The sequence below is a fragment of the Scomber japonicus genome, chromosome 19 (assembly GCF_027409825.1).
Source record: "Scomber japonicus isolate fScoJap1 chromosome 19, fScoJap1.pri, whole genome shotgun sequence".
In the NCBI taxonomy this organism is placed as follows: domain Eukaryota; kingdom Metazoa; phylum Chordata; class Actinopteri; order Scombriformes; family Scombridae; genus Scomber; species Scomber japonicus.
In genome coordinates this window covers 9,617,801-9,761,979 of record NC_070596.1, presented here as the reverse complement: position 1 = coordinate 9,761,979, position 144,179 = coordinate 9,617,801, and the positions used below count along the sequence as shown (strand labels likewise).

The following is a 144,179-nucleotide window of genomic DNA, read 5'->3' as shown; positions in this document are numbered from 1 at the left end:
CATAGTTAATTGTGTCACAGTGATTGTGATGTTGACTACAACACAAATTAAATATAATGCAATAACCACATAGACATGCATTAAATACTAATATACCCCAGAAACAAGCTTTCATATGCTAATGAGTTCCTAAGGAATGTAACCCCTTTCTGCACTAGTATAATATACATACTTGTACATTTTGTATTATGTATTCATATTGCGTATGTACTGCTACACAGTGCATAAGTGGAACAGTGAGGATGTATATGTGCGCCAGGCTTGAAATTCAATTCCCTGTGGTATACCCATATGTATGATCTATATTGCACTGTATCTATGGTATAATTAATAATGTACCCTTATTCTTTTCAGTGGTAAAAACAGCAGCGTTACTCACCTCATAATATTCTACTGAGAGACATGTCATTAAATCCCACTGGCACATTCATTTTGTAAAATATGGGAGACATGATTTTAAACTGACTTTTAGCATAGAGTGCTTTTTATTTCTCATTCGAGTGCTCATTATATTTCTATATTTTTGGCTTACCTTAGAAAGGGAAGTTGTAAGAACAGTCATTTCCATAGTGCTCTGATCTCACTTTTGCTTATCTATTTATCTATTTGCTTGTATAATCTGTCTTTACATGCACACCACCATGTCCGGAACACTCCCTTTGCCTTCAGAGCAGCTGACACATTGAAAAGATATTACTCAGTTCCTCTAGAGTTCCTGTTCACCTTATCACAAAAGTGTTAACCTCAGTTGAGAAAACTGAACCCCCTGTAAGGCTCCAGACAATGGCATGTTATTCCACTGGGCTTTTGCAATTTAGAATGTGTCTACTCTTGCAATGAGAAGATGTCCATCAGTGGTATTTTTAAAATCTACAATGTGACATTGAAATGATACTAAAGCATCAAATATGTGCCAAAAGAAACACATTTCCTGTATTGCACCATTGCACCACCAACATTTGCTTCTACCCTTATCACAAGTCTGGACAGTATTATTATTTTGATGATGTCATATCTTCACTTTGCTTTCAGCGGTGGCGGGAACTGGGATTTGTTAGAACATGTGGCATACAGTAAGGTGTAGATAAGACCAATTACCTTTTTAGGCAGTTGTTTTAGGCTCAATTAGCTGAATCACCATGTTCTTATCTGAGGGAATGACTCAATATGATCTCTTACTGCTTCCCATCTGGTTCAAGGTTTGCACACCTGTGGATTCCCAAACCTTCTTGCATGTCTCCATATAAATGGTGGTTCAAAAGCAAGCAGCGGAAGTAATGGGAAGTTGGATGAGGCTTAAAGTGTTTGATTTGACTTTAGCTTGGCTTTAAAATACACACATTCATTTGAACCTTATTCTACAAACTCCTCAGTGTTGTAGACCGTTTTCTTACATGCCTTTAGCAGACTCTTTCATAATTGGGGTAAATTGCTAAACATTTTCAGTTCTGCAATGTGTGCCTCCAAGTGTAAAGCATATTATTCACCAAAACAGTCAATTAAAAAAGAAAAAAAACCCCAATCATCAACTTTTTGATTTGGATTTACCAGGGAACGGGTTTTGTTAAGGAAAAATGCTCTAGGTTTGTTTAGTGATTATACAATGGATGAATGTATTGAACGTGAATGGTCATATGCTGTGAGACAACAAGCAGTGCTGACTTCAAAAGCACATTTTTACTATATTTTCAGGTTATTGAGAGATTTTGCCTGTCACCTGATGCAAACATTTTTAACCAGGATGCAACAGGGACAGAACTTAAAATGGAGAAAATATTCAGCAACCTGGTTGGACAAGGCCGCATGGTGCTCACAGTTTTCTCTGATCATGATGACGTACAAAGGCAGGGATAATCAAGCTTTCTACACCCCACTGAATACAAATATTCATATTTTTTCTTTTACATGCATCATGTCTTCTGCTTCTGAGAAGTCTGACTCAAGCTTCAGCTAAAGTACATCAACTGTGAACAGAAAGAATTAGCAGAAAATCCCCCAGGAAGTGATACTGATGAAGCAACAAGCAAATTGCATTTGTTTGTTTGTTGTAAAGCATTTGTTGTGATTGTAGTTACAGTTGCTTCATTCAGTATTTTCATGACTGATTGAAATTAGGAAAGAGAACCTGTGAGACAGTTTTTTAACTGGATTTAATTAGCTTATTCTGTTTATCTCTAAACTTTTGATTTTGTGGTATTTCACTTGAAATATATTCAATTTGAAGAGTTTTAAGTTAAAGGTGCTATACAATAGTCAGACCCATTAGATGTCACACTAGAGCACCACCATCTCAGACCAAAAAAATGGGAACGTGGCCAAACCTCCCTCCTCCATTTCCTGTATTGTGAAACAGAGAAAATGGCCAGTGAACACATTAAACCTAGATTAAAATGTCAATAGGAAGTGCTGATGAAGGATTCTGTTAGTGAATTGCCTACTTTTTGTCTCACATGTTTTCAGAAGTATATTTTTGTCTACTGTTGGAGCTGTAAAATGAGAAATTTTGTGACTTGGGTCGGGCACCATGTTGAAAATGGTTGAGGCAAAAAAACAACCACCGCCCAACTTGCAGTAGGTCACCTACCAGGTCTCCACCAGCCAAACACAAAGGGCAGACAGGAGGTGGTTTCTAAAAGTGAGGAGGGCCAACTGTTTGACAGGATGCCATTACTCCATTAAATCTGTTGCTCCATTAATGTTCTAAATCTCATGTATAGTAAATTTAAAATTTAATTTTTGTGACTCTTTTGTACTGATATGTGTCCTTCCAACACCAACAGGAGGACTGAAATCTCAACCCTATTCATGCTGCAGTTTGGGGGGTCAGCAGCCATGCATCCTTGCTGTTGGGCATCAAAAGACCAAGATTAACACCGTTGAAAAACTTTTCAAAGCTCATTTTGTGCTTAATTAGTCTTTCTATGTTACTTTTGCGTTTTTTTAAGCATTCCTGCAGACAACAGTGTATGACATTGATGTGGGGATAATTAAGCAGCACTCAGACTTACAGACTCGAGAACCAGACTGCTTAACCAGCCAGAAGTGCTCTCACTCTATGAGTAAGAGGCCGAAACAATGCAGACCTGTTTCGTGAGTCAGAAACTATATCCTAGCAGCCAACAATTGATTTCACATTTAGATGGTTGATCTCCTGGACCCAAGTTCAAATTGTAAGGCTGTAACATACACAGGTTTTCAGATGCACCTTTATAATGTTTATTGCAGTGTTCAGCAAATTGCTCAAATTTTAATTGTTGCATGTTCCTCTAGTGAGCCAGTTGTAACTTCAAGCACATGCTTCAAAATACCAATTAAATCCCCAAAATCAATGTAGCTCTTGCAGTGTTTCTTGTGGGAGCAATAATTCAGGACTTACTGAAGATCCAAGAAATATGTGCGTCCATCATAATCAAATTACAGGCAGGTGGGATTTTTAACTGTTTGGTATCCTTAATTCAAAGGAGATTCGGAGGAACTAACAATTGAGCATCCCTCAGAAGCAAAGCATACAGTTATTTCTGCTTTTGTCATGGATTCTTTGTGTGCTCTTGGTTTCCAGGGTGTGTTCAGTCATTTGTCTTTTTTTTAAAAATTTATTTGGATTGTGTAAGTATGTTTTATGGGTTTTGATTTTCAGCTTGGTCTGTGTTTTTTTTTCTTGTGTTCCTCTTCACACCTGCCCTGCACCAGGTTAATTAGCCCTGCCTTGCCCTCAAGCTTTTGTTCCCCAGACTTCACACCTGTCATGTATCAGTCTTGTCAGTCCTGCCCTGCTCCTTGTGTCTTCCCTCGCCAATCAGCTCCCAGTCTGCCCTTGCATTGTGCCATCTGTTCCCTGTTGTTTGATTAGTTTGTATTTAAGTCTTGCTTTTCTATTCAGGTTTTAGTGGAGTCTTTGTCTATTTTGGTCAGTCTTTGGCAGTTCTTGTGTAGTTTTTGGCTGTTCTGGAATAAAACCCCTTTTCTACACCCCTGCCTTCTTTCTCTTGCATTTTTGTTCCACTTGCTCTGCATCCCTGGTAGCTTTCCCCGTAACTGACTTCAACATATCTGTGATGAATGAATCTCTTGAAAACCTGTTCAGAAATCTGAATAGGTAATGGAAACAAAATAACTACTTCAACCTAAAATAGGGAGTTATCAAGCCAGTAGAAATAACACTGTGAGTGAGATAACAGGCAGAATCTGAAATTGGATACCTATGATCAAGTGCCTGTGAAGGATTCTTAATAAATGTGCTGAATGTATGAACATTGAAATTCATGTGCATTTTGTTTTCTACAACATGAGAGTCTGACATTTTTACTGACATTTTTGCTGGGTGGTATTTTAAAACCCACCCAAAAAGAGACACATTGCAAATTCAAGTCTACTATGATGATTTTGAAACAGCCAGTCCCCCTGGCTCCAAATGTGGAATTCACAAAATTGCTTCTAAGAAACCTGCTCCCCAAATTTTATTGGTTTTGATGAATGTTCATTTGGTATTACTTTTTCATGCACAAGATCGGCAGAAATATGGTTTTGATGTTATACTGGAACCATTTGATAAATGATATGAAAAAACTGGAAAGTAAAGGGCTTCTATTTTCTAAGATCACTGGAGATAATGTAAAGATGCACTTAATTCTTGGTTTTAATGAGTCATTCAGTAACTCTCATTTCCATCTCCTTTGATTGAGAAGAATGATTCTCCCTAAGAGAACAGTGAAGATGATCCTAGGGTGATCTTTCATTGAAAAGATGTTGCGAGTCTCAAGCCACAACTGAAGTCACTATATGGTACCACGTTTATAATAACTATTCATTTTATATAATGCATTATCTTCTTGGGGGTGTGACTCAATGCAAGATAACATTACTGTTTGATATTTCCCACAACAGTCAGAACAGGATTTATTTTCTAGGATTTATGGTTTTGATTATGGATTTGTACAACAACAAAATTGCCCTACAGACATTATTGTATACTGTCAATGGTGTTTGAATTCTATTCAGACATTGTGTCTGGTGAAAAACATCCCACTGTTTGGTAAAATTCCTGTGGGGAAATGTTACTTTTACTTCAAATAATGAACATAGTTTTTTTCATCTTCTGTCATTCTACAGTATGTGTTTTTTATCCACATAGAAACTTGGTACCTCAGCATCATTATATGACCAATTGTCCATCTTCTACGAGGACAATTGGTATATGTGGTGTGTGATGTTTGAAGCCAAACACAAAGGTTCTTTATAAAATATCAGAAACCTTTTAACCTTAACCAGAATGAATACAGGCCAAATAAATGTCTTTCCTTCAGAGATGAGAATGTGGTCAACAATGAAATGCTTGAAATGATCTTGTCAAAAGATGTTTTCTCACCTACTTGGTTTAAAGTAAACAGTGTAGAGTATAAAGCTGGCCTTGCTATTCTCAGTGCAATAGAAGAAGACATGCCAGCCTTTGTCAAATAAGTGTTACACTTTTGGCTTAAGATCATGTTTTTACTGGCAAACAAGCTATTCAAAGAGAATTCTGATGACCAACATCATGTATTCAGAGTATTTCAGTCAGGAAAGGTGTATAATAAAAGCTTAAACTTCATAAACCATTTGATAGTCAAAGCTCATACAATGTTTGTACCTGCATTCACAATGTTTTAATTCAACTGTATAAATGACTGTAAGGGAAAAAGGCAAGCAAAATGTTGTTTTTGAAAATGACTTACTGTTTACTGTTTAGTGCAATTCTTATAATTAATTTTAACATTTTTTCAGTGTAGATAATATGACACTTTAGGGAGTGAAACTAACACTACAAACACACTGAAACATGTTACTCAAAGCAGTGTTATTTGTCTAATCCCTTAATGTTATTTAACTCTGTTTTGCATGTTAAAGAAGGAACACGCAGAGTATGGCACAGTGTTGAAAGTGTTAATTTATTTCTGGAGAGTGAGGATCTAAACCCTGAAATGTTGAAATCAGCTCCGTGGCAGTTAATTCAACACTGGACTTAGTAGTTGTCAAACAGTCAGAGTCGCTCATCTTGAGAACGTCAGTGCATTTTCAGAGGTCAGTGATATTCCAAAACCAGATGTGTCCTAATTTACAGATTGCACGACCAGTTGCGCAGCAGCTGTGAATGGCGTAACTCATTCTGTTGGGTGTACTCTCACAGCTGGGGAGTAAATGGCCCAGTCAGGTGAATCCAGTTGAAAGTTACAAACTTTACAGCTGTCGCCTTTTTTAAATCCCATTGAATCCTGGTGGAAGATGTTTGAAGAACAGGGAGGGAAAAATAGGTTGTTAAAGTCTTGGATAGTTTTGTTCTGTCCTGTTCTGTTCTGTTCTGTTCTGATCTCAGATAATTAGCAAGCACACATTTTAATGGGCAATACTTTGCTTCCCCTTTTACCTGATTTACCCAGCATTCACTAGTTTCAGATGGACTAAAGCACCAGCTGCTCACTTGCACGCAGTCTCCTGTAGCTCCACTTGATGGCAGTGGAGTATCAGTCATGGCAATTACAAAAGCTTCCTTTTTTTTATTCTGCGTCATTAATAACCTATACAAAGCATAGTCACAATATAAACTGTACCCTCTTCAATGTGAATAACACAACCACACTGGCCTGTAGCCCACAGGTGTGTTTGTGGCTTTGGCTTTGGCTCAATCATTTTGACAAAGCCTCGTGAAATACTTTCCACAAACGCAAGCACTTCTGTAACCTTGGACAGAATATCATCAAATGATGTATGTTGTTGAGAACTTTAACAACTGGAATAGGTCCTCTGCCAGGCACTTATTGCACTTTAGCCTGGTCTACTGTTAAATTCTCAGAAATCCCTAGATTAAAAATAATCATGGATCTGTTTTTTTTTCTTTATTTTTTCTTAATGACCTATTAGATAGCCACTTGCGCTGGCTGTGCTATATTAGAAAATATTAATTTAGTAAACTAAAAACATGAATACATTATACTAATATAAATGTATTCACCCTAGAGCACGTCTCATATATGCTAGTGAGGTAGTACTAGACGAAGCCCCTGGTGCTATACTTGAATACACAGTCTCTAGTGCATATGTATCCCACTCCACAGCTGCTACACTGCAAAAAGTGAGAATGCACATACAGTATTTATTGTGCAAAAGAAGGTTCCCATGTGGTACAAACGATTGCAAGTAAATAATGGATTCCCGTCCCGCGGAGCACCAGGAGGAATGCAAAGTCTCATGTGCTATTGCTCATTTCGACCCATTTTGCTACCACACGATACAGTGTGTTGACCTTGGAGGAGGCAAATTGGGATAGCTTATTTCATATAATGAATGTCATGATCCCATAGGCACTGCATGGCTGAGTCTTGTTGAGATCCAGGGGATGTCTGCATTACTGAAAACCCTTACATCACTGGAGTCTCAGTCCAAAGGAACGTGAGCGCTGTTAATTACAGTGTATTAACTCTGAAGAGCTTTATATAGTACAAGGGATTAGCTGCACTGTCTTTATCACTGTTTTTGTGCGTGCATCTGCATGCACAAATAACTGTGGTGTCACTCCAGAAATAAATTTGCCATAGGTTTATCTTATCTATTTAAGCTGTATTTTTGCTTGTAATTTGGCATTGAATTGCGAAACTTAACACAAGAATTAGTGTGAGTCTCATCAAACAAACAAAAAAAGATAAAGTTCTCCCAAATATATTTAATGCAATCATCTCAAGGCTGTAAATTTTGTAACATAACCCTGCTGCAGAAAGATGTAAGCAGCTGGGCACAAGTATGTTCGGAGCAGAAATACAATCTGTTGAACTAATATATCTGATGTTACTGTTCTCCATGTCAGAGTGAGTAAGTCATCCGTTGCTTTGAAGAGAAGCAGTCGGATTTCAGTTGCTCTCTGCTGAAAGAGATGGTGAGTGAATTAGCCACGCAGGCAGGCAGAACTATATTAAAAATTCTTCCTTACTTCCTCATTCCCAGTGATGCCGTTTGATCTCACCCTTTTATTCTTTGTACCCTCGTTCATCACCTCAATCACTCTCTCTCATTTTCTCTTTATATCTGGAAAAAGAGAAAAAAAAATTCTTCAAATTCATAGAAATGTGCAGTCCCAGGCTTCTCAAATGGACTTTAATCATCTGGGGGATCACATCTCAGAGGTGAATTGCAGTCATATCTATGCTCCTTTTGTTTAGTAATGGACAGGTAATTCATTCTTTCGATGAGTGGAGAGGAAAATGTAATTGCATTCTTGACTGCCCTTTCAAAATTCATGAGTGGTGATGATGCTGATTGTACTGTAGGAGTATACAGTAGTATAGCATTTAAATGATAATATGTTAAGAAGAGTATGTTTTAGTGTGTTGTGAAATGTTAATAGTTAAGACTTGAATTTCAAAAATCTAAACTCATTAATTTTAGTTAAATTCACAAATCACTAATTAGGATAAAAAACACACTATTGATGTTTTTGTGATGGCATGAAATAGTAATGAGCTTCAACATTTAGGAGGCCTTGAGAAAAGAGTTCTACATTGTCTAACATTTATTCATATCCAATTCTGAATAGTCTGTTTTTTTATAAAAGTGAGAAATTGCTCCTTAACTCCTTGGTGAAATGATTTACCAAAAAAAAAAGTTATTAAATGATGGACTGCAGACAGTGTTTCTGACCTGGAGGTATAATGTTTTTATAAGATAATGCTGTTATTTTCCGAAAACCTTTTACTGTGCCCACTGTCATATCCACTCAATCCAAATAAAATCAACTGTTAACATCTGCACTTACTAAAGAATGAATCATATTGAACCCACTTCTGTGTTTTTCACAATACATACGTGCGTCACTAACAAAGTGAAGTGAAATATAACTTCACTAACACTCAAGTGGAAAGACAAGTGATGCTGAACTTTTTGGTACTGTTTTTTGGCTTTCTTACCCGCTTACCAAACCCCTCACCTAAACCAAAGCTAACTTAAATATGAATATGAAAGATTATAAGAATCATCAAGACAAGATTTTTTTAGTGCATATGAAAGTTCATCCTTAACCATGTAGCTGGGCAAACATATCTTACTTCAAAGTCCTACGATTGTTATTAATCCTCATCTAACTCTTAGGAGGAAGGTAAATAAGTATATTTCCAAGAACATTCAACAATTCATTTAATGCACCACACAAAACAACCTGATGTAATTACCTTTAATAAATGAATTTATTATGGATCTATTCACCCTAGAGCAGCATTAGTACACAGTGCAACACTGGATTATTATGTTTACCCTAGAACATTCTGATGGATCTTTTAAAAATAATATACATTTGTTTTTCCAATCACAGTATGTCTATCAGTGTTTCATTCATTCACATATCATCTTAAATTGTTTATTCTTGTGTTGATACCTAATCTATTATCAAGCAATTATCCTCATTAATGTGTTTCTGAGTATCAAATGGTTAAATTGTGGGCAGGTTAGCCTCAGGTCAAGGATAATATGCAAAATGTAATTACTTGCTGAATACTTACTGTTTATCACTTGATATATTATCAACATTTAAATAAAATTCATTGACTGCTTGCACTCTAATTTTTCAACATGCATAACAATCTATTGTCTCTCTGATAAACAGAGGATGCATTATAAATAAGTAAATACGGGCTTGATGCACATATACTGTACTTAATCTTGTGTTATACTATGCAGCAAATTGGCTTGATATAACAGAAAAGGCCAAGCCTTCCATATAGGGGCATCATAGCATCACGTCTAAAAATCTTATCTCAGTTTAATTTTTTCTGTGGCATATCGGTGCAAGTTAATTCCATGCCTCCTTTTCTCCATCTGAATTTCATTGTGTCTGCCTAATCAGCCAGAAGCAGAAATGATCTGCTAACATTTCATTTCTCTATGAATATTTGATTGTCAAAAATTGTCCTAAGGGAATGAACTGGGCCCAAGGTTCGGTTTTGATTTGCGATTAAACTATCAAGAAATCAATTTCATCTGCTTTGTATAATTCAGGATTTAATGGAATGAGAAATGGCAAAAGAGGCATGGGTTATGAGATGGTCTGAAGGGTGTATATGTACTGGTGTGTGTTGGGGGTTAGTCTATGATGTGTGGGGGGGGGGGTGTCGGGGGTTTATGCCACTCAAAATGAAAGCAGGGCCCTGCAACATGGTGGAGAGTGACTGGCAAGCCACGGTCATTTCACCCGTACTGCTGGTGTGGCATGTCAATGAGGTTCCTGTGTCAGTGATTTGATGATAGCAGTACGTCCAGTGAAAATCTCTATTGATGACTTATTTGGACACAGTGTTACTACACTCCTGATTTATTGCTTTTTCTTTTAGGAACTGGAATAGATCATGTGCAAGATGAAAAGGGAACATTTTCAGTTATGCTTTTGCTATAATTGGTCTTAGAAAGGCTTTCATGTCCTGCAGTCCAGTCACTGATAATTTTTTACTCCCCTTGATGAATCTTAACTGGTGATATTAGCCCAAACTTAAGACTCTAATAAGGAAAACAAGAAATAAGGGAGCAGGAGAAAGAAAGCAAAGGGTTGAGTTACTTCAGGGACTGACAGATAGGGCAAATATTGCACATCTCCCTCGTGATTACCTAATGGCAAAGGTTCAGATAGATTGTTTGATGTCGCCTAGTTGCTCTGAATCCCCAGAACCATTCCACAATGACGTGCACGGATATGTCATCGTCTGATCTTGTCAGTTGAAAAAAAAATGGCGGCATGGTTGAGGTTTCTTGACAAGACACGAATAACTGGAGCTGCACTGACTGTATGCAGTTGCTGAATTAAAGAGGTGGCTGTGTTGTCAAAAGGCTAAGACGGTCGGTACCAAACTGGAGCCAACAGCCTTAAGCTCTGATGGAGGTTGTCAAGATGTTCTGCGTTTTGTTTGAACAAAAGTTAACAAGCTATCTCTAGCAAGCTAACTTTAGCTGCTGTTTGTCAGTCAACTTTCTACATTTGACTGATCACTTGCTGAACTTTATTTCGGGATCTTACCTCCTGTATCTCGGTTCAGGGGACTAGTGAATTTTTGTGATATTGGGAAAAGGAGGACACTTTGAAAGAATGATTCCCAAAGCATTCTAACATGTCAACAGTAGATGACATAGCATACTGAAATATTTTGGAAACATCATCATTAATGGGTTTCACTTGAAATATGGGAAGCACAAGAATCCTCTTTGAGTCTGCAAGCTAATACAGTTGACAAGACAACGTTGGTGACAGGAAGCAGGTTAGAGTCAACACCTTTCTTAGTGATGTGGAAAGGTGGTGGTCACATTGCAATGAAGGATACCTGGGCTTAAGACTAACAGCAGATGACATCAAACTGTCTTCATGAACCACTGATGTGTCATCAGAGATAGTAGCTGGGGCAGTGGACTAAAACATAATGTAGACTTGCCACTGACAAGGAAAAAGACTTCACTGTGGTGAAGAGGCCCAAATAAAAGAAAGGAAAGCTTACTGAGTATGGCTCAGTGTACATGAATTTATATCCTCTATTGAACCAATCTCATTGAGATTAAAATCTATAATTCATGGTACAGCGAAGAATAAACAAGATATGGAGCAAAACATGTTGTGTTTTAAAAGCAATTAATCTTCAAATGTTTTATGTCATTCATATAGGATATGTTATTTGTATGTACTCCAGAACAACACGCAGGAGTGTTTTCTAATCTGGCGCCCCTTATCGTCAGTAATCAGCAGGACTGGATTTTGCAAAACCAATATAAACCACTTGGTTAGGTTTAAGAAGAGATCATGATTGACGTTAAAATGAGCACTGATGGGGTTGAGCATAGCTCAGCGGGTAGCGCTCCCGCCCCATGTGTTGAGGCTACAGTCCTCGTTGCAGGTGACCCCAGTTCGAATCCCGAGGCGAGCGGTCTTATCCCCCTCTCTCTGCCTGTTTCCTGTCTATCGCCACTGTTCTGTACATTAAAGGCAAAAAAGCCCGAAAAAATATACTTAAAAAAAAAAAAAGATAAATGGTAATGGACTGTACTTATATAGCGTTTTTCTAGTCGTTATGATCACTCAAAGAGCTTTTTACATTACATGTCTCATTCACTGATGGCAGGAGCTAACACGCAGGGTGCCAACTTGCTCATCAGGAGGAAACTAACCATTCATACACCGTTGGTGCAGCAACGAGAGCAATTTGGGGTTCTGTATCTTGCCCAAGGACACATCGACATGTGGACTGGAGGAGCCGGGAATCGAAACGCCAATCTTCCAATTAGTGGATGACCGCTCTACCTCCTGAGCCACAGCCGCATGTTAAAGAAACATGTGATGTGGGCCAAAGCTACAATGTCCTTTTAAAGTTAGCCAAACTTTTTCATCAGCTACAATAATAACTATTGGATTAAGGTTCTGGAATGATCATAGTTACGTTTCATTAAAAAACAAACAAAAAACAACAGTTCCAGCTCAGTTGCAAATGTGAAACTCATGGTTGGAGTTGGAAATGTAAAAACAAACAGTGGTCTGCTGCAGCAAAATCCACTGTTGGCTTATATCCTCCAATTACCATGTCACCTCTGTATGTTTTTGTTAAACTTTTATATATATTTTTTTATCTTTATCTTTCATTTGGACTGTGCCACTGCTCTGGGTCAATTACTACGTCCACCAGATGGCAGCTCAAATGTAACTATAAGCCATTTCTGGGAAACTGACAAAATAATAACAGTAGTAGTAATAATAATAATAAATAATACATTTTATTTGTGAGGAACGTTGTTGTGTGCCAGTTAGCAAATATGTGAGGCTCCTTGATTTTCTCTTTCTCTTTGCTCATGCTTTTGCCTGCTTTTCCCTGTTATGAGTTAACATAGTTTGTTTTCTTTTTTTACTGCTATTGCTAATTTTACATCTGGTCAAGGGACATCAGATGAATGAATTAGCCTTTTGGCTGACACTAGCACATTTACAGTGACGTTGGTGAATGTGCACTCCCGCTATAGCATACTAACATTTGCTAATTAGCACTAAACACAAAGCACAGCTGATGTTGATTGAAATATCATTAGTTTTGCAGTTATTTGGACATAAACCAAAGTATTGGACAAAGTCAATGTCAATCTGCTGGTAGTGCAAGTGGAAAAATCAGGGAATTGCCAAAGTCATTAATCCTCATAATCACAAGGTAGTTGATGAAATGTTTCAGTCCAGACCTAGCGACTAAGCAGCATTACCATCCCTAGGGCCACGCCACTAGTGTAGCTAAAATACATAAAAACCTCAAATGCTGTGTGTGCTCAAAATGTATTTCCCCATCTAACCCCCTCTCAATGGCTCAATCTCTTACTGATGTTTCCCTGAGCAAGATGCTGAATCCTTCACTGCTGATAGATTTTTTTTGCTCTGTAGTTGGCCCCTGACCTCTGACCTCCCTATATAGGATGGAAAAAAGTGTGATTTTCTCATTCAATAAAGTAACACAAAAAGCTCATATCCCAGGTATTAACTCACATATTGCTTTTCTCTGGTGACTACACTGTTGACATGTTAACTTTTTGAAGAACATTGGAAGGACTAAACCTGAACACCAGGAATTTTAGAGTTTAGAGTAATTTAAAGCAATGACGACATGCTCAACATATTTTTATCTTATATCTGTTTCTATGGAAATATTTGGATAATGTGTCCCTCTGTGTCTCTTCCCTTTTTTTTAAGAAAGGAAAAAGGAATGAACACTTAGTTGGCATGGTGGGTGTGTGGTCAACATGCTCTTTTCTTCAATTTCACTTTCTCTGCCCTCTGTCCACTTTCTACTTCGAAATTATTTTGGTGTTTAACAGGTACACCCGTTCTCCTACCACTTTTTTATTTTCTTCATCTTTCACCACATTTATTTCTGTCTCCAGAATATCTACCCTGGTTTCAAATTACTTTACCTTCTCACCCGGTGTGTTAAGGCAGCAATATGAATTTAAGTAGTCCATTTTGGGCATTTACTGTGGGAGGATAACTAGAGTAGCTAATTTAAATTCACACTTTTGTAATATTTCATAACTCGACTTCTGACCTCTTGTCAACAGTTTCCTCACTCTTGATTGCTGAGACTACAATGATTAAAATTGAGGAGAGAGTGCAAGCTTTTATGGATGCTGAGTATGAATACAAAATTAGTGATGCAGCTCAAGAACAGTTTTGAAATAGGACTGACAAGGAGTGTTGACACATCATCAAACTGAGACTGATTGCTTGAATAATTGGTTTGTACCTAATTATATTAGAGTGCCCTCTTGGGTGTGTGTATGATTATGTGTGTAGAGCTTTCCGTGTTCCTTTGCTGCCTGTGTACTGGGATAGGGGCTGGCTGGGTGAGCCTTGCTCTAAGAAACCGATGGACTTGTTTTCTAGTGGGGGCTTCGATCAAATTCACAGAGCAATTCTCCAGTAGCACAATTAAATTTTGAAAGTTTACAATCACGTTAGGGAGCTGTAGAGAAAGAGGGAAGCGCTGGAAAGGCGACCTGGTGTTTTTGTTCTGAGCGTGTGATAAGAAGGCAGCCTCTAAGTGAGTTAAATGAGAAATAGCGTTGGCACAGCTGTTGTTCCATTAAAGGCCCCCCGAGGAGACTTTAGAGGGGGTCCGAGAGGATCCGATATGGGCAGTGTGCCAGCAGGCCTCACTGCATCTGTTACTAATTCTTTGTTTGGTGACAGAATCTCTCGTTCGATGCATGACTATGACCTATTCACTTACAGATTTGATTACATTTTAAGGTCATTCACAACTGTATGCACACATCTACTGATGTGATCATAGCTGATTTCTGTATTATTGCATTCATTCATTCGGTTGACTGCACAGGTTTCTTATTCTTCTAACACTGTCCTCTCCATGTCATTGGTCCTGATACTCGAATAGGTAAGCAAGCAAGGTAATGGAATATTGTAGAAGCAGGAAAAAAAAAGAAAATCTGTGAGACATTTAAATCCAGAATTAGATTACAGGTGGATCTTGTTTCCTAGCCTGTATGGAACTGTTGATCCTATATAAGAGCAGGCTCCTGCAGGAAAATGGGGGGCTTTGCATTGCTCTGACTAGATCTACAGCAGGATGTGAGCTGAATGGGAATGTTGCATGTTATGTCCATTTCCTTCACATACAGCCAGGCCTCTTATGTTGAATACTTACACTGGCTATGACGAGTATTATAATGACAATAGATGAAATGACATAATGTGAAAGGAGTTTGCTCAGATTATCACTTAACTTTGCTACTCTTCAGTGTGTTTGAGTATTACAGGGAAAAAAACTCCAAAAAGTGACTATAAGCTACCCACCAAGCACCAAACAACAGAAAGAAGACAAAGTTATTGAGCATTTAGAAGCTAAACAGCCAGATATTTCCCTCAGGAGTTAGCGGAAACCAAAAACAGAGCTGAAGGGAGAGTAAATATTAGGTTTAAATTCATCAGGAAGCTAGGAATAGAACTCCAAATGAATGCTAATGTTACTCCTTATCTACTGGATGAGTAAATAGGAAACGATTTGTCAACAAGGTCACAATATCAGCTTTAAAGCTTATAATCAGCATTGTGTTTACAGCTTGTTTCTGATGCCCACAAGTGGCCACAAAATCAGTTATTGCGGTTTTAAGGCTAATTGGTTTCAGCAGTTTGGTTGAAAGTGATTTATTTACTACTTTTCTTATCTTTTTCTTTTGTACTTGTCAGAAGGAAAAAAAAAAGATTTCCCCTTGTTCATGGGAAAAAAAGCTGTTTAAAATATTGATAAAATGTCTTTTTTGTTTCTTTAAAACTGAAAAAATCATTAATGAGCTCTACAAAGGCTAAAATCTCTGTGCTAAACAGAGGTGGATTTTTTTTTTAAAGCTGATATATCTACTGCAGTTCTGCGTTCATGCACAGCATCCTCCCCTGGGGTCAACTGCACAGAGAAAGCCTTAAAATCCAGCTCTTAGTCAGACTGCTTGAGATACCTATGTCAGGAGGAGATACATTCATTTTCCCACATACACATTCATATCTTGAGCCCTTGTGACTGTAAAACTGTTCCCGGCATGTAACAGGAAATTCTCCTTATGAGTAATTTCTTTGTTGGCTACTTATCTTGATTTCCTCTCATGTCGGAATAAAGCATTGAGCCTAGTATAGAACATGTCCTAATTGTAGAAATGATATCTGACTTTGCAACATCAACTCAGCCCCCCTTGTCCTTGAGCCTTTTTTTTCTGAAAGTGAAGAAGGAAAAAAAGCATTTCTCCCTATTTCTGCTTCACTTTCATTATTTCAATTTTGCTTTATTGAATCCAAAAGGAGTACACAGTCTTGTCTGAAATGATCATTTGTGCTGCAGCTTTGGCTTCTGACAACACCATAGCATTTTTGGCAAATACTGCATCCATCCTTTCAACCGCAGATTTGTTTTCAGCCTCAACAAGTCTGTGGTTATGATCACTTTTTTGTCTTGAATACTGTTTTTCTCTTTTCCTATCAGACTTAAGCCTGGCTAACTCCATCTTCAACCATCATTTATACCCCCCCCCCCCCCTATTTCCCTTCCTCTCTGTTTGTTGAGAACACTATAACTATCACCACCTGTAGACTATTATGTTCTCATTATAATTTTTGTCTGTACTCTTGCTCCCGTCGTCACTTGCATCAGGCGCCACATGTGGGATCCTGCTGTTCCATAAAGCCAACGTGTAACTCAACTCAGTAGAATACTCAGAAACATTTGACACATGGAATATTTGCATGGATTCAGCGGAAATAAAATTACTCAGTCTAGCCATAATGCCTCCCAGAGCGAGGAGCGCGGAGTGTGCACGGCTGGGGATTAGTGTCTGTAATGGGGTTTCGAGGATAGTTGGGATTTCAGATCTAGAGCGATATAGTGCCAGGAGTAAACACCAGGCAGGGGACTAGGGATTTAGCCAACAAGGCTTCCCCCTCCACGTGGACCTAGTATCACTGTGTTCTAAAGTACACCCATTTCCCACGGTCATTTACTCAAGCATCTCCAGTGGGGATTTGGTTATCCTCTCTGAAAGGGCACTGTAGTCTTATAATGCTGCCCCTGCACGAGCTGGGGTGAGAGGGAGGGAGATGGATAATGATTCATTGGGAGTAAGAGATATACAAAGAGTGACTGAGAGAGCCGGACGGGGGGGAAAAAAAAGAAAAGAATGAGATTGAGTCCTCACGTGGCTGCTGTGTGGATGCTTGTAAAAACAGGGTGGAAAGAACTTTTCCTCAATTACTGCATCTAAAATTTTAAAGTAGTTCTTTACTTTTTCATTTTATGCTAGTTCACACTACGAATCCATTACATGTCAGAGCTCACTTCAGAGAAAAATATCATACTTTTTACTCCACTGCATGTAAATAACATCTGTATCACTGTTCAGATCATTTTCAAAATATGATCAGCTTATGAATATGATGCATTGTGATATGTTGAACTACTAGACTTAACTACTAATTAGCTCTGACTCGACCAGCCGAAACATGAAAATGCTGCTCATATATTAATAGATTAATAATGAACTATTGTCTATTTATTCTTGATCACACCAAACTAATTTTTAAGGACACTCATTTGCCTTTTCTTTCTTGTGTTTATTCATTTATTAATTAAAAAAAAATAATAATAATTTTTGATTGTTCATTTAACCATTACAGGTCTTACAGTCCTATAAATTGTGGTCTGTCCTTTCCACTGTTTAATTTTACTTGAAGGACCTGGGTATCTCTCCCACCACAGTTTAAAACAGAATTTCATAATTTTACCACCTTTTAGTTTCCTCAGCAGGGGGCACACTCCTACCTCTTGCCCTCAGTGGTGCTGATGCTGTGTTTCAGCCTCTGATTGGCTTGAGATCACTAAAACCACCTCTCGCTCTTACAGTGCTCACCAAGCAGACATGTTTGGAGACAGATGGAGTCAGAGAGCGTGTCGGGACTGTCTGAGATGAGCTTCACATCTGCCGCTCACAAGGAATCGGGCCACAGACGGCCAGGGATTACACAGTGGAAAAGAGGGAGTCAGTAAGAATCTCTGTTCAACTTTAACCTCTCTGACCCAGAGGTAGAAGAGAGCTGACCGGCAGGGCAGAAAAGCCAGAGAGACAGCTTAGGTTGTGAAATGAATGGATGCAACCATGCAACAAAAGTGAGATGAAATGTGTGCAGGGCGACATAGATGCAGAGACACGCTGCGGTTGTTTCTCACAAGCTTGTGTTTAGTTAATCAAATCAATAAAAAAAACACTCAACCATTGTAAATGACACACTTTTCAAAAACGTCTAATTAAATTGAATTAACCCAGTGCACTTGATTAATTGGAAAGAGTGGTGTTTTGAAAGGCAGGCAAGCGAACACATTTGTGCATATTGACTAGAATGTGTTCAGTGTTCAGCAGCAAAACAGCACACTTAAAAAAGAAAAGTTTGCCTTGTACTTTGATGTTGTAAGAAACAGTCACCCACACATGTGCAGGACACGTGAGATGATTTTAGTAGCTGCTATTTCAAATAAGAAACAATGATGCGATGTTGATTAATTAAAATAGGCAATACACTTTCACTTATATGTATATTTATTTATAATTGGTGTCTTATTGGTGTCATTCTTGACATTTTTAGGGAATAAAGAACTGTATGTTTAAAGCAGCAAACAAGAACACAGGAGCCCAGGGGAGAAATTTGATGCTTGTTGAAATGTCTTCAACAAAGCATAGACAAGACAAAAGTATCATACATCCTTTACGTGATATTGTTATGATCATCCCTGTCTGAATTGTTTTTCCCCAAACTGCACTGACAGATACTCATTTATAAATGTTGCTTGTTGTTATGTACAGTCCACAATGACTGCTATGACAGGAAGGAAACCAACATTTAAGTGTTCATCTGTCAAAAATCTTTTATTGTATGATGTTCATCTTGTTATCACTGGTACGTTAAACACTAATATGAAAGGTTGATTAAATATAGAATCTTTCAAAAGCAAATTTACAAGTTATTTTCTATTAAAGAGAAGAAAGACAATAAGATAACATCTTACAAGAACATAATGTATGATAAATATACAGTACATTGTAGTAAATACATATTGATACAATACAGTACTGAGATTCACATAGACCTAATAAAATAGAATACAAAATAAATGCATGCCTGAGTTATGGAATTTATATTTGGGGCACCTGTGATCAAAAATGAAAGGGAATCAATTATTGTGCAAAAGCACACTTTTTTGATATTCACTGAATGCGACTCATTTTACTTTGAATTTAGAATTGCCCCACATGCAGAGCTTTTCTTTACAGATATTTATGGAAAGCAACATAAGCAGTCAACATTGCAGAAGAAGTAATTGTTTGAAGAAAGAACAGAAAACTACCCTCCAATATATTCACACCTTTCACACTGCTGAAAGTAGGTGATGGTTTGTTGGTTTTGGTTAGCTACAAAGAATCATGTGGATGCTTCTCCCTGCCAAACTGACCATCACAAAGTAAATATGTGTTGCCAACATGTGCAAGCCTTAAGACCACTCAGAGTCAGGATTTCACTCTAATCTGATGAGCTGGAGCACATCTCGGAGTGGTCAAGCTTGAAGTGGGATCTGTACACACTGCGCAATTGAGCAATGGGTGGTGACAGTGTTGTGTAGCAGGAGAAAGTAATGGTGACACACAAATACAATTTCACAAGATAAGACAGGGCAGTTTCAGGCCAAGTGAGGCAAAGAGGGCCCATCATGCCAGATTTTTATGACTAAAAATCAAATCAAAATGAGGGGTTACTCCACAGCAAGCTAGAACTGCATCTGAAGCATCACTTACTGCTCTAGCTATAACACATCTCTCTTTTGCACTTTTTAGTTTCCCCCTATTTGATTTAATTTAATTTAAGCACTGAGATATGTTCTTGACCTGGAGTTGAATTTATTTACATTGTAATATCTGTCTAAATTTTAAAAAAAAATCTGCCATTGTGGATGAGTTTCTATCTCACACAGACTCAGCCCTCTTCTGGGGTCTATGTTACCTCTCTCCTTCAACCATGTCATGTTGAGGGTTGGCCCTCCACCATGTATGTAGAAGCTTCACCCTGAGGTGGTGAACCAAATTTGGACCTGGTTTGGTAAGACAAAAGTGGATCTGTTTGTTGGCGTGACACCCATTGTCTCCTGTGGTCCTCTCTGATGCTGAAAAATGATCATTGCCTGTAGGTAGGTACATTTGCACATGCATCATGGCCAGAAAAGAGCTTTACACTTTTCTGCACCTCCAAATCTTTCCTCCTGTGTTTGAGAGAATGAGACAGAAGCAGCTGACGTCCTGACAGCTCCAGGTCACCACTCAGCAGTGGGGTCATCTCTTGACTCATTGCAGAAATGACTCAAGAATTTTTGATTATTTTCAAATTTGTGCCTGGTTTGTAAAATGTGAAATGGTTTTCCCCCTCCTCCACTATGTGACTTTGTTTATACTCTAATTCTATTAGATACTCCAGAATATCCTCTATACGAGATTGTACTACATTTAGGTGGTCTGCATTCTCTTTGAAAGCCATAACTCAGTGGAAAGTCCTACTTGATGACATAAGGAACAACAGCTCCATCAGCACATTTCACACCACATTAAATAAATCTTTGCAGCTCTGTAATCACTGACTTTACATTGTATGTGATGCACTATTGTGGTTAGCTTTGTATTTTGTATGTGTGTTTTGTGTTTTTTGCTTTGTACTGTTTGTACTTTGTACTGTGTGCTGTTATATGTTCTCAATATTAACTTAGCTATAAGCTAACTCTGGTACAGTATATCAAATGGTAACATTTATGTTTAACACTGTACATCAGTGCTGGTCGTTTTGATGGGGGATAGGCACACTGCCCATTTTGGGCCAGCACCTCCAGCCTTGGCTCCTCAATGGGACAGGTTGGACTGTCTGTACAGATTCCACCATTCAGGTGGTGAGGGCGGGATCCATTACTGTCTGTAAGTGGTTGAGATTCCAATGCCAGTGCAAGGAGAGCAGGACAGATCTGTTATGTGTGCAGTTGGTTCTATTCTGTCCTTTTTGTTGCGTTTGCATGTTGGAAGGCTGTCTTATGCCACAAAAGTATACACAGCAACTTTCTTCCTGTCAGAAGGGTTTTGGCAATAGACCAGTCTTTAGCCACCCTCTTGTGAAACGTTTCTTCCAGAAGGTCAGGAGACAACCCCTGGTGATGTGTTCCTCTACTTACCCAATGGGAACTGCTTCTGATGCTCGAGGCTCTAGTTAAGGATCCTCATGAGCCTCTGGAGCACTTCTCTCTGATGACGTTGTCACTCAAGACAGCTTTGATACTCGCTCTGAACTCAACTAAGAGAGTGTATGCAGTGGAGCTACCCACTAACTTAATCCCTTCTTTGTTCCTAAGAACACATGGAGTTTTTTGAGGTTGAGGATTGTCTAGCTGGATGCGTTTTGTCCTCTACCCCATGTAGAGGGCAAAACTGCATTGGCTTTGCCTAGTTCACATGTTAGCATGTTATGGTGAACGTGCAGTCCCCATTACATGCATGGAGCAGCTGTTGGTTTGCTGCAGGGATGGTGTTGCTGCATCAGCATCAGTGGTATACTATTTGGGTTGGCTGGGATGTCCTACTTCTCCACTGTGGCTGCAACTAACCTTTAGCCAGTCAGGATCAATGGGTCTGGATATTATGTTGCAGCAGGGTGTTCATTTATCAGCCTTCACCTACTGTGCACATGGAGTCCAGAGGAGGGTGGATCTTGTGTGAGATAGAATGAAAGTTACAATATTGTAACCCTTCCACTCCTACCCCACTTTCTGAAGAGGTTGTGAGATGTTGGACAGTGGGCATGCTGTCTTATATAATGTGGGCTCCACACTAATCCCTGTAGGCATATCCTGATTGACCGGCTATGTTTATATAAAGTTTAGTGGGTAAATATGTGCATGTGATTGGAGGAAAAAAGTACCCATGGAGTCCAGTGGAGGGCAGAGCCTGCGTGAGATAGAACCTTAACCTTACAATTTTATCTGTCTTTTTTAATTTAGACAGATATAACAAGGAAAACGGATTCATGTTTAGAAGGTCAAGAACATATCTCAGAGCTTAAATTAAATACAAGGAACGAGGAAAACTAAAAAGTGAAAAAGAGAAATGTGAGAAAAAGAAATATTTAAACACAGGTGAGTGAAAAACATAAATGAAGAGAGATTTAAAAAATGTCAAAATTTACAATAATCTTATTTTGATTTAAACCTGTTATCAGCATTCTTTCCCTCTTTCCTGAAACTACCCTTTTTCATGTTTTTTTGTGTCACCATTACTTTCTCCTGCTACACAACACTGTCACCACCAATTGCTCAATTGCACAGTGTGAACAGATCCCACTACAAGCCTGACCACTTTGAGATGTGCTCCAGCTCATCAGATTAGAGTGAAATCCTGACCTTCAGTGGTCTGAAGGCTGGTGCATGTTGGGTAGAAACACAAACTAACTTTGTGATGGTCAGTTTGGCAGGGAGAAGCATCCATGTGATTCTTTGTAGCTAACTAAATCCAACAAACCATCACCTACTTTCAGCAGTGTGAAAGGTGTGAACATATTGGAGGGTAGTTTTCTGTTCTTTCTTCAAACAATTACTTCTTCTGCAATGTTGACTGCTTATGTTGCTTTCCATAAATATCTGTAAAGAAAAGCTCTGCATGTGGGGCAATTCTAAATTCAAAGTAAAATGAGTCGCATTCAGTGAATATCAAAAAAGTGTGCTTTTGCAAAATAATTGATTCCCTTTCATTTCTGATCACAGGTGCCCCAAATTCCATGCATTTATTTTCTATTCTATTTTTTATATCTAAATCTCACTACTGTATTGTATCAACATGTATTTACCATATTTAATGTACTGTATATGTATCATGCATTATGCTCTTTTAAGTTTTCATCTCGTCTTTATCTCTTTTAATAGTAAACACCTTGTATATTTGCTTTTGAAAGATCTGATATTAAAAACAAAGCGTCCATACAAGTTTTTATTGTTTCAGTGAAAATAAAATAAACATCTTAAATAAAAGATTTCTGACAGATGATCACTTAAAGGTTGGATTCCTTCCTGGTCTTCAGTCATAGCAGTCATTGTGGCTCATACATAACAACAAGCGACATTTATAAATGAGTATCTGTCAGTGCAGTTTGGGGAAAAACAATTCAGACAGGGATGATCATAACAATATCACGTAAAGGATGTATGATACTTTTGTCTTGTCTATGCTTTGTTGAAGACATTTCAACAAGCATCAAATTTCTCCCCTGGGCTCCTGTGTTCTTGTTTGCTGCTTTAAACATACAGTTCTTTATTCCCTAAAAACTTCAAGAATGACACCAATAAGACACCAATTATGCAGGTTTTCTATCTACAGTATGCTGATCTATCACTTGAAGTGAAAGCGTACAGGCTATTTTATTTATCAGCATCCCATCATTACTAGACTCTTCTTACATCACGTGCCACATGTCAGGGGTCTTGTTTGGTGGAATATGTGTTGTGACATATGCATGGCAGCGTTGTGGCCTATGCCCTGTCTGTTCATATGGTTCTATCTGTTGGACATAATTGACATCTTTTCAGAGACTGTGCTCAAGGGATTGACCCACGACTGGTGAAAAAGGTGGGTGTGTGTCTCAGCTGTTTTTCACCTCATCCCCCTCTGGACATGGTACACCTGCATTTTTTCTGTGCTCCTTAATGACCTGGGGAATGAGGTATGCAGAGGGTCTGTTGTGTGACAGTAGGGTTAGGGTTAGGCCATGGCCTCACCCAGTTCAGGTAGGTGGGCTACAGCGATTACCTTCAGCTGATCAGGATAAATGGGGCTGGGTCAGATGTTATGTCATGGCAGGGTGTTCATTGATTGGGCTTGAACCAATGTGCCCATAAAGTCCAGTGGAGGGCAGATCCTTTGTGAGATAGAGCGAAGGTTGCAATATTGTAACCCTAGTTCTATTAGCACAGGCGAGACCTCCACCTACGAGCCCTTTCACTCCTACACCGCTTGCTGAAGAGGTTGTGGGATGATGGAGAGCAAGCAGGCTGCCTTATGTACTTTGGGCTCCACACTTATTCCTGTAGGCACATCCTGACTGGCCAGCTATGTTTATGCAAGGTTTCAGTGGGCAAATATGTGCAACTGGAAGAGTAGTATCCATAGGGTCCAATGGAGGGCTCTGCCTGGGCTTACTAGAGTGAAAATATTATAACCTTCATTTTAGGTTTATGCATTACAAATAGCATGGTTGACTACCTAATTACCTTATTTCAGAAAGACCTAATAAACTAATTAGAGTTCATTATGTATGTCTCTATGTCTCTTTTGTACTTAAAACATTCAAATAAGGTAAAAGATGGTTCAGTGTAGTGATACATTTTCTTCTTCTGTCTGCATGCCTAGAGTTTGACAAAGAAAAAAAGACCTCACTGAGTATCTCTTACAGTTCTTATAAGTTGTTTTGGCTCATTTTTTGAAACAGTTTTAACATTCTCTAGGCTCCAGGTGCATTTGTCAGAACAGCACAACACCATAGTTCCTCTGCAACAGGTCATAACTCACCCAAAACATTTACCTCATGTTCCATAACAAAGTTATAGTGTCAGTAAATAAGCTAGTGCCACCTAAATTAAATGTTTCTTTGACATTGTTTAAACAGTGGTGGTCAGAATGTATAGATGTTACATCAGTATGGCAGTGGACCCTGGAAGTGTTTCTTATATCCATTTTTTTTTTCATTGACAATGAATGCTCACTGTATTAAAGTATTTTTTCTTTAGCAAACTGAATGCTACTGTGTATCAAACTGAATTCTATTCAGATCTGGAACACTACAAGGTTTTATATTACACTTTTTACAGTAAAAGGGCACTTACATTTCCATACAGCTTATTTCTATTAACAATAACTGTGAAGGTCTTACAACACAGTACAAGACATTAAACAGAAAAAAAACTTACAGAGCACAGTAAAGTATAAAAAGACATCCGTATACAAAAAGTAATGTGTCGTGGAAAGCAATAATACTATATATATTGTACAGTAACACAGTAAAGCCTTAGTACTACACTAAAGGCTTCATCCAACTCACTGCACATCCTGTTGCTTCTGTCTGCCTGGTCACAGATTTAGATCAACATCACACCTATGTTTATTTTACCATGTGATGCAACAGTTGAAAAAATTATTGCATGTCTTATCCATCTCCTGCAATCTTCTGCTGTGATGTCATCACGATCAACATCTGACCATGAGCTGATCTGATCGGATTATATACTTTCTACGTCCATTGAGAAAATAAATTGTCACTTGGATTCAGGAATGGAGTAAATGGTGGAATGAACTACATCAGTGTTTGTTGGTGGACAGCAAACCAATCCCTGATGACATTTGCATGGTGGATGCTCATACTATCCCACACAATTACAAAATTTGGCAAGTCCGGTCTGCTCAAACCTCTCTCATTCTAAGGGATAAGATCTCTGTAGAGGATGTCCGAGAACGTCAGGAGATGCTGGGTGTTGTATGGGCCAATAATGTGTGTACTCACACCATTCTCAGATATTGTACAACACATTGTTATACTGCCCCCGCATTGGCCTAGCACATCAACTGTGGCTCGGAGGCCTACAATGTTTTGGCCATGTCTCCTGCCTATTGCCAAATTGAAACCAGCCTCATCCACAAACACAACGGTGTGAGGGATTTCACTTCCTTCCAGTTCCATTATTCTCCATAGTACAGCAAACAAAATATCAAATCAGTTTTACTGTAGAATCACACAGTTACAACAAAATATACAGCCAATGTTCTTTTTTCATTTTTGCAACTTACACTGTAAGTATATACATGGTGTAATGAAAGAAACCCATAACACTGTACAATATACTACTATGTAGTGCAAAACCACTGCTTTTGTTGTACATACATACTTTAGTGGTACTGCAGCTTCTTCATTCTGTCACAGTTTCTCTCTAATGGTACCTTGTAGAGTTGTTTCATGGTCATCTAATGACTCTCCGATACACTTTTGCAGACTTGCTGACAGTGCTAATATTTTGAAAGACACCATTGTCCTCTCATATTGCACTCTGAATCTCAATCTAATAGCATTATTTGCTGTCATCATGCTGCAGATCTCTTGTTCTTGCTGAGGTGCAAAAACTGCTCTTCTACCATCAGCATAAGGTAGTCATCTAGTCCAATGAATTGGAATACAGATTATAGAATAGATCATACTACTGTATTTGTACTGTAATGTGCTGCACTGTGTGGTTCATGTTCTTACAGCATGAGTTTCAGACATGCATTAACTTTTAGTAACTGTGCCCAGTGTTTGGATACGTGAAGACACTGTAGACAGGTTCACATTAGGCTACACTCTGCAACCAACCTCTACTACTGTAAGGCCATGGTTAATGACTGTTAGTGTTTATGTATTTGTACTCTTCCTGTATTTTGCTGTCTTCCCCTCACTACATCACCATGCACCCTGGCTGCAATTGGCCACATTCCACTGTGTTCAGAAATTGTACTGATTCTGTTGTGTTATCAAGCTCTATAAATATTGTTTGACAACATCCATACTCATGAATAACACCTGTCATCTAACTTGACAGGATATGTGATTGATTTGAGAAACTCCTCTTCGTTAGCGATGTTCAAGTTCCACCTGACGGGCAATTTACCAACATTAAAAAATGTCTATATCATTATGGAATATATACCTGAGAGAGATTGACAATGGTTGTGCATGTGATGAATAATACACACGTTTAGAGAGAACATAATCAGTTTTGATCAGCAAGAGACATTTGCTAATTGTAGACCATTGTACGTATTCATTTGCATAGATATGCTAAAACAATTTGTCTAAAAGAATGAAAAAACTCAAACCAAAAGTGATCAGCAGTGTGGAGGTTTTCACATGTTGTTTTGAAAATATTCATTATCATTTGAGAATTGGGCCAAAGCAACCGAGGGAAAACTGGAAGACAGCTCCGTTAAGCTTTTACTGTAAATAGATTGTGTTCTCAAGGGAGTTTTCTCCCAAGACTAATACATGGTGAACAGAGTGAAGGTCACCTCTGTATATCACACCAGAGGCAGAAATGAGAATAACAAGAAATAAGCTGAATTAACAGGCTGTGTAGCCAGCCGCAAACACCTCTGAGCTCCCTGTCCATAAATGTTAACCCTTGGACAAACACCCTTATTACTGGATTTGAGATCTTGATGGTTCATTAACAACTGCATTAATACGTAGTTTGCGGGTCAAGTGTTTGAAGTACTTCATCTTCTTAGAGCAGACCTTTTTGATTTGCTGAGTCATGACCACAAAGTGGCTCTTACGCTTGACACAGCTCATATGGAAAGGAACGCTGCCAGAAGAGCAAGCTTGGGACAACGAGCTACACTGTGACCCCTCACCTCAGAGCTCCCTGACCAGAGCCCCCTAATTGGCTGCTTTTCTCCCCCAGACTGTGTTACCCATTCCAATTATGGCCCGGTGTTTGCAGGCTGATGAGTGCATGGGAAAGGTGCAGACAGACAGAAACAGAGGGGATCAGACACTATAGCAGGACACATAGGTAAGTAGACAGCATAAGAATGTTACCTTCCTTTTACTTCCTTATATGCAAAGTGTGTATTTAATTTGACTAAGATCTAATGTTCATATATGTGGTAATTAAGAGGGCTTAGTTCTTCCTCTGATTCTCTGACGCAAGCAACTCTGAATCACACTACAATATTAAAATAGTGCTTGCAGTATATTGCATCAATAATAATTGGGTTAATAATATATATATATAATGCTTTGGAACACTTTGAAAGGAGCCATTCTGCATTATAAGTACTTTTGAAGGATATTTTTCTCATATCAGAATTAAATCTAGAAATTATTTTATACATTTTGATTTACAAAAGACACTTGCTTGCACCTCCAGTCAGATAAGCAATATATCCTGCTAAGTTGGACACACTCTACTCCACAAGGTGGCTATAACACCCCTGAAGCTGTTCCAAAACGTCCTTGGTAGGAACGACTCTTGAGGGACTGCTACAACCTGCAAGATGAGGGTCAGGAGACCGACAAAGACAGCCAGAGCCGTCAATAAGCTAGTTTTCAGTAGACTTCCTGGCTTATATGCTCTTATTGTGAGAACTTAATCAATGAGTGCGTGAGAGTTTTGACTGAGTGAACAGACCATCTTCCAGCCTGTTATCTTGTATATTTTCAACAAGAGCAGTAACACAGGTGCATTAGTGATGCTGCAATTTAAACAGACTCTGTTTTACTTGTGGAAACATGTAAGTGATCTACTTACACATCAGAAATCTGTGGAGAATGGACCAAAAACTTTGGCACGTGCTTGTGGGACTCATGTGCAGCTGCTATGTTTACAGTTGCTGGCTGACATGTACACCTACATGAAAGCAGAAGGAGTTCAGTGAGTGTGATGCATCCAGTGCATTTTGGAGTACTTTTAACATTGAATATTGATCTAACAAATGAGCTTTCTTCCAGCATTTGGAGGATTTGCCAAATTTTGTGGTACAAATTGTGGGACAAATTTCATATTTCATATATTTTATATGCTCAGGTGACTCCCTGCTAGCCTGGTTCAGCATGTGCCCCTGGAAATTCTCTTAATGTATATGGAGTATTACTTTTAATAACTAAGTACATTTTGATAATACATTTTACACAAGTAAAACTCAAAGCAGTGCATAGCTGTATTTCTAATTTTACTTTGGTTAAAGATCTGAATGCCTCATCTACCACCGGGAGAGACAGAGCGAGAGTGGGGTGACGCATAAGGAAACGGAATGAAACAGAGACAAAACAGCAGGGTTCAGAATCCATTCAGAGCTCTGTAACATCTGTCCCCCCAAAAAAAAGAAATTGGGCTAAGAGAGAAATGAAGGACAAAGGTAGATGAGAAGGAGAGACAGAGAGAGAGAGAGAGAGAGAGAGAGAGCGAGAGAGAGAGAGAGAGAGAGAGTGAGAGAGGGAGAGAGAAAGGGGAGGGAGGGCACAAATAAGAAATCTTAACACAGAAAGGAGAAGATGGAAGTGGAAATGAATAAGTGCAGGCAGTCAGTGAGTCGTCTGATCAGGAGGACGGGCTCCTATCACACACATGCTGTCAGTGCAGGGAGGAGACAGGCCTGATGGATTTGTATGATAGATGTGTGGACGCATGGAGCCGCGGCCCCAGCTGCTGGGCTTAATGAAATGTGTCCCACTACAAGATAGAACGCTCTGATTTAAACACATCCTGCCACGCTATTCCTCTTCTCCCTAATACAGCCAGAAAGAGCCGACGCCACCATCAGGCCCCTCTCTGTTTGTCTTCCTATTTGAAAGTCAGCTTTTTCATTTGGAACCAATCCGCTGTCGCTCGTCTCGCCCTGAAATGAATCATGCTACTATTCTGTGCACCTGTAGATCATTGACAAGTCAAACTTGATCTAAAATGTGCTTTGTTGTTTCTGTTTTAAGACCGAGCCTCATCTTCTTCTCCGCTGCACCTTCAGCATGTGTCAGGCTTAAAACAGTTTAATCCTAATCAACATTGTAATGAACTGAAAAAAAAAGAAAACAAAATTCTTGAGAGTATGGAACATTTTTTTTTATGTAAAAGTACCAAAACTAAAAACCCTTAGTTTCTCTTTCTCTTTTATCAGTGGCTCTCATTTCTTCTCCCCTGTGGTATCTTTTCCCTGATGCCTCCTCTCTTTCCTTGTTCATGTCCCTCTCTGTCACTTCGTCCTCGCTCCTCCTGCCTCTCTTTCTCTCTGTGTATCTTGTCCCTTGGGGCTCAGGAGTCCTGTTTTTCTGCAGGAGTTCAGGGCATAAGGCCAAGGAGAGTCCTCGTCAGCCAAGTGTTTACAAAGCTTTCTGCCATGTCAACAAGGACAAACTGTTTCTCTCTCTCTCACTTCCCAGATCCAAAATTCCAACATCACTGTCACAATTTTTACTTGAAGGCCAGTATGTGTCTCTGCAATCAGTGTCCTTCGCAGCCTCATCTGTGTGTATATGTCTGTGTGAGTGTGAGCACATATACGTGTGTGTTTGTGTGGACGGGCTCGCCGAAAGCCCTGCTTCCTCCCCGGAATAATTGATTTAACAAATTGCCGGCCATGTTTCATTCTGAGGAAGTGACAGGAGCAAAGCGGGGAGAAGGAGCCAGGAGATTAATTAGGAAACAAAGTCATCTTTATGGAAATTAAATGCATCCTCTGATGATAGCCTTCCTTTCCCATCAGTCTGCTGGGTTTCGTCCCTTGTGCATGATAAAGGACTGGGAGGCCTCCAAAACATCACAGAGATGACTGTCGGCGCCAGAGCCCGGCGCCCACACAACACCCTTTAGCAATGCCAGCTCCAGCTCCCACTTTCATGGGTGATGTGTTTCGGGCTACATCATTGGAAAGCACTGAACCCAGAAAAAACAGCTGCTCCTGAAAACAATGCTGTATCCTCTTCCAGGGGGAAAAAATGCAGTAAAACAGAGGCCTGCATAAAAATCAACCTCATATCTCGCACAACCAGTCCCTGCATATGTGCATGGCTGTCTACAGAGCATTTGGTATAACAAGCTCCCAGGAGACAGCATATCAACTGCATGAGTGCACATGGTAAAACTAGTATCCATTAAGTTATAGTGCATATTTTCATGTGACACTGTGCCCTTATGATTGTAGGTGTGGGATCAACTCTGCTTAGTGAGCAGCTCTTTAGCAACCAGTCCTCCTGCTCACTCACAGATGCACATCTATCTGTGACTTTTTGTGCTTGGTTCAGAGGATTCTGAATATGCATGACATACCTGACTGATCTGTTCAGCCATAATCATAATGTCAGTCTGAGCTCATTGAATATAATTAGTCAGAAAAGAAGACCCAAACAGAAAAAAATGGCAACAACAGGCAACCCAAGGGTCATATATATATATATATATATATATATATATATATATATATATATATATATATATATATATATATACACATATATATATATACACATATATATATATACACATATATATATATATATATATACGTATCCTGTCTGAATTGATCTGCAGTATCTGTTTTTCTCTCTTTCTTTCTTTATGACACAGTTTGATAACAGCAGTCATCCACCTCTCAGATTTCAAAATAGATGACTTGAGGTATAGGCCATTACTAGTGACAAAATCAATGGACAATAGGGCAGATTCAGGCTTGCTCACAAGTGTATCATCAAGCTGTATTTGATAGGAAGACCATTTGGCACAGTGGTGTGCTATACACACAACACCAAAAAGATTCAAGATTAATCAACACTTCATCCTGATATTCTGTAGTGAACCTAACTTAACATTTGACATTCTTTGGTATTTCTCTTTGATTTAAATACATCAAACCTTTAAATAAATATCATTTTACTTTAAAAAACTGCCAGTAATCACCAAAATGAGACTTAAATCATTGGCTTTTGGGCTGATATGGTTCAGACAAATTTTACCTGTCAGGTGGTAATTGTGGAGGGAGTTTTTGTGCAGGTAGGTGGAGGAAAAGCATTAACAAATGATTGGAAAAAACCCAAAGTGTTCATGGCAGAAATTTATGGTGACACTTACAACTACTGGAATGCTATTAAAGCCATTTGTTACTTGTAGAAAGTTTTAAAAAATGGTGCATGACTGTGGCCTTTAAAACTTGTCTCAGTAGCTTTCACTAAGAATCCCAGAGGCTGCAGCTGAATTCATTTTACAATTTCCAAAATGAAGAAAGTCAGCGTTTGCTATTTACTCTGATTAGAGTTTTCCCCCAGAGAAAAATCTTACTAAGAATGCACCATACATGCCTTCTGACCTTCTGGGTGTGAAAGCCTATAGTGATGTTTGCAGTAATATTATCTCTACAAAGTGGTCATTTGTGTGTATGTTCATCTTCCTATGAGCTCATGTGATCATGTGAAACTGGAGAAACAAAAGACCAATTAGAAAAATCATCATTATGCCCTAATCATCTGGGGTTGCACACCGAGAAATGAAAATTAGGATGGTGCTGAGTCTGCCCATCCCCAGGGGTCCTGGAGCATCTCCGCTGCACTGCCTCCCAAGCTGTTTTTGTGTCTCACTATGGCATTTCTGCTCCTGCTTTCTCCTCTCTACCCTCCCTCTACTCCCCTTCTTTTTGTATCTATTTCATTTTTACCTCTTCTTTTCCTCCCCCCTCGCCACCCATGAGGCGTTCTGTGGTTTCATTTTGGAAGATCTTTCAGGTGCAATTTCTCCCTTGGTAAATAAATGTTGTGACAGGAGACAGGTTGGAGAGACGCTCATGCCGGATGAGAGGACAGAACACCCTGGAATTTCTCCAGCAGCAATGTCGCATGGCTTATTTTCCTCTGTGGCTGTGTCTTTCTCTCTCTCTCTCTCTGTGTGTGTGTGTGTGTGTATGTTGCTGTGTGAGTGTCACTAACTGTTCAATAGTCAAATAGCAGAGCTGAGAAAATTAATTTAATGGAAGTAATCATTTAGGACTAATTAAATAAATCAAATGGAAAGCTATTGCTGTTATGATCCTAGCATAATAAGACTGGGAAAACAGGTCAAAGGAGTATTTTAACCCCTAACACAATTTACATATAGACTCTAAATACAGCTTAGAGAAGCAAATCAGGTACACAATGAGGTTTAACTTGCCAAAAATAATTTGTTAATATAAAATATATTATCAAAGGGCCCAAATTTGGTGATAGAGGTTGTTAACTTAAAGGTGACCTATGATGATTTTCTTTATTTTCAGTCATCTAGATAATGGTTCAATGTCAGGTGTTCATATTAAACATGGCCAAAGTGTCAAATAATGAGGCAGGCAAGTATGAGGCAAGTAATCCCTGTGAGAAGCTTCAGACTTCTCTGAATGCTTGGTTTCCAATGATTTTTTCTACTTTCAGCCTGAGCTGACTTCAGCTTGTGATGGATTTCTTTACAAGGCTGTCTGCTCCATGCACAGCGCGCAATTTCACTGCCCTACTCTAACATTATGGTGGGTTTTTTGCATTGTTTTGAGGGAAGTCACGCAGAGTCATGACTCAAGTCGAGCTTGCACTTTAAGTGTTTTTCCATTTACACAGCAGGGCAAAGTAAAATAAGTTGTTTGGAGGTGTGCTGGTGGTCTGCAGCTCTTCTGTGGCTGTTTCTACTTGTAGTATTCCTCCCCGCATTATTTATAAATGATCCACTGAATAAAGAGCTCCATATCGCAATATCTTAACACTAGAACCGCCGTGACGGTCTGACAGTGTCGACCAAAGCTCTCTTAATTTGGCGAGGAACGTGTTTCATTTCCTGTAAATTCTTCAAAATAAAAGTCTCCCATTATTTAGTTGTTTAAAACCTTTTAATATGAAGCTGGGAATTCTGGGTTTTGTAAGACATGGCATCACACACACAGGCACACACACACACACACACACTCAAACACACATACACACAGAGTTGTTTCTACGGTTACCCAAGTAAGACGTTTCCACGGTCATGGTATAGTGTACAATATTGATATTTATGGCTAATTTAAACTCAACTGTCTTGTCTTTTTACATGTTGCATGAAGTCAGTTGCTTTGATAATTAATTTTAGTGCTTTGGGAGGAATACGTAATTTTCCTTCTTATGTTGCTCTGAATTGCACACATATGAACATTTACTCAGAAATATTTAGATGTAATTACACCAAACATTTTTTTTTTTTTATCTCAAGAGTATAAGTTCTTATCTAGTTCACTACACCCAATCACTGACCTAGATTCTCATCTTTCCACTGTTGCAAGTACGGACCATTTGGCTGTGGCTGATGAATGATCTAATACAATCCCTGAGTTGATTAAGAAGTATTACATTTTCTGTTTCAGTTAAAAACGCCCTCCTTCAGCTCTTAGTTTCCTGCCAGCCCCCTCTGCTGTTGCTAGGTTTAATGTTACCAAGATGTAAAAAAAGGGGGCTTGATCAGGGTGTAGATGAATGATGGAAAGGAAGACGTCTTTTGACACAAGTTCAATCCACCCTTCATGTTTGGATGTGAGGTCGTTTTAACTTTAAAGTTAAAAAGGAAACATCTCACTGGGGAAAGACAAGAATCAGAACAACAATGAATTTCCAGAACAAGACAGCCATGAAATAAATAAAAAGAACACTAAATGAAAGGCAAGTTTTAGGGAATAACAGGCGCTCCAATGCACACACTCAAACTTCCCAGCACACTCAAGGAAAGAGATAAAGAGACAGGGGGAGACGGACAGATGTTGAACCAGAAACAAGCTAAATAAGTGATGAAATGGTCTGCTCTCAGAGAAGAGATGAAATGGAAAATGTGTACAGCAGCAGAATCTAGACACACTGCAAAAACAATGTCCTGGTCGATACTGTCTTGTTTCATTTACAGCCAAATGTCACTGAAGGCTAATGAAGTCCTCTGCTGGTTAGCTTACGTACACAAAGTTCATGCTCACTTTTCCTCTCAAATAAAATAAATAAATAAACTTTTCATGGCAAAACACTTATTCTCACACGCAAGCATGCAAACATTAATTTTCATTCCTGTTTTTTTTTTTTTTTTTTAAATTAGAGGTCTGATCAGAGAGCTATCATCAGCTGGAGGATATTTTGACACTTGCTCATAGGTGTCTGACCTCATCTCACTACACAACAGACAGATTTTATTGAGTGTGTGGCGTGTCGTTATAGCAACAAAGAGAACATAACGACAGAATACTAACCTAAAAATGACATTAATAATGGTTGTCCAGGGATCATCATCATCCAACCTCAGTTGAATTCTATTTTTATTCAAACTGAAAGAAATTAATTGAAATGCTCTCACAATATCAAGTACTGCACTGTATACTGAATTACACTAGAGTTAGAAAACAAATGTAACCAGGCTGTGCTCATGAACACCAGTGAAACATATGGATACATATTGAAATGATTGTCATAGCAAGTCCTGAAGCATTAAATGTGGAATATGTAATAATTACAGAAAAACATTCAAAAGATTATCAACATGTGACGAAATAAAAGTTTTGATGGTATGTCAAAGATGTCTATGTATTATGTAGCAGAGATATCTACTTAAGTTAGCATGCTAAGAAGCTAACTCCGACCTGTTTTGTCTTATAATACCACTTGTACAGTACCTTTACACACAATAGTGAATCACTGCAGCATACGATTACCTGTGCTAACATAGTGTAGCGTAACATAACCGACAGCCTGACATTCTGATGATATGCTGCCCCCAACTGGTTTGGAGTGTGGAGTATGAATTTGACAATTCTTACATACTGCCTCTTTAAACAGTTTATGTTGTTAACAGTATATCTCAGAAATACACACTGGATGGAATGTCAGTGTACTTTGTCAAATTGAAGAAAGGGGAAAAAGACTAACATTAACTTAAGGTCATAATAATTACTTTACTGTAGGCTACAGTAGTTTAGAGCTACAAAGAGTCTTCATACCTCCACCCTATCTCCTAGAAATACATTTATATACTATTAATGCGTTTTGCCAATATGTTTTACGATAAAACATAACTGCTGAATAATGTTCCCTGGCAACCCTTTTTTCTTTCTTAGTGTAAGAAGTATTCAAGGCTAGAGTTAGAATTCCTATGAGTAGCATGTGTGATTAGGTGTAAGTCATAGAGTGTGGTTTAGACCTGGTCTACTGTATGTGTAAAGTGCCTTAAGATAACTTATGTTGTGATTTTGCACCATGTAGATAAAAACTGAATATAAATGAATCACAATAGCAGTTTGGTTTGAAAGAATCATTTTCATGGTTTTCAGAGTCCACCATTTCTACACTGGATTACACATTGTCATCACAAGCACAAAGGATTCACAGGAAATGATGCATGCATGTAATTCTGTGTTACTGTTTTTGACTTTATCTCACTGATATCAGCCTTAATGTTTATTGTTCACTCTCCTTCGTCTCTATCACAGCTGTGTTAAGATATAAAAACAAAGTGAACATGTCTACTGGTGCTGCTTCACATTAAAAACATTCAACTGGAAAGAAACATGGAGTAGCTTTTAAGCAGTCACAGGGAATGAAATGTGTTTGTCACTGAGGTAAACATTGTCTGAGACCAACATACAGTAATGTATTTTTAGAATTGTAAGTGTTGCCCTGGTATAACCCAGGTCCAGAGTATTTTGCGTTTTAAAGTATTTTGCGTTACACATTGCACATAAAAGGAAATTAAGCTTCATTATCCTCCTAAAATACTGGACTGTAGGGTATATAAAGCCCAATTACTTATAAAATAATGTATTTAACCTTAATTAATAGTAACTATGTTGATGCTGTATTACCTTTACAGTAAATACACAAAAGTATACTAACTTGTATGTATTGTATCGTAAATAAGGAATAAACTGATCATTTAAGTATTAATGTAAGAACATTTATTAACATGACAACCCACTAAAAGCTGTCTCTCAACCAAAATGACAACAGTAACTCTCCACTAGAAATATTAACTGCAGGCTAACAGGCTAATAAGCACCTAGTATCTGAGTATTGAATGAGTATCAATGGCAGTTGAGTTGAGTCTAGTATACAGGGTTTGTAGTACTGAACAATGTCAGCAGTGAGCAATTACAGCTATGGTGAACCCTGAGGGGTTAGGATTAACATGTATTAATCAGTCACCACCTGCATTGCTTAAAGCTACACTATGCCACAGAGCACTGAGTGAGTTTGTAACACTATTGAAGATTGTATAGCTTCCATTTATATAGCTGGCAGTTAGGTTGGTAACATATAAAAGCATTGTGGGTGGAGGAAGGCTTTCCTCATTATCAGACTACAGAGTGCAAGCGTATGGCAGTTTCCTGAAGGCAGAGGCTTCACAGGCTCTACACCGCCAACTCCTCATCAGAAGAACCAACTCCAGCTCATGTGTCCTGCTGCTGGGTGGAAAACTACTTGTGCCATGCACAGTATGGCATCAGATTGCAGTTGCAATTATTATTGACTGACATCTTTATTCAAACAGCAAACATTTGATTGGCTGCATTATGAACAGATACACCAGTTGCTCTGTTGTATTTCAAATGAAGTAGTTTTCAGCCGTACTGTCTAATGCTAGTGACCACAGGCATTAGAAAAATCAACAACTTTAACGTAGTCCTGTGAGTGCTTAAACATAACCAATAAAGAAAAGGTGAATCATGCTTTAATTGCTACAAGTGGATATTTTATTGCAAGTGCTTATATTATGGGGAACTTAATGAAATATGTTGTCAGAAAAATGTGCTGATACAGTCAACGTTTTGCAACTTGGCAGACACGTTAACATTTTCACATTATATTTGATACAAAAATATAAATTAATGGATAATATTATGTGTCCTGCATAAAATCTGTTGCAAATGAATTGCACATACATATAATTTATAGGAGACAGGGTTGCATACCTAAACAACAACATTTTCTTGTTATTGCCTTCTATAGGTAAAATGGCCCATTCCAAAGGAGGACAGTCTGAGAGCTAAGTTAGAATGTATTTTTCTTCAACACAACTATCTTATCAATTTAAAACATTTTTACATGCGGTGCTGTATAAATGTTAGATCTTATTGGCATATGATCCTCTTTGGTCCTTAGAATTCAGTCTCTAATGCACTGGAAACGTGATGTAACTGGCTTTAAATGAAACATATTACTTAATCATGTTGATATAATGTAACAGTGAGAATAGCATAAAGTATTATATTTTAACTGCTTTCAGATAAAGAACAGATTTTGAACAAGAATGAAAGGCAGTCCCATTATCATGCAAACCTTTCCAACAGTTTTTCTCACCCTCTCCTTTGCTAATGAAATGCTGTTGGACATATCTAAGAGAAAGAATCTCCTCTATTAATTTCATTCGGCTCCCTCTTTATTAGTCCACCCACAGAACCCAAATGAAATAACCTTGTCAGGTTTAATTCTAAGAAGACATTGCTCTCCCTGCACAAAGGACATACGTGTCACTGAGATGTACTCCACAAAAAAAAACAATCGGGATTTGTGCTTGGCATTTCTGCAAAGCTTCACAGTATAAACCATAATCTTTAGAAAACGCATTGAAATCCAAATGGAGATTGTAAACATTGAAATATTGATCAGCGCTATGACAAAATACACATTTTGTATTGGTGGACAGTTTGCACATCATTGTTCAAGACCTCTTATTCAAATATAGCTATGTAGACTACACATATGACAGAGCTTAGTGTATGTTGTGGAAGGAATGTGAGTGCTCCAAACTACATACAGTATGTTTCTAAGTGTACCCACTCCACTTGTCTCGAGTGAATTTGTTATTGACCTTGTTTTTTTTTCTCAGTCTATAAATGTGAAACAGTACATGTGGTATTCATGCTTGTTGCTGTGATTTTGTGTGTTAAGGGATCTGCTGGGGACAGAATGGGAGCTTTACCTTCTTGTCTTGGGATCATTCACTGTATCGACAACACACTATTAAAATAATCTATAGTTGGAAGAGCTCATGTTGATTAAAAGAGGACTTTTCATTCTACGCTGCATCTCTGTTTTTCCCTCATGCTGACACGTGCCTGTCGCCTTGCTTGGCTGATGTGGAGGTGTGCAGGTGAGAGGGGTCAGCGGTACTAAAATATCAAGGCATGATTAACGTCACAATTACCTGCTGATTGTAGCTGGTAATATCCTCTTCCTCTCTCTCTCTTCCTGACTCCTCAGACTGGAATGAGGGCAATCCTTATTATTGTTAGCAAAGTGGCACCTGCTTTTGTAAAGCCCAGGGGTGGGAGCAAATCTCCTTTAGGCAGCTCCAGTGTGCCATTGTGGCAGGACAGACAGGAAGGTAAGTAGTAAGAAAAACTGGGTCAGATTGGTGACTGGAGAAATGTTCCTTTCAGCAGGATGATAACAGTGATAGGCCATTTGCACCTGAGTACAGTTTGTTTGGATGCAATATACGTATATGTATTATGATGAGTGTAGCATTACACTAACTCATTCCCCTTCAATGAAGTGTCACCACACACATAATACTTGCCTTCTTTTCATTTTACCACTATGTAAGTTAAGCACCAATGTTTATATTTATTCATGTTCACATTTTAATCTTTTATATCTATGAAAATATACATTTAAAGAGTTTCTCATAGTACAAAACCTATTGAGAATCAACATCAAACTTTGCTGCTCTTGGGAGCTTTTAGCTGTTTTTAACTCATTGTTTTGCTTCACCACTCTGTGCCCGACCCCCTCTCCCCCCCTCCCCAAAGGCTTCAGCCAACTTCCTCATACAGTATATAATTGTGTACCTGTGCTGCTGTACAGTCTGCCCAGCATGAAATGGCCAAGGGATATCAGTAAACAAGTAACTGGTGAAGTCAACCATCTATAGCCAGACAAATAATAGCTAGAAACGGAATGATTGTTATGTCCATTTGTCAGATGGGCAGAAAGAGAGCTCAGCTGGTTGTCCATGATATATAGCTTCTTGGAGATGTTTGTGATGTAAAACTATGGTAGTTTGGGTAGCTGTAGTTGTGCATTAAATATATTTTGTAACTTGACCTTCTTTAATCTTTTAAACTAACTGTTAGTTAAAATTATTGCACAATTGTGATTTTCCGAACGTATTATTAATTATTGCAAAATTTAGATTGTTCTGAATTATTTCAACTCTGCTGAATTAGTAAAGTTTAATTCATAATTTACATTTTTCCATCTCACTATATAACCCATTGCACTTTCTAACTGTCTTTTGCTAATGTTTTACTGCCACAGTTTTATTTCTATTCTATTTCTATTTATAACGTTGGGCTACATGTTGTAGGAGAATTTGGTGTGTTATAGTGACAGAAACAATGTAGAGATCACAAGTTTAAACATGTAAAATAGTTTGAGATTGCTCAGTCTGCTTTCCAAACTGCATGTTGGTGTACAAGTACCTTATAATCACACACTGTATCAACATGGGCATACATACTGTGGAATCAATGTGTTTTGTTTCTTTCTCTTTCTATTTTGTTAGTATTTTATTTTTAAAAATCAGTATTTTCTACATCTTTATTTAAGTATATATGTTTAGCTCTGTCATTATGAGTGCCAGGTCTTTGAGTCTTGGATTGTCCAGTGTGCATTGGACTTTTGGAGATCGCTCTACTCTATTTTTGGACTTATTCATGCCTTGCTCTTAATTTGTGTTCTGGTGATGGCTTTAGCATTTCCCTCCTCTTTGGTCCTCTGCAGGTCTTCTTTGCATGTTCATGGCCTCAGTGTGATATCTGAGAGCTCCCTGGAGGGAGTGGTTGTGCTTGCACAGCACCCACTGCTAGAGTCTTGAGTTTCTGGAGGTTTCAACTAATGTTTTACGTTGCGTTACTTATGTACTCAGCAGCTTGCAGCTGTGAGGTGGGAGCTGAGAATTATGAGCTCAGAGCACTGAAGTGGTTACTTCTTAGCAAGCTAAGGGCGGCTGGCAAACACTCTTCCTAACACTGACACTTTGGGGTGAGAAAGGACTGCAGCATTCATTTTTCTAGTGGACATGGCAAAACTAAAACCTGTGCCTCCTTCCCAAACAACGGATTTAAGAGGAAAATGACCACAGATAACTGACAATCAGTTTACTCCATTAATGATATATATATTTAACATACTAATTGTATACAGTATCTATGCATATTATCTATCTATCATTATTATCTTTTGTTAGTTAGTATACAAGAAATAATGAAAATGAATTGTTTTATCCTAACAGAACATAATACAATACCTTTAAAATCTTTTCTGATGTGATCTGTTTTTACCTCCGCTCACGTTGTTTTTTCAGTCGTGAGCTGCTCTTCCATTTCCTTTGTGTACTGCATTATGAGAGAATCTTGTATATCAACAGCACACTCAAAACAAATCAAGGGTTTTTCTAGTATAAATGCTGACTGCTTTGACAATACTCCATTTTGTACTACAGTGTGAGCATCACACTTCAAACACAAAACCTGCTCAGAATTGGTTTGTTGTGTTGAATTGGTACACAGCAGCCGCCTCCCTCAATGCCTCTCTCCATGGTGCTGAAATAGTTATACCCAGTATGCGGTTGACCAGTATCTGGTTGTGCCTCTCTCCATGGTGCTGAAATGGTCATCTCTCTCTCTCTTTCTCTCTCTGTTTGCCTACTTGCCTCCTGCTGTTTAAATTTCAACTGAAGTCATATGTCATCATACAATTTTGCAAAAGATCATATTTATTTACTGTCGCGCCTCAACCGTTACAGCTCAGGTCATTTTACCCTGATGAGTTTTCATTGATGAACCCAGTGTTCTTTCTTTTGTTGAATTTGGGAACATTTTGAGTACAGACCAGCGTAACATTCTGTCTCTTTTCCTCTGTTTCACTTATTAAACCTAGTGGAACCAGAATGTGAAGGATCAAGTAAGACTATCATTTTATGTAGCCTTAAATACATTCACAGGGTGAGAACGCTACATTTGACTGATCGAATTAAATTGCATTACGATTCCAAATGAAAGGTTTTAAAAATTGTTGACAAAACACATAAAGAACTATAATCCTTTTCTTCATTTTAATGCACACAGATGCAATTTAACCAAATGGAAATGTGGATAAATGTGTGATGACTGGGAGTTGTTTGAGTTGCTTCATGTTGCCTTACTATGTTAATAGCTGTTGCATAAGCAAGATGAAGTGTATTTTTTAATGAGGGGAGCCACATTATAAGCCCTCTGGGTTTTTTCAGCTCTGTGAACACCCGCACTGGATATAAAACACTTAACATATAACTCATTACCATGGTGAGTTAAAACATTAGCAAAAGAAGCCAGTCAGTTAATAGTGGCAGATATGTTGCCTCATTGTTCATAAAGCATGAACGACAAGCCCATTTTGATTTTACTTTGTTGCAAAAGTTGGAGAATGTTGCCATCAACAAAGTTAAATATGCAACTACAGTTGATGTTAAACTGGCGACTAACATTAGATATTGTTCTGATGCTCGGAGCAGGGTCAGTAAGGTTATTTGTTGTGTGTATTGTTTTAAGAATAGACAATTGATTGACTGTATATATCTGCACAATCTTGCAGGTGATATCTTGCCTAAAGTGCAGCTGGAAATGTTGTGGTTAGAGTAACAGAGGCAAAGATAATAAATCTGCCTGCCTGTGAGATGTAGGTATCCTGGTGTTGGAAACATGGTGACCCTGCTCTGCCAGGCTGTTGGGAGCTCTCACCTGCAACATTCTCGTTGTCTCATCGTCCCCTTTCAAACCATCAGGTGATGCTCCAGACATCCCAGATGGCGACAGCCTTCTGCAGTCTGCTCCCAAACTGGAGGCCCCCCTTTTTGTATTCTGCTCATTTGTAATGCCCCACTGAACTGCCACTTGCAACCTAGTATATCATTCAGCAATCATTTAGCACAGATATCAGTGGAACTGCCCTGCCCATGACTTTGAGCACCAGGTTGAAATTACTTGCAGCGAGTCAGCATCCTAGTTTGGATTTGCTCCCTGGCCAGCTGTGAGTACTTCATTTTTTATTTTTTTTTTGGCCTAATCTTTTTAAACAGTTAATTTTAATTTTTGGAGAATGGAGACATGTTGCAGCTGTGGGTTTTTGTAGGTAGATCCTTTAGCAATAAAAACAAATAATAATATAAGTTATCAGTTCTCTGATAGTCAGCCTAACTGAGACTAGCTGGCTTGCTTGTACTCTTTAAAGCTGAACTAAAAGTTTAATTCATTTCTTTGATGTTTATTCTAACTTGGTATTTGGTCCAAATTGTGATTACTAAAAAAAGAAGAACATTTCCAACACACATTCAGGCCATTAACAAGCAGAGGGGATGCTATTTGATTTTTACTGTTTGTCTCATTTGTAATTTTAGCACTGAAAGTTTGAAGTTGAACTTACTGTAGTACCCCCTACTTTGAGTTTTCAGAATCTGATCATGTGCTGTCCCCACAACTGGATGCACAAAAGAGGGACAGCTAAAGCTAGGTAGACCCCCCTCTTAATAAAGAACAAACACAGAACTGATTATGATGCTGCTGCCGATGACTTAGCAGGTGTTGAAATAATTTGAACCAAAACAAACATCAAGTGGGAAAGAGGGCTAAGATTGCACCTCCTGAATTGAATAAAAATGCCATAGAATGAGTCCCATAAAGGCACAGATTACTGTAAACCTCTAAAGGTACCAAACCAAACCATGTATTTCTCCTGCTTTGAAAAAGCTGCAGTATAATTTTAGTTCATATTTGCTTCCATAAAAAGTGTAGAGAATTCAAAATTTCAGTCTATCTATATTTTTCTGTCTGAATAAGCAGTGCTGTACTGAAACTACTGAACATATATTCATTTAGCTTAAATCTAAATGCACAGTGCATATAAAGAAGATCATTTTGACCCTATCAGCAGTAACGTTTTATAACTCAAACTTGGTGAACTTCTATTATATGTTTTTAATGGCGAAAACAATCAAATTCCCATTAATCTTTTTCACAGCTTCTCTTTGCTTTAGCTGTGGTTGTGCATGCTGGCATTCACAGTGTTTGATGAACTGTGTCAAGTGTTTAATAATCCCAATCTATCATTTAAGTGCAGACGCAACTGCACTATAGAAGCTGTTTTCAATAGTTGTTATCCATAAATCATCTAGAGGAAAATCAACACTACAGAATTGAATGTAATTCTTTGGAGGAATATCATGATTGTACTTGGTGATAGATTTGATAAAATGTCAGTTTGTTTCAATAAGATATGTATAATGATTGTTTTGTTTTGATTGTGCACACATGTTAGTTATTCTCAGGTATGTCTTGCAATGTGATCTTAATCTCTCCATGAGACTTTCTGAGCTCACTCACTCATGAAGTGGATGTAGTATTATTGTAATATTGACTGGTTTGTGCAGAATTTTAGACTATTTTTGTAAAGCGGGCTTATGCTTTTTAATCAAATACTGGATAACAATCAAATATACAGTGGCTGTACAATATTTTTTCTCCCTAGAGGGAAATAAACATGATTAATGAGTTATGAAAGTGCCTTTCACTGGGTAGTTGATTTAAAAATGCATAGTAAAAGATGAAATGACATCTCAAAACAGCCTGAACTTTAGTTCAGGTCATTTGGCTTCTGGCTAATTAATACTGACATTATAAAAGATCAATGGAACCAACTAAGTAGAAGACTATGGAAATATTAAAATGTGACGTTTCAGTCATTAAGATCTTAATCAGACAGACAAAAGGGTAATGAAACAAATTACAGTTATCAGAGCACACACTAATTAGGGCACTCTATACATGGTAATAATTGCAAGGTGTATGGTTGATAAAAGACTTCAATGTGCAGTTGATCTGTATAAGACTTCTTGCTCAGCTCAAGGTTTCTAATGATTACTGGGTAGAGGTGATTCATCTGCTATTAGAAAACACAGTTAACATCAAACCTTTACAGGAAACATTGTTTATGGTTGCTTAGGCAACTGTGGTTACCAAGGTTCTTGGAGTGAATGTATTATATTACCCTGTACACCTTTAAAGGATTATTACAGTTTATTCCAACCAGATGTTTTTCTGGAATAAATGTGACTGTTGTGGTTTTATGGGTTGTCATAGTTGGACTTGCCAGCTCTTTTGGGAAATTTGGGGAAATGAGGACTTGCTAAAAACAGCACTTGCTCAAAACAGCACTGATTCTTCACTTTCCCCACCCAGTAAAACCTGGGTGGGGAAAGTGAAGAATCAGTGCTTGCCCCTCCCTCATTACCACCACTGAGATGCCCTTGAGCAACGGCTCTATTGGAGCTGCTGGCAGACCAGACTGTGGTTGTACTTGGCAGCTTCTAGATATGAATATGAAACTGTATGAATGCGATCAGGGCTTTCCTGAAAAACAGAGCATTGCTCCCAGTGAAATTACCCTAAATAAATAAAGGTTTAAAAAATATTGGGGCTTGCTGTGCCAGCCTCCTCCAGCTTTCTAAATGAACATGATTTTTACACAGAAACTAGGATCCTTTAGCAGCCATTATAGATAACTGCATAGGGATCTTCATCTTCTTTATACAAACCACAACTTAAACCATCACATTCAAAATGAGGCTCACTCATGAAGGTCTGTTTTGTCCCCTTCTCATTTTAATATTAAATAAAGCATTTCATCCAAAGCCTTGCTAGTTTAGTTGTTTTCATTAATGGTGGATCTTTTATGTAGTGCCTTCTTTGTACTTCTTTTAGATCAATGTTAAATTTGACACAAGTGAGGGCGACAGAGGTCCATTCTCTGTAAGTCTATTACAAAATATTTGTCTTCTTGTAATTGGGAGGGTGAATCTGTGGTCAACCCCCTGCACAGCTAAGTGTCACTCATTAAAGACCAATCCAATTTACAAGCTGGAAAAAAAGAACACTTCTCATATGCACTTCAAAGGGCTCTTGTAATCCCTCTGAGTCCGAAGTGTTCAAACCTGTTTTCACATTAGCATTAATATGCCACTTCATGACTATCAAGATGAAAACCTGCTGTGTTCTCACACCGGCCTATCTAAAAAGTAAAGTAAAGCAAACTTTCCGGTGTTTGTGAAGCTGAGGTCACAAATACTGGGCCAAGGTAACTTTACACAATGCCTTCTTTGTATGTATGTGTTATGTATTTTTCCTTCTAAATGCACTTAAAGTATGTTGTATGTGAAAAGTGTCCTAAACTTGTTTTTTGGTGCTATATAAATACATTTTTTTAAATGTAATCACAAAGAAGAGGGTTACATGAGAGGAAGCCTTTCTCAGTGTGTTCACCTGGTTAAATCTCCTAAATGTCCTTTTTTCCCCGACAGAAGCCCTGCTGCTTTAACACTAGAACTGCCACACGGTCATATTTACCTATTTTACCTCATCTGTTTTTCAGTTGTACATTACTGTTTAAAATATTCATGTCTCCCAGTCTTTGATTTCTTCCTAAAATAATACCATGTAGCACCTGCTATTGTTAAAAATTTACCTGTATATGAAATGCATTTATTTTTCCTACTCACAAACTTTTATTGTGTGCAAAACTTAAGTTTAGTTAATTAATTATTCATTATTTTTTAGTTTTTTGTTACTGTTTATTGCCCTTTGTCTTATGTTGTGTTCAGACCTAATGCAAAGTGAATTTCCATCTTGTGTTACTGGCCTAGGGTTCATCTGTGTGTACAAGTTTTTCATTCATGTTGAAACATTTTCAACTTCTGTATATTCCTGTTGCCTGGTGCAAATTTGTGTCTAATTGTGTCTTTGTGTTGAGTATGTATGGAACACCAAAAGAGAAATATATATTTGCATTATGTTACGTTTTAGTGGTTTAATGGTTCAATGGTTTTAATGGTAATATTTCTTGGTAATAACTCATTAGGTGAAATTGTGTGCTTGACTTTATCATGCTTATCTTGTGACAAAATAAGCAAAAGTTAAAGTTCAGAAGAAAAAAAACCCCAAACATCCCACATTCTTGATTAAAATGTTGTTAAACTCTTGTTGCATAGAAGTATGACATCACCTTTTTCCACCCACTTCAAAACAGTGGGAAAGGCAAGAAAGCAATATCATTTTCTCCTGCTGTAGGATCCCATCTCTCATAGTACATAGTCAGAGAATAAAGGAATTTCAGGACCTCCAATAAAATACTCACATGCCTGTACAGTATGTATGTGCACTGAATGAGCCCTTAGCTGCCACAATCATTCCTCCTGTCCGTACTGGGCCTGACATCAATTGCTAATATGACTCCAAAGGAACAGATGGGGGACAAAACTCCACAGTACAAAATTCCCTTTTTGTGTTAGTATCTTTCAACTGCAGCTCAGTGAGGAAACAGAATCCCAGGACACATAAAGAGGAAAAAGCTTCAGCAGATTGTCGGAATACATATTTGAATGGGACAAGGACTGCGGGTTCTGTACCTTTTTCTATCTCTCTTTTTTTTTGTCATGTAAGGAATTGATATCTTCCAGGCAACTATGGAGATGAAGAATGTGTATAGAAACCGAACATTTTAAGTGAAAAACATGAGAACGTGAGACTATTAATACAAATTCCAAAAGTCTCATTGGACTCAAAACCATAAATTTAATTATGGTATCTTTTTTTTAATTTAAATGTTTATTCAATATGTATTCATTTTATGAAGCAACTTAATCAACAAGATAAGAAATGCATTTTACCCAGGAACACTCAATCCCCCAAACGCCCACCCCTCCAAACCTTTCCAACTAATGCTTTGGACATGAAAGAAAAACACATCTGTCATTCACACTGATGAATCAATCTTGTAAGTAGAAAGTGAAATGAGTTTTTTGAGCAAACAGATTTTCATGGCCAATAATCACCTAGGCAATAGTGGTAGAATTATATTAAATGATCCAAGGACAATTCAAAATTTTAGCTCACCTTCCCTAATTACATAAAGCTCTAGTGTGATACAATTACCCTTTAACCGGGCAAGCACCCATTAAAACACACACATAGTATTACATGAACTGTGTTTGAATAGGGGTTTTTACTATTAGTTTACTGCTATGAAAGGGATGCTACTTGAACAATACAATACTTTCCTCTTCTGGTAATCAGGAATAATGATTTTCTCTTTAACATCAAGGACTTTTTGGATAGTTCCCACTCCATGAAGTCAAATACCAAACTGCAATTGCTTTTGACAGCCCTGAGGTTATCACTAGAATAAGGAGACAGGTCGTGAATACAGTGCACAGGCTATGAATGTGATAACGTGGAATGACAGGTCAGTGAGTTTATCTGCAGACATTAATGCTATCAGCCTTGTTGGTGGTAGACAATCATCAGATTTAGACTATTCTGAATATCCTACATAAATCTTTCTTTTCTTTTTTTTTTTTAATTACACAGTTATATTGCGCTCATATGTTTTGTTTGTACTGTGCAAAAGCAACCGTGGGTGGAAATAACAGCTACATTTTTGAAGGTCAAAATCAATTAAATAAAGATAAAATAATTAATTAGTCTTAATACAACATGAATTGATTAAAGTAGAAGGATTTTCTACTCGAATTGCTTTAAATTACAGGAGACATTGTTTGTCTTTCATTACCATAATGGCACGAACATTTTTAATCTTTGAACATAACATTCAAATCTCTGTGCGAGTGTGGCACGGGCCTAAGTATTCATTTGTGTGTGTGTGTGTGTGTGTGTGTGTGTGTGTGTGTGTGTGTGTGTGTGTGAGTGAGCGCTGAGGGCCTAGAAAAGTACATGTGTGTTGGTGGTAGGGAGTAGGTGTGTTAAAACAGCATCTGTGAAAGAAGAGAAACAGACATCTACTGTATTTACATAAAAATGTTGCAGATTATGAAAATCCTAATGGATCGTATCTCCTACAAACACTAATGTTAGTTGTAACTTAGTAAATACTGTTAACGGGCTAGCCTAGCATGCTCTTTTCATAATCTGATGAAGTTTTAAGTGACATTTCTATGACAAAAAAAAAATCCCCAAACCTTAAGCTTATTGTAAAATCCTTGCTGTCACAGGGAAAACTACAATTAAAAAGCTCAAATATAAACTTTTAAGGACAAGTTATTTTTAAAATGATACAAATATGCAACTCCCTTCTTTGTATATGTCTGAAAAATAAAAAATAAAGTCAGCCATCAAAAATGTCAGGCCCCACCGAGATGGATTATTGGAACATTTCTGATGCACTTCCTTAACTCAAGCAGCAGTACATCTGGATACAAGCAACTTCATCATGTATCTTTCATCTGAGGAAAGTACCCGCCTGAGCTAAGTTTACCAACTCTTTTAAAAAAAATCTAAGTGCAAGGATGAAAGCAGCACAACGTGGAAGAGTTTGGGTGTGTTGGTGCAAGAGGAGGAAGTGAGAGCCTCCCCCATTCTGAGCTGTAGAGTGTCAGACACTAATGCCTCTGGATAGAAGCTCTACTCTAGGGTATTAACTCAAACATGGACGACTAATGCCACGGGATAAAGCGTTCAGCCTCACTTACAGGGGCACAGGCACTCCCACAGGATCACAGGGCCTGGGCGGCAAGCATTAAATTACCACAGACTTGCCCGTGCCAAGGGATAGACTGGAGGCTGAGGCGCACAGCTAGAACCAGTATCCCCGGCCTAGAGAGTTCAGATTTTAAGATGTCTAATATAAATATATAAATGAGGAGAGCGAATATTTTGTTTTTTTATATTGGTGAGCCCTGCAGCTCTGGGACTAAGCCAGATAATTAATGCAAATAACCAAACTAGTCACCATGTAGACCACAACGAGCAATGTCCCTCTTTGCCTTCGTTGCCTCCAAAGAACCACACCAGGGTTTTTGCAAGCTTTAACTCTTTAATGAAAACCTCACACTTGGCTGAGTTGTTTTTTGATTCAATGTAATATGGTTTTATCACACCAGGCAGTCGTTAGTTTCTACTGATTTCCATGTGGTCTGAAAATCACAAAGCATGTTGAAACTTGTTTGGTTTGTGTAAGCCATTGCAGTGTTTTCTAATGCACTTTTACAGATAAGGTGATATAATCCTTTTTTTGTGTAGTTGTTGTTACCAAATCCATTACCAGACCAAAACTAACAATGTGTTATTTTGTCTATTCCCACTTTCCACCACCTGTATACCTTATTTGAAGCACTTTGTTAACACTGGAGACATAGGTGTTTTAATAAAAGCAGTCAAAAAATCCAAAGTTATTTCCTTAAACTGCTGGGCAATGTAATTCTTTAGTATGTTACTAAAATAGGATTAACTGTGCAGTTTGTTGGATTAATTCATCTGATATACAATAGCATATAGAGTAGAGTATTTATGGATAGTGAATGTAGGATTTAATTAAAATAAACTACAGTGCCAATGTTCACAGAGTAACATGTCACACGGGTGTCATATTGTGGGTAATATGTTCCATGGCATAGAAAAAGAAATTAAATCAGACTTTATTGAATAACATAGAATAATGCCAGCCTTATCTTTTAGGTATATATTGATTTGAAAAGTGTAAACTGTATTATCTCATATCAGTGATGAAACTGAAAACAAAAGTAAATGTAGACTTGTTTTCGTGCTTGTAATCAGTCATAGTTGACATCAAGTTCAAGTGTTCATATTGAATGGATAGAAAGCACAGCCTGCACAGGAAATTAGTAAAATATATTCAAATGAAATTTCTGCAATATGGCAGCAGGATTTACAAAATGATGAACTTCAGTGTGAAGTTACAACGGTACAATCCTTTAAATAGCCTTATATATGGTAATACAAAAAGCAAAGAAAAAAAAAGACTTGAACTAAGGGTGTCATGATGATTACCATATTCAAAAAATGTTCATAATACACATATGATAACATTATGTGAATAATCCTGCACCTCTTAAATCATTTAAGTTTCTTTCCATTCTTGCTTTGTATCTCCCCCAAATGCCCCACCCATGGGCACTGTAAGGGGGTGAAAAGTTAGGATGATTCTAAGGGCCTTGACAGGGTGATTGACAGGGGACATAAAACATATTAGAACATACGAACATATTTTTTGTTTGTTTAGTTTTTTTCATTAACGTATTATCATTAATAAAACTTTAATATTTTATTTATAATGCATTCATTAAACTAACATTTTATTTTTCTTGTTTCTGGCAAAAATGAAAAATTCAAAGCTTCTGTATTTCCTATACACCCCTGTATATTAACATGACATGGTTCAGTCTTCTCTCCTATTATCACAGCTCAGTGTCAGTAGATATTGTACAGTTAGTATTGGACTAGAAGAGAGTTGCAAGCCTTCACAGGTAGAGGTGTGGTTACAGCAATTGCCAATGGTTGGTGTGGCCTGTGTGTGGTGGCGGGACTCAATGTGATACATTTTCATGGGGTTCGAAATCCCTGGTGGTGCCCCTGTCCCCACCCATCCGAACACACACACACACACACACACACACTCATATACACACCTTGTGGATATTTTGTTTATTAGTTCATCTGTTTATCTTTTCACTATCCATTAAGAGTAACTGTTCTTTTTATACACTTTTGTACAGTTGTAGTTACAGACTGCACTTCCCTCAATTTGACTGATCTAGAATCCTTTTTCCAGTGTTCTACAAATACTCCGATAATATCATTATTATGACATTTTTTGAAATCATGAAATCTGATATTGTGACAGCCTGATTACTGCAATGCTGATGTTTTCTGTTGCTTTATAAGTTTATTTTGTATTTTGGGGGGACTCATGAATTCAAACCTCCACTTCGAAAAATCCCTTAAAGAGTATTTTCCACAGACCACTGACAGCTGCTTTGTGGCAGTGAAGAAGCAGCTATTAAAACAAACAAACAAACTTTTAGCATTCCCAAATATTTTCATAATTAGTCTTGATTCAAGTCACCTTATTAATGATAAGATCACTCTGCTGCGCTGTGTGTCCTGCTAGATAAACCCCCACAGCTACATCATGAATTCATTAATGATTTCTCTGAACTACCGGCTTTGATTTTGCCAAAATTCAATAATATTTTAATAGTAGGGGATTTTTAACATCAGTCCCAGTTGCCTTTCTGGTGGTCGTGCATCTGATTTCAAAATCTTATTGAGCATTTTTATGTTATTTATTATTATTTATAGAGTTCAGTATTTATAAACTTGACTTTGCAAGGCTGATAAACTCCAAGTGTCATCCAGTATTATGAATTACTTATTGCTGAAATGTCAGAAAGAGATTAAGGATGTGAGAGCAGCTTATTTCTCAGGCTTATTTTGAAGAACCATCATCTGCTGCCGTTCTTTTTTTTCTTTTTTCTTTTTTTTTAAGCACTCATTGCGATGTATCATCTTAAAGGAGTGCTGCAGTGTTTTTTCTTTCAAACGTATCTCTGTGTCTTTAATGCTAAGGGAAATAATCAGTACATTATGCAAGGCTGATTGATTTCCCAAGTGATACAGACAGGAATTGTGTCAAACTACATTTCTCTGCACTGGAGGGACAGCAGTGGGTTTGAGTAGGCAAAAAGTGTGGATATCAAGACTACATTTACAAATGATGAGAAACATTTGCTTGATTGTTGTGTAATATAAAGGTACAACCAATTTTGGGGATGTATTTGTGAGAAAAAGCTAACCAACAGCCATCTGGTGGTATGCGCCAAAAATCGAATGTTATCAGTAGAGATAGCATTTCAAACAAAGCGTTCAGAGCATGACATTTACATATTTTTACTTTGACTGTGTTTAACATGGACACCTGGCATCATAACAATATAAAAACAACACAACATCACAAAAGCATGATGTGTCATTTTTAAGAACTTCTTCAACCTAACTGATATATTTTACATTTCAAAACAATAAAGCAGTGGTCTTATTGTGTTCTCCTCTTTTCTAATAAAAACTGAGCCTACATCATTCACAGTCACTCTGCATCAGGTTTTCATTTGTTCAGAGAAAATTAAAGATCAACCAGAGTGAACTATACTTCTAGATGAAAGATTTCTTTAAGCCAGTTAGTTTGTGGTGTTCTACAGTTTGAGAGAAATGCTGGCAAACACTGAGACCTTGGAGGAAATGGTAATGGATGCCCACTGTTCTGTTTCTATACAACTCCTAATCAAAGGATTGAAAAATACAAAGATGAAGCACAGAAAGTCTGTTGCAATGTTACTTTCAGGTCACTGATTTTTAAAGTTAGTAAGTGTTCTTTACTTACTTCTTTACTTCTCTTTGTATTGTTTATTCTATCCCAGGAAGGACAGAGAGGGAGCTATCTTGGAAGCAGGTGACACCAATCCCTTAATGAGGTAGGAGGGGCCGGACCATCAGGGCAAATCTGCAAAGAGGGAAGCAAAGGCAGTTCAACACTGTCATAGGCCTAAGGCTGTTACACTATAAAGGAGAGATGCTATTAGCAAAACTCATCTCCTACATTTCCAGTTCCAGCTATGCTATAAAGCTCTGGCTGCTTTGCTCAAAGTCAGGTTTTTTAAGTTTGATTTCAGAAAAGATATGTACTGCTTCTACAGTTCTTCTTTTATTTTTCAATAGAAAGGCTTCTTGCCTTCAGGAGACATTACATCTGTGGTCCTGAGAGGTTCAGTTGAACGCCTTTCTTTATCCTCACTGTACATGCTCCCACTTGGACTTTCACTAACATACTATAAATTTTCATTATTATGCTGACAATACAGTTATGTGTGCCTATAAAACCTCAAGGCTCCAGCAGATTCACAACTCTGAGAAACTGCACCTCACATTTAAAAAAGAAATAATGGATGTCACAGAGTTTTATGCAACTATTTGAGACCAAATCAAAAATAGCTCTTTTTGAAGCATCAAACTCCATTTAATTGATTCAGCATGAAGGTCTGTCAAAATTAATCCAGTAGCAATTACAATAGGTATAATTTTTGACAGTGATTGTGGCTTTGATGTTTTTGATGGTCCTGTGTTGCTTCTTTCCAATGTGGAAATTTCCAGGGCCATTTTCTTATCCAAAATAACCTGGAAGAGGTCACAGAGACTTCTGATTTGCTCTCTCATAGATTAAAGCAACTGCTCTCACTATCTTAGCCAGAAGTCGGCAGCAGGAACAGAACATCAAGTACTCTGTTGCATTAGGATTTTTTTTTTTGAGATTTGAAAGTTGACACTAGAGATGGATGGGAAACATGAGGTAGAATTAGAAATTGAAATGTGTTCTTTTCTTTTAAAGTCATGAATGGTTCTTACTTCTCAAGTAGCAGCCTGTAAAAACATGTATAATGTCTTGCGGTTGGGAAGGAGTGTTGTCAAATCTGAGAAAAAAACCCTGATGATGTCGTATAAATTCTATCTTGGCTTGAACTCACATACTTCGCATATATTACAGCTAGCCTGGGGGCATAAGATACTTTTGACATGCATTAAGGGATCTAAAGCTTGATGTACTAGTCTGCATGACTTTTGACATTTAAAAAAAAGTGTCTTTTGAACTGTCTTTTGAATCTACCAACTTTATAGAGAGTCAAAGATCATCCCTATAAGTCGATATGAGCGAGATAGAATATATTTTCGGTGCTGCATTGTAAGATTGGCACCCATCGACCCTTTATAAAGAGTGATAGGGTGCTTTCCATAATGTTGTTTTTTTGTTTTCCTCTGTATTTCTCTATGTGAACTCCAATAACAAATTGTATGACTAATAAAAAAATGATTTAATTGCAAAACAATAAATGCCACAGCAACTAGAGTGAGCCAGCAGGGAACTTTTCAGTAATGTGTTCATTCACACATACTATGATGTTACCTTTTGTTCTACAACACCTCAAATTTTGACAGCCGCCCATTGCTTCTTTTATATCATTAAATGACAAAAAAAAGTACTACCAGTGTGAAGGCAGCTATTTAAAATGACAGAAACCACTTGAGTGAAAAAAAGGGGTGATAAAAATGTTTGGCTTAACTTCTGCAGAGCAGTCATGTCATTCATCTTTAAATACAGTCTGTTTCGCTGAAGTTGGCTGTTGCCTGGTTACAAAGCTGCAAATGAGGCGGGACCTGAGCTCGGATTTATAAATGGCCTCCCCTTTTCCTTCGAGTCAAAATGATTGTAAACAGTGCCATGAACATGAAGCCAAATATTGGTGGCTTGACAAAGCGGGAGGGAAATTAATACAAGGTGAAACTGCAAAGTGTACCGCAGGGTATTTTCTGTCATCAGTGAAGGACTGCGTGCTTCCGGACTCTGCTATGCTCATATCACATGAGTCCAGCTGACTTTTATGAGGATACAGTGCTTTCAGAGTTTATTGCAAAGCAGCAGGAATCACCTGAAGCTGATGTGGTCTTGCGATTACATTTCTCAACCGACACGATTTTCAGAAATTGGCAACCATAAAGCCATCGATATGTATTGTACGTATTGAGAATTGTCAGTTGTAAAATTCACCATTAACATAATTCATAGACCTATTTCAGAAACTCAGGGTGAGGCTGCAAATGTGGATTGATCTTTTAAAGGACTCCCTGGATCTAAATTATCTAAAATTATTTAAATGTTCTTTTTATATTACTGTTCATTTGATATATAAAATCCCTTAAAAAAACAACAAATAGTTTGATGAGTGTTGGTGCACATGGATAGTAAAACTAATTGCCTCATGCTATCTTGGTTTTTCTTAAGATTTGCTATGAGAGAGTATAATGTGCTGGTGGTTAAATGGAGTTTATTAGAAACAGTTTAACTGCATACAAAACAAACAAGTTTCTTGATGTACAAAATTCACTCTGGCAGCTGGGGTGTTAAACCATCCGTGTTGTAGCCATCTTGACGTGGCCTCTTTGAAGCCTCTCAGTGATGTGATGATGATTGACATTCTGAAAGTGACACTTTAATGCTACTTGAGAAACACATTGTATCATGCTGTCGTTATTATCACTCCACTTCACTGCTCTCTGGCTGATATGTGAAACAGCCCTCGTCATATTTAATTTTGCACAAAAATGCGGGGTGTCAAAGCAGTATTTCATTTGTTTAAGCTCAATACGCTTTGAAAGTTGGTCTTGACATTTTTCATGCCATCAACTCGCTGTCTTGGGCATTTCAAAGTGGCATTTTCATAGTTCTATCTTGAATGACAGTGCTTCTGGTTGTAGGGGATGACCCACTTGAACATAACAACCTGTTAGCTGCTGTAGGTTTCAGTAACTTTCTGGACATAACGTCTATGAAGAGATGCAATGATTCAAATTCTGAAAGTGACACTTTGATACCACTTGACAAGCCTCTCCATTTGCAGTCTTCATTACTATTCACCCCCCCTCACCTCACCCCCTGTGGCTGATGTCTGAAATGGTCGTCATCATCATCAGCCTGAGCTAGCCTACTGTTCTCACTGGAGTGAAGGAGTGGTGTTACAAAGTGCCTGTACAGACTAATAACGCAGTGCTGTGAAAAAAGAGCCACGTGTATTCCCCACATCTCATCTCACCACCTCAGCAGAGCTATTTCAGGTGGGTGGAGGACTGCAGAATGATCCTTTAACCGAGCATTACTATGATATTTCAAGTGATATCAGTTATATCGCCTTTCTTCTCTCATACATGTGAGCTAATAATGTAAAAGAAAATACTAGAAAAAGCATATTGTTGATAAAAGCCCTCACATCTTTTTCAGAAATGGTTCATGCAGCTATTAAATATGCCCAATTTAAGCAGGGTTCTTCCTGAATAAGATATAGGGTAGATCATATAGCAGCACATTTACATATCAGTGATGTAATATCTTCTGAATTGAACAATGAGCACAGAGTGGGGAAATAGCAATAATGTACTTTGTTCTCCCTGTTGCTCCAGTGTTGCTGAGAAAATGAGGGAAATAAGGAAATAACTGAATTTTATAATGAATGTGTGTAATGTATAACAAGCTCCCTGTGTGAAAGCAGTTAATAGGGAGAAACAGTTTCAATGAAACCAAGTTAATAGGGAGGGGTTTTTTTCTCTTCTTTTTTCTATTCTTGTTTTAATGCTATTTCACCGTCCTTTGTTTAATATATCCTTTAAAATATTTAACTTTGCTCTAAAATTACCAAACTATAACCTCTTGTGATTCTCATTGGGGGAAATAAAATAATACATACATTCATATTAACTGAATAAACCATTCACCATTCAGTGAAAAGTGTTGGAAATATTATATAGGATATTGAAACGTGTCTACACTAATAATGTATAGTCTTCAAAAGCCCAGTCTCAAATCAAAATGTATAATGGCTACATTAGTCCACAATGGAAAACTTATTAGTTTTACAATAATGACTCTAAAATTGCCTACGTTTTGTTGGCCCATTCATTTCTACTGGCCTGTATCAACGTTGTGTGAATGGCAAGTTTCTATTTGCTCAAACAAAACAAATGGCGGACATTCCTTTTATTCTCAGTGAAAAATGCTATATTTTAAGACAGTTTTGGCATTAAAATATGTTCTAGCCAAATATATGCATTTTATTTTTGAAATCTTTGTTCAGTGAATGTATATGTTGTTTAGTTTCTCAGTTATTACAAAGATATTTCCTGGCTTTCTATAATTGCTATGGTGGTTGCTACGGACACCGCACTGAAACTTCATAGTTAAACATTGACTGATTGCGTAGTTATCTGATGTGTTTATTTCTGTTTCTGCCACCTGGAAAGGTTTTCATTTAATGATACCTATCTATATTTCTCAACACAAAAACAAATGTGTATTAAATATATTATTAAAAATAAGGCCATCTGTTTTAATTATTTCTCCTTTGATTCTGAGAAATAAAGTTATATCTGATATACCATATCTTTACTTTTTCTTAACACAAATCATCCAGATGGGGTGTAAGTATTAGTTCAGCTCTACTAGATATTGTATATATTTAGTAAATATATCTTTCTATGACCCTACTTACAACCCTACTTTGCAAACTGGAAGAAATATAACTATGGTGCTGATTTGTATCAAGCTACATGGTGTGGAATTGTACTTCCAAAAAGAAAAGGTTACTATTATTATTATTATTACTATCATTTTTTCCCCTAGAATTGGAAGTTGTAAATATTGAATTGATAGACACTGAGGAGTTTAAGGGTAAATATATTTGTGTAATCAGATTTAAATATCTTATTGTTAAATGGGTAAAAAAATATACTTTAACCATATTTTACCCATTTTTGACAGTGCCCATTGTTTTTGACTATACATGCATGACAGCTGAGGGTAAGAGCTCTCTATAACAGTTGGTGCCATTTCTTCAGCCTCCTTTAAAGTTTAAAGGTCAGTATTTCAAAGCAGAAGCCATGCAGAATATTCAAACTGATATTTGGTTTAGCGTTATGACAAAGTTTTAATTTTCACATTTCATGGATGCGAGCCACCCCAGGCCTAGTTTCAGAGAGTGCTTTGAAGGCCCAATATATTAAATTAAGCTTTTTGTTTGTTTTTTTCTTTTTAGTGTAAATTGTGACCAAAATGAGTCACCTTCAGAAATAACAACACTGCTGACAAACTAGGGCGTTATTACAGGCTCGGAGGAAGTCCTGAAGTACTTAGATTAGAGTTTGGGCTGAAAAGACCCACCCATTCTCATTCCAGGGTTGTCATGAACTGACACATTTTACAAGCTAGTATTAACACAACCCTGGAGACTTTTTGTATCTTTATGATTTGTGGTTTTGTTATTTTATGTCAGCATGACATTACCTATTTAGTCAGAATCTGTTTTATTAGCCAATGCAAGCATACACAGAATGGAAATATGGACTGTGCAATGCAAAAATAGTGTATGAAATATATGAAGGTGACAACTAAAAATTAAATGTGTTATGTGCATAAATAATTAAATGATGCAACAGTGTAGGTTGAATGCAATGTACAATGTAAAGTGTGATGTGAAATGTACAGTACAGTTTGATAACACCATCTTTTTTTATTTGACCATGAAACAAGATTTAGATTATTCGATGACATGGCTTAATATTAATTGAAGACGACTATGGTTTAATAAAGAGGATTTCAATTGATGAGCACATTTTACTATCACAGGTTATAAAATACCATCTCTAAATAGAGATAGTGGCATTTGGATTCCGGTTGCAGCCAACAGGTGTCAGTTTGAAATGGAATGAAGTCCACTAATGGCAGACAACCTGAAATAGGAAACACATGCACCACATCCTCACACAACATAATGCTAGTCTCTAGTCTACTGCTATCTAAGAAAAATATTATTTCTCAGAATAGAAACAGAGATAATTAAAACTGATGGCCTTAACATTAACCCAACACATTTTTGAATTGTCAAGGACACTTTTGGGCCTTTGTGTTGAGAAAATTTCGAGATATCATTCAAACTAAATCTTAGCACAGTGAGGACTAGGTATCAATATGAGATGATAATGACAAAATCTTTCTTGGAAGCAGTAAATGTGTCAATACATACACTCATGGAGCACTTTATGAGGAACATCTGTGCAATTGAATGCAATCCAATACAACAGCTCTGCTATTAATTCTACCTTTACGAAGCAATACATTTTCAGTTTTTGTTGACATCATCAGAAAGGTGATAATTATTATTGAGGCCATACTGGTTGGTGGTACTGTATATTGGAGAGCATTATATTGAAAGTGTTCCTAATATCCTTTGAATGAATACTTTGTTCACCTCATTTATATACATGAGGAAGGCAAATTATTACTTGCTTAGTGTATAGATCTATACATATAAAGAAGATAGATTGTACATAAACAAACAAACACGCACACACACACACACACACAAAAAGTCTAAATGCTTCAACACTTTTCCACACCAAAAACCACAGCTCTAATTCTTAGTGAATCAGTTTAACGCCATAATTTTTCATGCATGCTGGATTTCCCCAAAACATGTAGCCTTACGCTCCCTTAAACAGCTGCAGCCTAATGCCCTTATGTGCACACCAGTGGTGGTGCTGGACAGGAAAGACATGCCAGTTTGTAAAATAATCATCTACTGATGGACATGATCATTATGAAAATTAATATTTGTCATTTTTCCAGCCTGCTATTACATTGTCACTGGTAGATTTTTAATTAAGGTTTTACCCCTGTTTCAGATTGGAAAACAGCTCGGGTATTTCCATCACACAATAATGTAGATGCTTGTAACCTAAGCAACAGTATGTATCTGTACAGTCATGTCTGTTTAAAATCCTAAAAGCACAGGTCAACTATGTGCCTTTATAGAGGAAAATATGTCCATCAACAGTCATGCTTTCAATTTTTGTTGAATAAGCTGCTTTTCATTTGCTGTGATGATTCTGCTTACAGTTGGCTCATATCATATCTTTTCTAGTAGATATCAGACTCATGTTATTAATGGCTTTACATCAAAGCTTGTTTCCAATGAATTATACTGATATACTATTAATTTGTTTTAAATTCCTGACTGGATTATGTTCCGCAGCAATCTTGTTGTTTCTTTGACTGAGGGAAGTGCTGCTTTTACTCACTGCATTGATTTTATAAGGAGGTTGTTAGGGTGGAAGGTATAGGCCTACAAATGATATGACTTTGATACCAGAGACTGTGTTTTGTTAGGTTTAGGTAATGTAAGAAATGTCTCATGCTTCAATTCGCTGCTGACTTTTTCAGTATTAAACCCTGATCGTACCCCTAACCCTAACCCATTGCTGTGAATATTAAGTGTTTAATATGATAGTGATTTCTGTCAGTGACCTAAAGGGCAATATAGGCTAATACCTTATGTATAATTCTGGCACTAGCTTTGACTGTATTACAAACAGAATGTAATGTCCACTGAGATATACTGTAGAATCAGATTTATTTTTATTGGTATACTGAAGCAGAACTGTTCTAAACAACCATGTCAGAGATATCTCAAATGGTTTAGACATTTAAGATTGATCTGTTTTTTCGCTCTAGGAGCAGGGCGAGAGAGGGCGACAACTGTGTGACATAAGGGGTTGTGCACATTGGAAACACCCAGTGGAGCACAATCCCTGGCAATCTGATACAAGGCAGAACCCTAACTTGTCATGCAGAGCATAGCTACAGTGAGTCATGACACAGAGACAGGTTCTCTTTCTGAAGGCCCGGGTCTTTCGTCTCATCCTAGCACAGCCATTTGGGTTACTGCATAAATCACCTCTAAGTCGCCTTAAGTCCAAATCCTCATGAGCTTTGAATGGCGTCTAGCAGTAGGACTGTGGGATTGCTGAAAATTGAATTTTAGTTCTGCGGATTTACTTATTGTTGGGGGTAATCATTCATGGATTTGGTTTGGTCTCAGTTGCTTTTTTATTTGCAGTAGAGATAGAGGGATTTTATATATGCATACCATTAGAGGGTTATAATGGGCCACTGAAGGCAGGTTTCGCAAATTGGTTGTGACTTGCATTATGCTTCTGAAGCATTTCAATTCGTCCAGAAAGCAGTAAGGATGATCATCAGTGGTAGCCATTTGATTTGAATAATTTCAAGGGTCATTTGTTTTTTTTCCATAAATTAAAGAATGAACCTTGAAGAATCAGGGATATTAGCAGTAACATTTTCTCAAATGTGCTGAAATATAATAATGGGAAAGTACTTGGAGGTCACCTGACGAGAATATAAAATTATGATTTATCACATCATCAAACACCTACACAGCAAAGCATGCAACGATGGCATGCCTTCTCTGCCCAGCAGCACGCTGTCAGGAAAACAAATTGCTATTAGCATAATAATTCAGTGAACTGTCATACAGGAGACATAGGGGATGTGTTGGCAGGTATCTGTCCATTGGCTGGTGAGTGCCCATTGGCAAGGCCTTTAAACTGACGGGGACAGGGCGGCCATCAATAATTCAATGGGCGTGCCAGCACAAAGGTAAACAATGGCTGTAATTAGGGGAGGTCTGCACTGTGGACAGGGAGATTAATGAAAGGGCAGTCATTTCCACTGGTGCCCAGAGACAAGAGGTCTTTCACAATGACAGTACCGCTGCCAAACTAAGCACATCCATGCTGAGCATGTGTGTGTATTTGCACATGTCTACCTCTATATGTTTGGATAAGAGGGAAAAAGAGATACAGAAATGGAAAATACATTAAGACATACTGTGTGTGTGTATCTAGAAAGCAACAGTCTGCATTTCTATCAGCGTCTTTATGGGCATGCATACAAATGTTAGGTATTAATTTCCATAATTGTAAAAGAAACCTCTTCAATAGCAAGTACGTGCTGTGTTTCCATAATGGTGTGTGTTTGAAGCACTACAATCTTGGGAGCTTCAAGTCACACAGGTCTATACATTCTCTACATTTCTACATTCATGTATTAGCATACAGTGTAGATACTGTAACAGAGAGATGCATAATATCATCACCATATCATCATAATGTCACAGCTTGCCTTTTATTCTGATGTTTACATTCTCTCTTAGTATCACTGTAACAACAGGCAAGATAATTTTATCTTGCAGCTATGTATCAAAGGCACCCAGTGAACATTTCATGCAACATATTAAATGTTTTGATGGGAGAGTAACAACGATGTAAGCGGTTAATTGAGGTGATGTGACCGTATAGGCAGACCTTTAACAAAAAAACAAACAAAAAAAAAGATAATATCTTACTGTGATATAAACAACAACAACATAATGGTGTGTGAGTAATAATATGTCACATACAAACACATTTAACAAGTTTTGACCTTCAATGCTTCAAGTATTTTTTTTGTTTTTGTTTTTTTTAACATCCAGCAGCAGCGTATATCCTTTGGGCAATCAGCAACAGCAGAGAAGATTATTGTTATTGACGTTATTATTGAAGTTTAATTTGATCTACAGACATAATTTAAATTTCTATACAGATACAAGTCAGTGTCTTTAATAATAGTAATATAAGTTTGTATGAGTAAGGTAAGGTATGTAACACTTTTTATGTATTGGAGAGTAGTAAAGTACATTTGTGTACATTTGTGTTAAAAAGCTTTAAAAGGGCTTTACAGCTTTAGTTTGACAATTTTGGTTTTAAACATCTGTTATTATATTTCTACATACACGATGTTATGCATTTGTTAATGTGTGCATTATTTTATTCATGTATTTATTTTTGAATGATAAAGATTATTCTTGTGTAAGTTCTTTGCAGTTGGAAGTTATTTTTCTTGTAGCTCTTGTTAGTGTTCAGTTATGATTTTATCATGTCATGTTGTTCTGACAAGCTCACCTTTCAGTTATTGTTTACAGGACATGAAAGCAGGCATTGATTTTTTTCTTTTTTTTGTTCTCTTCCTGTCTCCTGTTACATTGTTAGGCTCCTCATGACACTACTGGGATTCAATCCCATGTTTCCATTTCCCCTGTGGAAATACAGAGGCAGTGTGCTTAACCATTCAACTGTCTTTAGTGCTGATGAACAAACACCTAGAGCGATATCTAATATAGACATCTCAGAATTTAGAGCACGTTGCCATCATTATTTAAAATGATGTTGATTTAAACAGTACCATGTTCATGTTTGCCGTGCCGATTCAGTTAGCAAGAACATCCTCCATATGACCGTGGCTCTTTTCACTAAGACCTTTATCAAACTAAATACATGACTGGCCAAGCAACAAGCAAGCTCAGGTCACTCCAGGAAAAACATGTGCCTTCTGGGAGATCAGGCAGTAGAGAATTATGAGAATTATAATACACTATAATCCTTCCAAAAAACAAAAATGCCAGCAATTATGACCTTATAAGTCATTATAATGTGTTGTGATTATTGTTAACCAGACGTGCCAGATGGTTTGTTACACAGAACCATCTGAAAAGTCATCCATGGGAGCTGTTTGGAAAGGGGCAGGCACTTTAAAAAAATACTTGGCAGGTGATTGGATGAACTATCTATCTATCACCAGCTAAGTCCGTCTTACCTTGTGAGGCAGCTGTATTTGCTATGCTGAAACCAGATAGGATGGATTTCTGCGTGATGTTGTGAATCTCGTGAATCCAGCTGCTATGAGCAGATTACAACCCATTTTAAGTATATTTATACTGCATTATAGACATAGTTGTCATTGAAAGCATTACCATTTTTTTTTACTTTAATTTTGCAAGAATGTGTTTGGTGTTTTATGTATTTTCAGAGTCTATACCACCATACTATCTTTAGTGCTGATGGACCTCTGCAACCAGTCATTAGTAGTTTCAATGGCACTTTCCCTCTAAAATTGCAACTGCCCTTTGTGTGGCTTCTGTCAATTAAATGGTCATGGGCCTTTTCCAAAGAGCTGTTCAATGACTAAAATGTTCGTAAACCTGTAATACCAAAATCATTGCTGATGGCTGAGAGCATCCTGCAATGTCATGGTGAGTTGTGTGTTTCACTTGACGTTGACATTACTTATAGTCAGTGCTTAATTTGTAAATCATAAGGTGCCGGAACTCAAAGTACATATGACAGCTCAGGGATGACGAGACGGGCACAGGTCCCGGAAAGTAAACAGAAAACGTGCTGAAAACAACATTAAAATGCCCACTTGCCACGCTGTGGGACTTACAAGCCTCAATTTCAAATAATATCCATGGTATAAATGTTATGACGATAATGTACGATTATTTTAAGGCTATACTCCGCACAGCATAGGCAAATGCCCACATCACCACAGGTGGGACTTACAGTATACAGTCAGCAATTAATTTCTCAACAGGTCTAATGTGTAAGAAAAAAAAAGAGCTTTTAATAAATCACACATATCTTCCATTATTATTATTCAAAGATTGGCACAGGGGCCTATTAATAGACAGTATGCTGCTCACCATATTTAGTTGCCCAAATCAGTCGCAGCCAAATCAAAGCCTCTCCTTCTCAATCTTCCTGCTGTAAGCCAGTTGATGTCGCGGTTCCCGCCTCTTGCTCCGGCCTCTTGCTCCGGCTGTTGTACCAGGCTAGCTGATGCCAGGGTACCCGCCTGTTGCTCCGGCTGTTGGACACCTGGATGACTGCTAGCGGTGTAGCTGGCTCCTCCTCCGGCGGTGAACCTGACGAGCAGCTGCCACGGTGCCAGCCTCCTGCCCCGGCTTGGCTAGCTGTTGGTGTACCCGGCTAGCTGTTGCTGCGTTAGCCTCCTGCTGCAGTCGGTTTTGACTGTCAACATGACCGCTGCAGCTGCCCTCGTCGCCGCTTGTGGAGGCTTTTCTGACTCGTTTTGAAGTATTATGCAACTCTTCCTTCTTTTTTGAAAAAAGACAGTAAATTTAACTGTCTTTTTGACATGCTTGCGTTGAAGAGTTAACCGTTTTTTCCTCTCTGCTTGCTCCTCAGGTGCTGCAAATTGCAAACTTTTTTCTTTTTTTTTCTGTCAGAGGCGTGGTTTGTTGGCCGAGTTCGTCATCAGATCTCCGACTCTTTCAAATGACGTTAAATCTTAATAAAACAACATGAAATTCTTGGGATTTGTTCTGTAAATTAATATATGCATATTATTATTTTATTTTAAACATTTTTATATATGTTTTTTGTTTTGTTTTGTTTTTTCATGAGTGGCCCAAATCTGCCCAAATAAGTACCGGAACACAGGGAGGCCAAAATTAAGAGGTGCCGGATCTTGTTCCGGCAGGATCCGGCTCAATTTAACCCCTGCTTCAAATGGTAAACTATTGTTTTACCATTACTGCTGTCTTCCTCTTGTTTTATATTCTCCCTTTTATTCATGTAAGGATGTCACTGCCTGTACAGCGAATCATCATCATGACGACAACAAAGCACCTTGATTAAAGGCTTATAATGGGCTTTTTATAGGCTTAATCACATTTATTTGAGTTCAAGTGGAGTTTTTTTCCCCTGTACCTACAATAATAAATTAATCTCATTTGGTAGAAATGGAATTTTTTCACATCTTTTATGAAAACATATCTTTTACGGAAGCATTATTTATTATTATTATTTATTAATCAATTGTGTCAATACAGGATTTAATTAAATCAGTTGCTGTATTAATAGTGTAGCAGCTCTAGGACACCCACATGAACCATGTGGGGGTTTGAATCTTACAAGTAGTATTTTTGTATAAGCCAGAAAAACAAGGACACTCCTTTGATAGCATGACAGAGCATTCTGGTAAACAAGGAATATCAATTCCAAAATCATCTGTTAGTATCTTGATCACTGAACACCAAAAATAATAAACATCTGAACCATCAAATATGTGCCAAAAGTTTTTTTTCTGACAAAAGGTAGCGAATGGAAATAATCTCTAACAATATCTGCATCCTCATACATATCTGTGAATGATTTTATACTGTACTTTAAAGTGGCAAAATGGGTGGGTTGGACGGTGTGGGTGGATGAACATATGTTGTGTTTTCTTTTTCCTTTTTTTTTCTTTCTTTCTCATTTGTATTGTTATATGTTTTCCTGCAATTCTCTGTTATTATGATTGCATTCTGTCAGTACTGGAAACAATATATTACTACTATGAAATCTTTAATGTAGAACAAATGTCAGAACAAATTACATAAGTCAAGGATCTCAATGAATTCTTCTTCCTCTTCAACACTATGGACAGTTACATTAAGAAGCTCTTCACAGTCAAATGCGTGCACGAGCCTCCAAGTGCTGTTTTGGGAATCGCCCGACGAACTTTAAGAGTGTTCGTATAAACGCTCTTGGAATTCATTTCCATTAACTAGCCAGATGAGATGTTTTGTTCGGTCCTTGTGTTTGGATATGAGCTGTGTTTATTAGAGCACAGCCAGTGAATGTTCCAGTTAAATCTCCACCTGGGCATTTGAGCATTAAAATATGCTGGTTTGCACCCTTAACACATCTGAAAGTACACAATAAAGACAAAAGCTGCATCTTGAATGAAGATTGTATTGCAAAAATACAGGTTATGTTCATGTCGTTTGGGCTCTAATTTTTCTAAATCAGCTGTTTATGTATGAGAAAAAATGCTGATGACCCGTGCACAAATGAACTGAAACACTCACTTTCCATCATTTCCTTTACATTTGTCTTTACGTGTGTGTGTGTGTGTGTGTGTGTGTGTGTGTGTGTTTGTGTGTGAGCACAGGCACATGTGCTCTCAATCTGTGTGCTGTTTGAGAATAATTCATTTTGTGAGATATACTGACCTTCACATTAGAGATTACGGTCTATATCCATGTGGTTTCTGCTAAAGTTTCAACGGAGTCATGCTAATCCTGTCACACTCAGCTAAGTCACTGAAAGCCACGTGTGTGTGTGTGAGTTTGTGTGTGTGTGTGTATGTTCATATGTCTGTTTGTGTGTGCCTGTGTCTGTATGCATGTGCCTAGAAAAGTCCAGTAGTACTGATTTAAGCAGGATTTAAAACGCCAAATCTTCGCTTCTGGAAAAAAACAATGTGTGGTGAGCCGCCACCTGTCTAACGTCACACTGGAGGGAGGCCCTTAAATCTGCCATCGCCGCTCTCAAAAGACCCCGCTGTTGAACTCTCAGCCATAGGGACAGACGGACTAAACTGGAAAGAGGCTCATGAACAAAGCCAGTACATGTATATCCTGTGATGCCCTCATGTCGAACCTGCCCTGGCAGCATTTCTCCCACCCCCCACCCCCCGGCGATCATTCATCATGCCGTCACCAACAGAGCGAGTAGGAGCACAGCTCATGTATCTCTGCTGTACAGCAGCTTCCTGGAACAGGCACGGAGGCCACTGCATAATCAGCTGGTTCTTTTATGCCCAAAATACCTCATCTGCATTAACTTCATCGCAGCTGATTTATCTTATCTCCACTGAATTGATTTACTGTGAATCACCAGGATTGGACCACAGATATAATCTGGCTCATGTTTACAAAATAAGCTACATGGACACAATGCCTGAAGTGAAACATGCAGTGGATTGCAAGAATACTTCAGTGGATTGTTTTAATGGTTGAAGAGTCTGCCCACTGAAGGCGAAGCCATTTGTTTATAAAATCTTCCTTTGCATATATTCTGAAATCTAATATTTAGGTCACCTGCATTGAGAGCATTTAAATGTGAATGTAAATTTCGTCAGTGAAAGCAGTTACACCGCTGAATTGTAACAATAAACTGAGCGATCTAAATAATACATAATCCCTCATCTTAATTGTGTGGGAGTAAATATTTTACATTTAAATTTGAGTCACTGCAGTTCGGAGCAGGATGTTTAATGAAACCCACAGGGTCTAGTTTACAAAGAGCAAAACCTACTTCCAGATACAAATGTCTTTGCAACTAAATATCATACATGGACAACGTTTGATATATTTGTGACACCAACCCAAGATGTGTTTTTTTTTCTTAGTTTGTTTTGGACAGGGCTTGTGTTGTAAGATGCCATGTAGTTATTTCCAGCTACACTGATCTGCCTCTGCAACCCTGCGAGGAAAGATATGCCACTGACAACACTTTGTATTCTTCATCAGATTTTATTACCTTTCAACTAGTGCATATTTTCAGCTGCTGCTTTAAGCATAATTTAAAGATGTATCTATATTATTAGTTTATGCCGGTCTGTGCCACTTTGTGTGTTTGTGGGTATTTTAAGCTGCATCCCTGTCCTAAGCTGTTCCTGTTAAAGCAACGTGTCAAGCCTTATTCCCACACTCAGCAGGTTGTTGTTCTTCTTGATAGCTCACCAACAGGCATATTACCAGCACTGGTTGTTATTGTCACTGATGTACAGCCCCAAGACATCACCTTCCTCTGTTCACAGTTCCTCAGAGTGTTATGTGTCATGTAATAAGAGCGTACACCTTTTGTCCAAGCAAGGTCTGCAGGGACCCTGGAGGTAAGGGGGGTAAAGGGGGGTGGGGGGTGGGTGGTGATGTGTGATTGAGGCAGCACGTCTGGTCGCTGTCCCCGTGAGACGAATGGTCCGTGGTCTCCCCCCTGACGTCCCCAGACATCCCCAGATGTTCCCGGACCTCATGCGGCCAGAGTAGTTGACAGGCCCGAGAGACGCAGAGTCACAGCATGATTAATCACCACACACGCTGTAACATGCAGCTCGGCTCCCGCTGGCCCCCTGCCGAATAACTGGCCACTGCACAGCAAAACATTCTCTTCTACAAAGCAAAATATTGACTTATGTAGGGATATTTGCTAAAGAATATGCCTGTGTGGGAGGCAATGATTTGTTGAAAAGAGAATAAAAATCAGGCCACTAAAAACAGCATCTGAAATAAAAAGTAGTAAAACAGACTGGAAATAAGCAAACCTTTCAGTCTGAATCAATGTGCTTAAACCTAACATTATATATCTTTCATTCCAGCTCAATGCCTGGAAATATGACATGGACTCATATGCGTTATATAAAACTGGGGAGGATCACCGGGAAATAGTACTGGCAAACAAATGGATGAATAAATATATTTTTTAACTTGAGACCTTTTACAGTTTGGGGCCAACAACTGACACAAGGTCTCTCCAGCCTACACATCTTTTATGTTACCAAACTAACTGGGAGTGATCACAGAGGAGGAAAAACAACCTTAAATAGTGTTATGAACTCATATGAATACTGTGTAAAAAAATAGGGGTGGGTTACTGATTCATATGTGATTTTTCCCTCAGTGTACAATACTGTAAGCAATATATACTGTATGTGCCCAGTGCTGAGATTCATCACTGCAAACCTGTGTACTCAACTTCACCTGACTTGACTCAACATTTCCCGTATATGTACCATATACACTGTGGAAAGCTACTGAAGACATAAATTTAGGGTTGTTCAGAGGCAGACACAAGTAATAGTTTCTTAGATGTCAGACTACTTAGTGTGTATATGAGTGCCAGTGTGAACCTGTAACCTATTTCTTATTTCTGCTACTGTCAGAATACAGTACTACATACATGTCGGTAGATTCTTGTAAAAGGAGGAATACTAAAGCATTAATTGCTTTCTTCTGGGATACCACCCACTTCTGAGCACACACCCCTCTCAGGTAGGAGTGGTACCTCTCTACAGTACAATGAGTGCACACAGCTATATCATCTTAAATTAAGGCTGTCTCAACTTGTTTCAATAATTTTCTACAATACAATAGGAGCAACTTGCAGTAAAGGAAAGTCAATTTCATTAGCCCAATAGTCCAATGATATAAATGTTTACTTGAGGAATGTAGGCACTTTAATGTCCCTCATTTATTTATGGTGTTTCATGCATTTTTAATTGGAATTATCATTGTTTTATTAATATGCTGTACTTTCTGTTCTGTTGCACCAGGAGCTCACCAAAGAAGGCAGATATTGTTGTATTGGTAATGTATGTCATTTTTGCAGTGAAGGGTATTTCCTGTTGACTAATTAACAATATTTTAGAAGTGGAAAAAAGGTAGAAAGAAAAGATAGAATTTTTGTGAGGTTTCTTTTCTTTTTTTTTGGTCATGCTGATGTTCAGAATTTGCCCGATTCATTTGGGATATAACCATGCAATCCACTTGTCCCAACTTGATTATTTTCAGCTCTGTCTATTACTACAGTAGATTGATTATCTTGCTTAGAAAAAGAATCCCAATGAGAGATTGTGTCTCCTGTGTATTAATGCAAATGAACGATATGACAACTCTTTAGAATCACTCTTTCTGCTGTGATCGCAAAATGTTTTTAACTGCACAAATGCAACAGCCACACTCTGAGACTTGTGCAATGGATAATAGAATCAGACCTCTACAGTATGCATTTGTATACTCTCTTGATGCTCCTAGCTTTCCCACATCCCCTTCAAACATGTGTGGGTGGTTTAAGCTGTCATTCTATTTCGAGGGGCAGTTTGGGGTCATGGAAAAGTGAACAGAGCAGTTTAGAAGCTTCAAAAAGTGTGAGTGTACATGGTTCATTTGATACCGCTCTCCTATACCCTGTTGGACAATAATTTGAGCTTCGTAAGCTAATTACTTTCTTCTGGCTTATTGAACCTTGATCATCACAACTACTGGCATTTGTCAAGGTTCACTTACAGGGAGCAGCTTTGGACTAAATCTGAAGAGATATGAAATACATTTTTAATATTTTTGTGTACAGTGTTACTTACAACTTGTGATAGGCAATTAAAGTTTTTTGATTCTGGTCTCTGAACACACCATAGACAATCCCTGCTATTTGTAGAGCGCAAAAAAAACCCTCCTTATTAATTCATTTAGTCCCTCATTTGAGTCTTTAAATCAAGACTGTGCAACTTTTGAAAGAGGTAAATGATAAAACCTTTCTCTTATAAATGAATATTATTTTTCAATTCAAGCACTCAGACCACATTAAGGATTGCAGCAACAGCCTTGGCATGTCAAGTAGCTCAGGATGTTTTTTATTAATTACATTACATATATAAAACTATCAGTGTTTTTGTTAAAAAATTAAATAAAAATAAAACAATATCATATGCAGGAGACAAGTTTGTTATTTCCTGTTTGATGTTCTATTCACTCGCCTGATGAAATAAATGAAATGACACATTAGAATCAGGGGAATTAAAGAAAACTGAATGTACCATTTTCTTTCACAGCTCAGCCAATGTTACTTAGTTTCAGAAAACATTAAGTTTTAATTTTCTTTGACTAGTGTAGCAACCTGTATTGGTCTCTCATGCTTCAAGATGCAGCCATTCATATTGAGAAACATCTTAAAACAAGTTCCTTATTGGAAACAGGTTGCAATATTCATATTGTACAACACATTTTCAGGACTACATATTCAACATAAATTACAATGTATGAGCTCGAACATGAAACCTTGCCTCCCATATGTCTACGATTTTTAAAAAACCAAACACTTTACATTGTTATGTTGCTTTATCATTTTTACTGTCCCTATATCTGCATTGCTTCAGAGAGAATAGCTCCACAGGCAGTAAGGATAATTCACTCAGTTCAGTCATTGCTTACATCATCCCTATTCTTATCAAGTTTTGTGTGCATAGAGAACTCTCTAGAGGATGTTGAATACCTTCAAAGTGTTGCGAGATGATGGCATATAATCTGACAAAACAAACCCGCCACAGAGAACATAACTGTATCTTTAACTGACAGTTCACTGATGGCTCATTATCCCTTTATTAGGTCACATAAATGTAAGATGAGTTGTGCTGTAACTCTGAGTATTTCCATGGCCATTTGTTCCGCCAACTCAAACCAGAATCAATCAAATGCAAATGTTTCCTAACATAGGATGGTACTTTCAATCTAATGCTTCTCTTTTCATCTTCAAAGGGGCCATTCTGCAGCCCTGTCTCTGTTGGTAGTGAACTTGATGACCAATTTCGAAAAAAAAATAGAGTGCTTTGCTTTTTTTTATTACGCATATTGTTAATGTTTCCAGCATTTTCCACCAGGATCAGTCATAGAACAAGACAAGGACAGTTTAAGCTGTCACCATGTAGCTCTATTATGTACTGAGGATGTACAAGTGCTTTCTTTGTTGTTAAGGTCAACCTCCTTAACTCTTTTTTTTAATCTTTCAGACCCAGCATCAAAGATGGGCCTGAAATGTAAAGGATGATGATGCTCATATATACAGTGGAAGTGGTTTCCTTTATGACCCCTTTTAAGTGTTGCAGATAGAAAAAAAGGTAAATGTAGAGCAAACAAATTCAGCCTGTATTAGAAAATGAACATGCAAGTTGGCACAAAATGCATTCTATCCTGTCAGGTCACTTTAGTTGTTTGTTTGATAGAAAAGAAGGTCAGCCTAACCCAGCTCCTGGTGAGTGACTGGAAGAAGTGTAGGTCACAGACGGTGAAAAAGTAAATATGTCAGATAGAGGAGGAAACAAGGACGCATAGGGACTCCTGGTGTCTACATTCAAACAATCCCAGAGCAATCCCAGATCCACAGCCTTGGCCCAAAATGTGATGAACTCATTTCAGATAGAGACAGCAGATTGTCTGTAAATACCTTTGTCTTTCAATTTGAACAGGATATCCCCTACTCCAAATATTTTAAACCAACTACAGTGAGAGATCTATATAATTCAACCATCTGCAGTCAAAAGAAAAAAAATGAAAACCTCGAAATGGTGAAGAAAAAAAACATTCATCAAGAAATTAATTTTCTATTAGCTGTGTTTTACCTTGTTGAGATCTAGAAAGACTGTTAGCATTTCATATACCGACAGAGTGAGCCTCCTACTGTATCAGTTTGACCCTTTGAGAGTCTATCTTATTGTGCTAGAGAAATTATGTTAAAGTGCTGAATCACTCAAGCAGCATTTCATTTACATCTGTTGATAAATGCCATTACTGTTTATTTAATAAAAAGTAGTCATTTCATCATTCTATAAACTGATGACATTTATGAAAATAAAATAATAATAATAATAATAAAGGAGCAGATTTTGTTTAACTGAGATTTTGACCATAGCTTTGGGTATTGTTAAAGCTGTGATACATCATGTGTGTGTATATATAAAAAAATTGGGTTCAAATATCTGGCTTTATGATGCTTTCTAGGCCAATGCTACAATCTTAGGTGTTGTACACTACAGTTGTAGCCTTTGCAATAGCCATAAAACAGCCACTACCACCATAGCCAATAACTGTTGCCATAAACACAATAAGGCATTGCTTTAACTATAGCTGGGATGATTTAACAGCCACCCCACACCCAGGAATAACTGCTGCTGGGGCTTTAAATTTACAGTTTACAATTCCATTTAGAAGATGCTTTTATCCAAAGTGACATCCAAAACTTGATACAACACAAGCAGGATCTAGTCAGGAGAGAATAACTTGAGGAAGTGCTATAAAGTTTAAATCCAATAGGATGTAGGCGCTAACAGGCAGTCAAGTAACAATGCATATAGAGTGTAAGGAAGTTTTTGGGATTTTCTTTTTCAAAGGATTCCTCTTTACAAAAAGAATGCCAAGATAAAGCAACAGTTGAAAATAAAAAAATAAAAATAATCATGACCTTTCAGGGCGAGAGCATTTCTTGTATTATATTACATTTTCTGTCTTGCTTGTATATAACCAGTGAAAAAAGATTTTTGCATCCTTGAACTGTTTTGACATTCATTTTTAGAGTGATGATCAGTAAAGATGCCCTCTGCTCTTTTGATAGATTCTGCTTTCATTTTTTTCTGTTATTTCTTTTTTTGTGCACATTGCTTAAGAATGTGTTTAATTTCTCTGCATTTGGGGTCACGACAGTTATACTGAACAAACCAAAGATTCATGTGTAGAGAAACAGCTACATTGAGGCTCAGTTCAGTCATTTACACTGTTAACAGAATCTGATAAATGACACAACAGCCAAAGGTTTTTCATGACTTGCAGGCAACTTCATATAGCAGTTATCCTCATTTCCCTCCTTTGACATGTCACTCACACATACTGCGACATCTTTTCGGAGAGCTTGATCAATTTCACGGTAGTCTGCCGAGTTCCCAGCGAGGAAGTGATTTTGAGAGGCTGTGATAGCATCGGGCGTCCCCTTCCTCACCCACGCTTGGGTTGACTAATCGGCCCTCCAGCTGCATCCAGCCAGATGAAGGGAACCCTGTTGACTCCTAATCTGTGTCGCCCGTGATCCGTTCCCCACCTCAGCAGCACATACACTACTGGGTGCGGGAGAGAGAGGCGGGAAGTATCCGTTTGTTTTCTTCTTGTCATCGTGGAGGTTAATGGAAGCAGAGGCATGAATCGCTTGAGGAAACAGAAGACAGGATGTTTGGTTTCACTTTGTGCAAGCTCTCTTTTCCTCTGTCATCTCCCCCGCCTTCCTATTCTGACGACCCTTTTCTTTGTTTGTCTTTTTTGTCTGTCTCTGTTTGATTCCTGGATTTACATTTTTTATGTCTCTACCTTTGTTTCTTTTCTCCCACTGACAAAAACACACAGAAAATAAGTAAAGAATGAATTTTTGATTGCACATAGGCATTTATTTGTGTACTAAACACATGTTAGACTGATGAAAGAGCGACCTTTGAAAGGCGCTGAACTTTTGTATGCTGTGCAGTAGTGTTCACTGTATGAACTTAGACTGCTATGGGTGTGCATTGCGGGGGAGGTGGCAGTTATTTAAGCAAATCATATTTTGATGAATATGTCATAATCAGTTCCACTTAGCTGCACTAATTGACAAAGCATGTTTCCAATGTTCCACAGCTCCGAAATGAAAAGCTTGGAAGGTTGAGTCCCATGTATTTTTTTTTTCTTTTAGTCTTGCTCCGTAGATTAACCACTTTATAATGAATTAAGCACAAGTGAGTAACATGTAAGACATTAAAACATTCTCAAACATGCTTCATTTGCTTGATGCTTTTTCATTTGTGCTCATTCCTGTTTGGTTCTCGTGTTTATTCTCTCACTATTCGCATTATTTCAACTCAACATTTAACACAACATGAATTTAATCCCCTACAGTACCATTTTCCACACTTTAGAACACTTAACAGGACCAAAAACGCTTTCCAGATGCGTGGTTGTTTTATTATTCATCTGATGAGAAAGTGCTGTATTACGACAGCAAATCATATCTAGCTATTATAAGTTTGCAGGAGGAAATTTGCAACAGAAGAGGGACAAAAGCCTGTGCAGGAATCTGAAAACACTGAAAACAGTAGCACCCTAATCAAGGTTTTGCCTCTACATACTGTACCAATCGCAAACCTGTTCGTTAGATAGTTAGCAAGCTAATTTACAACTATACATACTTCAATGAGCCTCAAAACAACCTGAGCTAAGGAAAATGTAAAAGAAAATATGTTTTCGTCACAAAGATCTGTTTTTATTCCAACCTTACCTTCAATATAAACCACTCAGGGAATTGAAAAACTTGAAAAAGTTGACTAATAGAGTAGACCTTCCTGATCAAAGCTTTTAGAAATACACCTCTGTTAATTAAACTTGCTTTTCTTCATGTGAAAGAATGCTAATTAAATCACACAAAAAACACCCATATAGCTCCCTCAGTCAGGACACAGAACCCAAATCCCCTCAGAAGCCTAACACTTCCAGTGCTAACAAATGTATCCACATTTCAGCTCATTAAATGTTAGAAAGAGCTCAACCTCCCCTCCCATCCATCTCTCTCAGCTCTCTCATTCTTTATCTATATTTGTCTCAATTTGTCCCCAACCTATAATATCCTCTTCTTCTGTGTTCTTTAATAGGGGAAGCTGATGGGAAAGTGTCCCATTACAATGTTTAACAAGGTCAAGAGGACAGAGCCTTGCAAGTACATCTTCAAACAAACTGGAAATAGAAAATGTATAAGAAAAAAAAAGTGTTGCAATCTGAACCCATGCAGCTACATGTGCCATCGCTGGAGATGGTGCACAGCAGGTCAGCTGAGGCTTTGAATGACTGCACAGCAGACAGTGGCTCAAATGCTTCCACTTAATGCGCTTGCAGAAAATATAAATGACGCAAAATGGGCAAAAAAAAAGCTTTTTAGCACAAGCATGTAGCGGAATATAGGTATCTTAAAGATATTGAAAATAGCTCTCGTAATAAGGGGCACCACCTTCGTATGAAGGAAAAGATTTTCTTAATTGGTTGTTTGATTAGCCAATTAATAAATCATAATAATTAATAAATCAATACATTTCTGAATCAGTCAAATATCTAAAGTTCGTGGCTCTACGGTTCAATAGATCCCCTGTATCACTTCAAAGAATAGACATACACAATTGATTGAGTTTTATGGGTTTTATTAACTACATACTACTAATAAATGATGTATAAATAAATGTGATGGTACAATACAATATGAATTCAAGAGGTTACTCGATATAGCAACATGAATGAAAGATGATGGTGACTGATGAACTTAAATGAAAGATATGTAATTATGTGGAAGCTAAGAAACTTAGTCTATAAGTTTTACGGAGCCTTGGTTTTAAAGGAAATTTGAATTACTCAATCTGACATCAACCCTTGATTAATGCAATATTTGGATCCTACTTTCATTCGTGGAGGGTCTCAGCTGTCCGTCCTGCAGAACCACGCGTAACGCACACCAAGTGGAAGATCTCAGACAGCGTCGCAGATTCGGGCGGGGTTCGATGTCCGGGTCGGCTGGCCTGGCCTTTTCGTCAGACTGCCGGTTCCGGACGTTTTCCACTGGCAGACTTTGTTCCTCTCGGTTATGATGAGTCGTAGGGTTGACAGACGTTTGTCTGCTCAAAAGGTTCTCTCAGGTTGATGAAAGATGGAGAAAGGGTCTAATTTAACTAGTTCTCTTTCTGGAGAGATCTCCGTGTTGGCCACACGTCAAAATCATCAAAAATGTCAAAAACAGGCTGAATGCAAAACTTAATGACGTGTTCACTTAAAGGGCCTTTTCTCTATACGTTGCTGGTGAAAGTTACAAGATTACAAAACTTAAGAAAACCTAGATAAAGAATAACTAAAGATTAAACTAAGTGTGTGAGGAGAAGAAAGAAAAGATGGACAGAGCAAGACCGCTGGTTCGGGTCATGCTGAGTCCGGTTCAGGTCATGCTAAGACCAAAAAAGGGGGGAGAGAGAGCGAGTTCATGGGTGCAGCTGGGTTTTGTCCCTGGGGTGGGCTGTGTGTCAGCCAATCAGATTCATCACAGCTACTCTGAGGATCTAATTTCCAGCTTTTTATCATGAAACTTTTCATCATCATCATTCATTCATTATTTAATCCTGATTATAAAATGCATACTATAATCTATTGACACAGAACACAGGATGTATTATTCTGTTATTAATATGACATCAGCTTGATTCATCAAGCTGCCATTCATTAAAACCTGAAGAGGATTAATATTATCAAACATAACACATAGTTATTCTACTTATTCCATGATAGATAATTGATTATCACCAAAATGTAAGCATAACATCAATGTAGCACTTTCTCACATTAAACAAACATTTTCATACCAAAATTTACTAAGTAACTAAAGTAAGTAAGAAAGTATAATCACAGTTCTCCAAATACACATTTATCTATGATCGCTGTAATAGCTGTTACAGTGGAGGTTTAGGTAGTTGATAAGGATAAAAGTAATTGGTATTGTTTAAACCATACTTTTCACTAAGATGTTCTTATTCAAGTATTTAACACTAATTTTCCCATTCTCATGCTCTGTGTGGCTTCAGGAGACACAGAGGGGGGGAGAAGTCAGGAATGTCTTGTAATTTACGACCGTTGTTCTGTGTGGCTCTTCTCTGAGGAGAAGGAGTCTCTTTGATAAATTATGACGTCCGAAGGAGACACCACGTCTGTTTTTTCGTTACTTTATGTAGTTCTGTTCACCCTTGGTTGCCCGTTGGAAGACTGGATGGCTTACAAGCTTCTCATGAGACCCCTCATAAGACCAGAGTCTCCGGGTTTGGGGTGAGAAAGGCCATCTTCCATGCCTCGGGTTAAACCTTATGACCGGAAGAATGGGAAGATGGGACAAACCGGCTCATTCTTACACGGTGAATTATCACTTAATGGTCCCTTTGCAATTAGCTCAAAGCCTTGATTCTGTCCCATGGAATGTTAATGGATCTTTGTTTGTCCAAGAGAAAGACCCTGTTTGTCTCGATCAGAACTGGTTCAATTTCCTCATCTGAGGGTCAAAGGTGACTCTGACCAGAGGATGTTCTGAGCCGTCCTGATGCTGTGTTCACTACAAGCAACATGAAGATGTCGTAAAATGTTTATGAATGCACACAACAGTTCTCTTTTGATGACAGTTGTCTATGAGGAGAAGAAGATGATTGTACACATGACTTACATTTAACACATGTGTTAAATAATTGCAGGAGTCCTAACTTTGCAGTCTCTGTAGCTTCATGAATATATACCAATGGTGTTAGTCATTTTCATTCAAGGGCCAGATACAGCCTGATTTGATCTCATGTGATCCCATTACAAGGAAGGAAGGAAGGAAGGAATGAAGGAAGGAAGAAAGGAAGGAAGGAAAGAAATAAAGAAAGGAATAAAGAAAGAAAGAAAGAAAGAAAGAAAGAAAGAAGGAAAAGACAGAAGATAAGACAGTAAGGAAATATGAAAGGAAGAAAGGGAGGATGGACAGATGGAAGGAAGGAAAGAAGGATGCAACGAAGGAAGGAAGGAAGGAAGGAAGGAAGGAAGGAAGGAAAGAAAGGAGGAATGAATGAAGGAAGGAAGGAAGGAAGGAAGGAAGGAAGGAAGGAAAGTGGACTGGATTGGACCCCCCGGCAGGCCGGTTCTGGCCCACTGGACGCATGTTTGGCACCCCTGCAATATACGATTCCACACCTCTTCTGCACATATTTCTCTCCATCCTCTAAAGTTGCTGAGTAAAGGACAAAAGAAAAGAAAAGAAAAGAAAAGAAAAGGAAAAAATCTACAAGGGGATACAAAAACAAGCTCTCTCACCACCCTGCTGTGAGCACTGAGAACCTCCACCGACTGCCTCGCACCTCTGCCTGCTCTGCTGCTGTTCTGCCTTCGCCAGTCAGGATGGCTTAGATCAATGCTCAGTCTATTGCAAACAAGTCATTTGTCCTTAATGATTTCTTTTGCAGGGAGAAGTATGGACTTTATGTTCCTAACTGAAACATGGCAGCAGAATATGGACTTTTGCCATCTAATCGAACTTTGTCCTGCAGACTACTCTTTCATCAGCACACCCTGGCTGAAGGGTTGGGGTGGTGGAGTTGCTGTAGTTTGTCTGTAGTCAGTCAACTAAACCCTATGTATTATTTTTTAATTTACCAATGACCAGGCCCTGTTGGCTCCTTATTAGATTTCACTGATCTTTTATCATCTACACACTATACTGCTGGAGAGAGTCCTAATGGTTGGGGATTTTAATCTTCATATTGATGATATGTTATATTGTATTTCCTCTGAATTTCTTAATCTCACTGAGTCCTTCAATATTTTTGCAACACGTACCTGGCTCTGCACAAACATGAGAGTACACATTCAACCTCATTTTTACACATGGACTAGAGTCTCCTTTGCCTCCTTTGCATATGAGATGCAACAGTTTCATAAGCGAGGCTCATGTATTTGCTATTACTATCATTCAGAAATTAAAATTAAAGTGAACCTTCATACTAATGTTGGATCCTTCCGCTCTTCCATTGGTCAAAGCATATCTCTCTAGGCTCACCACCATGTCAGTGAGTATAACTCATAATTGCCAGACTAACTTCTTTCAAGTTGCTCTAATACAGGCATTTCAGATGTCTACTTTTAAATGCAAATCTGCACTTTCTTCTAGATTATTATGCAGCCATTCAATGCTTCAGTGGCTGACAGTGACATGAAATAGGTGCACCACTTTTCTGGCACGGGAAATGCAATAAATGAAAATTCACACCTCAACCACACAGTGGAAAAAAAGAGAACACACAACACCATTCCTGTCTGCACCTCACACTTTCTGCCACTTGTGAGAGGCCATCAAAAGAGTAATTACTTATAATATAACACTGAAGTTTTTTTTGTCAGAGATTAGCATAGACTACAGTCTATTTCTTAGTTTGGTTGCCATGATTTGTCTTTTTGGTTTGCAGAACATCTGACTACGTGGTCCACGTTTTTAGCACTTACATGTATGAGTTGTTTAAAATGTAGAGGGTGATATGTTGGGGTGTTAAAAGAAACTGTCACTTGATGACTCAATGCAATGGTTAGATCTAAAAGGTGTCATATATATACACATTTATATGACATTTCAATTATTTTCTTCATTTTGTACAATATAGATGTTAGGTTTTGAAATTAAATTCAGAAATGAAGGCTAAGAAGGTCAAGAGAACACTGTAATGATACAGTTGAAGGCTAATTATCTTTTAGCAATTTAACAAGACGTATTTTGCAGAACAGTGTTTTTGCACCTGCTACGGAAGTTATCATACCATTAAATGATCATTAAATGTTAGCAGTTGTTATTGGGAGCCTTAGATTTGAGGTAAAGTGACCATACTCTACCTCCTAGTATAAGTAAATTATTATTTATTGATATGAAACATTAATTAATTAAATCAAACCTCCAAAATCTGTACTGTAGGGGAGAGTTGCCATAATTTTAAAAATGTTCTACTTAAACTTAAACTTATGATTTTTGTCTGGCAAATGACCTACATGTTTCTGCATCATAAACCACCAAGTTTTACAATAGACAAAACAAACTGTGAGAGTTTGAGACGCAGCAGGAGATAAAAAACATGTCTAAAAAAGAGCATTAAACAAATAGTTCAAATCAACAATATTTCAGTTATGCAATATTTTTTGTGCCATTTTCATACCAACAATGTGTTTCAGATAATGTATAAAGCATAATGATAATATTAAAACTTCCCTGATGTACCAGTTGGTGCATTTCCTTCCAGACCAGAACTAGCACACATGATGTGAAAACTATGCTAACTGACATGCAGACAATAAACACAATTATATAGTCGAAAAACACCCGCAGATCTTAATTTTACCTACTTTATGCTAAACCAGATTTCTGGCCACCATGGAACATATTACATTCAATGCAATTTTACCCTGAGTTAAATTTCTCAGATCTGCTGTTCTGCAAGATTAAGATATTATAAAACTGCTGTGGTACATAATGTATAGTCACACTTCTCGCTCCTGGCAAAGTGTTCTTATTTAACTAAGTGAACCACTGCTCCTACAGTTTGGTTTCTGATTTATAGGCAGACTGTTTCAAGTCAGAAAAATCAACCATTGCAACAGTAAAAAGAGAGGATGAAATGAGATCTAGATGTGTGCATAGATTCAAATAAAAGCAGTAAGCTCCTTAATCATCATAGGTAATCAAATAAAGCATAATACAAATGCTTTATTTTCATAGATAAGCTTTATTTCCCATAACTCACATCCGTTTGATGTTTTGTTATACTGTTATTTTTTATTTGTGTCATCAAATGTCACTGTTGTGCTGCTAATTTTGCAGAACAGTGACTTTTGAGTTGAGCTTCACCCTCAATTAAATCCCTCTATTTAACTGAGCTAAGTACAATTATGATCAGTGTTTAAATTGAAGATGTCTTGATAATTACATATAATTACATATCTGTTCCTTCTCCTTTAGTTTCTAGCACTGGAGCTGTTACTAAATGAAACAAGGAGGTTTTAATCAAACATGGAATAAATAGCTTGTGGGTTCAACCAATAAGATTGTCAGCAATAAGGAAAGCATCACACAGTGTGAAACTGCATTTTTAACACTGTAAATAATTCAGTGTAAAGAGATTTCTTTCTCTTTTTCAACCTTGATTGTAAACAATAAGCACAATAAGCTCACTGTTCCAGTTCGCTGAAAGCTGGTTACGCCTCCACTGTAATTTGCTAAAATTAACCACAAGAATAGGAATTGGATATGTCATAATGACTTGTTGGAAAGCAATTGCGTGACAGACATGATGTGAATGCATGATTTAATAGGCAAATACTGTGATGAAATAACCCCTACAGACACATTCACCCATATGGACTAATTGCAGGCTTGAGGTTTATTATTTCACTGTTAGCCATTACGTAGGCTTTTATTTGTTTTTCAACTTTTTATTTCCAAAGACTGTACAATAAATAACATCAATAAGAAAACATATAAGCATAAAGGTACACTGAGTATCCTCATATTCACATAACTTTCTTCCACTCCACTCACCCAAGAAAAACAAAAAAATGAACACACACACAGTATACTTAAGCATTTTCTGAAATCACACTTAATATCACACACACACACACACACACACACACACACACACACACACACACTCATATTATTTATTGTTATCTGTCAATTCTGTGTACCTTTTGTATTTATCATTGTGTGCATATTTTTATTGCATTCTTTATTACTTGACTGAGAGATGTGCACACAAATCCCAGTGTCCTTGTCCACCTGTACCTGAGCAAATGGCAAATAAAGTCTTAAATCTTGAATCTAGGACTTTTATATGAGTTGTTTGATCCATTCAATAAAGTTAGATCCTACATTAAATCTATTTAAAATGGAGAAGAAAAAAAAATCCTTCCAAACCTGTGAAAAGACTTCTCTGCATTTAAAGACAGAAACAGAGAAGGCCTCCAACAGGTGTCTAAATAATTTATTGCATTGAAGAGTCTCCTTATATTGTCAGCAGCATATCTCTTTTTTATAAAGTCTGACTGGTCTGGATTGAATAATTTAAACCAAATAGAACCAAGTCTTTTTGCTAATAATTTAGTAATCTTATAAGTAGTAGCCCAGGAGCCAATAAAGCTATTATACTGGCTTTATTTGCTAAAGGTTGAATTGTTCTATTAAATGTTTCCCCCCTTTTATTCACTAGTTTAATATATCAATATTCTTATCAACTATCCTTTGGCAAAATTATGGAGGAACATAATGTCCATGTCCATGGTATGTACTGTAGACTTTTAATATATTATTATACTATAATATAGATAGTCGCTAATTCCTGTAGCATCCATTTCTATTCACACAGCATCTCTTTCGTCATGGATGCTCCCTCCACATCTAGTGCTTTCTAATGTTTCCCTTTCCTCAGTGTTACTGTCCCATTCCTTGTTAGTCACTGTGTGATGTCATGTTTGTCAGACTGTGTGCTGGCATGGGCAGGTCCTTTCTCTGCTCTCTGGTTGCTGGCTCCAGCCTCTATTCACCTGTGCCTACTTTCACTCCCAGTCAGCAATCATAATCACCTGCTCCTCATCATCTCATCAAAAGTTGCAGGATATCTACCTCGTCTCACTCGTCGCCAAATTGTTCAACTTGCCTTTTTGGTATTGTAGCCCTCGGCCAACTTAACTCTATCTCTTGTGTCATTGCATCATTCTGTGTTTCTTGTGCCTCAGGATCACATGCACCTCAGTTCCCATCTTTTAGATATGAACGGATAACTCATAAACTGTCCTGTTTTGTTGAATGAGTGTCAAAGTATAGGCATTTTATCAGCAAATCAAATGTTTCACACATCATTTCTTTTTAGGGTAGAAACTGCTTTAGGAGTGAAAGCCCATTGGGATCTAGTAAAGTTAGTTTGACTACAATATTATGTAATTATCTAATATTTTTTTAAATTCTTATAAATTACTATCTATCGTATATATTTCTCTTAGTTACTGTTAAGGTATTTTCATTTTATCAGCAAACAACTAAAGTCTCTCCACCAAACCATTTTTATCTTTATCTTTGGTTGCACATTTCTTCTTCTGTACAAACTTTTTAAAAAAAGGTGTTGGATTAAACGTCACACAATGAAGAAAACTGTGAATTTTTCAATGAGAATGTGAAAGCTGGCAGCACAACCGGCAGTCACTTTATGCCTACAGTTTTTAATTAAGATGTGAGTGAGTGTGCAGTGATTGCCTTTGTGATACGGCTGTGCAGAAACATCATTTCCTTTGAGAAGCTCCTCAAAGACTCCGGTAACTCATGACTAGATTTTTGGCAGTGCTCTTTTTCAATTCCTTCCTTTTTTTTGCCCTTTCAGACGTACTATAACTGCAGTGACAGTCACTCCTGTAGGCAAACCACAGGGTGACTTTTGAAGTGGGTCTCTCTCTTAATTTGTCGTGGAGTTTAGCTCAGGGGGGCGGACTGCTACATTGAGTATAAAAACCGTACAAGAGGTCCTGAAAGTCCATGTGAAATATGCTATGAAATATAGAAACATGAGAAAAGAAAATGGGTTGGGGGGAAGGACAACAGCGGACAAAATCCATTTGATGAAAGAGAGCAGTGCAGGATATCTGGGCAGAGAATCAATAGGATAAGAGGTTATTAGCTGAGAAATGTCACTTGAAACATCGATCATCATCTTCATCGACTGCAGGGACATGTAGACTCACAGGGTCAAAGCAGCTTATCAGTCAGCACTGATAGATGGCAAACTATACAGTGAAGAATAGATGACGAAGATGAGAGGTTTACATAAACTCATAAAAACATGTATACGTGAGTAGTCTTGTGAGCACAAGAGACATGTTACTAGCTTAAGGTTGATATTCAGGGAATTCAGTTGATCGAAGCTGCATTTATCTATACAGAGATGGAAGAGGTATGTTTACTTTGTATGTAAGCCTACTTGTTAAAAATGATGGGCCAAAGTCATTCCAAATGATACTTACCCAAAAATGTTTAAAAAAGTCAAAGTGCTGATTCTTACAAGTGATTGCCATATATTGGATCATTGTACCGCATCTGGACAAGATGGAGCTCATTACTACACATGACAGTACTTAAGTCAATGTATTTTATTACTCCAACAAAGCAACACAGCCCATACAACAGATAAAGAATGAGTTCAGCAAAATTTGGAAAAAGAAAAGAAAAGTAAAAAGTAAAAGAAGCAAAATCCAAACAGACAAGATGATAAAAAGGAACAGCTGCCCTCACTTTTAATGTTACTCAAGCTTTAACCACACCGTAGTCCTCGATTTATGCACAAATAATGACAAATGAACATTTTGTTCTTATGTTGAAGCACTAAACTCCACCCACGGTTAATTTTTTTCCTGACAAGGAGCTCCTAAAAATGACTCTTGTCTGTCAGAGGCAAAAGCAAAAAGCAGCAAGCACGATACTATTGTGCTACAAATACAATTCAAAAGTGTTTTTTTTAAAAAGGAACTTGAGACAGCTGAGACCCTGTTTCTTACCAACAGTCAACATTGCTTTCTTTTAACTCCAGTGACATTCCTTTACTTAAACCATAGTGGTATTAAGGTGAAAATGATGCTTTGGAAGGCAAATATAAAAGCCATGACCTATAAATATATGTGTTCCTTACTTTACTTCAACTACAAACACTGTACCTACTGTATCGAAATATATTTTCCTTATTATGCTACCACCCATGTTTCACCTTTTCTCAAAATCCAAAAAAGAGAGGATACAGTAAATGTTTCATTTGCACATGCACATTCTACTGGTAGTAGGTTGATATTAATATGCTACGTTTTTCATTTAATATCTTAATGGATATATATACTAATATCAAAATAATCAATATTTAGATATCTATTGCAGGGATTACAGTGTAATGGAGAGGCTAAAAGGAGAAACTGAACAACTAAACTACTATTATGATTATTATTTTTATTTTATTTATTTATTTAGTTAGTCCATTTAGTTATGGAATTTATTAATCCCTGCTTTTATTGTACAATTAGTAATATATGAAATGCTTTATTGCTATTTCCATAACCCTTTTGGTCTATTGAACAGAATAACAAAACTATAATTGATTCATGATATACAAGCCAAGCAGCTTCCAGGTGCCACCAGAACAGAATCACGTGACCTCCATCAACATGTAGACCTGGCTGAAGTGTCAGATATCAGCTATGTTTCTTCTCAGTTAAATTGAACACACTCTCATTTTTCTGTCCATAATCAGTTGACAACCAAAGCTTCCATTAAATATTCACCAGCAGAGCTGTTGTTAGCACTTTTCTCACATTCCTGCCTCTGCATATGGTGTGGGGAAATCTATAACTCATTCCATAAATGGAACTGGCATGTACTGTGCAATACAGTCTTGTGTAGGAGTTTAGCACCATCCTCCGGGTGTTCAGCTCATCCATTCAATCACATGTTGGGGAAGAGTTCAGAGGGAAAACTGGAGAAGAGATAAGGAGAACATGACTTGAAAAAAAGAATTGTGGGCACATTTGATTCATACGTTACTTAAATGAATGAAGGGAGCGTGGGAGATAGTGATAAGAGGGAGACAAGAGGGGAGCATTTCCTGGGGATCATTAGAGAGAAGAAAGTGTACAGGGATTCATTAGCATGAGGCATAGAGGGGGAGTCCCAGTCTTGATAAATGGTCCTGAGGAATTACCAAGAGAACAACTGTTTTACAAGTGATGGAGGAAGATAGCCCAAACAAAACTTGTATTCTGTAGACAATTAAAAGTTTGTTTGTTTTCTTTTTGTCTGTGCTCACACGCACGCACACACACACGCACACACACACACACACACACACACACACACACACACACACACACACACACACACACACACACACACACACAAAGAAAGACACACACAAAGAAAGACACAGTAGACTACAAGAGGTCCTTCTCCAAGGCCCAGTCAATCCATCAGAGGCAGAAGTGTGCCATGGGACGGGGCAGTGCCAGTCACCTTGGACACGGGATGTAGGCTGGTTTCACGGCACACTGGACATTAATGCTCCTCCCTCGCTAGAGGTCAATAACTCCGTACACTCAATCACATGCACGGGCATGTGTGCATGCACGGACACACACGCAGGGGCTCTGCACAGCCATCATTACGTTCACCTTTACATCCAGAGGCAGGAGCGAAGGAGTGATATGGATGGCTGGAGTGGGAAAATCACTTTTTAATGGGCAACCATGAGTTTGTGTATACAATCCAAAATTTAATCACACAGTGTAAAGCTACATCTAATTGTAATCTTCCCCATGAGCATTGTTTCCCATACACTGCAGTGGCTTTGCCTTCACTGTTGCTAAATATTGTGACCCACATTACTGCAGAGTAATCCATTCTTAGATTATGATGTGCAAAGCCAGCCAAGCGGGGTGCTTTAATCAAAGCAAGTGATCCATTTCCTGCACCATCCATCTGACACACCAGCAAATCATGCTTCATCAATCCCCACCCCCCACCCCCACCCCAAAAAATAAGAAAAAAAACACACACCAAGAAATGTGTTGATAAAAAGAAGTCCAGGTTCAAAACACATGCAAGCAAGTGATCTTTTTTTAAATGTTTGTTCTGTTTAAAAATAAGACCAGCTGGAAAAGTTTTACTTTTAGAAGTGAACACTTCAGCTGGAATTAAAATGTTATCATTATTAAGAATGAGTCTGTAAGAATGACTAACACAATTATTTCACTCTGTGATCATCACAGTGTAAAATAACTCTTGAAAAATAAATTAGCAAAAATAAAAAATCAATAATTGAAATAAGCATATTCCATAAAATATGCTTAAAAAACAATAATTTGCTGCTTGGAATAACCTCAGAGGAGACTGTGCTCAATACATTTGAATGTTCATATGTTAGTACATTGCTTTATGCAGTGAAGTATGCTTCAAGAAACCTTGTAGAGCCCTTTGAGAAAATGCTCTTATACAAAAGGCAGTACAGTGCAGTACAGCACAAGTCACACAAATGAGTTTTATGTTGATGTATTACAGTCAGACAGGAGAAAAGCTTTAAGAATTTCTATCTTTTCAGTGATAGATTTTATTCAGTGATTTTCTCACCACCTACTCTTGCACATTGGAGTTTTGAAAGGATCAAAAAAGGCCAAATCACTAATATGTTTTTATAACTTTTGTTTTGTTTTGTTTATCTTTTATTATGTGTTTAACACCTGTGGTATCTATCTATGCAGATATTTGCTAGTTTTCTGTGCTGAGCTTTTGTTTCTCAATTGTCAGCCTAATACAGGAACAGTGAATGGAATTCAATTCCTGCTCCTGAAAGAACTGAAAGTCCAACATTGGGTTGAACTAGTTTTCTTTTAATGAAAACTGTTCACAGCTGGGTCTGGGTCATCCACAGTGAAAAGGAACATTACTTTTGGAAAGACAAACTGCTGCTGCAGAGTTTCTCAAATGTTATTTTTCAATGCTGTGAGTACTACAATCATTCTTTATATTGGTATGGGAGCTGAAGTTTGGGTGGCAGATATCTTGTTATCACTTTAAAATATCCTACACTAAAGTTCCCAAAAACTCTGGGTTAGGGTTAGTACCCACCGAGTAAAGTAAAGCAGTATCCTGCAGAACTAATTATAAACTCAAGTACTAACTGGGAAATGAGAAACCAGAGACAGCAATATTTTCAAAAATATCTTGATAATTATATTCAGAGCACAGTACATTAAACTGTCATTTGCATTCATGTTATATTCTTATTCAGGAATGACTCATGAAGAAATTGGTCTGTGTGTACATAATCATTACATTGTGATTCATATAGATAGTATCTCCAAGTCTTTTCCTCTAGTAACTAATCGTTATCAACTACAGAATATAATATTTTATTCAGTTATTCAGGCCTTACTTATTAGTGACCCATCAATTATCAGGTCATTCCTCACATGTTCGTTTTGTAATCCTCCCTGTTTTGTGCCCTGTATTATAAAGTGTCACTAATATCTCAAAAGCACTGCAAATAAATGTCTACATTATCTTTTTATAATGTGTTTTTTTATAGTGTGGGTGAACTGATCCTTTATGGCCTCCATATTTTCAAAACACACTCAAGTATGCAACCCCTGACCCTTACTTCTCTCCACTGAAACAGCTAAAAGAAAACGAGCACACTTAACATGAAATGCATAGCCTCTGTTTGCTGTTTTTGCCTGTTGAGTGTCTCATCTAAAACAGCAAGAATTGCTCCTTATAGTTTTCCAATACTGAGTAAAGCCTGTCCTTGTTCTGTTGTTCTCGCCAATAAAAGGCAGTAATCTATAAGCCTGGTAGGCTGGATCTAGGGAAGGTGCCATCCTGAGACAGATTATATAGTGCTAACAGGATTGGCATAGGTGGATGAGAGCAGGGAGGGAAATAATAAAATAAAGGGGGCTGCTATTGATCGCGTTCCTTTCAGACAGACTCTGTTTTTCACTGGGCTTCTTGAGTGCTTGTTAGCGGTACATTTATATGAGGGCATCACAGATATGCATCTGTCTAGTTTCTTCTAAGGCGACAAATGGTTTTAGCCAATCAGGTCTTGATCAATGTATTTGTTTGCATCAAATACTTATTGCATTAATTACTACTTACTTAATGCATTAATTATACTTATTGCACAATTGGGTTAAAAAATCCATAAAAAAGCAGAAACAGTCTTTAAAAAAGTGTTTGACATACACATCATGCATGCATTATGTAGTATGTGTCTGCCAGTCATTGATTGGTGGAGAGCACCAGATGTGGAGCACAACATAAACAAATAACCCAACTTGTTCAATGTATAGAAAAGCACACTCTGCCATACAAAATTCAGTAACATAAATGATCACATATCACAGATGTTACAAGTACTATTGTATAAAAGAAACCTACCTCTGACTAACATGTCTGTTGAAAGATTTGTTCATATATGATTACATTGGCAAATTGGTCTTGCAGGAAATGTAACTACAGAAGAAAGAAACTATATTTAAGCTAATGTAATGTTATCAAGTGAGGTGGATATGACATTAGTGTTGCTATTGGAAGTAATGAGCAACTTCCAGTATTAATGTTGGCAGTCTCCCTCAACATGTTGACTACAGAAATATCACTTCGTTATCTAACATTTTAGCTTCTCCTTCCCTGATAAACTCAGAGAAGTGAGTAAATTCAGCTACTGAATGATTCATTGCTCTGCAGTGGAGAGCACAGGTACTTGTGGTAATGCTAGGTAAGCAGGAACAACGGGGAGTCAGTGGTTCTGTTCAAACAGGCAGAGTTTGGAAATGACAACTGGACTTACTGAAGAGAGTCTGTTATAGTACTGCAGAGCAGAGGGACATGGACACTGAGAGCAATTTCCAATAACCTCTGATGGACAAAAACAATATATGTAACTATGGTAACTGCACATAACAAATATGACAAAAGCTGTAGCCTCAAAATACTTAGAAGACAGAACAATTCTGACAAAAATGAGACTAAATCAAAATCAGGTGCCAAAATTAACTGTGCAAGTATTGGTTGCAATTTTTTCCAATTTAGCAAAAACCACAAAGTGTAAGCTTGGTTTTCATAAATCAAAACCTAGGAAGAATCCATCTGGTGTGCCATTACATTATTTTATCAAAAGATACTAATTGCACTAGGACTGTAGCTCCCAGCTTCATACACTAAGCACTAAATCCCACAAGTCCCTCGTAGAAATGCCGCTAGTGTGGAAATACCATTTCCTGACTGTGGAGATGTCTTCAACCACAAATAGATGACACAGTTTTTCTCTTTTCTATCAATGGAAGCTTCAGATGTTGTATAGATCCACCTACAACAGCTGGCTTCTAGCCCAGGTTCACTGTGCTGTTGGTGCTGAGCTCTCAGCCTGCCTTCTAAGTCAACCCAGCAGGCAAGTGGGGTTCCAGCTGAGATCAAAAGACCACCCTGGACCAATGGAAGTGTAATCCCACCTCTTTTACTCCATATCCATTGCAACATATGGCACTGATAGCAGTGAGAGGTTTAACAAATACAGCCATAGTTCACCTCCACTAATCCGAATGTCCAGAACACCCAGGAACTCATCAGTATGGTGGAGGGGGAAGTGGATTTTCTGTTGGAGTCAATGCATCCTTGGTGTAGCCATGTTATAATCCAGAATCATGCTAATTAAAAGATAGCAATTTCCTGAGACTGCAGTCTGGATAATCTTCAAGGGATCTGCAATTCCTTCTGGATTTCTTGTTGCTTTAGTATCTCTTTAAGACCAAATGGAAATTATGTTTTGGATTTGAGAAATGATGTCAATCGATGTTGATGAAGCACACTGGCAACTCCTTTATTTGGATAATTTCATAAGCAATCAAGTTTGCTTAAACCACTAAGCCACTGGCTAAGAATTGGGACTTTGTTCCATCCCCTTGGTTTTGGCAAACATCACTCTCCTATCGACGCATTGCATAAACAAGTTGTCACTCAAGTCAACAGTCACTGCTAATTAGATTCTCTCTGGCTTAATTTAATGTGTGGGATGCTTTATGGCCAGTTACATTTAAATTCTCATCAGAGACCTCTGAGGTGTTGAATCTAGAGAGAAAAACATTTCAAACTGTTCATTTTTAAAGAGGCCTGTACTTTAACAGTTTGATTTAGCAAGATTTGGGATCTGAGGGGATTACCATACACTCAGAGGATCACAATCATCGAGAATAAAATGAGCCTGGGTTACAAAAGCATTTTTTTCCAGCTCTCTCAAAGGAGTCATACTGAGCTACTGTATATCTATGTGGGGTTTTCAGCAATGTGGAAAGATAAAAGTCAGCCTCAGAGTTTTGCAGGAATTACCAGCCAAAGGATGAGCTTGATAATTGCTATGGAAACCAGGGATGAATTTTAAAAAAAGAAACCTCTTTTTACACTCTAGTGCAGTAATGCTCCACCCTTCTTGTTTGAACTTCACACTCCTCCACTTGTACCTGCAGGTCATGCAACAAACTGCTCCTCCACCCACCTGGGACTAAACTAATGCGAAGAATCAGGTTTTTCTGTTTCCGCTATTCACCTCTGGTTCAAACTGCCTGACCAAATGAATGCATGCAAACAAAACGTCTGTTTATCTGTAAGCTGTTTATTTTCTTGAAACTGGATTTCCCATTTTTTCTTTTATTCCAATACAAACACACAACAAAGGAAATAATTATATATGTGAATTGTCTGTGAGCAGGATATCTGTGAGTATTATGAGCCTGTGTGAAATCCTATAACCTCATCCTAAAGAGGTTATAGGATTCTGAGAATCAGGCCTAATATACTGTGGGCTCCACACATATTCTGGTAGTCACATCCTGATTGGCTGTCTACATATATTGAAATTTCAGTAGGTGTATATGTGCATGTAATTAGAGGAGCATATTACCAATAGAGTCCAGTGGAGTGGTCTGCCTGTGCTTATAGAACTAGGGTTACAATATAGTAACTTCATTTGGCTCAGGGAAGGGCATTGTGTTGTCGGTGGACTTGTTTGACTACTGTTTTGAGTTGTCTGCCATGGGTTTGCCTCATTCCATTTAATTTGCCACCAGCCAGCCGCAATCACAACTATGCTAAACCAAACGCCTCTATCTGTAATCTCAGTTATACAAAATAACACAAATATCATAACAGGTTATACCTGAAAAAATGAAACTTTATTTGACAAATCAAAATTTCCACATCACTTGTTTTCAATCAGAGGGAGTGATGTTCATCTCATTCCCATTTGATAGTCTATTTACCTTATGTGAAACAGGGCAATTACACTAAAATATTTCAGTGTACAAATATGATTGTGACTATAACTATATATTGAAAAAGAAATTGAGAAAAAATAACCCTGCACATGACAATGTTTTGGTAATCAAAAAAGCTAATGCTACTGCAAAGGTTCAACCAGACTTGTTATAACCGATGATGAGACACACATGTGACTTGATGAACTTGTTAAACACTTCAGCTTCATATGACACAAACACATCCCTCTGATTTTAAGCTCCACTGATTGTTCTATGAACAGAAAAGGATAAAAGGCAACAAAAACAACAACAAACTGTCAGCATCAGGATACCATACCATTTCATTCAACGGACTAGGTGCACAATATTAATTTAGACATCACTGGCCAATCAATGCATTTATGAACACTTGTTTGGTATTTGATATGAAATATGAATTTTGACTCTCATCGGTTTTTAAAAAGAGAATCTTTACCATTTATTTTAGATTTCTGCCGGCTTATTAGGGACATTTACCTTATTGAGGAAGATTTTTTTTTTTTTTAAGCAACAACCTCTGATTGGTATAGTGGTATGCCATCATTCATTGCCAACAGAGCCAAATACTCTATGTATGTTGCAAAAGAACTGCTTTGTTACACCTACTGAGGTTGATGAGTTCAGCACACAGGTATATAATCATCACTTGCCTCATCAGCTTGTGTTGACGTACGAACTGACCTGACTTTATTAGAAAAATCTAAAAGGGTTAAGGTGCTTTCTATATCAGGTTGTGTGGTAATGCCAGTTGTGTTAGCAAGAGATCATTTGTATGCTCATCATTCCAGTAAGTTTCCACTATGTATTTACACCATTTATCACAAAGAACGCCTACAGAGAACTTTGGTGTCATTCGGATCAAAATCCTTTCGTCTGACAGCTATGGTAGAAGTAATGTAAATATTACTTGTGGTGTGTAGTTGAATGGTGCTGCCAGTGCATTAAGCTAGTAAGCTAGCGTAAATATGGCTTCCTAGATCCAGCAAAACCCTAGGCTAGCTAGTGTATAATCTCATGAGCACAAACACATTCCAGTCGATTATTTCTTATGAAGTAAATCATACAAATAAGTAAATATCATTTTTGACCCTTGGTCCAGTAATGTAATGGAGTAATCATGTTTTCGTTAGGTAGCCATCATTACTATGGTGTCAGGTCATCAGGATAGTCTGAAGCAGCACATGCCTGCACCATTTTTCAAAGCAGTCTACTCTCTCTGACCAAACAGTTTCCCACTCCAATATGGTGACCATGCAGACACATCACATTTTGAACACGGTATCTACATTTCTCTAACTATGAGTAACATACCCATAGAGATAGTGTCTGCCCCCCCAACCACTTAAATTAATTCAATCTAAAGTAAACAGAAGAGGACTGAGCACATAAAATTCTGATCAAAAATAACACCTCCACTGAAGTGCAAAAATGAACAATGTAGACTCTTAAACATGAGATCTCTCTTATCTAAAACTGCATTAAAAATGAGCTAATCAGATTATCATATTGATTTATGTTGTCTTACTGAAACCTGGCTATGCCATTAAGAATATGTCAGCCTAAATGAATCCACTCTGTCCAGTTATATTAATACTCACATTCCTCAAGACACTGGCCGAGGAGGTAGACTCACAGCCACTTTTGACTCATTTGAAAGCCTTTTGCATGGTCTTTCACACCCAACCTAAAACACTTTATGGCCAGTTGTATTTGTTAAAGTGTACCATCCTCCTGGCCCATACTCTCAGTTCTCAGATTTGTTATCAAAGTAATATAGTGATTTTAATATTCCTGTGAATGTTGATAATGATAGCCTTAGCACTGTGTTTATCTCATGATTAGACTCAATTGGCTTCCCTCAGAGTGTAAATAAACCCACTCTCTCGACCGTCTTTTAACATATGGTATTGAAACTGATCCATGGTATGACTTCCAAACAAAAATGAAAGCAAACATCATGAAAATTCAAAATGATATGGCATTGCACCAAAAAATCTCGCTTAGTTTGGCAAGACAGCCCTAAAACATATAGTAAGACCCTCTGTAATGCCAGAGCTGCCTTTTACTGATAGTTAATAGAGGAGGATAAAACAGTCCTAGATTCCTTTTTAGCACTTTGGCCAAGCTGACAAAGAGTCGTAATTGTATTGATCCATGTATTCCTATAGCTCTCAGTGGTAACAACCACATGAGCTTCTTTAATGACTAAGTATTTGAGATAAAATTCATCACCGCCTGCCCTCAAAAGGCACTGGTTTATGCCCAAATACAGGAACCTTAGAAACAGTTCCAAAACCTGTTTTCTCCATTCGACAGCACTAGTGAAAGTAACAAATGACCTCCTAAATGCATAAGACAACAGACTTCTCTCTATACTTTTCTTGTTAGATCTTAGTGCTGCATTTGACTCCATTGACCACAAGGGTAGGTAATGATTAAGAAACAGTAAATTTCCATTGTCATCAACATTTCCCTGTATGTTTAAGAGTAGGCTTAAAACTTGATAAAGCTTTGATAAGGCCTGCTTTGATAAGGCCTGCTGCAGGCCTAGACTGCTGGGAGACTTCCCATGATGCATTGAGTTCCTCTCTCCTCCACCTTCTCTTGATAGTTGATAGCATGCTTTGTTAATTCCCCAATGATATGCTAACATTTGCCATATATTTTTCAGGTAAATGATTTTGTTACTAGTGGTCTTAAAAAGGAGGGGTTATAGGTATATAGGAAGAGACAGAAAATACAGTTCCTGTATTTAGCCCATTGAAGATATCTTGGAGAAAAGCACCTGTCAAGCAATTCAGTAAAAGCCGCATTTGATGCATTCTCAATTTTCCACAGGCATCACCTAAGTTGGAAGGCCTCATTTTTACCAACAATTTCTTTATATATTTTTTGGCAGGGAGGGAAGTCAGGTCAAGGTGTTCCATTAAATGGTAGCAATTTAGAAAAGTGGATTGAGCCTGGCTTTCTGATGGCCCGCGTGGCAGGAAAGAGCTACAGGGAATGTAGTTCAGACTGAGATACTTGCTCTGCAGGGGTCACCTTCGCCTCCACCTCATTGTAAGGAATGAATGCTGCCAAAAAAACTGCTCTCAAGAGGACTCTGTTGCATCTTGCTACAGACTCGAACGGCTATTGTATGTAGTTTATGAAACTAATAGTAGCTATAGCAATCCTACTTTTTACATTGCATATTCCCCCATAAAAACTACTGGAAACCCTTAATAATGTGGTAGCCTCTCACTCAGTGTTTCTGAACGATAAAGTAGTGAGTGCTGCGACTGAAAGTAGAAATTCAACTCTGGTACTTAAGAAGCATCATTGTCTCAGAAAATTATAGCAAAAAAGGATTTTGGGGAAATCAGTTTTGAGCTATTTTGTTATGAGCTTTTCCTCCTTACTCCTTGTAGGTGCCCTCTTTGAAGCATTTTTTATTGATTTCTTTTTTATGCTTTTGCCTCCATGTTTCTGCTTTTCCCCCCTAAGTTGTTACAGATAATTTTGCAAAATTCACCCAAGGGAAAATAAAATATACTTAGTATAAATAATAGTTTCTAACATGACAACAAGACATCAAGGAAGAAGGACATGGGAGACCTTTGACATTCAAACTACATGTCGCTTCCTAAAGTAGAGAGCAATCAGCAGCTTTTAAGCAGCACCTGTCTTGGGAGGGTCAAAACCCCCGAGAACCCCACGCAACTGAAGCAATTTGAGATTGAACCTTAACCTTAATGCAGACAAACACCTTTATTGTGCCTCAGCTACAATGTGGCTAGACCTGTGCTCCCTAGACAATTTTTCCAGCAAAATATAATTAGAGCACTTGGTGTTGTCCAGGCTGACCTTTGAGAGCTTGTGAGGACAGAGCCAGAACAGCAATTGTTTTATATAGAACCCTGCACCCACAGACAGACACTCTGAAAATGAAAAGAAAAAAAATGGCTTGGTTTGGAAATGTCATGATAGTCTCAACCAGATTGTTTACTGTTGTGATCTTAAAAGGCCAGACCTCAGTCATCCATCAGTGCAATATCCTTGATATAGAGTAGGCCATTAATGAATTTTGTACAGTTAGAATCCAGTGCTTTGTCCAATTAATTGAGGCCTGTCAGTAGAGACTCAATTAATCAGCGCTGTTCTGCACCACTGGGAAAGTGAAGATGAATCTAATTGTATAAGTGGGATTATGGAAGTCTAGGTAATATTAAAATCAATAACAGAGAAAAAAAAAAAACACCAACAAAGCAAAATAGTCTGATGTCCAGACTCTACAGGCTCGCATTGCTCCTAAGAAAATCCATTTAGGGACCTTGGGACACATAATAATTCAAAACTGGGGGGATTATTTCCTGCGTGCTGTACTGGCTGAGATATACAGTCCTGTGGCCGCACATAGGTCAACATCGTTTTTTAACTACCATCTTGGGAGAGGGCTGAGGCCGGTGCAAAGCTTACAAGGCAGTCATTTTCACCCTGCTGAGAAAGGTTGGTGCCATTTACTGATAGCAGCTGCCATTTTGAGGATACGAAGGAAGAAAAATATGCCTGAGAACACAGCAGGCGAGATAGAAAATCGTATTCAGTATGGATACATCTAGTCTCATGCAAAAATGCCCGGGGTAAATGAATGCAAAATAATCACACATTGGCCGCTTGAGTAATATCTCCATCCCAGTATGGGCAGTGGATGGAGTTGGGCAGTTTATTGCTAGACTTTTTATGCTCACCGACGGCAGCATTTGTAGTTAATCACAGCTCAGAATTAATGCAGAGGTAGGGGTTTATGATAAATAGGATAACCATAAGGTCTGCATGCATAAATGCGGTTTAAGTATGTATAGGATCTGTGGATAAATTACGGCACAGTAAATTGGGAGAGGTGCTGTGTCATGCTGAGAGGTTGCAGGCATAGAGCGGCAGTGAATCCTCCCTCACAGTGGAAACACACCTGCAATCTATCTGATTTAATAGTGGCTGACAGAGAGAGAGAGAGAGAGAGAGAGAGAGAGAGAGAGAGAGAGAGAGAGAGAGAGAGAGAGAGAGAGAAAAGTGGGGTGGAAAGGAGTTTAGAGACATTGCACACACAAAGAGTGAAGGGGGAGATAGGTAGCAGATAGGCAGGAAGATAAAGGGAGATTGAGTGAAAGCAAGTCCTCTTGGAAGATGGCCGACAGCTTTCCTGTACAGGAGAGAGGAAGTCACTGAAGCGAAGGAGACACCATCCCCTTTCCTATTCCTCCTGGAGCTGACACCACTCCTCACAGAAAGGTCATCGTCCTTTTCCCACTTCCCAACTAACTGACTGTCGCTCAGAGATATCTCTTTTAACAATGTCTGTCTCTATTGGACCATATCCATTTCTTACTTTATAAAGGCAAAGAAAGAAAACCATCACTTTTACTACCAATATGGTGTATAATCATTACAATCTTAATACTTAATACACTATAGCTATAGGAGTGTCCACACACTATGTAGGCAGTAATGTACTTCAAACTTCACGGCAACAGTTTGGGGAAGTCCCTTTCCTGTTTATCCCTGACCTGTGCATAAAGCCAGGTGCATAACAGTCTTGTGAGTTTGTTATAGAAATACTTACCTGGCCATCAGAGCCTGACCTCAACCCCATCCAAAACCTTTGGGATTATTTGGAGCGCTGGCAGCAGGCCAGGCCTTTATCGCCCAACATCAGTGGCTGACTAAATGCTCTTCTGGCTGCTGTCAGATTTCAAAATCTTGTGAAATGTCTCCCCAGAAGAGTGGATGTTGTTATAGTAGCAGAGCAGCAATTGTATACTGTATGTGGGATGTTTGGTGCCCACATGATTTTGCCTTAGTGGCCACATTCATTTGGCTACTATGTACAAAGACCTACAGGTCAGAGTTGTGAGATAATTATGGAAACATAATGTCAAGTTCAAAGACCAAATAAATGTAAGGAAAATCTTGTTTTCTTCAGGAATGGAGTGGTAGTGGTGGTGTGTGTGTGTGTGTGTGTGTGTGTGTGTGTGTGTGTGTGTGTGTGTGTGTGTGTGTGTGTGTAGAGAGAGAGGCGGGGTTAGATCACACAAATTCTCACACTTACATCACCTCCCATCTGGACGAATGTAACTTTTACAGTTCCTTCAAAATTTGGCTGCCAGCTAACAGACAAGATCACACTTCACAAATCCTTTCACTAAGCATTGGTTACCTGTTGATTTTTGAATTGATTACAAAATCTTCCCAATTATTTCAAAGACTGAGAAGATGAGGTCAGCAACGTTGTTTTTCTTCTTCTTTTTAATTACCTTTAAAACTCTAATAACTCAGTGATTTATCTGATAACATTGTTTTTCTATCTGTATCTTTTTAATCTGTTTATAATTCAGTTGTTTTGATGTTTTTGTAAAGCCCTTATACAGCTACATAAAATGTTTAAAAACATATGTAAGTAAAGTTTGTTATTAATATAGTAGCCCTTATATAATTATTGTTCTATTTGAACCACAGACATTTTATCAATTTACCAAGTTATCTTTTTTTCAATAAGCATCTATCTTTTTCTGGGTATTTTTTTTTTAGCATTTTATGTTAGAATTAAGAGACTTCTACATTATGAACATTGGAAAGAGCAATGCTGCATGTATGAATGTATTGTATTAAAGTGGATGTAGAAGGTATTCATTCAGCCAGCAATGAAGTATGATGAGGACTAATGACTAGTTGATATAGATATAATGGGCCATATGGGCCTGCACATACTGTATACGTCTGACAGATGATATGCTAAGAATAAGTAAACTGCAAGTGTGTCATGTATGGAAATTCATGCATATGGTAAATTATGGTGTGATAATGGCATGTGAAGAGGAAGTGAAAGAATACATTAGTTACATGAGCGTGTGTTCTTGCCATGTATTATAGGCTGTGATTGTAAAATGGGAAGTTGTTCATTTTGATATATTCAGATATCCAAAAACTGACAAAAAAAACCTTTCTGAGGATCAAAGAAGAAATGATCCAAACTGATGGGGCCTTAACATTGAACTACCATATTGTTGAGTAGGACACTCTCATGTTTTTATATTGCGAAATGTTGAAGATATCATTAAAAGAAAACCTTAACATGGGAATTGACAGTGAGAAAAATACTTCTAGGTAGTGGGTCCGCCTACTGACTAATGCTCACAGTGTCTTATAGCGCTGTGGGAGGGTTAATGTTGGAGTGAATGGATGGCCGGTGCAGTTGCTGTGGGTGTCTAATATTGCCGTGGGTGGATTTACATCGGAGTTAGTGAAGAACAAAGGAGTGGTATTTGACGACCTGAGAATGAGAATGTGTTGGTGAACTGTGATAATCATGATCCCTTGACATTGCTACAATTGTGGGGATTAGAGTCATTCCTTATCTTCTATCCTGCCCCTCATTGTGTTTATTTCCTTTTGTTCTTCAACTGGAACCTCCAGGTCACTAAAACCTGCCTCCATGAGCATGCTAACCTGCTCATAATGATGATGATGTCATACTGATGTTTAACAGGTATAATGTTTAACAGCGTGTTCAACATATTATTTGAGTGTGCTTGTATGTTAACATTGCTATAAATAAACACAAAGTACAGCTGCAATTGATGGGGATGTCATTCACTATGCAGGTATTTCATCATAAAGCAAAAATAGACATTTCAGTGACGCAAGGAGAAACGTCAGGTGATCACCAAAGTCATTATGATTCATTGTCTGAGAGGCATGGATGTTTGTACAAGGTCTGAACAAAATGTTGCACCAATCTATCTTGTAGATGTTGAGTTATTGAGATATTTTACTGGATTTTGGTGAGACATTTCAGTCAGAAGCATAGTGGTGCTAAAGGAAAAGTAAAGGGATCACCAGAAGCAATGAATTCATCCCCTGGACACCATGCAAAGCTGTCCTCTCTTCAGTTTTAAACACATCTAGTGTGTTTCAAAGTGAAGAAATTACAATGTGACATACTTGTAATTGGTCAAAGAGAACCACTTTCTCACTATATTATTTGTGATTGTTTTGTAAGCTTGTTTTCAAGTTTTGTTGGCTAAAAGCGAAGAAGATTTCATTAAAAATGTCACGCTACACCACATTTAAATTATATTCTGACTGGGGTTGAAATTGTTATGTGCCTTAGAGTGTAATAACACTGACCACAGTAATAGTCTTAAGGCCTCTAATTAGTCAATTCATACATTCTGCTCTTTTCTTTCATGTTTGGTCATGAATCTCATACACGGTATGACCCTTCCAAGAACTACTTCTGTTGCACTAATGTTGGTCTCAGCATGTGTGTATGATTGTGTGTGTGTGTGTGTGTGTGTGTGTATACTTACAGTTTGTATGCCAGTCGTGGGTGGTAAGAGGTTATTTAGTTGCATCTAATTACATTTTTTTAACTTACCATACAACCTTTTGCTGAGACAATTTGTCATCATGTTGTCCACATCACAGAGCCAGATTCACCCACCAGCTCAGGCGGTCCACATGCTGGATCAGGCATGAGCAATCTGTTCGTTCACCGACAAAATGCTTGTCCTTGTATTCGAGTCACCTTGGAATCTGACATGAAATCTGTGAAAACTGGCATTTTGCTTATGGTTATACAAGGGTCTGCAGGCCATTTTTAATGGTAACTCAGTTGGTTCCAATTAAATGACAAGATTGAAATAATTTTGGGTTGAGGTTTAGAGAAGCTTTTGTTGTCCCTTTTTTAATTGTATACAGCTGGGAAAAAAGAGCAGAGCCCCCCCTACAGACAGATCAAGTGCTCACAATCTCTCCTCACAATCAGAAAAATGATTAGCTCAACATCAAAACCTTTAAAGAAGTTGAATGAGGGATTATCTCCCAAAAGACACAGAGTGTGATCGAGTTAATTGTTCACAGAACAGACTGTACCAGAGTGAGGAGAGTTTACATGAGTGAGTCAAGGTGCAACCCACACAAAAATGAGCAGATATACTGAATATGCAACAAAGTCTGATAAAATGACATCTTTTCTCCACATAATTGAAATCGCTCACTGATGTTTTGGTGCATCACGTTTTTTTAAATCATGTATAGCTACTAAAAACAAAACACACTGTTATTTCCTATATTGTAGTCAGCTATCAGAGTCCTAATAATCAATTTGGAGAACATTGAAACCTGCTAGGATGATAGCACAGTCACACACAGGAGAAGTTTTCTTTGAAGTGCATTCAAGGAGGCCTTGACATTCGATATTAAAGGATAACGTGGTACAAACATGTCTTCTAGAAACTAAGTTCCAATTTCTTTTGCCAAAGTTTTGTTCTGCAGGAAATTTAATTGTCCCTGGATTACGTGCCAACATTTGTTCAAATGACAGCATGAAAGTCATAGGAAGGTTGATCGCCGGGATACAGCATTAAATCACAACGTTGTCGCCTACGACATTAAAACTGGAGTTTGGTTTCTACATCTAATGTGTGATTCAGTTGAGGTTAGAGAAAGATTGACCCTTTGGTTAAATGTTAATACAGTAATAGAAAGGGTAAAATGTTGCAGAAGAGGACATTAGAGGAAAACCAAATTAAAAATGTATCTATATTTGGTAAATATAGTTTGTATGAACATTTTACAACTTTGCAGATACATTTCTGTGTGACAGTCAGTTTTCTGTATTATGATAAAAAAAAATGTAATCTGGGTGGCATTACATTTCTCTCAAAACATATTTTTCACAATAAATTAGTTTTATTAATAGTATTGCTAGGAGACAGGGTTGATTGTATGGTGAAAAGGACAACATTTGCACACTTTGTGGTCAGGCAGTCAAAGCCAGAAAAAATAAGCAATATTGTGGATGTTTTGCATAATCATCACACTTCCTGTATTATTTAATTTCATTAATCTGTGACAACCAATATACTACTAGAATCAGAAAAATGTACTATTTCCATTGTCTCTAATGTGTTAACATCCTTCTAACTTCAGATCTTGAGAAGTAACCCAAGTCATTGTTGTCTGTGCATCCATGGCAACACTGCAAACAACAACTGCTAGTAACTAATGCACTATGACTTTTGGTGGCAAAGATTGTCCAAAATGAAAACAACCTAAGGCTAAAAACACAAGGCTCAGGTGTCTTGGGTAAAACCTGCAGCTAACGTTCTGACTTCATAGCAGTATTGTGTGTTTTCTTCAGACAAAGCATGACAGCAACTCTAGTGGCAATAAAATATCCATCACAAATAGAAGTCCAGTATTTTTGTTTTTCTCCATTTTACAGTACTGAGGTATATGATATATGAATGTAGTTCTATTTTACACAGGTTTTGCCCTCTACTGGACTCTATGGGTAATAGATCTAAACATATTCACACATATTCGGTCACTGAAACCAACATAGATGTGAGTAGCCAGCCAATCAGGATGTGTCTCTCAAATACATATTTCCCATATAGTAAGGCAGCATTTCCACTGCTTCTAAACCCTATTTTCTTCCATGACCGCAAAGTTTGTGACTGTCAGCTGTGTTACATCAGCTACCCATATGCAAATTTCAGAGGGCGAATATGTGTATGTGATTGGCAAGAGCTGTCACCCATAGAGTATGTATAGAAGTAGCGTTACAATGTTGTAACCTTCATTTTATCCCTGGAGCATTGACATTTCCCTCTATCCTTTCATATGCAGATACTTGTGTGTTGCAAACATGATGACATGAAAGCAAATCAGTCGTGCTAGCAGCTCTGTGAGATTGTACTTGGCTAAACACAACATTCTAACATGCGTACAATAACAATGCTAGCATGATTATGTAAAATAGTACAATCATGTATAATATTTACCATGTCCACTCTGTTGTGTTAGTATGTTAAGTCAAGTCAATTTATTTATATAGCCCTCACTCTGAACTACAAATGGCAAAGTCAGCGTCATAGCAAACCATTTAATAGTTGAGATATTACAGTCTTGAAGTAAAAGAAAAGATGAAAAGATTTCACTTTCATAACTCTTTTCAATAGAAGAAAATGTTAGGTTCAGTTCAATCTAATGTGTTTGAAATAACGTAATGTTTTCATACACATTTTAGTAACCCTAATCTAAACCCTAACCCTGTTTATATGGATGTATTCATATATGGATTGTGTACCTGTATGCGCATTTATGTTGGGGTTAGGGTTAGATCATTTTATGGTAGGTGAGAAAAAAAAAACCCTATTTGTATGCACAAATCCTCCGTGTGCATATGTATTTGTGAAAATATGTTAATATGGTTGCGTAAATGCAAAAGCTGTTTTGGCCTGTCAACCTACACCTTTCCCTCTCCCTGTCATCTCTTCAGGCGTGCAGGCACCGGAGCGTGAAGGCGAGCACTGCTTCTCTCCTCATTGACGATGCCAGTAGTCTCCTCTGGTGTCCTGCAGGCAGAACGGCAGCCGACAGATGCCAAAGTGAGGGGACAGAGGAAGACATCGAACTTATAACAACAACAGAGGCAACAAATTCGAGAAGCGGGGAACACATTGGCCCATCGGAATCACTCTATCACTGACTTTAACAATGTTAAGGAGGGGGGTGGGGGGGGGGGGGGGGGGTTGTGCCTTTCTGTCTGCATCGGAGAGAGAGAGACAAAAAAAATCAGATAGAAGAGAAAATGGAAGGCAAAGATGGGGGAGTTTAAATTTGGTGCCAGTGCCCACAGAGGGATAAGGATTCCAGTATTTCTGCCCTCTTTTTTATCATACTACTTCCACTTAGGAGAGCTGAAATGACTAATAGAATTAGGCATGAATCTCAGGCTGGTTTATTTGGTTTGATGAACCAGAAAAGAGAATCACAGCCGCAGTATGCACTTTGATATTGAATCCAAAAGGAATAATGAAGTGAAAAAAATCTCCATGCTGCACGCATGACACCAATAAGTCCTCCAAATTAAATGACCACAAAGGTTGTTTGACCATGCATTCCAGAATGACATATTGGAGAATTTTCTAACACACTGCCTCTATTAGCAGGATAACATAATTTGTCAAATCACTGTTAAAAATAATGATGTTTTATGGTTAGGTTTGGGTGCAAAAAGTTTAGGGAAGATCATAGTTTGGGCTAAAATAAACACCGTGACAATCATAATTAGGTTTTTTTGTTAAAACAATGGGAGGGGGGACTCACTGGGAAACAAACAATGAACTACTGCAGCCAAGTCCACTGAGTCTATTTTATGCAAGTCAGAATCTAACCATTCACCCAACCTGCTACTTGCAAATATGGAAATTTCTCACCTTACATAGACATCATCTGAACTGCACCACTTCTCCAAGTCATAATTACTATGGCTGCTAGATGACTTATGTCACTCAAACGTAACTAGACATCATTTTTGGTGGCTGACATTTTGACCTATTATGTTGATTTTCTTTGAAGAACAAGCTCTAGAATACTCAGCATGTGCATGATAAATGACAGGCTCTATGCAGCAATAAAAGCTTCTAATACAGAGCAAAACATGTATCATGTCTTTCATGATTCAGTAATTCATAGTTGATATTTCTGTAGAAAGTACATTAAAACACATGACCTTTTTGGTAGTTCTATAGGACTGTGCAAAGGGAAGTAGAAGACAGTAAATTTTGATTTTCTTTTGAGATGTGCATTAACATAGAGAGCCTCTACTCTTAAAGCTGAGTCAGGATTTGGTCTGACCCGGTCATGACTTAAAAAGCCCCCATGGTTATCAGCTGAATGGATAGATTTGAACAATGGCAGTCTAATATGATGAAGATGGCTGAATATGTTTCCTTAATTTTGACTTCAAGTTTTCCTCTGTCTCCTTCTCTCATTTCCTTCCAATGTGTCTTTGCCATATGCCATATAAGTTAGAGATATTGCGCCTTTCCTGTCCACCAACAACAGCCAAAGGCAAATCAGATGATTGCATTATTTGGGAAGTGTATGCTTTTACTCTACTCCTCCTAGCCGTCATTATCTCAAGTACACATGAGCCCAGACGAAGATAGTAGCAAGGAAGGATTACATTTATTTCCCCACTGCCAGATATCCAAGAGATATTTCCCAATAGTTTTACTCCACATCCCACTTCTCCTCTCTCAGCTCTTGGAGGGATCAGACTAACATGCCAAAACAATGTTTCTGCACCGCCTTTGTTTTCTCACTTCATGCTCTCACTTCTTGTTCCAAGAAGTGAGAGCTTAGCACTGTGGAGGAGCAGGGGAGTGTACCTGGCCCAGGACTTTAATCACAACAAAACAGATTCAGCTGAGTCAATTTGTTTGAATCTGATTCAGTCAGCCCAGCAAAGTCACACCTGACAAGGAGGGAGTTTTGCCATCCATCCATGGTATTGGCAAATGAAATAGGCTGTAACATGTTGCACCAAAATGATTAAAGGTATAGTCAGTCATTTTGGAGAGAGATTGTAAATATTTGAACAAAACACCCTAATACATCCCTGTCTGTGTTCTCCTTCAGAAGCTCTGCCCCCCAAATTTATGGCCAGATATTGCCAAGGCAACAACCAAAAGATAAAAATATGGCAGAATTCAGAGTGACGCATCAGCTGTAGAATAACTTCTGTTCCTCTCACACTTCATCACAAGCAGAAAAAAGGGAAAAAAAATGTTTTCTTGTGAGCACAACAGTCCATCCACACTCTTTGCCTCTCAGTGGCCTCCCCACTTCTCACTTGTCCTGCATTCAGCATCTCTGTTAACAGAAGAAACCGTCATTCTCCTGTAGCTCTTGGGGAGCTGAGAGGTCAAATTACCTTCACCAGGCTGACTGACAGCAGAAATGTATTGAACCAAACCATCAAATCAACAGTGTTTGTATTTATTGATTCATTGGTATGGTTAATATATTGAAAATACATATAGAGTGGGATATATGTGTGATTTAAACAGCCGATGCTTCACTAAATGCCACAGAAAGAGACTTAATGTGTAAAAATGTGCAGGAGGACTCAGTGAGACCCTCTTGTATTTAGTGCGGATTGATACATTTAATAAAATGGAAGTGTATCTGTTCTGTGAAAAAACAATTTCTATGTGAATTTGCCACAGCCTCTCTCTCCCACCATTGAACAGGTTCTGGAGATGGGACACTGTCATGTCCTCACACAGACAGCTGCTCTGATGACTCCCCCCTGCTGTGGGCATAAGCATGAATGCCCCCTTCATTTACAGAGTCAGTGCTGTATGGACACCAGATTTATGTTAAGAGACACTCTTAAAATCACTGATTTTACCTTAAAAAAAATGTAATTACTTTGACTTTACAAAAATAAAAATAAATATAAAAAATGTAACAGTTGAAACTAACAAATTAAATTAAATATAGGTTTTATATAGCAGTACGCATTTATCTGAAAATACAAACAGAAAAATCCAGATTTATATTTAAACCCTTACTAAGGATTAATCCTCGACTCCCACTTTGATATGAAGATGCCATTTTGTGTTAGGCTCAACTGACTGGACTTCTTCCATAACATTGAGTTTCTACAATGTTATTTCTTCTGAAAACATTTGGCTATCACTATTATCAGAAAGTAGACTCAAGTAGGAATTTTTCTGTTGTGTTGCTACTGTGTTCACTATTTCTGTGATCCTGAGTGCTCTAGGATTGTGTTCTTGAAAATCCTTGTAGGGTTTAATTTTTAATTTTGAGTCATATTTAGGTCATAATTTGAATTCAAAAAATGTTGATGTAATATGTTAATTCAGGATTTAACAAATAATCTGAGATAACTGTAGTTAACCATTAGATTTTGAACTAAAACATGAAACACAGATAGAAAGCTGAATTATTTTATATTATCCTGAAACCCTGATTAATACATTCCTCGGTGGAAAAGTGTAATACAAATGAAAATCCATCATGTAATCTCCATGCTGTTTGTATTATAAATCACTCACCATATGTGGTGCAACCATACTACATGTGGTGTGCCTAGACCAGGAATGTTAGAAAATGATGGGTGTTGTGTTTCGACTCAAAATTCAAATTCCAGCGTTACAGTTTTCTGTGAAATGACAAACTGACAAAAAACAAACACAATCTGCTGAGGATATTGCTCTAACTCTACTCAAGTGAGATCCAGCACACTGAGCACCTGTGGCTAACTGTTTACATATATCAGATTTCAGTATCCATCAGACCTAACAGATATTTGAACAGACATTTGCAATACATCAGATACATGAAATATATGAAATAATCAAACCAAAACCCACAATCTGAGGAGCAATTATACAGTACAGTAGTGAGGCTGTAGAGCTGTCAATGATTGCCTCCACAAAAAAGGCTGATTTCACAGTTGTTTTGTGCTAAAATGAAGGTTATAATTAATTTGAATGTTTCAACATAGACAAAGACAAATCTAATATATAGATCACAAAGTGCTACTTAGTGTGACAAATAGTATTTTAATGAAATGTTGCCATTGTTAAGACTGCCAAAGGTCATTACTCCAAAAACCTCAACTATTTACAATAAAATGAGTTAATCCAAGCAATTACAGGGGTGTTTATCTGTTATTTCAATGTTTTTGATTAATGTCTGCAAATCTATCTCCTTTACTTTCTCTTGATGAGTTTAATGAACAGTCAATTGGTGTATCAATACACGATGTAACCAAGTTAGCGCACCTGTTGTATATTAGCTACAGTAATCATGATTGTTGGTATACAGCACCTATAAAACACATGTGAAGTATTCATATTTAATTGTCTTACTGTACAATATTAAATCAAAGTACATATAATGTAGCTTTTTTACCACTGATCAACAGAAAAGGACCCTCTAACGCAAAGTGAAAACAGATCTTTACAATGTAAGCCAAGTTAATTACAAATATAGCTTTTTCAGGTCCAATCATCATTTCTCAACTGGAATGAGGTCTGACTCTGATTTGGCTACTCCAGGACATTAACATAGCTTTGGCTTTAGGTTCAATCTTGCTGAGAAACAAATTGTCCCCAAAGTTGCAAGTTTTCCTGAACAATTAATCAGGCTTTCATCCTGAATGTCCCTGCAATCTGCAGCAATTTTACTTTCTACCCTCTATGATGTTTGGCTTATTCAAAATATACTGTTTAGTGTGATTGCCAAAAAGCTCAATTTGGTCTCATCAGACTCTAGAAGTTTCTTCCAGCTGGATTCACAGCTTTCCATGTGCCCCCTGGCAAAATATAGCCAATATCTCATGTGTTTACTTTGAGACTGGCATTTTCTTTCCCTCCCCCTTAAAGCCACGACTGTTGAATAACCCAGCCAACTGTATATGCACAGTCTCCAATCTCATCCTCTAAAGCTTGGAACTCTCTTAGAGTTGTCATAGATCTCTTGGTGGTCTCCCTCATTAGTCTCTTTCAGGATGACCTGCTCCAGGCACATTTACAGTAGTTCTCTTTAAGATTGATTTACATGTATTCAAATGAATGTTTGGAGACTTGGAAAATGCTTGTATCTATCATCTTATGTGTGATTTTCAGTCACGTTTTTGCAGATTTGCAACATATGTAAGTTTTGCCACAATACATACTTACCAGAAGTTAGACCTTCTAGATACACATGCATTTATACCACAATGGATTCATTTTAGGATCCTTTGGTCAGTGACGTTTGAGTGCCTTGTGCTGTCCCATCTCAAAACCATTATGGACCCACTCCTGAACCCTCCGCAGTTTGCCTACAGAACTAACAGGTCTGTGAACAATGCAGCAATCGTAGCCCTCCACTTCATGCCTAAATTTCAGCTCAAACACTCTTATCCCAGGTCTCCTTCAGGACAAGCGCTCCCAGCTGTATGTGCTTAACTCCACTTGCAGATGATCACCAACTACCTGTTTAACAGGAGGCAGCATATGAGGCTGGGGAAACACATCTCTGACTACCACACTATGAGAAATGGTCCCCTTCAAGGCTCCATCCTTTCTCCATTCCTCTTCTCCATGTACACCAACATTTGCACTTCCAGTCATCAGTATGTCAAGTTCCTGACGTTTGTGGATGACACCTCATTTGGCTGATCTCTGGTGAGGATGAAACTGCCTCCAAGTGCGAGATTGACCATCTGGTGACTTGGTATGGACCAACAACTTGGAAGTCAATGCTGTAAAGAGTGGAGATGGTTTTGGATTTCTGAAACAACGCCGCCTCACCCACCTCCATGAGCCTCCATTCATCACTGTTGAGTCCTTCCACTTCATGTGAACCATCATCAGCCAGGACCTCAAGTGGGAGCAGAACATCACCGACCAGAAGGCTCAGCAGAGGATATACTTCCTGTGGAAATTCAACTTGCCAAAGCCAATGATGGTGCACTTCTACACCGCCACCACTGAGTCCATCCTCACCTCCTCCGTCACCATCTGGTATGCTGCTGCAACTGCCAAGGGTAAGACTGTAGTGTATCATCCGCTGTGCTGAAAAAGTGAATGGCTGCAATATGCCGTCCCTCCAAGACCTGCACGCCTCCAGGACACCAGGCAATACATTTTTTGAAGCACTTGCCTCCAACAAAAAGTTAAGGTCTGTCAAGACTGATACCTAACGTCACAAGAACAGTTTCTTCCTACTTGCAGCCGGCCTCATCAAGGCCTGAGACCCCACTGAATCTAGCCCCCATGGATCTTACACGTTATATTAACATAACACCCCATGATCTTACATGCCACATTACATCAACACAACCTGTATTATTATTATTTATAAAGTACACTGATTATTGAACACATTTTATCATTGTCTTATGAAGCTATATCACACTTACACCAACAACTCTTTAGGACACTGTACATTATATCTGGGTTTAGGTCCATTCCAGCTATTGCAGATTAGTCTTCAAGTGACCTTCATCTCTTCAGTGAGTGTATGTGTTGGCCTGGACACAAGTCTCTCATTGTGTACCTTTTGTGTGTTTGTCTTTCTATGAATGAAAGTTTAGCTTTTTTGTTGTTTTTTTGGAGGGGGTAGGGGGGTATCTATGCTGAGTTTTGCTCACAGAATTGCTCCCTGGGTGATTAATATTAATATTGACATTGGTGATAAAAGGATTGTTTTTCCAAGTAATTTCCATCTGCCCTTCAGCAGGCGAGACAGCAAGCAGCCAACACGCTGGCTAATCCCCCCATCTCTCTGCTGAGTCCTGCTTGTTCAGGTGATGGCATTATTTAGGCCAGCTGACATGGCTTAAACAGTCTGCTTCCAAATAGTCTGCAATAACCAGGTCATTCCAAGGTGAGTTGACTGGTCATAGGTGGTGCGAAAGGCCTCTGAGGGAGGATACCACTGACCTCTGGCCCCATGCGGTTATTGTTTGCTATAGAGCAGCGGGGGCATGATCTTGTTTCTAGTCAATTCAGCTGTGCTGTCAATTCATTTATTCATATATCGTTTCATTAAGGATGACTTCACAGACAATACATGCTACCGAGATCCAACTGATCAATAATCAATGCCAGACTTATGAAGCCTGTAAAAGGTAAAAAAATAAATTGGCAGAAACCTTGGGTAAGCTAAGGTCATCTTCCATCTCAATGAATTGGTTGAGTGTGTTGTCCTGGTTATTAAGCCACATAAGGAAATTCTAGTTCTATTTAAATTAAGTATCAGTATTGTGCCATTGGAGTCATATTCATAACCACCAGATACATGTAACTCTCATTTAGCCCTGGTTTGTCCTCCACCAACTTTGGAGACAAATATCTGACTCTTTAGCTACAAGGTATTCTACTTTCTTAATCTGCTCGTTGCTAGCTGTGTCTGTCTGCTGTTGGGTGCTGGAGAGATAATGTACACTGGATTGTTTGTTGACATCAACTATCTGCCTGGAAAAATGGTTAATGAAAACAGAGGAGCCTGAACCAGACAGTAAATATACTGTGAAACTGAAAGAATGAGCTAAAATAGGCTAAAAAGATGAGTTACATATTTATTTTTTGTCGAGTATTTTTAAATGCTACATTGCATGCATACATTTACAAGTTTTTTTAAATTTAGTTTAAATAATACTAATGAATTTGTCTTGAAATCAATTTCAATAGGCACTGGGATGAAACAGTATAATGTAGAATAGGCTGTACAACAAAACTGAGATAAGAAAACATGATGCAGCAGTGAGATGGGACTTTGAGGCCAAATCTGCACCTGCCAGGTATAAACATTGCATTGGACCAGCATCTGAGAGGGAGGAAAGACAATACTCGCCACCCACACATGCATGGCCATGCTGACCCCCACACACAGGGTCACATACACACTCATACAGACAGCAAACACAGAGTAAATGTGCAGAAGCACTATAGGGATGCTGCCTTTCATTCAACTGCTAGATATTTTTTATCTCACTTTTTTTTCCAACTCTCTCCCTGTCCACAATAACCTCACCTTAATTCTAGTTATTTCTGGAAGAGGAGCTATTTCTATTTTTGATTTCAGCCCTCTTCCCATTTCTTGAACGTTTCTAACCATGGATATGTGGGCGCAGGGGCCTTCGATATGCTCTGCTGACTGCTCAGATTATTGCTATCCATCATTTGTTTATATTCTCATTTAGAAAAGGAGGGCGCTTCCATTATTGCATTTTAATTTCCTGCAGAGGTTGCAGAGGGTCAGAAGCAACTTTAGTTTTGCTCTCCCTACTCCCTCACACTCTCCACTATGAGCTTCCACTTCATAGCATAATGCTGATACTCACATGGCTCCTGCTAAAAGTCCTCCACACAACGTGAGGCTGCTCCCTGTGAGCTCTACTCACATTTCTTCTTTTCATTGCTTTGCAAAGTCATTACCAGACAAAGTATTACTACAGAGGCTGACAATAAGTAGAGGCCAATGCTACACATGAAGATTTGCTATTAAGATTTTCAAATGTTGCCATGAAAAGGGTTAAGGATAAGGCAGTTTGACATATTTTATGTTATTAAAAATAGGTCTTTTAATTTATTTTTGTCTGTTTCTCATCTAATCTTTTTGTACTTGGCAATATTTCATGCCTTTTGACTTTTCACATACTCTAAAAATGTCTCTGCAGTATGGATGTGAGTGCCTTTTTAATCATTAGTTATCATTGAATTGTTTGACATTCAGCTGTGGCACAATAACAAACAGTATAGGCTACAACCCACATATGTGCCTCGCAGTAGTCCAGATAAACACTTAACTCAAAGTAGCTCCTGGCCTTCCAGAGAGGCAAGTATTTGACCAACTTACGACCCTGTAGAATACTGTTGCAGAATTATGATGCTCTGTGTAGCCCTGATACTGAGCAATAAGATCATAGACCTGTCATGGTGTATTCCAGTGGTGGCTGTATGTCTGTTAACAACACAATGAATAGGATGCTATGAGGCCAGTATCCTCTCAGATAAATGTATCCTCAGGAATTGTGCCTTAGCTGTGGAGTCATCTTGTGTTAAGTCACCCTAACTGCAGCTACGGGGCTAACATGTTGGATAAACGATGTCGCTGGCTGGCCGGGAGGCAGAGCGGGGTCGTGACATTGTCTGGAGAGGCCCCATGGCCATGTCAACACATTCACTGCAGGCGCTGTTTCTGCTGTGGACTCAGAAAACAGCTGGCTTTCAGGTGCTTCAATTCCTTTTCGCTCTCTCTGTCCTCTCATTAAGCAGCCTCTGGGGACAAGCTTCTGGGCAGCTCTTCTCTGGCCCACAATGATAATGTTGATCCTCTAGGCTTTCAGCCAAACCCAGGGAACTTTCTATACTTAGAAAGACCATCATAAGCATATCTGCAATAATATTTTCCATGCAGCAATGAAAAATAAGTCTGGGCAAAGATTTTAGGGGTTATTCAAGCTTAGTGGAGTAGTTAGCATCTGCTGTCTGATCTGTCTTAGGGCAATATCATATCAGAATAATGAGGACAGATATACTCCAGCTTTGGAGACTCTGCAAAGCAATCTTTGAATATCTTTGCCTTAACATAGAATTCATTCAGTGGGTAGTTGAGTACAATTCTGTATCTGCAGTACATATCTCCATATCATATGTCAAAGAAGAATAACTCATGTACAGTAGGACTGTTATATAATGGCTAACTACATGGAGTAAATCCACTCGAATAGTATTGTGGGACCTAAATGATGTTTTTAGAGATTAATTTCAAACTTTGGCATTTGGTGGAAAATGACAGCAACAACGGCAGAGACAGCAGATAAGCTTCAGTAGAAAAAAGCTAAAACAGCTCCAATATAGACAAGAATGTGTTTGAGATTAGGGAAGGAAAGATTATAGAGTAACCCTCTCAACTTTAATCAAACAATATTTTGTGCATCTTATTAAAAATAGCTTTTTGTGGTTCTTGACATCACACACCACATTTCAGTCATCAGGAATGAGTAAAATGAACCTTTTGTGAACCTTTTTGTGTGATTTAGGAATGGCTGCCTGGTTTCTCTTGTAAGATATAATGCTGAGGAGAAAACAGCAATACCGAGAAGGCTTTGCCCATAGTAGAGCTGTCAATTAGACTAAATAGACTATACAGTATGAACTCAATAACAAAAGAACCAGGGAAATCTACAATCATACAAACATTATTAGTTACTGTTTAATTTTTGCTGTTTCAAAAAAATCTTTTGATGTTGAATCTAATCTAAACAGAACAGTTTTTATTTCTCTCTTCTCTGAAGTTGTAGTTTTTTTTCACCATTTCTCTCCAAAAATGTACATGTAAAAATGCCTCTAATAGATTGGAGCGGGTGTATTACTCAATATTTCAATTAAATACATTTCCACCAGTGTGTCTGATTAATCTTCGTCATCTTCCTAAATATAATAAGCAAGTTGCATTTTGCAGATTTAAATGTGTCCCCACGCAGGATATAACAGAACGTGTTGCTAATGTTGCTTTGTAAAGGATCCCCAGAATTGGATAGGATTGCTATCCCAGATTGCTATCTGTCAATCTGATCTGACAGAGACGAACACGCCACCAAATCTGGCCTGATAACCTCTCATTGAACAAAGATTGAAAATAGCAGGGAAGGACAAACACAGTGAGGTTGCTCCACTCCTGGGCTCTCACACCAAATGTTCACCGGAGTCTGTTGTCTGGATTGGAGAATGGGCTGCAATGTCCTAAACTGTTAACTGTGAAAGTACTGCTTCGATTTACATCCAAAATTGAACTAAATTCAACTAAACACACTGACCACATATATAGGCTGTCTGGCAATCTGGGAGAAGATTTTTATTTCTTTTAATTTACACTTAAAAATAAATTGAAATGGAGCTTTTCTGGATATACTGTAATGGAAGCATACAATAAGTGGGAGAGTATGTGCACATCAGATTAGATACACACATATTCTATATTGTTTATTTACATATTTCAGATGAAGATTCAAATCTCTAGCTCAGATAACTTAATTACTTTGCTGTTTATGGTGCTAAGACATGAAAGCCTTGAGGGCATTATTTATATTACTGTTTGGGTACTAATGCACTATGACTCCCTCATATAATATGTTTTTGCTTAATTGTACATCATGTATCAGCACTATGTTGTTTCTGGTGTGAAAGCCTGGATAAGCTTTATGTAACTGAGTCATTTTTTTATAGAACTTTTCCCGGGGCCATATTTTAAGTACACTATAGAATATGGTGTTATATTTTTGCTTCATTCCCTAGTGCATGATGGTAGTCTTTGGGCAATGAAAGAGATTTTCTACAAGCACGCAAAAATATTTTATAATGAAACTGACTCAAGCTAAGAATAATTGAAAACAAAATCAAAAAATACATTCTTAAATAAATATATTTGTGTGTTTGCTAGCACATAAGTGCACAGTGATAATCTCTTTCACTAAATGCTACTCATCTCAATGCTCTTGCTGTATGATCTCAAACTCTTTAACACTCTTTCACAGTGTCTGTCTTTCTCTTTCAATATCTCTGCTGTGTGTGTCCAGGTGTGCCTGTCTACTCGCCCAACTTGCTCACATCTTACAGTGTGCCACAATTCCAGCCAGTTACAAAGTTGAAATAGATCATCTAATGGGCTGTTTTGTCTCTAATCCAATTGCCAGTAGGATTATTGGTTAATAGGGAATGATGGATAACTTAATCAATCATAACAAAATTCTGTACCGTCTGTTAAAGAAAGCACTTCAATTCTGGGCATGAAAGCAGTTGTACACATACAGAATGCAGTAACAGTATACTGTACAATGTTGCATACAAAACCGCTTAAAGATAAACACTAGAAGACACTGTCATATTCTTGGACACTAAGAACAACAAGGTCATGAACTGACACAAACAGCAAGTTATCTGGTGGCTGCAACCGGTCACTCCACACAGTTTTGGTTACACAGCTCGGACAAAATTGCATAATTTGAAGCTTGACAAGATGTGATCTTGTGATATCATGATCTTGCGAATCCAACTGCCTTTCAAGGTAACACAAAGAGCACACACAGCAGAGATACTAAGAGAGGAAGAGAAACACTGTGTCCAAGGATTCATGAGGATACAGGTACATTGAGAGAGGGCAAACAGGTAGAACTGAGTGGAAGACATTAACATTGTGTACTCGTGTGCATAATTGCAAACACAACAAATATATTTATTGAGCACAGAATAGATTTTTGTTTACTCATATGAAATTCTTAAAATGTTAAAATACAAAATATAATTCATGTCCTTGGAAAAAAATCCAAATCTAATCCAAACACAACTACATAATAGAACTTTATCTTGTTTATCACAAAATAGACAATTAAATCACTTCATGTTTACTGAATAAATTAGAGCTATCACAGTATTATGTTTAATCAGGAAATCGATGTTATGAGGTTTGGAGGATGTGTTGGTTGGGAGGTACTGTAAGCAATGAAACCTAACAACTACCATTAAGGGTCTCTTTAGTCAAAGGGTTGGAGTGCAGCTGCGCCAGTAGAGCTGCTCAGAGTCCAACAGTGAAGACTATATCAGCACAGGACAGTGAATGCGTGTAACTGTATGAATGTTAAGCAAGGCATTGTTGAAAGCGAGCCTGCATGCTCAGCAAACCCTCCCTGAATAAATAAAGCTTAAAATAGAGCGAAGAAGACATGTGACGAAGGTCATGAGACAGATTCCATGATCTTGCAAGTTCACATTATGCACCTAGGCCTGCTGAGACACCAAGGCGGCCCATTAAATAGAATTTAATATAAAGAAAGAAACAGTATTTCAGGGGCATAAGCCAAGGCTTTGGCAGGAAGGAACCGCATTTCACAGAGTGCTGTGCAACTTTGTCAGGTAAATGTGACTGTTAGGGACAAGCGAAGATTGATGGAATCTTTTTTCCCCTTGGCTCAGCAGTCTTTGATTTCCACAGCACAAGGGAGGAAGAAGGGGAGAGGGAAGGGAGGAGGAATGATAGATAGGAATTCATGTCATTTATATCCCTAGGTCAGTCTATCACACAACTGACTGAGAAAGAGAGAGAGAGACAGAGAGAAAGAAAGATGGTGAGACGTGGCTACAGTCTTGAAATTTAGAAAATGTCTGTTTATAGCAACCTCCCCGGAGATTTTTTTTGCAGAATCTAGCATATGGGTTCAGATATTCTGATGAGCATGAGTGCAGTGATTCATGCTGTCTCAATTAGCATCTGGATGCCTTTGTCTGATTGAATGAAACAACTCCTTTCCAGTCCTTGAAGCATAACGGGGTAGTGCTTTTCAATTTCCACCTATTGCTGCCTTGCCATCTAACGTTTACTGGGAGGCAATGCATGACGATGATTTGGTTTACAGCAGAAGTGCTTTTCCTTATAATTGCTTCCGCGGGGACATTGATTGATAAAAGCCTTCAGGGTCACCAGGCCAGTCTGAATGACAGGCTTTACAAAAAACAGGGAAATGGTGGCCATTGGAGAACATCAGTACTTATTGCATTACATTAGATTTTTTTTCTTCCCTTGGCTTTCACTATGGGCCCTTTTACTGTGACACTGTCATAGTGTCAGTCTCTTCATTGGCCTTTTGTACACTACAGTATGCAGTATGCAGGAGTCATGACACCCCATTACTGTCACTTCACTTGCTTTGTCACACAAAGCATTCAACAGCCTTCTATTTTCTCACATTACCAAGAAAAGCACTTATCTTATCAAACATCAGGCAAAAAAAGAGAAAAGAAATGCAGTCTGTGGAAGATAAAGATTAATCTTTTATCATTCATTAAGCATGGATTTATTTATCTATTTATTTTTAATGTAACTGTTGCCATGTATAATTTAACAATTTCCTTTTAAGAAAAAGTACAGATTTTTGTGCCTGTATTTATAGTAGTACATCCTTATTCTACTACAGTGATAGTATGTTCATTATGTTGAGACTCGGGAGCACAGAAGCGGGATTTTCTCATTAATTTTTAACTATAACCGCTACTTTACTCAACATTTACCCACAAGATTTTATCCTTGTTTCAAGTTCTGTATTTTAATTTCACCAGTAGCCTACAGCCAATGATCTCTGTCAGTCCGGTGGGTGGACCAGTTGACCTGCTGTCCAGAAACAGTCTATTTTTCTCACCATTTTAAGTTTTAGTTTTACTGATACATCTGATATAACACAAAAATGTCCTAGATAGCTCAATAATACAATAGGTTAATGTTAAGGCTATCAATTTTAATTATTTTCTCCTTTGAGTTATTTTCCCCAAGGATGTGCATTGTGGTGTGGGTGGATGTAGCGTGTTCCAAAAAGCAAAATCAGTTCAATTGATTTCAGTATTGTAAAATCTGCTGTTAAATCTTGATAAAATTGAACCAAGTGGGTGGATGTGTAGCGCAGTCCACGCAAGGCAGGCCCATTTTTGAAAAACAGAAGAGGGCATGTAATCCCTACAAACAGATTGTGAATCCGAGAACACAGTTTACAAATCCGTCCACATGGATTTACACATCAAGGCTTTTTTTTCCAACTGTGTGAACCCCAGGAGGACTCCATCGAAACAACATTAAACAAAGATGTAAAATGTGTGTCCATGTACACAAAACTATAGATTAACTGCCGTGTGACTGGGTTAGCTATTGATGCTGTGCCCCAAATTTGGCAAGAACTCTCTACTCCCCCTCCACCTCTCTCTGTTTCAACTCTTCAACTCTCTCAGTTTTAAGATTCTCCCCTTAAAATGACTTTCCCCATTGTAACCCTTGAAGCTTCCTTGCTCCAAATCAAGTTGAGAAGGGTATCACTCAGTTGCAGTTTTTTGTCTCCCCTCTAGCCTTATTCTCCCTCTCACGTCTTCTCTTTAGCTCTCGCTCTACCCCTTTGTGCCCCTCTTCCTTGCTGTGCATAAACCTGCCTGAATTCCTCTGTTCAGTGACATGCCTTTCAATATCTGATGGATTTTCTTTGCCTTCTGTCCTTTTTCCCTTTTTTTTCCATTTGCTTCCTCTCTACTCCCACACACACACACACACACACACACACACACACACACACAGATTTTGTGTCCTAAAACCTGAAATTGTACATCTTACTGTAGCCAGAAATTCCCTCCACATTGTTACCCATCCATCCCATTTACCGTGTAAACACAGGAAATGTGTGCCGCCCATCCAATTAATCGTCCATTTCCTCGGTGGTTTGTTCAGACAGATTTGCAGTTCAAAATGAGAGCACTCATAGGTTCATATTTTAACAGGCAAACAATTACCAAATTATGCCACAACATTACAGCAGCATGTTAAATGACCTGTTATTTGTGTCTGTGCAACCAAATCCTATAGTTCCAAAGCCTGGTTAATTCTGTGTAAGCCCATCAATTGGATCCTACTGAGGAGAAAAACCCATGAGCTATTTCTGCACGTGCTCATCCACAAGACACATTACTCATCCAAGTGTTCATCCATAGACTGTAGACATCAAGCATTCCCCATAACAGTTTGTTCATATGCAAATGTGCCTCTTCTAATCCTCTATTATTCTGTATTTGCATGCTGTTCTGAAAATGCCTCAACCCCCCCCACCTGCCTTTCATCATACAAAACAAAGGTGTTTACACGATTCAGTGCAGCAACTGCTGCAAGATATTTGAGGCACTGCAGAGATGCAAATGAGACACCAGTAAAATTCTGTAGCCACTAATCCATTTTCTATGCATATTCACACTGTGCCATCTCTTTCATAAATTGGAATAAAATGTCAAGACATGATAAGAACTTGGCAAACTCATGTGATTGCCTTAACCAGGGCAAATGACCATGAGAAAAAAAACATCAAGCCATTATATTAGCAAGTCTGACATTAATGATAGGACCTGACATGAAACATGCACATCATTTATGTCTAGACTTGCATTAGTATGTTTCTCTCACCAGCATATTTACATGTGCATGAGTTGCAATCTTGATTAATTGCAAGCTACTTACAGACAGCCTTTTTCATACTTATCTATGTGAAACATCTATGTGCATATTAAAGGTACCATGTTGAGTTACAAAGACCTCATGGCCATCAAGCACAAACATTCATCATAATAACCATGATGACAACTAACTTTAAGTAGTAATTTGAACTCAAACAACAATCTTTGCTGACACTCATTTTTGTTGTGCTTTAGTTTACTAAATCTTGAATTTTGCGGATTTATTTTAATATAAACATAACTGTGTTTTCACAAGAACACTCCACAGAGCACATTTAAATTATGAATATCATATTTAGAATAACTGTGAGGCTTTCTTGTAATCGCATGCATTACTTTTTGTCACATTGGCTTTATCACTATAGCTGGCAAGGGTCAAAGTGAGAAATATTATTATTCTGCACATACTGTAGTCGCTTTAAAGGTTTGAAGGGAAAACAACCAGGTGAATAGGTACAGTAAAGGTTAAGCAAGATTGCTACTTTCACTACTGACTATCTACTATTAATATTTTTCTCTGTTGATGTGTTTGAGGCAACATCTATAACACTGATTCAGTTGCATAGCAACTGAGCCATGCTGTACTGACATTTCATTAAATACAAAGAATTTTAAGAAAATATTTTGAAAATTCAGACATGATTTAGAAAATTCTGAAAACCTTGCTTTGTCTGGTCTGTGTTCTAAAATTTATAGTTGCTTTGCTTAACATCAGTGACGCAGACTTTTACACAGGCACGAAAACTGATTTCTTCCCTTCTTAGCTCGTTTTTCTTGAAACTGCTATACAATGAGACATGTTTTGACCTTTTCTTGTAATGTTATTTATGATATTATTAAGTATTATGCATCATCTCCTTTCAACTTCAATATTACAGACTATAGAACTCAGAACTCCTGACTTGGTAAAAATGAATTAGTATGAAAAAGATTGATGGCAGCCTGCTGGTTAGGGAGTTTGTTTCCTATTTGGAGAGCCATAGACAATTTTTTTCCATTTATGCCAGTATCCCTGGTACTGAGGTAGTATGTCACCTGCACTACAACTCCCACAAACAGTTGGCTGCACACCCTGTACCTCATCTCTGGTGGAATTTGTGCACATCTGTAAGTCTCTGAGGGCCGTGCCAACAAATGCCCTCCTAATTACCATAATATGGTGATTGATTGGCATAAATGACTTCCCAGTTCTGCCGGTGACACATTTAGATTTGATGATGCATTTAATGGCCCTCAACAACTTGTGTATTTATTGTGTAAGTGGAACATTCAGCCTGAGTGCTGCCAGTTTAAAAGCTCTGTTAACACTGAACTATATTCTCTTCTAACACTAAAATAATAACTGTGCCAGTAAGAAATGTTTTCATTTGGTTTTATCCAAACTGGCAGAAACTATTGCAATATTCTCCCCATGTCCTCCTCAGCAGGTGTTGCCTTACGTTCAGAGCTTCCTGTCAGGCAGCATAAAGGAGAACACTTGACAGAAAAAAAAAATTCACTCCACTGATTTGTCATCCTTCTTGTTCCACTCATCTGACTGGATTGAGTAAGAAGGAGGGGGTAACAGGGGGGGATATCTTTGGAATATCTGTTTAACATCCTAATTGGAAATGACAAACACAGTGGCGCGTTCAGGCCTGCAGGGGAGATCAAAGAGTTGGAGCTCCGTGAGACACAGCAGTATGGATCGGAACCAAACCGATCCCTTCTCGCCTCGGCTAATTAACACCTGGCTCCTACTAATTAGCTAAATCTACCGGCATTCCAGAAACAGACTAAAAAAAAAAAAAAGAAGAAAAAAAAAAGACAACCAGAACTGTGTAAGATTTAAAACCCAGTGTTGGACCTCAGTTATGTCCCCAGAGCGCTACCTGTCTGTAAAAGCAAATGTAGGAACAGGTGTTCTACTCCCTTTGCTGTACCGCAAACCGAGTGGCAAATAAAATGAAGTTAGGCGTATGGGATTTTAAGCCAAGTGTTTTGTATTACTAGTAGTGCCTGTTAAGTGGTCCCATTGCTGTTTTACTCTGCACAATGTTCATGACAGTTCTAGTGGAAAATAATTGCTCCAGTCTCAGCATCTCCTCATTTGAATGATAACTTCATTAAAATTAAAAAAAAAATAAATAAATATACTTAATAGTTTCAGCCTTGACAAGTGTGAGTTAAGCAAATGTGAAATTTTCATAAGTTTTATGTAAAAAAAGAAAGAGAAAAGAAACGATTAAACCTTGACAACAGGTTTGTGATTATTGTTACTTTAATAAACGAAACCAGACTTTCTCCTCACAAATTGCATTCAAAGGAATTTGGTTGTTATTGAGTTTGCATTGATAAACCAGTGCAACTTGACAAAAAGCTTCAAGGACGAACAGCAGACAGAATTAAAGGTGATGAAAAAGTTGGTTTGGCTGCCATGGCAACAAGAAAACAGTAATTATATTAGATGTTGTTTTTTTTCTTCGTCCCAGCAGGTCGTTTTGTGCTGGTGCTGATAAATTTGGAGGTTGATCACCTTTCAGAATTTATTTTGTATTACATATAAACGGAAGGCTGTGCCTCGGGAGGTTGAGTGGGTCATCCATTAATCGGAGGATCAGTGGTAGGTTGATGTGTCCTTGGGCAAGATACTAAAACTCAAATTGCTCCCAAAGGTTGTTTCATGTGTGTGTGAGTGTGTTTGAATGAGCATTAGAACTCCTGATGAGCAGGTCGTCACCTTGCATGGTAGTCTCTGCCGTCAGTGTAGGAATGTGTGTGAATACTGTAGTCTAAAGTGTTTTGAAGACTAGAAAAGTGCTGCATAAAAGCAGCCGATAAACCACCTGTTAGTCAACATACAAAGAAGGAAACTGCATTACAAACTACACTTTACCCCACCTATTTTGATTTCCCATCAGGCTTGCAGTGGTTTCTACCAAAGAAGAAACAGATGTCACCACGCAACAAATACATCATGTAAACCCTGCAACAACAAATTCACTTTGTCAGTCTTCACTTGGTGCTGTTTGCCCGCCACTTCCTCTCATTATCCGCCCCTTTCCTCACAACTGCTGTTAAAAGTTAGAGCTGATGTTTACCCAAGTGAAGGAAATTGACTTAGCTTTCATTTGGCATGTCTATAGAGGGAGACACTCTTAAAAGCCTATTGTAACACTGACGCTTCAGGTAATGAGCGAAAGGACAGTCATTCTGTTGGCTGATTACAGACAGTAATTAAGACACTGATCCTGTAATTAAGCAGTGGCAGGTATCTTGTGCACAGAATACATCATCTTTTTCTTCCCAGCAGTTCATTTCCCCACATTTTGTTTTACATTTTTCATGAGGGAGACACTTATACCAATATTTGAAAGACTCACTTAGCACAGGTTATCATCTCTGAAAACAACTCTCTTTCCCCTGTGTCATGGGCAAGATTCTGGTTGAGTCACTCTTTTCAGTCAGTGGCTTTCATCTGTTCCTCTATCCCTGGTCAATCTGTTGAGCTGTTTGTTTGTCTCAGTTTTGTCAGCCTCATTCTTCCACTAATCCTCCTCTTTATCCTTCTGTCTTTTCTTCTTCCTCCCTTTCTGTCTCCTCTACAGTGTCCAAGACAACCTGGCCTGGCTTCAGGGGCTATATACTTGCAGAGGCTTCTCTCTGCAAGTGCAGCTCTGTATTTTAGTGCAGGTCTAATTTTCACCCTGTCAAATATTTCAAATAATTTTCCAGCCACCACTGCAGGGCCAGAACTTCATGCATCATGTTTCAGCTCAGATGGAGCATAAAATATGATGTGGTTAGACAAAATGTCACTCAACACCGCTCTCTTTGGCTGATGAACAGTAGCTCGCTGACTTTTACAAAGAAGGAAAAAGAAGGAAAAAACTTCTAGATAGTTGACAGATAGTTACAGCTGAAGTGATACCTAATCATGGGTTACAGCACAATATAGTATATATGTCTTACATTATATTGCTTATTATTGTGTCCAATGAATGACTATTCTTAAGATGTATGTATATGTATATGTATCTTATTGCATCTTTTCATTGACAATGAGGAAATATTAATGGTAGTAGATTAATTTAACAATACATGACATCATCACTATTATTATTAGGTATTAATTAATTGATACATAATATGCTTTTTGTGAGTTTCATATTTCTATACAATTGTTAGATGTCTATTAAATATAAGTCAAAAGCCCAGGCTTTACTCTGCTCTGACTGACTCACATCATGCACACAATGGCTGTCTATTCCATAATCTTTGTTGCTATGGTTGTTGCTACAGTTGTTCCTTATGTTGTTTGCATTGTGCACTCTCACATATCAGATTTCAACTCAAACATGTACAGATATATTTGAGAAGTTCACATTTTGCATAAAGAGCAAGAAAAAGAAGTGAAATCCTAGTACTTCTGTTTGTTTACATAGCCTCAAGAACTGGCAGAAGTCTGCCACGGGGCAGCTTCTGGAAGTGGGCTCATTGGGACCCAGGAGCCAATATGACCTGTTTCAGAGGCTGAACTGACAGACTGTATAAAGAGTCAGTATTAGATAAATTTAGTTTTTAAAAATTGTAATGCGTGCAAAGATACTCCAGCAGAGTCGCAGAATATAAACATAGACCTGGAAATGTGTACGATATGTCCCTTTTAAAACAAAAAAAAGACTGTAGTTAAAAAGATTGGTGATTAAAATCTAAATAAATGACTTTAAACACAGAGTGAATACATCAACAAAACAATAATAAAAGTTGAATTGGTTATACTGGATTAAAGTTAAACTTTGGTATAAAAAAGGAATTTATTTGAAAAGTATAAGCCTAATGTCAGAGATTGTCAAATTTATTGTATAGTAAAAATCAAGATAATTACAGAACAAGTGGGTTTCACCACCAGCAAAGCATTCAATATAGGGGTCTTTTGTATTGCAGCTGTGGCCCCCAAGGAGAGAGTATTATGGATTTGGATCTATTGTGCTGCTGGGTTCAAGTGTTGCTCATCAAGCGAGGTTATTGCCTCGGCAAATGTAGCGATACATGAATGGTTGAGAAAGCCCATCTACAGAGAACGAGGTGTAGTGTCTGCTTTCACTATGAGCGCTGTACACTGTGCAGTTACAGTAATTGGAAAATCTGATACATTTGCAATCTGTACAGCTCACAACAGCCACAACAAAAGCTTATTAAGCCTATTACCCTGGGGAGTGTGATATATTAAGACATTATTTGCCTTGACTTCTGAAAACTTGCGTGCAAAACTTGTATGCATTTTAAATACATCACAGATCCGGAGCTCTTTACGAGTCAGGCCGTCCAAAAAGAGCCTCAGTCTGTTTGATAACGGTGTTCAGTTTGAGCTTTGCAACTGCTTAAATGGTGAAGTGATGAGAGCTGAATTCTACTTGTTACTCTCTGGAGGCATGATTCCATTCTTTAGAAGTTAGCAGCCTTGATGCAAACAAGAGCTTTACCAAAAATAACATGCCACAAAGTTTCAAAGACAAAGTTTGTCTGTGTGTTTTTCAATTGAAGTTAAGATCTATTTCCTGCATTGAGCTCATACATTTTTAGAGAACTACGATTTTTGATGGCTAGAAAGAAGAGAGAAGAGCACTCTGGAGCTTTGTTGGCATAGACAGATTGAGGACGATAGGGGATTTGAATTCTTTTGTGCCCTTGAAGATGACCACAAATGAGTTAGAGACTGCTGTCTGGAGCCTGAAAGGAAAGATCAGATGCACTCTATTGCTTTAGCTTAGACATTTTTCAAATTTAATTTTGAACCACATGTCGATGAAAATGTTTCCCCACAATGGATGCTGAGCATGTAGAATTTACACATCAATGAAATCTGATCTATTTCAGTAGCTGCTAAGGCCTAAATACTTGAGAGAGAGAGAGAGGGGAAAAAAAGCAGAACACTACCGCTTTAAAAGGCCCAGTGACACACTTTCAATCATCTGTCAAAGGGAAAGATGAAATATGTTAATGACACATCTAAATGCACCATTTCCTTCCTATCTTGAGGCATAACTGAATACAATCCTTGTGCAAAGCTGAGTTTCTGTAACCAGCCACTTTCTACAGTGTGAGTGAATGTGACATCTCTGTCTGAGCTCTACAAGAGTCAATAGGTCAGGGGCTATGCAACATCCTCATGGTCTTCCTCGACAATTTCCTCCCATCCGGCCATTAGACCCCTGCCAGCACAGTCCTTGCACTGCAGAGACCAATGTGTCTTGATAAATTTTGCCTATTATGCTGATAAATTAGTGGCCTGTGACACCTCTGCATTGCACTATTTGTCAGGTGGCTGAGATCAAGATGGTTGTCATTACCCTGTCTAAATGCCACTTTGTAAAGCTGATCATCTTCTCTTAACTCAGAATAAAAAAAAATAGGAACAAGTGTGGAGGGAAATAAAAAAAGCTCCAAGTAAATTAGATTAACCCGAAGGATTGCACGCAGCAGAACAAGACTTTGGAATTTGACTACATGTACAGAGGAAAATGAGTCTGTAAAGATTCAAGCATTGTACATGGTGATTATCACACCCGTTAACAGTGTTGGAGCTCAGTGTTTGAGCTTGATTACTATTCAAGACTGCCGTACTGTTTATAAGATTCCTTCACTCATCTTTAAATTTGGCTTTTAACCAACACGTCTGAGAAAAATAAAATTATCCAATGCTGTCTGTGATAGAAATGAAGCGTACAGTAAATAGAGCATACATAATTATTTCCTGTTTTTATTGGGGTATTTTGCCTCTATTCAATATTCAGTATTTATCACATTATGCTTCTGAATTGCTCACATCAGGCCACAGCACACATTATTCCAACTGATATTATTCCAACAGGAATGAGAAAACAGTCAACAGATAAACATGCTGGGTTCCAGTAGAGGCAAAAAAATGCATCCACCATTGCTATTTTTGTCAGTCACAACACCATTGTTTGCTACCTACATATTTGTTAATTTTGTGGCTGCAAATGAATCTGCTTGTGCGTGGGAAGGCAGAGTGGCAAAGTTCAGGCTGTGTATGCAGATGAGTGGAGTTATTGTAACCATTATGGCATGAAACTGCAAACACAATCTAATGGAGTAGGTTTTATGGATAACCCTGAACCCTTGTTTAAGGTAAGAGGTGATTCCTATAGTGGCATATGTATGATGTATAAAGGCAATTATTCAGTTGAAAATGCTGTACCCATCATACAGCAGCACAACTGAGAAGCAAGGTCCAACTACTGTCTCTAATAATTTACATACACACATATACATATTGAACTTGTAAATATATTTGATTGTATTGTATGTAGATCATTTAGTCCATCTCGCATATATCTTGCTCCCCCTTTGGGCTGGGTTCAGGCTGGTTTTGTTAGCTGTCGAGCTTGGGCGTGAATGAATCTGGCTAGGTCGGGCTAGCGTCCAAGTTTCAGACCTGTGATTAACAGCCTTTAAATACCATTCCTTTAAATGGAACGGTATTCCCAAGAACATGTTTCCTACAAAGCCAGAGGACATTTGACGGTAGGAGTGGCATGTGTCGCCATGTTTTTAGCATATCAATTTCCAAGAATATACGTTTAAACTTGGCTGCCATTACTTTTCATTCATGAGGTGATTGGAATTCACGATAAACACTGATAACAAGTTTTTATCAGTTTTGCTTTGATTCAGAGTTTGCTCATCAAACGCCATCATGTACGCTTAACCATATGTGTTAGGCTGCATGGGATAATTCTATTCTCATTAACACAAAACTCCTTGAAGGCCTATTATAAACCATAATATCATTTTGCATACTTAAACAGACTGAGTCACACACATCTCTGGACAGTTCAAAAAGGCAAACTTACACATGCTGTTGCACAAGAGGCACTTAATGCCATGATAAAAGTGAAACCTAAATACAAACACGAGGCAGTTCTCATGTTAAACTCCCATTGTTGAGACCCAACTGAACTCTGAATTGTTGCTTTAAAAGTATTCACCCTTCTCTTGGGACTTCAGAAAATGTGGTTTAATACCAAGGTCATACATTTATCATAAAGCCACATCTAATTCTATCAAGTTGGGATTTGTCAGCTCTCTCCTCTTCTCTACTTTTCTCTCCGGTGCCTTCAACCTTTATTGTTTTATTATCTGTAGTCTAAGTCAAGTACCCTAAAGACAACTTTTAACAAACAGATTGATTCCAAAGTGCTTTATAAGAGACAAGAGATAAACAACACACACACACACACACACACACACACACACACACACACACACACACACGCATATATAGACACACACACACCCAATAAGCTCATTTTCTGGGCACTCAACCAATTCAAATGACTCTGACCGCTCTTGCCATTTGTACTCTCATTTCTTCGTCTTCTTCTCAGCTATTCTGCCCATCCTCTTCCTTGACCTCTAACCAGTACAGTCTGTCTGAACATACTGAACTCTGAAAGATTACACAGATATGTGATTTGGACATGAGATGTGAAACTTAACTTTTTTTAAACAATTAAATTAAATTACATGCTAGTTGTCAGAGCTGACTCTAGCCAGTCTGTTGCCCTAGGCCAGTTTAGGATTTGGTGCCCGACCCTCCCCAACCAGTACTGCCTCATCGCCACCCACTTATTCAACAGTCAAATATGACAACAGTCATCAGACATCACAATGGTTTCATGACAAATATATACAGTAAAAATACTCATCATACAAAAAAGTGGAGTATCAAAGAATGAATAAATTGTTAAATATTACCAACTGTGTTTCACTGGAGGTAACTGGGGAACTTGATATGGTTCTGGATAATGGTTGACCTGCTGCAACATACTAAAAGCAGTTGCACCACAGCCACACAGTATTATTTTTTCATGAATTGCTGCCATTGTCCAACACTTCAATTCAGTAGAGGTCTAATTTATGGATATGGTATTTCAATATTGATTTAACTTACTACAATATGCAACAATGCCAAGTTGCTCATGTCAGCTTATACAGTACACATAGCTGGTGCAACTCATAAATCCATGTTTTTATGGATACAGTGTTTGTCATTATCACTGATACTGGTCAGTGAAAATGCAGAACAACACCTTACATTCTAGGAAGGAGCAGTAATCTAGACAACTACTGGCTTGACATTCAGTCTCAAGCAGCTATCGTAGTATCCTTATCTTGTATTTGCTTTATTGCTACTTAGCTGCTACAAATGGAACATCTAGCATTGCAAACAAAACAGCATTTTAATGTTAATATGAGATGACATACCTCTATATTGGACTTTCTCTTCCTTCTTCTCTTCCATGGTCATTTTGCCTATTTCAGTGAGATCTGGTTGCCTCTTCCCGTCCATTTTCTCACTTGCACACCTGAAAGTTTAAACTTTTCATTACGAAATAAACTGTGAATATCTACTTCCTGACATTTCGTCATGGACTTGGGCTTGTTGTGTGTCAAAAATTGTGAGGGATAGGGATGCAAAGGTTAAAGGTAAATTCTGGTATTTTTCAACCTGAACCCTATTTTCCTATCAATTTGGACTAATGAGGATGAAAACCTTTGGTTCCACTATTAAGCAAGAACGCTTCAGCCGGTCCCCAGGACATAATCCTTAGGGGCAATTGCACCCATCAGAGTGCATCCACTAAGTTCTTGTTTTTGCCACTGATATAATCAGAATGTTACTGTAAGTAAACACACAGCATGATGGCTAACTTTTTAGTTTCCTTGCAGTCCAACTGCGGTGAAAGGCTGCATCATACATCTAAATAAAACAACATGTGTCGATGAATATGTGGGCGTTCTGGTTAGCTGGCAAGAATATAGATCCTATATGCCCCAGATATAGATCATATGCAGTTAGTCATAATGCTGCTACAGGCAGCTAGTTCCCTTTAAGTGGGCTAAGTTGAAAATGTTGTCTATTGCTAAAAACTAAGGCTAAATGAATTATTGTGTTTAAAATGATTTCAAGTGAGATGATTGAAATATTAAGGCTTATTCTGTCAGAGAGAAGTGTATTTGTTGCAGTGTCCAGAGTACTGTCTTTTTAAGACATCTTAGTTTGTTGATTTTGTAATCTCACAAAGCCTCGTGAGAATTGAGAACTTTCGCAATAGTTCAGTTACAAGGAAGAAGCGGGAGCTACATTTCAGCCTTTTTTGGAGTATTGTCGGTGGGTTAATTTAATGTTTGGATTCATTTCTTTTTTTATCTCAACACATTGTGCTGCATTGGAACACTGATTCCAATAATTACTTAGATTAAGGACACTTGATTTAATGGCCACATGAAATAATGCAATGTTGTTTTAGTACGTATTGGTGCTGTTTTCTTCCCCATCCACCTTTTTGCCCTGAGCACAGTTTTTGATTGCATTTTTATTAAATCTACACAAGAAAAACTACTTGGGTTAAGATTAAGATTAAGTTATCACTGTTTTAGGCTTAGTAACAAATTTGTCTTAGTCAAATACTTCACCTCACCTGCATTTTGCTCTTTTATTTCACTTCTTCCCTAGACTACTACTAGTTTTAAAGTTGTGATAGAAATTGATAAACACACAGTCCGAGGTGCAGATTATGTGTTGGGGATAAAGGTAATTAAGAAAAGAAAAGTTACAAAAAAAATGGCACCAACACACATGTCCTATATGTGTCCATATGTAGGGCATCTTAGCACAGTTCAAGCCAAATGTACCCATCCATCACACCAGCCTCAAGTACCTACTGGCCTTATATATGAATGATTTCAACCCTTTTTTTTTACTGTGAAGATGTGTGTTTCCCTAACAAATTCAAAATCCCTTGCTATTTTGGGGCTTCAGTAAAATCACTTACTACCGTATTCTTGTTCTAGCCAATCATCTACCATATAGGGTGCCCACTGTTCTCTGATCTGTTCTACTTAGCTTTGTTACACTGTAATGAAGCCCATTCCTCGCTTTCTATTCCAAAAGCCCTACCTAGCGTAGGGATTTAGTGCTGTCCTGCCTCAGTAAATTTTCAGATGATGTATGAGTTGTGTGTGTGTGTTCTGCCTTAGGAGCGTCTACATGAGGAAGCGGCACCAATATAGACAAAAGTGCTTAAAGTCAGGTAAGAGAAGTATAGTTCTGAAGACTGATTACACACCATGAGAGATTAAAACCTTCAAGGGAGATAGTTAAAGATGGTTTGTAATGAACAAAGCAAGACAGACTGAAACCCCAGAGACAGTTAAACCTCAGGCAACATGTCCAACTGTTTCACCCATGCAAGTGAAATCAAGCAGTTCCACTTTAAAACCACCTTGCAAACACAGAACATGAACACATTTGTAGTAAAACCACATCGCAGTGACCAACATTGGTTTTCAAGCTCATAGCAAGTCAAAATCACATACTGACACCTTTTGTTTTCCCAACGTTGTCACTAGATTGCCAGCTGTGTATTGGTTATAATTTATGTCAAGTATAGCAAAGGTTAATGGACACATATTTATGCAGCAATGACACAACCAAAATGGGGGGGGGGGGGGGGGGGGGGGGGGCTTGACTCAACAATTGATAAAACCACCACAATCTTTTTAAGGGTTTTACTGTGAAGCAGCTGCAGAGAGAATAGACTTACCTGCAAGTTGATCTCAGTCTAGTTTTGGGCATCTGATGCTTTTTCTGCTGGCAGGGGAGTTTGAAAAACTGCAACAGAGGAATACATTTTAGCTCAGAAATATGACAGCTGGTCAGGAAACAGGCTCCTGTTATCAGCCTAAAACAAAAAACAAAACACAGTTTGGATTTTAGGGACAGAATCAAAAGGAAAAAAGCATAAATAAAGGAAGATGGAACCACAAGTTGATTACATTGGTGATGTGTGCTTGGGATTTTTAATGCCAATTTGACAAACCACAATCATCCAAATGTTCATCCTGTCACAGACACAGAAACTATTTAGGCTGTAGTGAGGATTTTGATTACAATTCCTCATGCTACAGCATTCAAATGCTGTTTTCTCAAGCAGAGAGTGATATTTGCACAGTGGTGAACTATGCTTCTTTCATGGCATTTGTTGAAGCCAGGATATCAAGCTCGCTGCTGACCTTAAGACCACTGCACACCCTCTGCAAGCTTTATGTGCAAACAGTGTGCAATACTGACACCATCTTTGAAGGAGACTTCTTAGCTTTTGCATCCTCAACTCACTTTGCTCCCACCGAGTGACGCTAGTGTAGGGGGAAGGCTGCTGATTAAGCTTAAGCTCATTGCCCTCCCTTCAGGGGGCTGTGTGGCATCCCTGCTTTCACTCTATTACACTCTGCTTCTCCAGCTTTCCGGTGGAAATAAAATCTATCAGGTTAAACCTCTAAGATTCTGTCCAAGAAAAGCTTGGTGACCTTGAATGCGCATCTTCAAATGTCTGTGGCCCAGAGGGCAGGATTTGCTCTGCTCTGTCACGGGAGGGGGGTTGACTCTCCCTTCACTGAATCCTTTAACAGTGGGCTGTTGTGGTGGAAAACCCCCCGCTTAAAGCTTTCCTGCTGGCACCCAACAGCAGCTGTCAGCACTCAGTTCTCTGAGACGTAAACCTAAAGTCACATCAATACAATTTGAAGATGATATCTTAAGGTGCTTGAGTTATTTGGACTATTAATCCAATTTCTCCTTTACTTTTTACATTTCTAGAATATACGTCACCAATTAAATTTGGACTCATGTTTTGAAGCCTCGAGTTTGCATTTTGACCTTTACCATCTTGGATTTTTGGAGCCAGAGGTGACTATATTAGGATGAGAGGGTGGAGCTGACCCTAACCCTTAAACTAGCGGTTAGCTGCTAGCTTGGTGCATTTACAGTCTATGGTTAACTGTGATAATGCTAATGCTTATGGGAATTTTCACTAGTGAAAAACAAGCTTAAAACTATTAAAACAAAATGTGCTTTCTGGACAAAAAAATGAACTGACTGAGAGGGTTTTTCAGTACAACCAAATGATGATTAAAACTTTTTAGGTGATCAAATATTAGAATTAACTGTCTTGAACAGATAACAAACTGAAAATACACTGAAATAGTAATGCCTATATCTTGGCCTACACTCCATGAATCTGGGCTATGTCATAGGTACATTACCTAACCAAAGCTGTCACTGTGGTAGTTCCTGTCACCCAAAGCAGCCTTAATTATGCATAATGTTAAGCCTTAATAAAATTTAAATGGGTGAGTTATAAAAATTCATACTTTGTACAGTTGCCATGAACACAGAAATTAGGTATAGACAAAAAAACATTTTTGTACCAGACTATAAACGTGTTTATTTCTGCTGCAAAATAGACCTTTTAATATGGCGTCTATGGGGATTGACTTTCTTTTGGAGCCAGCCTTAAGTGGCCATTCGAAAAACAGCAGGAACTGTTTTTGGCAGGTTGCTCCTTCCTCAGAACCTTCTAATTTTTTTAAGAAAAAGAACTCTCTTCTCAATTACAGCATGTAATGATGTGTTTAATTATTCTACTGTCTAACTAATATTTGAAATAAATAGTTAATTTGTCATTAATTTATGTTTAACATCACATCAGTATTTATTTTCCCTCTCTGGCTATTAATATGTTCCAGTCAGTATATTATGTACAGTACATCCATGAATACAACTGCATTTTTCAATTACATACTAAACTTTGAATTCCTTAAAACATCCAAAAGAAAGTGCTTTTATATTAGGAAACATCAAAAGCATGCAATAGCATGCAAGCACAAAACAAAAAAGGGCGAAAGGAACAAAATGAAAGCTCTATTTTTAAATGTTGACTGCTCATTTCAGGTCAAGGGGAAGACATGGCACAGTATGTAAAAGGAAAGTGCCAAGGGGAACAGGGAAAGGGCTCTCTTTGGCCTTCTATAGAGGGCAACAATTGTTGAAGAAATTTACTTAGGCTGGATCCACACTGGCAGGATGCGGTTGAAAGCCAGTATAGGTTGTCTGAGGACAAGAAATTTTACATCCCAGAGGAGCTCCATTACTGACAGTGGATGTAGGGTTAACACCACCATAGAAAGCTTTGCCTGGTCTAAAAGAGTGAGAGAGCGAGAGAGTACAGTTGCAAAACATTGAGAAACAACCTCACATTGTCCCAAACCCATGAATTTTCAATTTCCTTCCAGTGGAGAGTTTTCAGCCCTACACCACCATCACACTGCTATAAAGGTCACTGGGAATCAGGCACTGCATACTTACCAAGCCACCTGACCTGGCCAATCAACCACCAGCCAAGGGCTTTTTCACACAGAGTGAGATGAGGTGGGCTGTGTGCAATCAGCTGAAAGAGGCTGACCCCTCAGCCATGTCAGACCTTTTTTTAACCTTTCAGATAAGGTGTGTCTTTGCAGAGAAAAAGCTGGTACACATCTAAAGCAATTTGGTGTATTTTGATATGATGCTTCACACAACAGTTCAGTATTGTACAGTGTCTTGTACTGCTTTGGAAAATACTTTGGATATGTTTTTTATTGTAAAATAATGGTGGATAATGTTTCCTTTTCACAGAATGCTCAGGAACTAAAATTAGCATTCTCCATGTCATTGGCAGTTTGGCTGGTTACCTGGCTGCATGTTTAAATGTTTGACGGATAAGTACTGGATAATTGCTTGACGTTTGTGTTGAAGTTACTCCAGAGGCTGTGTGATCATTGGAGAGGAAAAGTAAAAGATAGCAAGACCCCATGTCCTGAAAACCGCTGTGAGCCGGACTGTGAGCAGGCCTGTCATGTTCCTCCAAGGCGGTGATGGCACGATGTGTGCATCTGAAGTGACAGCAGGCTGAAGCAAACAGATCTCCCATCTCTGTGACACTGACAGCACTCCTTCACCATGGGTATTTGGTTCACTCAGAGCAAGTCAGCTGCATTTATCAAGTTACTTTGGAGTGTGTGTATGCTAGCTATGTCTCATAAAAGTTTGTGAAATAACACAAACTTTGAAATGTAGGTTATCTGGTCACTGTCTTTGCATTTTCTTCCTGAATAATTCTAGTATTTTTCAACCTTGACCCTATTTTGCCATCATTTTTTGGGTTGAAATAACTAATGGGGACAAATATTTTGGAATTGTTCCAGTATTGAGTATTCAGCCAGCAGCCGTGAAATGGGTTGCAATGTAATCCTTGTGGGCAATCACGCCCGTCAAAGTGGGTCCACTAAAAGTACTTGCCACCGACAGGCTCAGATTGTTATTATAAGTGTCCAACAATGAAAGTAAACACAGGAACTAGCCGCCTGTAGCAGCCAGCTGAAATACTTTCACTCAATACTGGACCAATTCCAAAAGTTTTTGTCCACATTAGTCACTTAGAACAAAAATGATGGGAAAAGAGTGTCCAGTTTGAAAAATACTGAAATTTCCTCTTTTCTACTCGCCTTTGCCTGTTCAATATTTTAGTGAGTCACTGTGCGCCTCAGTTGGAGGAGAAGTACTGTTGAGAGGTATGTCACTGACATTACAGTGGAGTACTGCAAATTTTTGTGTCAATATTAACTCTGTTTTGTGCCATCAACCACTTCTCTATTTGAAACAGGGACCCGTTTCCCAAAAGCATCCTAATGATCTCAAAGAGTAACTCAATAACTGACTGAAAAGCACAGTTTCATTGCAATTTCTGGTTGTCAAAGTGTCTAATCTGTTGCACTTCTGTCCACAACTGATGCTGGGTTGGGTCGGGTGTGGTTACTGTAGGTGTTGCAACTTGCAACTGTAGCTTGAACAACTTTACATCACTGCAGCTAGGTGAGAAGTTAAAGCATTTTCAGTATTACATTCCTATTTAAGATGCATTTGGGGACTACTTTCATGTTTGATTTTTGGGTCAATTTTGGATAAATTCACCAACCGTGATGCAATGTTTGCAGCAATAAATACTTCTGAATTAATTTGTGTCCCTGGCTGGCTCCATCTCCATAGCATGCATTCAACAGGCTCATGAGCACTGTAATATTTAGAGCCATATCAAACTGATGACTGTGCATGACCCAGATGGGGCACAACTGTATGACAAACAAAAAAAAAAAGAAGTGTGCTGCCACTCCACTCCACTGTGCACTTAGCATTTGACTTCACTTTGCATCCAGTGCTGTGGATACACACAATGTGATGATCATATCAATTAACATATAATTACTATATATTGTTTCACAGTCATTAACAAATAAATAAATAATCAAAATCTACAGGACTATATCGAAATGATGAAGATGTTCCGTTCAACTTAATTTACCTATGTTTTGTTGTGGCATGAACCCCTCTTTTAGTCTTTTTTTGCTATTCTTTTGCACACTTTACTGCACTTCAGCTGAGATGTTATTTTGGTGTGTAGACCACTGATGAGCCTGAAGCGATGTCTCAGCATGTTGGCAGGTTTTGAAAACACCAATATATTGTATGGAACTTCTGAGAAACTCCAGCCACAGGGGATGACAGTGTCTTCACACATTGTGAGGAAATTGTCACAATGTGTTCACGGATCACAATGTGTCTCACATTGTGGTCTGCATTTCTTTTCTTTTTTTTTTCCTGATGGTGCTCTTTGTGGATCGTGTTGCTATTTTGAGGAAACCCCAGCCAGGCTAACCACAGGCTGTCAACGCCTGCAGAGTGTGATTTTGCTCCCTCTCTTTGGACTGTGTGATTGCAGTCCTGCAGGTGGTGAAAGGTCCAGATTACATTCATTACTATGAATTTGTTTAGATGTTTGGAGGAGTCGTTATCTTGTCAGTTATGGTACAGCCCAGCAGAAATTGTCTTTATATTTCTTTGAAAATCTTACTATGCCTGTACTGAAACTCCTTGAGAACAACTATGGCACAATTTGCCAAGGAAATCCTTATATTACAGCATGGAATTGAGAAGACAGTGAGGACGCTTGCAGGCTAAATCGCATCTGCTTCAACTGTAAGGCATCTAAAGCAGAAACCACAATGAACTGCTTGTAAAATCCTACAAAGGTCACAGAAACAACTTCGAAATTAATCAATGAGACAAGTTTATTTTACCTTCAGTGTGTTCAGGCTAAATCGTCATCCATTAGTATTAGTACCTGTAGGAACAAATAGAAAACAGCATGTGTTTTGGTTGGTTTTACTTGTAAATTTGCAACCTTCTAGTAAGTGAAAATATTTAAGAATCATCATTGCTGTCTCACTCCTCACAAAGTAGCTATCATGTCTTCTTCACACCTTATTTTTTATTAATTTAAGTTTCACTGTAAAAGGTTGATTAAATATCAAAAGCTGGGATCAATCAGTTATCACTGTTGCTTGACTGCTTGCATCTGGTGCTCATCTATGTTATCCTTGTAATAAATGAACATGAGTTACTTTTACGGCATGATTCCATGAATTGTGGAAATCTACTAACTTTGCTGTGGTTGGTTGCACAGATACCTGCCTTTTATTTGATTCTGTAACTGCCAAAGAAAAAAAGCTCGATATTGTCCATTGGTGTGGATACGAGTGTGAATGGATGTCTGTCTCTCAATACTATATGTGACCGCTGTGACTGACTGGAGGCCTGTCCAGGGTGTACCCCGCCTCTTCCCCAGTGTCCGCTGAAATTGGCTCCAGCTTCCCCGTGACCCTCTGGAAGATAAGTGGTAAAGAAAATGGATAATGGATGGATGGATGGATGGATGGATGGATGGATGGGTAGTATTGCCCACAGCTAACTAACTTGATTTTAAGAAATTGGTGAATCTATCCCTTTAATACACGCTGCGACATATTTAGGTAAAAAGACATTACGACTCCCATCTTTAGATGTTTATTTCTGATATCATCATCAAAATTTTTACAAAACATTTTCTGACAATAATATACTCAAAGAAGAGCCATATTTTTGCGCTTGGACCAGGTCTCCACAAAAATGCTTTAGGTCTGAATACAGTAAAAAGAACAAAAATCCAAATAAGAAAAAAAAAAAAAAACAACAACAAACCAACTACCAAAGGAAACAATGCAGCGCATATTTACACCCTACAGAAATCAATGCTCTCTGCAGGAAATGAATGAGAAGGAGACAGCGGGGATCCCGTGGTTTATACAGAAAGCATTAAAGAGGCAGCGAAAAAATAGGGAAAGTGCTTTGAGCCTGCAAGGAAACAAAGACTAATTCTGATATTGCTTTCTGTCAGTTACTCTCTGCTCGCTCACTGCACTCTCAAGCCAAATGCAGGAGTAAAATGCAGCCCATTTAAATAAAAACCTTCCTTTTTTAGGTGCTCACATTAAATCCAATTAGGGGCGTAAACGAGCTTTGTCAGACGAACGAAAAAGTGTGTTTCCCTGACAGAGGTTAATGATCATGCCTTGCCTTTCTGTGTCCCCTCTGACATGAGCAATGGCAGAAAAACAGAGTCAGGACAATGCAGATCAGAGGTTAAAGACTTCCTGCTAATGTGAAACAGCATGGAACAATAACAATCAATGGGGACCGGGCTGGCCTGAACATCAGTAATGGTGACGTTGGCTCAGAGGAGGTAGAGGAGTAGGTGCTGCTATAAGTACACACACACACCCACACATACACAATCACACACACACACACACGCAGGGCCATCTGGTTACATGCAGGGTACAGCTAACTCATCACTAGCAGCGCTTCCAGCCTCTCTTAATGCCTTTTAGCGTAACAAAGTTATTAATTCTTACCACTTTGAGGTCCGCACGAACTAATGACATACTATCAAAAATAGAAACTCAAATTGGGAATCTTGAAGTGGCAGATGGGGAGCATTAGCCTGTTTTTCTTCTGCTTCACCCCCTATCCGTGTGTATACGTGCTACTGACTCTCTTCTGAAGTCATGACTGTGTGCTGTATGGTATAATCCAGCGCTGCCTACGGGTAAGACATAGATGTATGGCAGACGACAAAAAGCTGCAAATCCATGTCTAGCTTGGAACTAATTTTTCAAATCTATTTATCAGGTAATGGATTAGAACCTACTGAACCGTCACAGATGGCCTTGGGTGAACTGGAATGGATAGGAGCGTCAAAACCTGCAGTCCTTCATTATCATTTTTCAGAGCGTGTGTGCCATTTTTTTTTCTTCCTTTTTTCCCCTATTGCATGTATGCATTTATTTGTGATGGTTTCTGCTGTTAAAGACTGACAAGTTAAAGTGGAATCTTGATAATACAGTGAAATTTATCATTTCAATTCAAATGTGTTTAAAACTGTCGAGTGTGTCTTTGTATGTAAGCATGCATATAATACATACAGTTTAGAAAATGCAAGTGGTGTACCTTTTGTTTAGTGTGCGTGTGTGTGTGCATGTGTGTGTCATACAATATGTAACTCTACAGGATACTTATGTGTGTGTCTGAGCTTGACCAAAGCGGGACATCCAGAAACAATCACAAAAGTTTTCATCGTAACAGAATAATATGTCCTTGCACTTAGCCATCTTGTCTCTCTGTATCCTCCCCATTGAACAGTATCTCTGCCCCCCCTGCCTCATCTCCTCTGCTTTCCCTTTCTCCTCAGAGATTTGCATTTAGCTGTTCCTCTGAGCATAAACACTGAAATATGAAAAGTTTTCACTGCAATTCTTCAGACCTTTATTCACCCCACCAGAAGCGAAAAAAAGAAAGGAATAAGACTAGGGAAAAAAAATGTTCCCAGTAGGGACTTCAGCCCAAACTAAAAGAGTGAAAGGGGAGGGGGGGACGGAGAGCTCGGAGGGGTACAGAATCATAAACAAACAAAGGAGAAGAGAAAATAAAGCCTGTTGGCATTACGGGGCTAGCGCAGACGGTCCTGGAGTTCAGCTCAAACATGCATCATTAGCATGCAGCGCCTGTGCTTCCAGCTCTCTGATGGCAAAAAGAAATGGACAAAAGACTAAATAATTGCAGGCGGCAGGATTCGAACATTCAGTTGAACACATCCGATTTTATCAGGGAGGTAGTCATGATTACTAATAAGTCAATCGCTTATTAATAGTTGATTTAATTGTGAACATACAAAGATTTTATTAGCCTTTTCTAATTACACATGAAGGGCAAAGTAGCTTTGATCATTGTGTTTAGACTGAATTGTTCCATTATCACTGTTCTGAAAACTGGAGTAATTACTACATATGGGGTACTGGGCTTTAGCGGGAGACTATTAAAGGGAAAGGAAAGCCTGTCCCTCGAGTGAGTGCCCGACGCATGCCTCTTTCTCTGCTCAGCAACCTATATAGTGCCAGGGAATTCTACTTTAGGGGTGACAGGAGCAGGGGATGGGTCAGCAAACAAGTTGCTTTAAAAACAGTGAAGTTATCCATGACACGTGCTTCTGGTTCTAGGGCACTCCAAGACAGGAAATATCTCCCTGTACTGTTTGTCTCTGGTTCAGCGCTCCTCCCTAACTGGGCATAGTTTCCCAAAATATCAGCATGCGGACAGAAATAGAACATCATTAAACAGGTTCACCCGAGTCACCAATAGGCAGACATGAAATTCAGGCCAAGGAGTTAGCAGGGGTGATATAGAGCAAGGCAAGACAATACATGATAGAATTGAGAGAGCTCCCATTATAAAGACATTGGCACAGCTGCGATTACAAAGTAAACTCCACCAGCACTATAAGCAACCGTACTGAGCGAATCAACTGCTCTTTATGCAATGTCCTGTACACGAAGGGGACTGCACCCTTCTTAGTCATGAAACCATGAAGACTCTTGGGTCGCTTGTTGTTGTTGTTGTTGTTTTGGGGGCTGGTTTTTGGTCAAACATTGAACAAAATAATGGCACATCAGAAAAAGAACATCCTCCATAAGTTAAACTCTTGGTACCGTATAAAGAATAGCACACTTCGTCTCCCCCCGAGTAGACCTTGAAATGGCAGAGAGTGTTAAATTCTCAAACAAGAGGTGTGGATTGGGATATGACTCACAATGCATCATATAGCCACCTCCTGCAAGATGAACTCTGAAACATGTTAGAAGTCAGAAAAGAAAAAAAAAAATGGATCTCTGTGAGGTTTGACACTTGAAGTACATCACAATAACAGGGCTCCCGATATTCCCTTCTTCACGTGTTTCTGTGAAATGATTGGATTTGAGAAATAATCTCAGTAACATAATTGGTGTTTAATGGTTGAATAGTGACGGGAGCAGATAGAAAAATATTTATCATTGAAACAACAGGAGCGGTACAGTAGGAACCTCTTCACTGAGTCATCTTGGTAACAGATTCCCACTGGGAAGTGAATAAGGCTCCTCTTCTGTTCGCACGCAGTTTGTGTTTCAGAAGAAGTCAAGTTCATACTTTTTTTTCTCTTTTTCATCTTTAAAGATTCACTATTTACACGATAAATAAGTTCTATTTGATTTTGTCCTTTGATTAGTCTTATAGAATTTCTTGACATCATCTTTGAACACCTCAAAAAACTGTCTCTTTTGTTCCAAGCCAAAAAAGAAAAAGAAATATCAAAAGAAAACCAAAAAATAATTCCCTATGTTTTCTCTTATCTTGAGGATACAACCACCTTCATGAGAAATTTTGGCCCCTCGCAATTTTGAGTTGCTCTGTGGGAGGACCGAGCACAGTTTCCATCACTCCGAGGAGTATGACCACTTGACATGTAGAAAACGAACCCGGTTGCACTGCTTGAATTTAAGCTGGGGATGATATTTGACAGGCCACCACAGCCTTATCTAAAGTTCTCATCAGCTCCATGAGTCAGTGAGTTGCAGTGCTCTACACCGTGGCCAAGAGGTTACCGAGTGCAATAAAGTCCTGCACACTTTCAGGAGTAAAAGGAGATGTCAGGCAATATTCCCAGTACAGTCCGTGGGTTCGTACGCAGGTCAAACAGATACAACGTGCTGCTTCAACATGCCCCCACTAGGCACTGTTGTCCTCTGTGGTGGAGGGGTGATGGGAGCACATAGACAGAGCTTTGCCAACCCAGCAACATGGTGCTCTCCAAATTGTCCAGTGTGATGAAAGTCAAACATTGACTCTGCAATGTTTCATATGACTGGGGCAGTGAGAGAGGTTTGATCTGTCAGTAAAGTGGACCTTTTTTAAGAATATGTACAATACATTGCAATCAAATGTACTTATTTTACCACATGAATCCCCCTTGATTACCTCTTTAAAGCATAGTGAGTCGTTCAGCTGGGATATAATCATATACAAAGACCTGCCGTTCTGCTAAAGGGCCCCTGTGTGTTGAAGAAACATATGGATCATGCCATAATATCTCTTCTCTGAAAGTGGTGGTGTAGTTCTTCACGTTATCACAATCATGTATAGCAATTGAACAGAGAGGGAGGAAGAGGTAAGTAAAATCATTACAATGAATGTGTCTTTAGAATTTCAGTTTCACCACTTCACTTTTATGTTTAAACTTGATTACTTTGCTAATCTTTAAAGGCAGCCTCAGTCCATCTGAGACTACCAAGAGATTTGGTTTTAATTGTGAGTGTGAGTTCGCAGAGTTTAGTGGACCAAACTGGCATTTTAAGAATGCCCTCAGAGAAAGTAGCTTATGTGCATTTAAAGAAAAAAACTATAAGTGAACTCTTTGGTTTGACATGCACATTAATGGAATTCAGAATGAGATCTCACATCCAAAGAAACAATAAGACAAAGAAAGAGAATATTTATGTAATTATCTTGAGAAAATGACTCGTCTATATGAAATATTGATATGAATTTGCCTTTGTTAACAACTACTAACTAGAAATTTTAATAATAATCATAGTAAGAAGCCTCCTGCTCGCCACATGACGCCTCTCTTTTATCTTTCATATCACTCTCTCTGTTTCTCACTTTTTTGTGATTGAGAAGTTCTATTTATTGCACTTTCCCTTTCACTCCTGACTCAGCGCAAGTGGGCAGCTGTTATGCTGTGAACAGGTGCAGGTGTATCATGGGATATGGCACAAACCAGATTTTGGAAAAGAGATCATACTTTTTGTCATAATTAGAATAGATTACCTCCCGTGAGTCATTAGTAAAGGGGATTGTGAGGTGCTTTGGAAAAAAACAAATCAAAATGATCAGTAAGAATGTCTCAGCCTCTTCTGTATATTGGTAAGATTGTGTATTTCAGATGCTAAATCCCTCCAGGCAGAATTAGAAAATGTTGTCATCTTATTTCACGTTCTCATGTTCTGAAAACAAGGCCCCACTGAAAAACCACCTCACCTGCCCCTTCATGTTAAAGTCAAGGTATATCAGAGGCCCTTGCCCCACTTCTAACATCCAGGCTCAGCTTGCTAGCGTCCAAATTTGAGTGTGCCGGTGAGAGTGCCGGTTCGCTCGGTGGTTGGAAAAGGACCGCTGCTGGGACCTTCGGTTGGTGGTCTTAGAGGTGGTGGAGGAGAGCGAGGCCCTGGCACAGGGGCACCCATGGTAGCGGCAGAGGGCACGGCAGGCAGCGCCACTGTCTGTAGAGTGCCCCTATCACATGGCCCCAGGTCCTCCAGGCCCTCCAGGCCTTGTGGGGGTCCCTCATAGCCCATGTTGAGCCTCAGGGGTTGATGAGCCTGGCAGTAGTCTACGATAGGCTGCTCGTAGCGGTAGAAGGTCAGCGCTCCCATCTGGTGGGGGACCTGTTTAGAGGGAGAGTCAGCGTAGAGGAAAAGACAGAAAGAGAATGAAGGGAAATGTGATGGAGATAAATAAAGGATGAGTAGAGGAGACAGGGAGGAGCAAAAGAAAAAAAAGAAATTAGGCATCCAAGTTTGCAGCAAAATCTATCCCTTCAGTTAAATGAAAAAGAGATGTGTGTAGTAAAAAAGTGTTTTAATTGATTTAAGGTGAGAAAAAAATGTAATTTCTAGTGCTCAAATATATTTGAAAAATTCAATGTGAACATTTTAATTGCAACATGTCTTTTCATTACTCAGAATAAACCCATCCCTAACATGAAGAGTAGAATTGAGTTTGGTTCCAGCTGTTGTTTTTTGGTGATCTTGGTGAACTGATCAATAACTGTTACAGATGGTTTCTTTTCAAAAAGATATGAATCGCTTTCAAATGATTTTTCATTTTTCCAATGCAGTTAATTTGCCACACAGTATTTCATTGTGCCTGTGTGTGATTCTAAGCCTACAGCAATTAGTTTGGCAGCTCACTTCTGGCCTTCTGGCCCTCTATAAACATCCTCACATGGTGACCACCTGAGCCTCCAGCAGCCCAAAACCCATTTGCTGCAAA

The 144,179-nt window shown here is 38.3% G+C and overlaps 1 protein-coding gene across 1 annotated transcript in view; it reads right to left on the bottom strand.

The window, feature by feature from the left end:
* Positions 1-143,236: 143,236 nt before the first annotated feature.
* Positions 143,237-144,179, bottom strand: part of LOC128380680 (leucine-rich repeat transmembrane neuronal protein 4) — a 96,918-nt gene continuing 95,975 nt past the window's right edge. The window contains exon 3 of the mRNA XM_053340547.1: positions 143,237-143,572. Coding sequence (XP_053196522.1) covers positions 143,237-143,572 — 336 coding nt within the window. The remainder of the gene's footprint in view (positions 143,573-144,179) is intronic.